Source organism: Coenobita brevimanus, chromosome 55 (assembly GCF_032717465.1).
Source record: "Coenobita brevimanus isolate Jiangsu-jjx chromosome 55, ASM3271746v2, whole genome shotgun sequence".
Classification (NCBI taxonomy): domain Eukaryota; kingdom Metazoa; phylum Arthropoda; class Malacostraca; order Decapoda; family Coenobitidae; genus Coenobita; species Coenobita brevimanus.
Genome location: NC_137008.1, coordinates 23,926,284 through 24,070,462, shown reverse-complemented (window position 1 = coordinate 24,070,462; position 144,179 = coordinate 23,926,284).

Sequence of the window (144,179 nt, the reverse complement as noted above, 5' to 3'; positions counted from 1 at the left end):
CACTGCTCCTCCGAACTGTGTGCTTGCATCACCCATCTAGCAACAAATTCGCATCCATTTTCTGTCCAACTCTCTAATGCAAGAGTTAACCGTTACTCCCGGTCCTTCATTTGTGCAGCGGGTCAACTCTGGAACTGTTTCCCTCTGTCTGTGTTTCCCACTTCCTGTGATCTCCAGTCTTTCGGACGCGGTGTGTCCAGGCATCTCGAAATGAACGGACCTTGAATTTGGCTCTCTTTTGTATTGTTTTTGATTTTTTTCTTTAAAGGAACTGTTTGGCGGGCTCAGCCTTTGGGTCCTTCTTCCCCGCATAAAAAAAAAAAAAAAAACAAGATGGAAAGGAGAATAAAGAAGGGACGCGACCAATGCAAAAGGTAGAGGAAGGAAAATTAAGTTGTAAATGAAGAAAGAAGGAAGAAAAGTAGGAAGAAATGTAACCAAGCTAGAAATAAAGGATAAAGAAAGGGCGAAAGTGAGAGAGAAAGAAAATAAGGTAAACAAGGTAAAGGTGTTAAATTTGTGCACCTGAAGTAAAGTTCCAGGCCGTTCTACTTTACTTTACCTCGCCTCCTATCTCTCTTGTAGCTTGTGATGCTGTCATATAGTCATGATTTTGATGTACTGTAAGTTGACTTTTTGGTAGTGGTAATGATGATGATAATGATGATGATGATGATGGTGGTGATGGTGGTGGTGGTGGTGATGGTGGTGGTGGTTTTAGTATTGGTGAAGATAATTGATGTGAATTTTGATAATGGTAATGATAATTGTATAAATGATGATGATGATGATGATGATGATGATGATGATGATGACTGTAGTGGTGGAAAAGGGAGTTGTGTTGTTGTTGTTGTTGTTGGTGGTGGTGGTAATGATAATGATGATATACAGTAAGTCAACAATGATAATAACGTTACTTTATCTCACTTCTTGTATTTCTTGCAGCTTCTGATGTATTATTATGGAGAAAGGAAACAGGAAGTAAAAGTAAGTAATGAGAAAAAAATAGAAATGCGAAACCGCGAAATAACAGAAAAAGAAATTAATAGATTAAGAAGACATATGTAAAAAAAATAAATAAAAATGAGAAGGAATGGGAGACATACAGGAGATAGTAAAAGGGGAATTATTGTAAAAAATGGAAAAGGGAAAGGAATAAAAATATGAAAGACATAAGGAAGAAAAAAAAGGAAAGGAAAGGAGATCGACGAAGGGAATGAAAACAATAGACGAAGGAGACTAAACGGGAAAACTAAGGTCAAAAGAATGAAAAATTAAGGTAATGAGGAAGAAGAGTAAAATGGAACCCTGACTGAGATAAGGTTCCGACTCCAGGCGCCTTTATTAGAATCTCAGGAAGTCCCCCCAACATCACTCCTACTTCTCTTGTTGTTTAATTGTTGTAAAAATAAAAATGGCGACTAATAACCAAGCCTCGGAGTTCACATGACGGGGGTACCATAAATGCCACCACCATCCTCCTCTCTCCTGGTGACGACTCAGCGAACGGCCTGAAACCACTGTCTGACTCACTTCTTCATTTCTGCAATATTCGTGGCCTTTCCTCTAACTTCCGCTCTGTTGAGCACCACCTCTCCTCCTCTAAACCTCACCTTTTTTTCCTAACTGAGACTCAGCTGTCTCAGACAACTAACAGCATACCCTTTTCTGTATCCTTTTACTTTCTCTATACTCATTTCAAGGCCAAAAGTGGCTGTTGTGTACATGTATGCAACGACTTATCTCGCTCTCGTGTTCCTGAACTTGATTCTTCTGAATTCTCAACTCTTTGGCTTCGGCTTTCCTGTCAGTCTCTGATTAAATATATCTGCGCTGTTTACTTATGCCATAATTCTACTGACTATGAAAAATTCTTCGACTGTCTTACTTCTTCGATGGAACACATTATATCCATTTCTCCTGTGTCTGAAATCTCCATTCTGGGAGATTTGGCTCTTCTCTCCTTTTACTGATCCACCTGGTGAACAAGCCTACAGCTTTTCTGTCCTTAATGACCCAGAGCAGCTTGTACAGCACCCTACCCATATACCTGACTGCTGACTGCCTTGGAGACAGCTCCAACATACTAATCTTTCTGCTTACACTGTTAGTCTTTCCTCTCCGTTGGGCTCCTCCGATCACAACCTTATTACCTAAACCTGTCCTATCGCTCCGGTATGGCCTGTGGACCCTCCAAAGAAATGTCGATTGTGACACTCTGGAGCTGCATATTGGGAGCCCCTCAGGCAGTACCTCTTTGATTTTCCCTGGAATGATTATTGCTTCTGTGGCCGGGAGCCATCTGAGTGTGCCTTGCACATTACAGAGGTTATTCTCTCAGGCATGGAAGCATACATTTCCTTCTCATAACCTCTGACTAATGCAAGAGAGCCTTGGTTTAATCACGCTTGTTCTAATGCTGTCCACAACAAGGAGGGGGCCTATAAAAGTTACCAGAGCCAACCCACCCCTGAATCACATCTTTTTATATTTCTGCCTGGAATCATCCTAAGTCTGTTCTTTGCTCTGCAAAAAATAATTTCATCTGTACTAAATGTTCTGAACTCTCCAACTCGATTTCTTCCCACTCCTTCTGGCACTTGCCAAAAACCTTTCTAACAACTTTACCTCATCATCCTTTCCTCCTCTTTTCTACTCTGAAGGCTCTGTAGCTGTTTCTTCTGCTGATAAAACAGATCTCTTCACTCAGATTTTCTCCTCCAATTTCATCTTAGACAATTCTGGTGCTGTTCCTCCATCACCTCACCCCTCTGACTTCCTCATGGCTGACATTTAAATTTCTTCAGCTGATGTGTTTTCTGGCATCATTGGCCTTAGTACTAACAAGGCATAAGGGCCTGATGGAGTCCCTCCTGTTGTCCTCAAGATCTGTGCATCTGTGCTTACATCCTGCCTAGGTAAACTCTTTCGCCTTTGTCTATCAACTTGTACCTTTCCTTCTTGCTGGAAGTTTGCTCCTATTCAGCCAGTCCCAAAGAAGGGTGACCATTCCCAGCCCTCTAACTATCGTCCAATTGCTTTAACATCCTGTGTTTCAAAAGGTTTTGTCAATTCTTAACAGAAAACTGTTAAATCATCTTTCCTATCACAACCTTCTTTCTAATCATCCGTATGGGTTCCATTAGGGACGCTACACTGGCGATCTTCTCACCAACCTTTCAGACTCCTGGTCATCCTTCTTTCAGGACTTTGGCGAAAACTTTGCCATTGCACTTGACATCTCAAAGGCTCTCGACCGACTCTGGCATAAATATTAATTACCAAACTGCCCTCTTATGGTTTCTGTCTTTCTATCTGCGCCTTCATCTATAGCTTCCTTTCTTTTCTATAGCTGCTGTTGTAGACAGCCATCATTCTTCTAACTCTATCAATAGTGGTGTTCCTCAGGGTTCTGTCCTATCACCAACTCTCTTCCTTTTATTCATCAATGATCTTCTAAGCTGTATATCTAACCCTATCCACTCGTATGCTGATGATTTGACCGTTCACCTTTCCATTCGGTTCCCGGAACGTCCATCTCAGCAGTTACATCATCGGACAAAGGATGAGGCTTTGGCGCACCTAATGTGTGACTTGGCTCGTATCTCTGACTGGGGTAAAAATAATCTTGTTGTTTTTAATGCATCAAAGACTCAGTTCTTACACCTATCAACCCAACAAAATCTTCCACAGGAGTACCCACTAATGTTTAATAATATCCAGCTCAATCCTGCATCATCCTTAAACATGCTTGGGGTTTCATTCACTCGGGACTTATCTTAGAAAGATCACATTACATCTCTTATAACATCTGCTTGCAAGAAATTGGATGTGCTAAGCCGACTTCGTGCCTTCTTTACCCCTGCACAGTTGTTGACTTTATAAACGGGCTTTATTCACCTCTGTGTAGAATACAACTCTCATGTGTGGGGAGGCTCCCCACATACAGGTCTTCTCATTAGGGTGGAGTCAAAGGCTTTCCATCTCATTAATTCTCCTCCTTTTACAGGCTCCCTTCAACCTCTGTCTCTTCACCGCATTGCTGCATCTTTATCCCATTTCTATCACTATGTCAATGGTCACTGGTCCTCTGAACTGTCTGCTTGCATCCCTCCACCTCTATGACGGGCGTGTAGCACCCGTCTGGCAAGAAACTCTCATCCCTTTTCTGTCCAACTCTTTAATGCAAGAGTTAACCGTTACTCCCAGTCCGTCATTTATGCAACTGGTGAACTCTGGAACTGTCTCTCTCTGTCTGTATTTCCTACTTCCTATGATCTCCAGTCTTTCAAACGCAGTGTGTCCAGCATCTCGAAATAAATGGCTCTTGAATTTGGCTCTCTTTTGTATTTTTTTCCCCTGGAAGGAACAGTTTGCGGGCTCCTGTCTTTTGGTTCCTTCTTCCTTGCATAAAAAAAAAAAAAAACTTCCTATATATACTTTGCTGAGAACTGACAGTTGTGATCGTGCTATTCTTATCTGCTATAATATTCAATTTCATTCTTTGTTTCTCTATCTGGAATTCTCTAGGCCCATTTTTTCCGCTGTTCTTTTGTGAAAGAATGTGTTCCATATTCTCATGTTATACATTTCAGCAAAATTTTCAAATTTCTCCTCTTTCTTTCCTTTATTCAACTCCAAATTTTCCCATATATGCTTCTCCATTTTTTGATTTCCAAACTTTTGCATTGAAGTCTCCCGTGAGTTTAATATATGTAGTCTAATCTTTTTCTTCCATTATTTAGGAGATGTCGTCATAGGATGTTTCTATTTCGTCATCTGAGTTTTGAGAAGTCGGTCCATATGCTTGTATTACTTTCAGGTTGTATTTTTTAAATAGTCTAATTACAATCCATGTTGCTCAGTCTGATACACTGCTGAATTTAATAATGGTGTTTGCAAGATATCTGTTAAATAGAAATCCTACACCATTAGCTCTTTCATTTTGCCTTCCTTTGTAGTAAAATAGGTGGTTGCTGTCTTTGAGCTGAATTACTTTTTCTTCTTTTCTGCGGATCTCCTTTAAACCTATAATACCCCAACTAATGTATTCAGTCATGAAGTTATCACGTCTATAATCTTCTGCGGGAATTCTTATATTGTGTGTAAAGATCTTCATGGATTTCAGTTCGTTTAATATCCCACTCTCTAATTTGCTGACACAATGCCTACTCACTTTCGGTGGCACACTGCCCGTAAGCACAAGAGGCTGTGCGGTTGGACCAAAGTAGACGTTGATCCAACAGGAATGCCCGTCATATCATTTGCAATAGAATTAATTTTTCATAGAATTCATAGTTTCTGGTGAGATGCAATTTTCTGTGCCACCTTATTTAATGTACTCGGTGGAGCCCTACGTATCTATCGGAGGTCCAATGGTCCGCGTCGTAAAAGACGTATATCTACAGGGCCTTCCGTTATCTGCCACCCGGGGATGCGCCAGGTATCAGTGGGATCCTGCTCCTGGTGTTATATATATATATATAGACAGACAGACAGAGACGGACAGACAGACAGATAAAGATATATAGATTTATGAATAGATAGACATAGATAGCTAGAAAGGTGAGTAGACAGAGACAGATAAATAAAGAGCTTGATGGACATACAGATATACGATTTCTGTTGGGAAATTCACAGTACGTCCGACATTTTCCAGTGCACCATTCCCAAACCATTTTTCGCCTGTCCAGGCCGTTGTTTTTCATTTTCTGCAGTGTATTCAGTTTGTTTGGATGCGATCGTGTTGTTTATTTATATTCATATCGGTATAGCTCGCTGCAACACTTATTTTCTTTCACCTTCTATGCATTTATATTTCTTTCATTTTTTTTGAGAATACATTTGTTATTTCCTAATAAATAACTTCGATTTTGAAGAAGACTGTTTCTAACTCCTTCAGTTTGAGATGTTTCTAATGTCCTGAATCAAGTCCTTAGATGCAGCAGGAAGTAAAATACAATAATCAAGTAAAACTGTGCAGCCTCACTTCATGGTAGACGACTCGAGGTAACATCAGTGAGAAATATGAGAAATGCAATACTTATTCCTAAACCTTTTTATGTAAAGTTCGCAGTTGCTGTGACAATACTTACTGTTAGAACCTCCTCCTGCAAAAACATCACTTTCTCTTTAAGCCTCCGTCTGGAAAAATGCATCGTCCTGCCCACCCCCACCAAGCCAAGGAGCAGGGAAAAAATATGTTCTTGTAGGCTACTAAGGATACTAAGTCAGGTGCACTCATTTTAATCCAGACAAAATTAATGTCACTGTGATGGGGACTTGGCACAACGCTACTGTGAACGTTTGTTATGCAGTTTGAAATGGCCTGGTTAACCCCTATGTTTCTGTGACGTATTTTGTTCTGTTCTTGCCACCTCTAAATGATTTTACCCATCTTACAACAACCTTTTTGAACTGGTGAAATAAGATAGCCTTTCACTGTTAGGTCGTTCTTTAAAGGTAAATACGATCATCAGGATGCAGTACGAATGAATTACCATAAAACATTATCACAGTGAATGGGTCAGCGGCATATGCTTTCGTTCTCGGTAAGCCTAAATCACACCGTAGCCTCTTTACTATCATGGTTTCCTCTTTACTTCAGTTAAAGTGTCTGGTCGTAAAAACTTACCGGAATGGATTGCTTTTTTTCAATCCTTATATTGACATTAGTATTGCTTATGTAAACAAAAATGGTTTGGCAGTAGTAAGAGTAATTACTGCTCTTATCATCGTTCTGAAGTTGCTATTGAAGGCAGATATTTACCCCTTTCAAACAAGAGATGTTTGTTAAGCCAAATGAAAGTGTATTGTTGAAATATGAATTACGTACGAATGTCGCCATTGTGTTCATCATTCAAACTGTGTATCCCAGTAATAAATGGGGTAGAGAGGATCCACAGATAGGAAAATTAATGCAAAACAGTGGGAACACTACCAAGAAAGTTCCATATACATTTGGACAAACATCAGTTCACTCATTCAAAGCTTTCATACTTTAGAATCCATCTCACAATCATCATCACACACACTAAATTATACACCCCGATGCATTTAAAATTATGTCCGTAGATTCAAATTATTGTTATTGCTATTTGCAATGCACTACATAGCAACTAAACCCTTTATTTGGTAGGACGTCTATCCGTGTATCTGGGCATCTATCTGTTTCTCTGTTTATTTATTTATCTATATCTACTTATCTGTCTATCAGTATATCTATCGCCAAACGCCTAAAACACATAAGAGGTGTCCACAAACAAACTGCCTCCATGTTACCTGTCCTCTGTGATTTGGCTACCACCCCTTTAACTCATCCCTCCTTCATTCCTCTCTCCATTCCTTCCCTCCCTCTCATACCTGATCTCCCTCTTCCCCTCTCTCCTTCCACATAGCCAAATTATCTTAGAGTACTTCGCTTAACGTTTTCAATCGCATCTGCATCAATTGCACAGCACTCCTTTACATCGTAATTTGTCTCTGTCTCTTCATGGAACTCCACATAAGGGTACTCCTCTCAACCAACTCATTTCGACTGCTGTCAGTCATCTTATCCTTCTGAAAGGGTCCAAACTTCGCTTTCGTATGCTTGAATGGGGATTACAGTATTGTCATACAGTAGCTTTATAATATCCCTGTTCACTTCCCTGTTCCTTACCACTGCATTCAGTGAACCACCAGTCTTTCTTCGATGATATGCCCTTTCAGGCATTTCATCCTCTAAACTTTATTCTTACTCATCCAATCTCACTGTACATCTTGTGAATTGTATTCTTTCGAAGGCTATAACTTTACTTTCATCTACATTCACTTTTAGATTTAGTTTCCCACATACATTCCCAATCTTATTTACCAGGTGTTGCAGCTCCCATTCATCTCCACTCCAAAATCTACTGCCCTACCTTGTATCTAGTCTATAATTCCATCTACTAAATATCCACGATGAAAGGAAGGGTATAACTAAAGGGTATTTCTGACCGCATATATTTGAAAAGTCTGTAGTAAGCTGAGAAAACTTACATGGGAATAGCAAGAACGAAGTATACATAAAGTAAGATACGTTATCGAATTACCGGGGTGCAGTGAAAACTGATCTTATACTGATTCCCTCGCTCGTAAACCAGAACGGGAAGATAAAAATCAAGGAAAGGGGATAATGTAAAAACAGCAGAGATATAATCGGAATTCACAAATATATTGGATCATAAATTCATTTATTCGTTACTGAAGACTTCTAAATTCTCGGTTCTATTCCACATAGTCTACCATCCACAGAAACGTACCTCAGCTAATTTCGTGAGCAAGTCTGTCACGTGCTATATTAATAAATGATGTACTGTACAGGCATTGTAAGTCATATCCACACACATATTGTCATCCTAAGCAGAAATATTTCATCATATTTTCTGTTTCCTCACCGACAAAACTGATTCGGTTGACATTCACCTACATCCAATGGCCTTCTTGCTCCTCCATCCCACCTGCAGTTTAGAATATAGCATATAGTACAAATTCTTCATTAGCCTAATCGTACCTGTAATATAAGAACTCTTATCTACCTAGCTATTTAAAATCTTTCTTGCTTTACTATCTGTCATTGGACTTATAATTTTCTCTTTGTGGTCAAGATAACGGACGTAATTTTTTAACACACCCACTTTCATTAGCTTCAGCAGCCTAAACACTCCACAGCATTGGCTCACATCCATGTAGTATTAAGGCCCCAAACACATTTTTTTTTTTTTTTCACCAGCTGCGTTAGCAAAGCTGGTATTGTTTTCAAATTGTCTGTCTGCGTGTCTGTTTGTGTGTGTCTGTGTGTCTGTTAGCACGATAACTTAGCAACCGCTAAAGAGATCATCACAAAATTTTACAGGTGTGTTATATCAGATTACAGAGGAAGAGAGATGGAAATTGTAAGAAGAATGGTATTGGTAAAGGAGCTTTCGGACGAGTAAGAAAAATTTTCACTAACATAACTATGGAATCGGATATGAGGACACGAATAAGAGTGGTGAAATGTTTTGTCTGGTCAACGCTATTATACGGGTGTGAAAGGTGGACAGTAAAGAAGAAAATGAGAAAGAGATTACAAGCAGTTGAGGTATGGTTTTTGAGAAGAATGATGCGAATATCATGGATAGAAAAAGTAACAAATGAAGAAGTTCTGAGAAGGGCAGGAGTGGAAAGAGAAATGATGAAGACTATAAGGAAAAGACAGATGGAATTTTGGGGACATGTTATAAGAGTAAAAGAACTTGAAAATGACTGTATACTTGGAAGAATAGAGGGAAGAAGAGCAAGAGGAAGACAACAATTAAAGTATATGGATTGTATAAGAAACGATTTACAAGAATCAGCAATGTGGAGTTAATCAGGATAGCTGAGGATAGAGGAAGATGGCGCTCCATGGCCGCTAACGTCATATGACCGGCACCTCTGCAAAGTAGTGGTAAAAGAGGGAAAAAAATCGATCACGAGTTCGAAATTGGTGAAAGTAGGTCAAGGTCTGTGTGTCTGTTCCCACGATAACTTCGCAACCCCTCAAGATATCAGCACAAAATTTTACAGATGTTTAGTAGGGATGAAAATCTCCCACGAGTATTTTTCTCAGTTCGTCTGTCTGTCTGTCTCCATATCTGTTAGCACAATAACTTCGCAATCTCTCAAGATATCATCACAAAATTTTGCATGAGTGTAGTAGGGATAAAGATCTCCTACGACTTCGAAATTGGTGAAAGTAGGTCAAGGTCTGTGTGTCTGTTACCACGATAACTTTGCAACCGCTCAAGATATCATTGCAAAAATTTAAAGATGTGTAGTAGGGATGAAAATCTTCTACGAGTTCGAAATTTATGAAAGTAGGCCAAGGTCAAGGTCATATTCCAAGCCGAGTTAGATATGGATCAGCTCACGGCTAATGTGATTCCTCCCTTGAGGGGGCCCTCTAGTTGTTTTAATTTTTACAGTCCGGGTATCCTGTCAAGGCGCAAAACTAATATAATGAATATTATCAGTATAACAGAGTAATAATCTGACTCTGGTGTCATTTGCATGCGAGTACACGAATCTAATACCAGAATGGACGATGGTCTCCACAACTTTGATTTGCTTAAACGATGAACAAATGCTCAAACATGGACCTAGATGTATGTACATACTGAAAAGCTGAGCTTTTTCTAGTGGCAATTTTCTGTGAGACAGTCCAACTAATTTATAATTCATTTCTTCTGATTTTTTTTTTCTACAAACTTGTCAATGATACTCTCTCACATTTTTTTCCTTTTTCTTCGCCGACCACACACGTTATCATCCTTCATCCATCCGAGAAAATCAATAGACTTTAAATGCTGCTTTGAAGGACTGCATCGTGTGCTACGAATGCAAGGCTTCTCTCTCATTTTGCGACCATGCTTTTTTTCTACTTTTCATTTCATTGTCGATCTTGTATTTCTCTTGCTTCATCAAAATTTGTTTTACATTCCACTTTCTTTTATGTCCTTTTGTTCTTCTGACGATAATTATCCATATTTATCAACATTATCTCCCCTTGTCTAAGTAATAAAGTAGATGTGCAGTTTCTTCCTGCGCATTCAGAGAAAATAGAAACTACATACCCAGTCCTAGGATATGTTTGTCGATTTCGTTGAAATCCATGTGCTTCCTTTCACCTAGGTTTTTATTTTTAGAAGGGGGCTGACCCCCCAAAATCACTGGGAGGGTCGTGCTCCCCAAATATCGCATTACAGTACAGATGAGAGTCCAACTTGCAACATCTACAAAGATATCGAATGATTATCTGCAATACTTTCACAAATTTTTTGAGTTTTTAATTTACTGGGCAGGGCTCAACCCTCCCTAAAAATCATGGTGGGAAAATCGTGTACTGTGGATGACCTTCCCAATTACCGAAAGAAATCATATGGGAAATGCCATTAAAATCTTTCCCCTACGTCTTATCATTTATATTTTTCTTATATCGAATTACGGATGAGCGTCCATTGTACAACATGTGCTAAGATATCAGAGCCATATCAACCCTCGTTTCACTATTCTGAGATTTTTTTATTTTATTTGGTGAGAGGGGCTGACCCATCTAAAAATAAAGGTTGGAAAATGGTATATAATAGATCTTAAGAGTTACCAGACGATCTTACCTGGGAAGTTATAGTTAAACCTTCCTTCCATTTCTGATCTGTTTCATTTTCTGGTAGGGGCTGACCCTCTCAAGAATATTGGGGAGGGCAATATCGATGTGCAGTTTCTTCTTGTGTATTAAAACATGGAACTTGTATACTAAATCCTGCTATATGTATGCAGCTATCGTTGAAAGCCATATGGTCACTTTCTCGTATTTCTGATCGTTTTTATTTTTTGGGGGTACCTCCTCCAAGTATCAGTGGGGGTTCACGCTCTCCAAATACAGCATTACGGATGAGTGTCTATTGTACAACATGCACTAAGATACCAAAGCTATACCTGCCCTCCTTCCACTGTTTGTGAGAATTCTCAATTAAGTGAGGGGGCTGACTCCCCGTTAAAATCAGTGTTGGAACATTGTTTATAGTGGAAAGGCTTTCCATAAACCAAATGAACTCACATGGGAAGTTTCATTCATGCATTTCCCCTTTTTCTGATCTTTTAATTTTGGGGGGAGGAGGGGACTCCCCAAGATCCTAGTAGGGGGTCATTGTCTCCAGTAACGCATTATGGGTAAGAGTTCATTTTACAACATATACTAAGATACGAAAGTCATATTTGCCCTCCCTCGCAAATACTGTATCCTTTATAAGCTCCGGAAGGGGGCTGACTCCCTGAAAATCCATCTCTCCATCTATAACCAGATGACAGTCTCGTAAGTGGTGACCGTTTGTCTTTGAATTAGATGTTTTACGGGGAGGGCCACTAACCCACCGCCAACCCACTTTTGACACGTAGGAACATGCATGGGTTGGTTATATCATTACCACCCAGCGTTGTAAATGGCTTCCTGGCTTACAGGAAACCATTAGGCTTGTCACTCAGTGTAAAACTACTTGAAAAGGAAAGAAGGGAAATAAAAAGTGAGAGGAAAGATGGAAGAAATAGGAGGATAGGAGGGCAGACAACTGAAAAAATATGGTAAAGGTGAAGGAAGAAACAGGCAGCACTACATCAAGTGAGCTGGTGATGGTCGCTTATGGTGATAATATCTATGTAGTGGAGGATATTTTCAAGTCAGCAGCCGACCTGACCTAAGAAGTTTCGCTGAAATCCATCTGTTAAGTTTCCCTTATTTCTGGCCATTTTAATTCTTGGGGGTGGGGGGCTGACACCTCAAGAATCACTTGGGTGTTTGCACTCCTCAAACATCGCATTACGGGTAGGAGTCCATTTTACAACATACAATACGATATCAAAGCCATATCTGGCTTCCTTTCATTATATCTTAAAAATATTAATTAGGCTAGGAGGCTGATTTCCCCTGAAAATCATGGATGCAAAACTAATACAGTGGAAGACCTTTCCCGGAACCCAGCGACCTCACCTGGGAAGTTTCATTCAAATCCAACAAATATCCTAGGAGGAGTTGAAACACACACACACACACACACACACACACACACACACACACACACACACACACAGACACACACACACACACACACACACACACACACACACAGGCTGAGTATAGCGCTACGGCATAGGGCGAGATGCCGAAAATGATACCATCGTGCTTCATAGGATTGATAAAGAAATTGTGCACTGCAAGCAAATTTAGCAATTAGAGATGCAAATTGTTATTACCGCAGATGAGGTTGCTATGGGTGTCAGCAGGTTCTACTCCGCTGCCACATCAAGGCAGAACAGATTGTTATTAGATTCCTCTCAGGCTCATTACTTGCTATTTATTATTAATTGTTTGTGGCTGGTATGTGCAGCCATTAATATCCTTTTGTGTTTTAGCACCTCCATCCTGTCAGGACACTGTTTACACACGTGAACCTTGCAGGTGTTTCGGGCCTTCATCAGCCAAAGGGAATCCTTCAATTATCAAAAGCGATATCTTCAAGTGAGGCACCAGCCTATCCTTGCACATCTAACAGAACCAAATATTTAAAATATTTAAAGACAATTATTAATAGCTGTGTTGTTTGACCTGAAAAATACTGGTTAACTCTTCCTCTGGAATGCTAGAGAAAAAATGATCTTGAGGATATATGCACACAGGTGCTGCGTGCCTCGTTCAAATCAGAAATATGGATGAAGTGAGTTCAGAAAAACAATCACCAATTTAATAAGGATAATAATAAGAAAATGATGAAACGGTGGGAGGATGAAAGAGACTGAAGACAGCCAATTGTGAGCTGATGAGACGATAACCTATTAACTCTATTCTGAAGAGAAGTGTTGTATGTGCTGAGTCCCTTCAGACTCATCTCCCTCTTAAACACACACATTAGCAGTACTCAGAACACTGGCTTACATGGTCCCTCATTATAAATACTATATGAGCACAGTAAGCATTACATCAACACTTTTTTTCATTCCAATAAACCATATGACTGGGTCTTGTACTTTGGTGAAGTCTTACTGCAATTCCGTGTCTAAGAAAAACAGTTAAGCATTTACAGTATACTTCATTAAGAAATTACATTTTTCCATAGACAACAGGGAATAAAATCCTTCGTCCCACTACCCATCTCCCATTGATTTACCTACAGTGGTTTATACCACATGTCCCTGTACATCAGTTATTATGGAAATTTTTATAGGTATACAGTGTCTGATATAAAATTCTCAGAAATACTGAGGAATCCAGTCATGCCGATCCCTCCTAAATTTACATTAACCTGAAGCAAACGAATTTTAATCTTACTTTTTCGTTGCACTAATGACCAAATTACATCAACGAAAAGAGGTAAAAATGGAATATTTTGTTTTGCTGTTACTTCATCACAGATTTTAAAATTTTCTATTTAATTGGTTCTAGTAATGAAAAAAAAAAAAACACGTTTTTGGCAATTTCAAAACAGATCCAATATGCTCATTACAGTCAGTGAAAATATTTCATTTTTGGCTGACAATCTACATGAAGTTGCTTTACGCGTATCAGCCAAGTTGTTTACAAAATTTTCGAACTCAGGCGGTGCTTGTGTCATGGAAAGTGAGTCTTTTTTTGTTATGCGAAGAAGAAGGAACCAAAGGCTGAGCCCGCAAAACGTTCCTTCCAAGAAAAAAAATAAGAACACTACAAAAGAGAGCCAAAATCAAGATCCATCCATTTCCAGATGCCTGGACACACTTCATATGAAAGGCTGAAGTTCATAGGAAGTGGGAAATACAGACAGAGGGAGACAGTTCCAGAGTTGACCTGTTGCATAAATGAAGGATTGGGAGTAACGGTTAACTCTTGCATTAGAGAGTTGGACAGAAAAGGGATGAGAGTTTGTTGCTAGACGGGTGCTACGCGCCCGTCGTAGAGGTGGAAGGATGCAAGCAGACAGTTTGGAGGAGCAGCGACCACTGAAGTAGCGATAGAAGAGATAAAGAGGCAACAGTGCAACGAAGAGACAGAGGTTGAAGGAACCAGTAAGAGGAGGAGAGTTGATGAGATGAACAGCCTTTGACTCCACCCTATTCAGAAAAGCTGTATGTGGGGAGCCTCCCCACACATGAGAGTTGTACTCCAGACAGGGGCGAATAAAACCCATGTATAAAGTCAACAACTGTGCAGGGGTAAAGAAGGCACGGAGTCGGCTTAGCACACCTAATCTCTTGGAAGCAGATTTTACAAGAGATGCAATATGATCTTTCCAAGTTAAGTCCTGTGTGAATGAAACCCCAAGCATGTTCAAGTATGATGCAGGACTGAGCTGGATATTATTAAACATTAGTGGGTACTCCTGTGGAAGATTTTGACGGGTTGATAGATGTAAGAACTGAGTCTTTGATGCATTAAAAACAACAAGATTATTTTAGCCAAGCCAAACATTAGGTTTACCATAGCCTCATCCCTTGTCTGTCAGTGCTTCTCTACAATATAAGCGACATTAAAAAAATGAAAATGAAATACTGTCTAATAAGTCTTCACTTTCTCTGCAGATCCATTCCAAAAGTTTTATAAAAAATATTACTCTTATCCTGCAAGCAAACATATCAATAAAAAACCATATTCATGAACTACATACTCTATATGCCTAGCATTACTGATCAAGAGTAGCCTATAACATGTGATTAAGTTTCATCCCCTCACAATATTAAGCAAAAGTAGTCATTTTGGACTGAAAATGAACCAAAAGAAATTATAGGAACATATGATGAACTGAGGGTAGACGGGAATGGACTGACAGACGATTTTGTTATGCGTTAGTTTCCATCAACAATCTTAATATTTTATCATCCATTTTTATATATGACTCATTTTCACTTGTATGATCGCCACGATCCTCCACAAAGCATTTTCGATTAACGATTATCATTTCCTGTTATATGATTACAATAATCCCTACATTTGATATATGACTGATCATTATCCAGCTAGTTTTTCATTAAACTTAGGCCAATCATATAGCAGGTTTGAGTATAAATGAAGCAGGATAAGATCTTTGGGGGGCTGCTGTGACTGTCAGACCAGACCCTACATAATGAGATATAGTTAACTGGGTAGATAGGCAGATAACAAGAATAATTGTTTGCCTGTCTGCGTGTCCACTGTGGATATGGATGGGACGCATATAGAATCCTTTGAACAACTACAAACGGGTGTAACTTTTTACAGTAAGCCTAAACTTAAGTATGTCGAGTCACCAACACATGTCTCGACACGTCTAGAAGTGTCTGGCAACTCCGAAAGTATATTTTTAAGAATTCCCGGCATTCTCAGCAAGCAATCGATGGAAAAGCTGTAATGATTGACCAGGTAGCAAGTGATCAAGTATTTTAGCAATTGTTAATAATACCGTACAATAAACGTTTCAATAATATAAACATTAACCCCTTAACCGCGGGTATTGTTTTGGTCTGACTGTCCTCTCCCGCGGGGGTTTCAGCCAAATGTAAACAAACCTTTAAACCTTAATAACTCTGCACAGAATAAAGCTAGAGAAAAAAATAAGGTACCATTAGAAAGTACAAACCTTCAGCTTTCCATTGATGTAGGTTTCATGACTTCGTTGACTTTCACAGGACGGGGAGAGCCGTTAGAAGTGAGGGGTGTGAAATAACTATTTTACGCCCCACACACCAGTACCAAATGCCAACCACTCTCTCATAATAGTAATATAAACATATATGAACACTGTACATACGATAAACACCCACTCTGTGTTCACTGAGGTAGGTAAAAGGCACTTCCCTGCGGCGGCGCCCGCTCTTCACTGCGGCCGCGCGCTTCCTCACTTCACTGCGGCGGCACCCGCTCACTGACGTTTCCTGCGATCTTTTCATTATTTCTAACTTCTAATATTATTTTACATATAATATGGGCAATGTACATTATATTTACAATGCACTTATTACTATATTGCGTCACTGGCGCATCACAGAATTACATAAGTGCCGCAGAATTCCACAAGTGCCGCAGATTCTCTTATTACAATATCACTTATTATACTGGCCAATATTTCCTTTATTTTCTAGGCAAAATATCCCTTATTACTACATTATCCATTATACAATTATTGGCAAAGCACGTCACTGTCGCATCACTATATATCACTGTCACTTTCAGTATTTACTCAGAGAGTGGTACTCGGCAAAGCACGGAGTTACACATAGAGCGACTTGGCATTCAAGGCACTGGTGTGTGCTCATTTTTCTCGTCGTAGGCCTTCGTGTGGTGGTTGAACATACTCTGCAGCGGCCCTGTGACAACCTGCCGCCTGCTTTAGGAGGCAATTTCACAAGCTGGTGCCGGCTCATGTAATTGCGGCACTCAAGACGGTCAGGTTGTGTCAGAGTGTCGCCTCGGGATCAATGCCGTCACCTGACCAAATCGTTCAAGTAGCTGCTGAACGACAGTCTTGGAAAAACTGTCTCAGTGATGGTTGCCTTATGCCCCCGACTTGTGTCTTGTAAAGAATGAAGGCATTGAGCATGCACATATCGAGCATGTGCAGGCAAGCCTTCCTGTACCATCGGGTGTTTCTCCTGAGACAGTCTATTTCGCCAATCATCATATCAGACTTATCAACGAGTCTCATATTTACATTATAATCAATGACGGCATCAGGCTTCATGATTGGCTCTCCCGTCCTGTAGCTGACCTTCCCAGTTCTCTTCATTTCCCCCTTGTGGATGGTGCTGATCATATTGACAACCTTCTTGTCATGCCACCTGATCGCAAGAAGCTTTTCTGACTTCTTCAGGTGAACATCTCCCTGGATGATGATGATGCTTCGGGGAAACTAGGCCACTCTTTCCTATAGCTCCGTACAGTGCCAACAGTGCCAATGCCGTGTTCAGCAAGGTATTTGGAGAGTTTCGGTGCTGTGTAATAATTGTCTGTGTACAGCACATGATTACCACCAAAATACCTCTCCATCAGCACTTTTACAACGGAGCCAGAGAAGCCAAGGGGTCTTTCCTGTTCACATCCATTGTGCTAGCCGAGTAAATGACAAAATCCATTATATACCCCGTCTCACAGTCACACAGCACAAAGAACTTTATCCCAAAGCGGTGGCGTTTGCTGGGGATGTACTGCCTGAATTTGAGACGTCCTCTGAACAATACCAGGGACTCGTCTATGACGACTTTCTGCATAGGCCTGAAAAATCGCATAAATCGATCCCTAATCTTGTTGAGGAAATCCCTCACTTTCCACAAAGGGTCAGTTTGGGACGGGTTGTCATTATCAGCGAAGTGCAGGTATCCAAGCAGCTGTCGGAACCGATCCCGTGACATATACTTCCCGAATATGGGGATAGTAGTTATGTCATCCACGAGCCAGTACTCCTCCAACTCATGTCTCTTTATATGGGCCATCAAAAACATGAGTGCAAAAAAACATACAGCTCTCTGATCCCGACAGGCAACCACGACACTTGCTTTGGCGAGCCAATAGGTCCCAGCCCTTGTGCTGCACACTGAGTTGCATACCTATTGGTCTCATCGCTGACATGCTGCACAATTTCATCATCAAGGAAGGCCAGGAAGTAATCAACAAACTCATCACCTGCGTTGCATGGGAAGGCAGGCTGTATTCCAGCATTTGTCATATCAAACGGTGGATTGTGTGGCTGGAAATCTCCACCATCAGTCCAAACAAATGCATCAACTTGCCCTGTGCGTGGTTCAGTGGCAGGGGCATGTTGCATTTCACTCGTTTCCCCGTGAGAAGGAGCTGATGTAGAGGCAATGGGTGAGGCAGGAGGTGAGGCAGGAGGCAAGCGGGAGGTGGGTGAGGCAGGAGGCAACGGGGAGGGGGTGAGTGCGGGGGCGGTGAGTGGGGGGGTGGCGCGGGTGAGGGAACTGAGCGGGGGGCAGGCGGGGGGGTTTCTGACCTGGTGCGTGGTGAAACTTGACCCTTTCTACCCCGCTTATCACCTCGCTTATCGCCTCGCTTATCGCCCAGCTTTGCCCTCCAACTGCCACGCATCCCCTTTGTTCTAGGCCTGCCTGCACGGCCTGCACGGCCTGCCTTCCCTCGCTTTGCAGGCTTTGGTAATTCGTACTCCTCAGATGATGTAGACTGAGGAGAGGGCACGACAGATGATGATGATGATGATGTGAGGGCAATTGGGCTAGGGGAACGGGAAATTGATGGGAAATGCGTACTAGGGCCTGGTGTGGGAGACGTGAGCCTGCGCTTCACTCCCTTCCCACGTGCAATACCAGATTTGCCCATAGGAGCCTTTCCTTTCCCAGAGTAAGTTGGGGGTGGGGGGGGGAATCAACACGATCACTTTCATCACTGTCACTATCAATGGAAAATGGTTCACCACCAATCACTGCCAAATCATCACTGCTTGCTGTGAGTGTGTCACTTTCACTGCCACAATCAAGAGTAGTACTTACTGTTTTGTCCAGCTCAGTTCTAATTTCAGGAGTGCTCAACCCCTTCTGCCTCGCCGTCGGCAGTTCCTTTACCGGTGTAGAGGTAGAGGGAACACTAGCACTAAACATTGTAGAGGAGGAAGCGAGCGACGATGAGTCGGGACGGAGCGCCATTATCACGCAGAGCTGGACAGATACTGACTGACGCGGGTCAGGGCAGGGGTGGGGGGGGTCCCCTCGGGGTTGGAGGAGGGAGGTGTGGGATGGCTGGCGTGAAAGAACTCGACAGCTACTCTTGCGTGAGAATATTTGCGCGCCGGGAAAACGCGCGGTGTTCAAAATATTCACGATCATTCCAGAATGCCACCCGCGGTTTGGTCCAGTTTTGTCGCCGTCATTCTGGAATGACACCCGCGGTTAAGGGGTTAACCTACTCCGCTGGTATGGGAAACTACAGACAACACTGATAAAAGGGCAAACATTATTCATGTCTCCATACGTAGGTGTATCGTGCTTAAAATTTCATGGGAATGGAGATCGAAACATTTTGACATGGTAACCGACAGAGTCCAGCAGATACTCAGATGAACCGTCAGATGTTGTTTATAGTTTTGATCTTGGTGTCATTAGAAACCTAAGAATGTGTAAATTAAGAATCTGCCGGGTGCAGTCTTGCCAACCTTGAGCATTTTGCGTAATTCACAAAGTAATACACAGTTGAATTGTGTAAGTTTGCATATTTTTGTGGTAACTGTGTGCCAAAATCTTGTGAGAGGCATTTGGAACCAAATGTTGCATGATAATGCAGATAATTAAATGGGGCCATAAATGATCCAAGAAATGACTTGACTATTTGAAAAAAATAATCGATCATATCAAATATAAATTCTGATGAAGTACTAAGCCAAATCATGTTTCTAACATTTCAGATCAGGAAGAATGTATTAGTATGCATCACAAAATGCATTTTAAGTTTCTAAATGGCTTAAAATGAACATTAACCGTGTTGTGTTTAACTACCACGTGCGCCATTGGTCAGAGGTATTCAGTGCATAATAATGTTGAAGCTGAATATTTACGTTGTGTAAGTAGCACTCACCCCCACTAAAGAACTCAGTTCCACCCTCTCTCCTCCCGCATTTCTCAGCTCACCTTGTCACCTTCCTCCCTCGTCCAGATAACGAGTCAGACGAGTTAAACGTAACATGGGAGGATTAGATATTGCCAACCATGTCGATGTTGCCTAAATATATTGTAGTGTGAGGCTGTATAATGTGGAAGAACAGTGAGAGTGACATATATGGGAATGAATGCTATTAAAAGCAAAGAAAAATTGTTGTATGTGTAGCAGTATGTGACGTAATCCAAGACATATGAAAAGTGAGAGAGAGAGAGAGAGAGAGAGAGAGAGAGAGTACTCCACCTGTCACGGTCATTAAATCACCTTCCTCCACCTGTCATTAAATACACAAAACATTGACGTGCTCAATTATTAGGCAATGTGGTATTTGAAAGTTCAGTTCATATTTTAACAACACATGATATCCAGTTAAAATACTTACTTTCAATAAACATGTGTAAAACATCAATAATAGGGAAGTGACACCTCCAGATAGCTTTACACACTACACGAGAATGGTTATGTCATCTTTCAGCCGAGCAATGATAATATGCCTGGCAGAAACATAGGCCACATTATGATAAAAGCTAACCATAACTTATGTGTAGTAGCCATCTCCAACAATATCGTTCTTTATCTTCGTCACAGACCCCCACTCTCACCACACCAAAACACATCAAACCTCAACCCTCCAACTCGACTCCCCCCGCCCTGTCTTAGCACACCCCATTCCCAACATCCCCCTTTCTTCCATTGTACCACACCCCCAAGCCCTAGACCCACATCCTGTCCGTGGCAAGTGTAGGTGGAAGGGAAGAGCAAGAGTAAACGGGAGACGCCATTTTGGTTGTAGCTCCTATGTGGGGTACACATGGGGTAATAGTAGTAGATGATTACATGGTTTCGCTCTTAATCTTAACTGTAACAGGTAACTTTGTACTCTCATATTATACTGTAAAAACATATCTAATATAATATAGCAGCAGCCATGTGTTTGTGTATTTGTGTGTGTGTGTGTATGTGTGTATTATGGGCAGCCGAAACTACTCATTCAAATCATACCAAAACTGGCACAAAAATCGCAAAAAATTCGCTGATGTGAAAAAACTTGTTCCCATCATGACTGAAAAACTTTTACTATATTTAATGAGCTATCACAGGTTGACCAAAAATCGCCACTCCCGTCGCCCGGCATAGGATCTCCGTAGAATTTTCTGCTCACAGGTACAACTAAAGTATTTCGGACTTGTGCTCAGACAACTTGGGTTCCATTCCCGACGCTGCAAATAACACGATCAATTAGTTAGCTGCAAAAAATCCAAGTGACAACGTTAGACTAGAACAGCATATAAACGGACCATCATGGGCCCTTTGATGTCGCCTTGACGGCCAATAGTGACAACATCAGACTAGAACAGCATATAAACGCGAGAGCCTTCTGCAGGAGCAAGTGCGAGGGGCCCGAATGGCCCACGAGCACTTGTGTAATCTATTACAATATTATTACACAGGTCCATATTTTTTCATTATCCATACTTTGTCATAGTTCAAGCATAGTAAGTTGTTAGCTTACTATAAAGCAAAGTTTTCCTGAAATAATATAATGATGTTACTGAAACTGATTAGTTCCAACTAATTGCACTGAAACGGGTATAATATAAGGCGGAGAACCTTAAGAGCAAACTGTTGGAATTGTAGCAGCAGATGACCTCTTCATAATGAGACAGAACATCATACTAATAATAACTGTAGTGTAAGACTTAATCATAAGCAATAGTAATGCTAATAAGATGCCAGGAAATTACCCCATGTTATAATATTTCATGTCATATATTATCGTGTATTAATTACATAATGGAATACGTAACAACTCATTGCCAACACAGAGTGGGTGCGCTTTGTCATCCAACTACTCTAATGTCACTGCCACATTGTGACCATGTATGGAAGTAATACATTTTCAAGATCCTCTTATCTGAATACAAGTGTCGAGTGAAATATGCATTGCTATATTTAGAACATGCAGTAGGGATAATATAAGGACAAATCCCAATTTAACTGAATATTTCTTTTGTTCGAACATACATATATAGAAATAAGTTACGTAATTGTAAAAAATTTAATATATAACCAGTGATATGCAATGTGTGTGCAATCTATATAGCGGCCAGCAGTTCTACTGCTGATGACCTGAATGAATTAAGTAAGAAGAACGCACCAGGTAACGAGGACCACATGGCGCTATAGCAGGAATGAGAAGAGATATGTTATACATTACATGCTTGCACACAAATAGAGGACACACATTACCCCTACCTTGAATAATGGACATGCCATTACGATCGTGGCATACATAAATATTAATACCTATGATCTATGTTATATTGCTTGGGAAGATATGCTTTTTGGATATCGTACACGATATATACGTTTCCCACACTCAGCAGGAACTCCAGCCACCTCGAGCATCCTCAACGTCCATTATTCGTCGTGGCACTGACTCAACAAGGTTGTTACAGTAATTGTACATGTGTCTAACAGATTCCCACACATCGCATGCGTTCCACTCTATAGCTTTGATAGTTCTGTTTTCACACACATCCCAGTCGTGAGACATCATGACCCATATGTTTTCAAGGGATTTAAAACGCATCCCTTCGATGGTCAGTTAATTACGTGAAGCTCTGGGTGATGTTCCAGCCAGTTTCAAACAGTCAGACTCGTGTGGATAGGACTCATATCCTGCACGAATCTGATGGGTAAGAAGGCAGGAAATACCTTGGCCCGCACTGTTGGTAGTAGGACCTCATCCAAGATCCTAACTTACTGATCTGCACAGAGGCGTCACTCTGTTTTCAACATTTCTCCTGGTCCACATGATGACATCCAGTCCCAGAAAGACGCGCTCACTCTGCCACTGACAGAACGTTTTTTTTAATGTATTCCTCATTACATCTATTTACAGGCCTCCAAACATGTCTCCCCTTGGCTGCTACTGTACTGAGTGGTTTTTCGTCACTGATGATGACAGACTCCTAATAGTCAGCTGTCACTGGCAGATATTCCAGTGCAAAACCTAGTCTAGCTTCTCGCTGTTGTAAATTCAGCTTTTCCTTTACCGTTGGAACCCGACAGTGCAGTCCATTTGCATAAAGGCGTTGTTTTACTGTGCGTTATTGTGGCATGCCAGTTGCAGTTCAGCAGTTAAGCTGACAGCTGTGGTTTTAAGAGTCTCACGAATTGCTTGTAGGATCTTGTAGGATCTGGTTATTCATTTACTGTTGTGAATCGTGGTAGGATCTTGTAGGATCTGGTTATTCATTTACTGTTGTGAATCGTGGTCGACCCGTTCGAGCCATAGTTTCGTGTGTCTCCTCCTCCTGCCACAGCCTTATCCATCGGGTAACTGTCGTTCGGTGTAGTCCTACTGTAGCTGATGTGCAATACCAGTTGCTGGCATACCCCCCTCCTACAACCCAATAATCCGGCCACCGATAGCGATGACGTGTGGAACATTGGCACGATTACCTGGCATTCCGTGGAGAGTGATTAAAATACTTATATCACTTTTAGTGGATCTTATCTTCACAGTCTACATGACTGTGTGACACAAAATTGCTGAATAAAACGCAGTTGTTATAGTATCAGGTTCTGGAACGTGTTAACTCATGTCCAAGTAACAGCTTGTCATGTACTGGGAAATGCAGATATACAAGTCCTAGTATAATTAATATATATTATACAAGTTATTATTGTTGCAAGAATAATGTTCGACATGACTCAGAATACGCTATAAGCATATTTCACTGGGAAATATACCGTAATTATTGTAAATTCAGTAATACTAATATTAGCAAAGGCCTTTAATAACAATTCACATACTATTGCTATTGCATAAGTATACTACTGACCTTGACAGTGGTATTACTTTCTCGTCTGATTATGTTTGTATTTAACAGATAAGCTGATATATACAGTAATTAGACTGATTACTACAGCTGACCTCCACATAGTAATATTAACATATCATTATGTGTGTATTAATATACAGTTGGTTACAGTAAACTATACCAGCCATGACACTGAATTCACTCGTTGGTATTAGTAAATATTAGTGGTGTGATTTTTATGCGTAAAATTATTTCTGGACAGATCAGTTAATCTTCGGTGGATGTTTATATAACATCGATAAGCCCCTTATCTGTGTAGTGCAGGTAGGAGTCTGGATTAAAAAAGAGGAAGGGTGGTTGGGTATGCGGGTATGAAGGGGGGAGGGGGATAGAGCTTCGCATTTACAGCTATTGGCATGCTTACGGTTATGCAGTGTGCTACGCCATGCTGTTGAGAAAGGAGCAAAATGTTCCAAAGTATGTGAGGGATGGGGAGGGGGTTAGTAAACTGTTCGAAAGTTCTGAGTGCAAGGTTATATATAAGGGAGGAGGAGGTGGGACGCAAGAAGGAGGGAACTTGAGAAGCGGAAGCGTGTGTGAGAATATGTAGGTGAGTGGTAATACCTGAAGCAAGGTACGAAGGTTGGTGACATTTACGTTCCTGACAACCATTCACTCTCTATAAATGTGACACAAGATATATCACGCGTATTATCTTACTCACTTCCAGTATCAGACATGCCAGCGAATAAGGATGCTGGTTTCTCCGAATAAATAGTACGGTCGTGAGCATGGCCAAGTGAGAAAGATGTGAGGAAGACGCAAAGACGCTCGTTCCACAGATGCACTGTGGAGCCACCATGAGCGAGAGAAAAGGGACCAATGACATCACGAAGTGATAACGTGACAAAGGGGGGGGGGGTTATGTTACATTAAGTTATTGGGTTTAGGAGCCAGATCCCTTACCAACTGCGTTACTTATATTCTGTGAGTAGGTTAAGTTCGCCATGGGGTTGGGGGAACTCTGTAAGGAGTTATTTGCTGCGGGAATCATGGTCATTTTCGATTAAATCACAGCAAAATACGTTAAAACATAGTGCACTACAAATTATCGATGGTTGTCATCAGCTGATAACTGCCAGAAGGTTAAGGAAACGAAGACACCTGACTGGGAGAATATAAAATGGACACTAAATGCTATATTATGTAATGCACACTACAAGTGACCTTTTCTCATGGATGTGGCTACAGAAGAAAGGCGGAGCTGTCCACGTCAGGTGCAGGGCAAGGAGAATGGTTAGTGTTCATAACATGATGCTTAACAGATATCTATATTATTAATGGAAAGGCGTGAGGAAGAGGCTCATTCACAGATGCTCTGTGGAGTGGTCTTTATGACTGAGCATAAGGATGTATCCTGGGACTGGAAATTTTCCCACGTGTATTACGAGGCCAGAAATCGACTGGAGCTACAAAAGATTCAAGTTCCTATGAACAAGAACCATCAACATAATGGTAGGAATGAAAACATTCAACCTTGTGGCGAACACTTAGGTGACTGAAGAGTAGAAGTATGAGCGAATTAAACACATGCTTTATCTTCCCCTGTATTGTATCCAGAATCCGGATGGAAGGATAATAGCCCCACATGGCACAAGAGCAGTCAAGAAAAGGGGCAAGACCTCTTTATAATGCTTCAAGAAAAGGGGCAAGACCACTTTATAATCCTTCAAGAAAAGGGGCAAGACCACTTTATAATCCTTCAAGAAAAGGGGGAAGACCACTTTATAATGCTTCAAGAAAAGGGACAAGACCACTTTATAATGCTTCAAGAAAAGGGGCAAGACCACTTTATAATGCTTCAAGAAAAGGGGCAAGACCACTTTATAATGCTTCAAGAAAAGGGACAAGACCACTTTATAATGCTTCAAGAAAAGGGGCAAGACCACTTTATAATGCTTCAAGAAAAGGGACAAGACCACTTTATAATGCTTCAAGAAAAGGGGCAAGACCACTTTATAATCTCTATCTATCTATTGCCAGACGCCTCAATCCCGTTCGGGGTGGCCACAAACAAATCGCCTCCACGTCGCCCTGTCCCCCGCCATTTCACTGCCCCGCTCCCAACTCACACCCCTGTCTCTCATATACCTCTCCATCCCATCCTTCCATCTCATCCTCGGCCTCCCCCTCCCTCTTCCCCCCTCCACCTCACTCACATACACTCTCTTGATTTCTGACACTACAGTTAATATCATATAGCGCCTCACTTTATAATGCTTCAAGAAAAAGGGGAAGACCACTTTATAAAGGGGGAAGACCACTTTATAATGCTTCAAGAAAAGCGGGAAGGACCACTTAATAAAGCTTCAATACTGGAGAAAACATTTTTTTATTCGAAAAATATTCCGCAATGTCGTGGAGGCATTATTAGTGATAGATACTATGTGGGGCGTCCATGATAGAGTACACGTGACTGTTAGACCAGAACATTAATAATGTTGCTGTATACGAGAGTATTGGGTGGAGTCCAGGATAGAGTAGACGTGATTGTTAGACTATAGCATTAACAGGAATGGAACTAAATACGACACGTCAGGGAATGGTGTGCTTGTAATATAAACGAGAGCGGATAAATGCTTCAGGATACACACCTTGCACCTGCAGTTGTGGTGTGAAGGCTGGCCTATAGCTGCTGTGGAGGAAGCAACGACTGGACCACCAATGAGGGCTGTCTGCCGCAACTGATCACAACGTCCCTGGACACTGTGAGAGACATACCATGATTACCTTAATGCTGCTTATGATATACATAAAAAACATCAAATGTATGATGTACTGTGCCTTATTATACTAGTATTGTGGTTCTGTATTCCACTACTGTTTGGAATATAAAAATACGTTGGCAATTATAACCTTTATGGCTTGGGGGTGGAGCTCCCCCCCCCCCTCCGGCTGAGTAAATATATGTTGGTAGGTTAGGTTAGGGTAGGTGAGGTTACGGTAAGTTTGAACACATTCCATATACCATCCAGAACCCATAGTATTTTGAATGTCAAAAATCGTCTCAAAAATAACCAAGAAAAACCTCGGGTCATAAAGGGAACAGTTCCAAATATGTTGATTAACACATATTTAGCGAATATAATACACATTTATACACACGCATATCGAAATGAAATAAATGCTCAGAAGAACTATTGCACCTGCAGTCACGGTGTGAGGGCTGGAGGGTCTCAAGAGGTGTGGACGAGGCTGTGACTGAACCATTACTGTTAGCTGTGTGGACCCCTGAACCGATGAAAACGTCTGTCCCTAACGGAAATAAAAAGGCTAACGAGCGGTCGACGATCACTGACTGGCTATAGTTTCAGACTACAAAAAACGAGGTAGTAATATTTATTTATTTTCCCTCCATAATAAGTCTCTATCGGCCGAATCTCCTCAATAACAAGACCCTGAAAATTTACTGCATTACTTTTAACATGGATGACAAAGCGTGCCCACTGTGATACTAATGAGCTATTGCGTATACCATTATGTAGTAGACGAAAATATAATCAGTATGAAGAATTATGAAATTGGATTATTTCCTGGCGTCCTTTTAGCAATACTAATGCTTTTGATTTCACACACTACACCCTGGAAATTTATTACATTGGTTGTAACATGCATGATAAAGCGTGCCACTGTGACATCAAAGAGCCATTAAGTATACCATTATGTAACAGACGGAAATGTAATGTATATGAAGTATTATGAAACTGGATTATTTCGTGGCGCCCATTTAGCAATATTAATGCTTTTGATTTCTGACACTACAGTTAATATCATATAGCGCCTCATTGTGTGGAGGTCATCTGCTACTATATTACCAACAGGTTGCCTGCAAGGTGTTCGGCTCATATTATGTCTGTTTTTCTGCAATTAGTTATCACTAAAGACTCAGTATCTTTATTTCATTGTCAGGAAACTATTGGCTTAAAAAATGAACAACTTATTACAGTTAAATATATGGCAGTGTAGTAACATTGGGAAGACTAAATTAGGCTTTAACAGTCCAATAATACAGGAATAAATTACCTGTTACAGTTACGAGTAATAGTGACCCCATGTAATAATCCATGTAAGAGCTGCAACCAAAATGCCGTCTCCCGTATACTCCTGCTCTTACCTGCCACCTACACTTGTCACGCACAGGATACAGGGTTTGAGGGTGTGATGGGCAGGGGGAAAAAAGGAGTGTGGGGAATGGACTGTGATAAGAGTGTGAGGAGTCAAGCTCGTGGGTTGGGGTGTGGTGAGTTTAGGTGTAATGAGACGGGTGTGTATGTGTGTGTGTGGTGAAGACAAGAACGATATATTTATGTTGTTGCAGATGGCTACTACACATAAGTTATTGTTAACTAAAGTATATGACATTGTGGTGATTGTCACCATGTGGCCTAATGATATGCTTCTGTCAGATGTATTATCCTTGATCCGTTGAATGATGACCTAACCACTGTCATGTAGCGTGTAAAGTGTAAACCTATCTCGAGGTGTCACTTGCCTAACTCTTGATAATTTACACATGCCTAGTGAAAATATGTATTTACACTGGATATCATGTGTTGTTAATATATGAAATTGACGTTCATAAACCACACTGCCTAGTAAATTAGCATGCCATCTTTTTGTTTATTTATTATTAATTTTTTAAATTAAAGAGAGGTGGAGCAAGGTGATTCAATGACAGTGATTGGTGAATGACTCTCTCTCTCTCTCTCTCTCTCTCTCTCTCTCTCACGTTCCATGTCTTGGATTACGTCAGATATTGCTATTCAAACAACTTTGTATATCTTGGCTTTAAACAACATTCATTCCCATATCTGTCACTCTCAGTGTTCTTCCACATTTTATAACCTCACACTACAATATATTTAGGCAACACCGACATGGTTGCAATATCTAATCTTCACATATTACTTTTAACTCTCTTGACTTTTTATCTGGACGCTGGAGAAAGATGAGAAAGAGGACTGAGAAGTGAGGGAGGAGGAGGTGGAACATGAATCCTTTAGTGAGAGTGAGTGCTACTTACACAACGTAAATATTCATCTTCAACATTAATATGCGCTGAAAACTTCTGACCACTGGCGCACATGGTAGTTAAGCACAACACGGTTAAGCAAGTTGATGTTAGTTTATGGTATGTGCCATTGCATTCCTTCTGTGTTCAGTAAATATAGGCACCCCTAATGTGTGGTTTGCCCCCCCTTACCCGTCACTCCCGCTTCCCCCTCCAGCCGTTCTGTCAACAGATGGCTCATGAGAACCACATATTGACAGAACGGGTCATTCCTACATACTGTTTTAGAAGCACTGGTTCAGGTTCTGGGTTCATGAAATATGCTCGACTTTTGAGCTTGACTGTATATCTTGTAAAGAAAATGTAATCTCTGGCAAGAGCAACAAGAGGAGGGATAAGATGAAAGAAGAGCACCAGGCCCTCCAAAGTAGAGCTAGAAGCAAAAGGGGTTAGTTTTATCTGGGAAAGAAACGGCAAAATAGTCAGCAGAGTAAAAAAAAAAAATGTGGAGAAAAGAAGTGAATTTATTCAGATGGTTTCTGGCAAGGTGTCTCAAGGAAACGATTCAGTGTTCGTAGGAAAGTTCATTGGATTAAGAATAGATGGAGTTATTATTGGAAAGGGAAAATGGATTACCAGATTATTATGGTAATAAACATATAGCTCTAAGTTGCTCTAGTACCAATGACATGCCAGCTCTTTGTTGATAAAAGCATTAGAAAAGGGTGATTAAACCAGCGATGTTTCGCTTTAATGAGTGACTAAGCAAATTGGCATGCTAGTTAGGCTGACGTCTGTAGTGGGTTCAACAAATATAGATTGTTCGTGGCAACGTAAGTGCAATAGATCCAGGGAATGACCGAGCAACAATGCCAAGGTGCTTGGCAACCCACCCCACCATAATGCATTATACGTCCCTTCTTAAGGGGTTCACAGACCGAACGTGAGTGTCAGAATACATTACTTGATTAAGACTGTGACTCTAGTAGTTCAAGAAACAAAATGCCGTAGAATGACAGAGCAAACAGAAATATAGTTGTAAAGTACAGAGCATGTACATTGCAAATCTCTGCAAGACAACAAGGGATAAAAGAAGTTACTTAAGAAAACATGCAAGCTTCTTCATCATATGTATCAAAGAAAGGTATGCCAAAAGTAATGCTGAAAAGTAGAAGGGGAAAATCAGAGGGTAAAAGGGGGAATGCGTTCCTTCACAGCCGCAAGATAATCAGAAGAATTTTGAATAGGCAGTAAGGCTAGGGGATAATTTGTCGCACAACCGCGGTCATGGCTGGTCCAGCAGACCTGACGATTGCATATAAGCAACCTGTCTCTATGGCGTTTTCCTGTATGTTTCTTAAAGTGTTGTTGTCCTAGTGATATGTGTTCTAGGCCTATAATTCTCCATATTGTGGGTTATGTTGTGTATAGTACGTCTAAAAGCCCCGTCACACGATCAGTGGGCAAGTGTGGTGGCCGAGCATGGTGCCGAAGAGCGTGGTTCAGCTGGAGTTTTGTGTCGTTGACGAACCTGCTTGATCAAGGATGGTGCTTCACTTGCGCACGTCTACACGATCATTTTTCACGCATTCGCCGCTCCCATGCTGAATCACCACACTTGCCCACTGATCACGTGACAAGACCTTAAGTGGGCCTTGTTTTATCTGTTATTCCAGCAAACCCATTTTAAAGCAGGTAGCTGTGTAGGGCTGGGCGGTCTTTTGATCTATGCTGTACTGTATGTAATGATACCTGGGATGGGTGGATGTTGGAAGGGGTGGCTTAAATATGTTGTTCTGACTGAGGTCATGTATTGCCCAGCACACGAAACAGAAGTATGTACGAGCTTCTTCCTTGCTAGTACTGGAGTATCTGAAAGTGATTTGGGAGAGTAAAGTAATATTTTCTGGTGATTTAAAGAAAAAAAATGTCTGGTTGTGTTGTGCTGCCCTGTCATATAATAACAGGTGTGGTGTGTGTCATTGCAGGCTGGGCTGCTGCACAGAACTGTGCCTATTATGTAACAATATTCTCTAACAGGGCGGATTTTTGTATCAGTGTGAGTGTAGGAGTGGTACTGCAGCCAGTGTTGATATAGGGGCCCATGCAGAGGAGGCATATGACATCACTGATCTGCTATATTGCTTCTAAAGCAAAGAGATTGCTCCATTTCATTGCCCAAAGTAGGTCTCTGTAATTTCCCTGAAGGTTTTCAGTCTGGGAATTTATCACTTCCTGACGTCTTGTAATGGGTACTTGATGCTTAATCTAACCTCTTATGTTTCTCGAAGGATGTTACTTGGGGGAGTGTGTGGTACTTATGTCTTACTATGTGTGACATTAAGGGTGTACTTGTGCTCACGACTACTGCTGGTGATGAGTGTGGTGGTGGATTTGGCTGGAGTATTCATCAACCTGTTGTCCTCTACCCATGCCTGAAATGTGTCGAAATCTTGTTGCTGTGCGCAGTTTGTGAATTGGGATGTGGTTTCGTTTTATTATGGTCATGTCATCTGCATATAAGGTAATGTCTGTAGGCATTAGGGGTAAAGGAATTCATGCATGCACAAGGTGAAAAGTCTGGTTGAGAGAAAGGAGCCCTGTGCAGTTGTGTAAGGAAAATTTGTTCGGGATGACTTGCCAAGAGTGTAACATATTCTGTACACCCATTAAAAAAATTATTGGTGCTCTTTTAACGAGATCAAAACTTGACATACCAGATGAGAGACCTGAAAATAAACTCCTGGGTTAACGTGCCTTGTTGGTATCCCTGATTAAGAAAACTGCCTTATAATATATTAATTTAACAAACAAGTGAGCATTGTTAATTAGGTTCTTCAGAAAAATAATGTGCGTACATCTTTATGTTACGCATTCTTTGAAAGAAATTCTTTTGCCAAGACAGTATTACTTTCAAGCTTCAGTTGAATTCAATGTGGCAAGAATTACAGAACATAAAATGACATTAAGGCACCCTAAACCACTGGTAAGTGACCGTGGCAGAGGGAAATCAAATAATTATACTTGTCCTTTGCAATCTTAGGCGGTTCTATGTACAGTTTGAATGGCAGTTTACAGTTTACATGTTGTTCAGTCCGCAGCGTAGTTTCCAAGTTAGTGATCTGACTGGCATCGAATCTCATTCATTGAAAAAAAAAAAAAAAAAAAAAGAGTAGTTTCGATTTTTTTCTAAGTTAAATACTGAGTGCAAAAGCATAGTTGCAATGATGAAACTCCTGTTTTGTCCACGGTATCCAGCTGCAAACAGTTATTTCTCTTATTGCAGTGGTGATTAAATGTTGAAGATAAAATCTTAGGGAAGTTGCAATTTCAGGTCATTCAATTTTTTCCTTGGCCTTCATCTCATGTAAAACAGTCGGAGTCTGTAAATTTCAGTTCATAAAATAGTAGGTTTTTAGTTTGAATCTTTTCATGTAGAACAGCTGAATAAACATTCGCATTTGGGAACTTGATAGAGGTCAAATGTCGTAACTGTATGATTTTGGGTCTTTATTGTTTTTTGCTTCTCTTTTTTATAGTAGTTGTTCAGGAGGTGATTGCTGAGGTGCCTAGGCAAGGAATAAAATCTAATAACTAGAGAGTTTTATGGCTTAGAATACCTTGGGTAATTGGGATAGCTTCCATCCAGTAAAGGGAAGGTGCAAGACTGAGACTGAGTTAGGGGACAGTGATAGGAGTAGCCTTTACATTCAAGGAGTTGGATTCGAGGTCTGGAAGATGAAATGAAATATGAGCTAGCCTTACACCTGCTAGGTATAGGTATTTCTTAATTAGGTACAAGGAAAAGGAGTTTTGTATAAGCGTTTTTGTTGTTGCTGTTGGTGCTGCTGCTGCTGTTGTTGTTGCAGCACCAGATTCATCTGAATGTTACCTTGGCAAATTGTTGGCAGATGCAACAGTGGCTCCATTGGCACGAGTCGGCTAGTGACATTGGCTTTTGTGGGAAACCGCGAACTTAAGTGGAATCCCAGTTTATCGTTCAGTTAACCGCTCATTTGGACGGAAGCTTTGTCAAATCAATTTTTCATTGTCATATGTGATCGTCTATGTGTGAGACATTGGCGCTTCCGCTGAGCGATTTGTTTTGGGTGCGTTTCGCTCACTCGACCGTTAAAAAGTGCGGCTTAGTGCTCCCCTTTTCTTTCCCACGACTTACGCAGTCCAGTGTTTGCTTTGACGGAGAGAGGTTCTGTGCTCCAGCAGTGTGAGGGGTCAACCCAAGCTCCACTAGACTACAGTTCTCCAGTGCTCCCACCCTTCTTTGGGTGATACACAGCATTCATTGACCAGTTCTTTTCGTTTTCCTAGTCTTAAGAGCTTAGTTAAGGTGTTTTTCCTAGGCGTAAGAATTTAGCTCGAGTGAGTGAGTGAGTATGATCTCTTTATTTGAATTCACTTGAAGTGTAACGTTAAATTTATTTTTTTGTAATCAATAAATTTAACAGTTCTTTTTCTTGAGCTTAATGTAATGCAAAGTCTTGTTTCATTTCTCCACAATTAAGGTTATTTTCTATATAGCTCCTAGCTTGCATAAACGTTTTGCTATTCATAACTGGTACTTAGGCCAGTCTTGTTAAGCTAATCCGTTGTGCCTCCTAGGAGTTAAGCATCAGCAAGAACCTGATACTACTATTATTATTAATTATTTATTGTCAGGGGTGAAGTAACTTTCTCCAGAGGCTAACAGTACTATTAAACAGCAATTGAGTGATTTGTCTCTGCTGTGTACTGTTGAGAAAGTTTATAAATTCTCGTTCTTAGAGAATCGTGCGAAGCAGGCCAGCGTAAAGTAATCGTTGCTTGATTTAGCAAGACAAACATTGTCCCTGCTCTTCAATATTATTGAACATTATTATCATTTAAATAATAATTAGCATTTATTTTAAAATCCCCGTGACAATTGGCGACCTCATTCCAGGATATTAACTTCTAGGTCTAAAGCTATTCACGAAATAATACTCACTCGTTCATATTTAGGCATTTATCATTAAAGTTTATAGGCACAAGTTTACTGGTGGTTACCGTTAATTTAGCAAGTGAATTTTGCTTTATTAATCAATAGAGTACTTGACTCTAGTTTATTTTTGGTAACGCCAGACAATTTTATTCGCTCCTGGGTAGCCGCCGTACCCATTGTGTTAATTATTGAGTCTTCTCAGTTATTTGCATTTTTGCTTTATTCTTTTACAGTTAACTAGATAAGACTGGTCACCACTAGCTTGTGTCTGTACTCTTTACTTGTATTTATTAGCATTCGTTTGCGAAGCAGTCAGTACTCAGTTTCGGTTTGCTTAGTAAATTAGCGTCATGGCTACCACTGTATTTTTACAGGAAGCCAAAGAAATGGGTCTTACGGACCGAACTGAAATTAAAGAGTACATACTCTCACGCCATAATCAGGAGCAGCAGCGCGAGAATGATGTCCGTGAAGAGCGTAAGATTCAGCACGAATACGAGCGAGAACAGCATGAGGAACGCGAAAAGGAGCGCGAACATGAGCGAAAACAGTGTGAACTCGACTTAGAACATGAGCGAGAACAGCGTGAGGAATGCAAGAGAGAACGAGAGCACGAACGTGCCGAGCGAGAAGCACGTGAAAAACACGAATATGAAATGCTGAAGCTCAAGCGAGATTCCTTGGCTTCAGATACATCTTGTGCAGTTAATCCAAGCTCCACTAGCGCTCTTCCTACACATGTCCTGGCGACCCCGCGCATCAAGCTTCCTTCATACAAGGAAAGCGAGCGAATCGGGCCGTACATAGCTCGTTTTGAGAACATGGCAGACATGTATCAACTGGATGAGGCAACTAAGCGGATCCAATTTCTTAGTTTATTTGAGGGCCCTGCCCTCGATATTCTCCACAGAATTCGTGGAGACAATCTCACATATGATGGTGTCACAGTAGACGACGGCAAAGTTCACTTCATGCGAGCTTGTCTCCAAGACAAGGAGACAGCTGTTCAGTTCCTCGACCGTCTCACTGCTTACTTAAATGAGTGGATGGAGAAAGATGAAACTCCTTCCACGCAGCATTGAGGGGATAATTGACCTTATGCTGCGTACACAGCTAGAGAGGTCGTGGCCTGCTGAGCTCATAGCACAGCTTAAGATCTGCCAGGTGAAAGATGCCAGCCAAATGACAGAGAAGGCTGACGCATATTTCACTGCATACGGGTATCAAACTCGTAAGCAAAACACCTGGAACAGAAAACCTGATAAATCTGGGAAATCGTCTCAGACTGAATCCCAGCACCAAGGCCATTCTCAGAATAATGGCCAAGGTCCAAAACCGCATTGGAAGGACCAGGGGCAAAACACTCAGAAACCTGAGTGGAAGCGGTACAACAAGTACCCTAACCAGCAGCAGTATCAGCCACGCAACCGACCGACGGGACAAACTTTTTCACCACCAGCTCATAAGAGGCAGGAAGCGAACGCAGCCTTCATTCCTCAGCAGCAGCACGGTGGTCACGTCCCTACCAGTACGGGTAATCACCCACAATTCTCTAGTCCCACAGCGACAGTGAACCTCCCTCCACAGATGGCCAATGTTCCATCTCCACAGGCAGTGAATACGACCCCTCAAGTAACTAATTCACAAGGCACAATGTTTGCCGCATCAATTCAGCAACCTCATGAGTGGCTAGCTGCTTCTTCCACAGGCCCTCCCACAGGTGACAGTACCTTCCTTGTTCAGCCAGGGTTTGTGGGAGGCATCCCTGTGAAGGTCCTGAGAGATAATGGTTCCTCAGGTTGCTCTGTCAAGCAGAGTCTAGTTCGGCCTGAGCAGTACACAGGTCGACAGATCCATGCTAATCTTATTGATGGATCAGTGAGATTGTTCCCTGAGGCATGTATCCAGGTGGCATCTCCATTTTATACTGGTATGACATTCGCAGTTGTCATGCCAGAATCTTTATTTGACCTCATAGTAGGAAACATTTATGGTGTCAAGGATAATTGCACCAAACATGACACTACTCAGACTTCGGCTGCTGCGGTAACACGAGCCATGGCTGAGGCTCCAGACTGTGTCACCCCAGTGATCATTGAATCGCTGCAAGATCTGATGTGTAGTCAACTTGTTGTGCGAGAACAACATTCTGACCCGACACTTGCTGCTGTGCGGAACAAACAAAAGGGTCGAGTGATTAAGTATTCACGGGGAGGTCGAGCCAAGTTCCTTCGCAAACAAGGACAGCTCTACCGTGAGTCACGAACACCCAAGGGCGAGGTTCGACTGCAGTTTGTCGTTCCCGCCAAGTACCGCCTAGCAGTGTTACAATGGGGTCATTGTTCAGCCTCAGGAGGTCACATGGGCAAAAGGAAGACCCAGGGCCGTATCCGAGCTGACTTTTTCTGGCCAGGGATGGGACGAGAAATAGATAGTTTTGTCCGTTCCTGCAGTGTGTGTCAAAGTAACACCACTAATCAGGGACATGTCCTTCCTGTGCCGTTTGTAATCACACCTGTAATCTCTGAGTCAGTTGAGAGACAGGGTAGTGGTGAAGTGGGTGCAGACCTGACGTCTCGCCCATTGGCCCCACAGGACACATTATGTCCAGGGCCTGTACATACATATTATGTACCGTAGGTTAAGGGGGAAGTTCGAGAGAGAACTCCGCAGAGGCGACTCGAGACTATGGAAGACCCGAGTTTGCGCAAGGATTCTCAGCTCCCCGATATTAATATAAGTACAGTAGGTTAAGGGGGAGGAGAGAACTCTGCAGAGGCGACTCGAGGCTATGGAAGACCCGAATTTGCACAAGGATTCTCAGCTCCCCGATATTAATATAAGTACTGTAGGTTAAGGGGGAAGTTCGATAGAACTCCGCAGAGGCGACTCGAGGCTATGGAAGACCCGAGTTTGCACAAGGATTCTCAGCTCCCCGATATTAATATAAGTACTGTAGGTTAAGGGGGATAATGGCGACCTCAAATGTACGTCGTAGCACTGACTGCTAGGCAGAAAGGGTAATTGTAATAAGAATTTTGTCTCATTGACACTTTTGATGCTCCACCTTAATTGGTTTTGCAGGTACAGCTGTGCGGGCCAGCTGATCATCTGTCACACACTGCCGCCTCTTCTCCTCTGCCTTCGTCATCGCCATATTATTATTTACTGTGTCATTTTACACGTAGGTAAGTTACACTACAGCTGTCACACCTACACCGTGTATTACATACGCCACGCTACACAACAATTAGTTGTCAGTGTAAATGTAGCGAACTTTCACTCAGTTTGACCTGAGTACAGGATTTTCACCATCGTCACGGAGTTTTTCCCTCAAGCTTGCTTCTATTAACGTAAATACGAGTTTTTTTTCGCTCACTGGCGACTGCGACTTTCTCCTGTAGCAGGATAGCACACACACCACAGTGTGAATCTTGTGTGACTGAGCTAGGATTTAAATGTATGCATATTGAAATCTTTTTTCTGAAGGAAAAAAGATTTGATTTTGATGGGGCGTAATGTCACGAGTCGGCTAGTGACATTGGCTTTTGTGGGAAACCGTGAACTTAAGTGGAATCCCAGTTTATCGTTCAGTTAACCGCTCATTTGGACGGAAGCTTTGTCAAATCAATTTTTCATTGTCATATGTGATCGTCTATGTGTGAGACATTGGCGCTTCCGCTGAGCGATTTGTTTTGGGTGCGTTTCGCTCACTCGGCCGTTAAAAAGTGCGGCTTAGTGCTCCCCTTTTCTTTCCCAATAATGACTTCTACGAGTCCAGTGTTTGCTTTGACGGAGAGAGGTTCTGTGCTCCAGCAGTGTGAGGGGTCAACCCAAGCTCCACTAGACTACAGTTCTCCAGTGCTCCCACCCTTCTTTGGGTGATACACAGCATTCATTGACCAGTTCTTTTCGTTTTCCTAGTCTTAAGAGCATAGTTAAGGTGTTTTTCCTAGGCGTAAGAATTTAGTTCGAGTGAGTGAGTGAGTATGATCTCTTTATTTGAATTCACTTGAAGTGTAACGTTAAATTTATTTTTTTGTAATCAATAAATTTAACAGTTCTTTTTCTTGAGCTTAATGTAATGCAAAGTCTTGTTTCATTTCTCCACAGTTAAGGTTATTTTCTATATAGCTCCTAGCTTGCATAAACGTTTTGCTATTCATAACTGGTACTTAGGCCAGTCTTGTTAAGCTAATCCGTTGTGCCTCCTAGGAGTTAAGCATCAGCAAGAACCTGATACTACTATTATTATTAGTTATTTATTGTCAGGGGTGAAGTAACTTTCTCCAGAGGCTAACAGTACTATTAAACAGCAATTGAGTGATTTGTCTCTGCTGTGTACTGTTGACAAAGTTTATAAATTCTCGTTCTTAGAGAATCGTGTGAAGCAGGCCAGCGTAAAGTAATCGTTGCTTGATTTAGCAAGACAAACATTGTCCCTGCTCTTCAATATTATTGAACATTATTATCATTTAAATAATAATTAGCATTTATTATAAAATCCCCGTGACAATTGGCGACCTCATTCCAGGATATTAACTTCTAGGTCTAAAGCTATTCACGAGATAATACTCACTCGTTCATATTTAGGCATTTATCATTAAAGTTTATAGGCACAAGTTTACTGGTGGTTACCGTTAATTTAGCAAGTGAATTTTGCTTTATTAATCAATAGAGTACTTGACTCTAGTTTATTTTTGGTAACGCCAGACAATTTTATTCGCTCCTGGGTAGCCGCCGTACCCATTGTGTTAATTATTGAGTCTTCTCAGTTATTTGCATTTTTGCTTTATTCTTTTACAGTTAACTAGATAAGACTGGTCACCACTAGCTTGTGTCTGTACTCTTTACTTGTATTTATTAGCATTCGTTTGCGAAGCAGTCAGTACTCAGTTTCGGTTTGCTTAGTAAATTAGCGTCATGGCTACCACTGTATTTTTACAGGAAGCCAAAGAAATGGGTCTTACGGACCGAACTGAAATAAAAGAGTACATACTCTCACGCCATAATCAGGAGCAGCAGCGCGAGAACGATGCCCGTGAAGAGCGTAAGATTCAGCGCGAATACGAGCGAGAACAGCATGAGGAACGCGAAAAGGAGCGCGAACACGAGCGAAAACAGCGCGAACTCGACTTAGAACATGAGCGAGAACAGCGTGAGGAACGCGAGAGAGAATGAGAGCACGAACGTGCCGAGCGAGAAGCACGTGAAAAACACGAATATGAAATGCTGAAGCTCAAGCGAGATTCCTTGGCTTCAGATACATCTTGTGCAGTTAATCCAAGCTCCACTAGCGCTCTTCCTACACATGTCCTGGCGACCCCGCGCATCAAGCTTCCTTCATACAAGGAAAGCGAGCGAATCGGGCCGTACATAGCTCGTTTTGAGAACATGGCAGACATGTATCAACTGGATGAGGCAACTAAGCGGATCCAATTTCTTAGTTTATTTGAGGGCCCTGCCCTCGATATTCTCCACAGAATTCGTGGAGACAATCTCACATATGATGGTGTCACAGTAGACGACGGCAAAGTTCACTTCATGCGAGCTTGTCTCCAAGACAAGGAGACAGCTGTTCAGTTCCTCGACCGTCTCACTGCTTACTTAAATGAGTGGATGGAGAAAGATGAAACTCCTTCCACGCGTGAGGGGATAATTGACCTTATGCTGCGTACACAGCTAGAGAGGTCGTGGCCTGCTGAGCTCATAGCACAGCTTAAGATCTGCCAGGTGAAAGATGCCAGCCAAATGACAGAGAAGGCTGACGCATATTTCACTGCATACGGGTATCAAACTCGTAAGCAAAACACCTGGAACAGAAAACCTGATAAATCTGGGAAATCGTCTCAGACTGAATCCCAGCACCAAGGCCATTCTCAGAATAATGGCCAAGGTCCAAAACCGCATTGGAAGGACCAGGGGCAAAACACTCAGAAACCTGAGTGGAAGCGGTACAACAAGTACCCTAACCAGCAGCAGTATCAGCCACGCAACCGACCGACGGGACAAACTTTTTCACCACCAGCTCATAAGAGGCAGGAAGCGAACGCAGCCTTCATTCCTCAGCAGCAGCACGGTGGTCACGTCCCTACCAGTACGGGTAATCACCCACAGTTCTCTAGTCCCACAGCGACAGTGAACCTCCCTCCACAGATGGCCAATGTTCCATCTCCACAGGCAGTGAATACGACCCCTCAAGTAACTAATTCACAAGGCACAATGTTTGCCGCATCAATTCAGCAACCTCATGAGTGGCTAGCTGCTTCTTCCACAGGCCCTCCCACAGGTGACAGTACCTTCCTTGTTCAGCCAGGGTTTGTGGGAGGCATCCCTGTGAAGGTCCTGAGAGATAATGGTTCCTCAGGTTGCTCTGTCAAGCAGAGTCTAGTTCGGCCTGAGCAGTACACAGGTCGACAGATCCATGCTAATCTTATTGATGGATCAGTATATATATATATATATATATATATATATATATATATATATATATATATATATATATATATATATATATATACTGTAAATAAACTTCATTTAGAAGTAGTAAATAACTGACATGAGACAGACAGGTGTACACTTTTGGCAGAGAGGCTGCCTAAGAAATTCCCAAGAGGGACAACGCCCAAACGCTCTTCATGAAATAGACGGACCATAGTCATCTGTCCAGCACACGATCTCTACATGCTTTCTTAGTCAACAGACTTGGCAATGGATCCTTCTGGCTAACTCTGTACAAACCCTTAGAGCTGAAAATGTATTTTGTGGAAAGAATATTTGCTACTTGAAATGGTTCACTGCCTCTCAGTGCCTCTGTTGGAAGATCACTTGTAAATCAAGATCTTTTTTTTTTTTTTCCTTCTCTCACAGTTCTTGTTATATTTTCGGCTTACGAACATCTGGTGAATTGTCAGCATTTAAAACATAGAGAGTACTGCATCGGCGTTGGAAGTGCAGGATATGTTGTTAATCGTTCATCATAAATTACTTGGTAATATTGTCACACACATGAATGATAAATAAGACATCAGAAAACTTGATAAGATTAATATTGTCACATAATTATTTTTCATCACTTTCCATCTTGATTCATAGTTAAATCTCTCCAGCCATTAATAATGTAAGCTGAGAATGTTATTCGCCTTTAAGTTGATGCTGTCGATGGTTGTGTTATTATAGACCTTGTTCCGATGTCAGATCTTCGCCCAGTCTTCGAACTGACTCACATTATCTTCAGTCTTGACCTCGTTTTCCTTTTCTCGACCCTAGGATTGTGCATTCGAAGACAAAAGTTGTGTCACTATTTTGTCCAAAGATTAAGTGAAACACTTGACACATTATGAGCGCTTTACCACAGTTACATATTCGCGGTTTGCTAGCCTGACTTCCTCAAACTTCATATTTACTGGTGATGGGATGACTGCATATTTATTGAACCCAGGAAATTCTGAATCCTTAGCACCGACTCACGAAAATTGCAATGCCCGAAGGATGAAATGTGAACTATATTCGGTCAGGCGATGATTGCCTGGCCGTTACATCTTAACCCATTAGCGCCCAGTGTCCTCAATATAGGACGGAACTGGGCGACTCTGAGCCGACAGGCGGAAGGCGGTACGCCTAGCACCCTTTCAGCAAAATCCTTCTCACAGGAAATCTGGGAGCCAATGGGTTAAATCTACCCATCAATATCAGGCAGACCAGATGTATACCTTGGTGTGGAGAGGGAAAGTAACATGCATCCAGATGAGAGACGGCAGTATCAAGCTACTGTACCTTTATTTCGTGCATACATTCGGTGTAAGCAGAACCTTAGAAAGGTGGATCATGTGATTTGTGGAGGAAGCCACGGTTGAGCTCGGTCATTGTTCAGGTTGCCTCGGTTACTCTACTACAGGACCATGAAATAATCACAACAGTGGAAGGCACCAGCTGCAAGTAGCTTACGCTGGATGAGGTGAATTGAACCTAGCATGAAGCACATGAACAGCTGTGCATAGACTTCAGTCTTCTGGTTAATGTGTTCTAAAACACGCCTTTGAGATTCATTTGGCCACTCATAACAAAATTTTCGAAAAACATTATACAGTAAATCTGTCCACATATGAAAATTAGTTTGGAGAATTTTGTTCAATAACATTGATAGGTACTGTCAGTTACTGCTCATAATTATCAATTTTAGTTACTGTAAGTTGAAGATAAATTAATAAAAAAGGAAAACTAAAGCTTACTGAAATGAATTTGATTGATATGATGGTTAAAAAGAGAAAATATGACAAACAGTTCATATATATCAAGTTAAAGCAGCATCAGAAAAACACATTATGTAGATTTCTATGCACAGTTACCAAAAATATACCCATATCCATAGGTTCATCACCTGGAACAAATGGCATCTCATGTCAGTCCTGCCAACTGTCCCTATGAAACAATGCAGAGCTCACCAAAACTCGAGCTTTTCAGCAGTTTTTCACCGAATTTAATGACACGATGTTGGTACTTGCTTGGACGATCTTTTATTAGAAGCTACCCTCCTTTCCACGTCCTTCGTGGACCATATCCTACCGTTGCCAGCATCTGTTACGGTATATGTGGATGCTGGTACATGGTGACAAGGTGAAATCACGGAAGAGATACTTGATATTACTGAGCCGAGTGTTACAGGTGTGTCGTGTGTATCTATCTACCTATATCTATCTGTCTATCTATTATCTGTGTGTGTGTGTATATATATATATATATATATATATATATATATATATATATATATATATATATATATATATATATATTTACTGTATATATATCTCAATCTCTCTCTCTCTCTCTGTCTATCTATCTATCTATCTATCTATATAATATACATACATATATATACAGTATATATATCTATATATACATATATACATACATACATATATAGATAGACAGATAAATTGGTAGATATTTTCCTCTCTCTCTCTCTCTCTCTCTTAAAAATATGAAAACATGGAAAGCCCCAGAAGATGGAACAGTAGCAGATTAACTGTCAGATGCAGGAGTAGATGTACGAAACGGGCTTGCCCACTTATTTACTCAGTATATAAAGAAAAATCCAGAACAGGATGCAATGCATTAGTTATTTTGCCTTACAAAGAAGGCGACTCAGATGATCTTAGTAACCATCAACCTATTAGCTTATTAACAATTTTTACAAACACTTCACTAAAAATTCTTAGGAACAGAATAACAACAAAAATGTGTGAGATGTAGGCCCATAGATATACCATCAGGATTTCAGGTTATTCTTAAAGAGTCTGTATTGCCACTGGATTCTTTACTGTGAGCGAGCTGTGATACGCCTCTAAAATCTATCTGATCTCTGTCTCTCGTACAGTCTTTCAGGGTAACGGTAAGAAATTTTCCATTGAGTATGTTGCCCAGTGTAATGACTATGTTGTGTACACAGAAAACAGTTTACTCAGCAGATATGGTAAGAAGACAGCTGACCACTGTCAATTCGTGACAGTCTAGCAGCGTCTGAGTGAAGACGAATAAACAACAAACATTCGCTAGCTTTCATTTGTCTAACCGCAGTTAAATCAAATGTCTCCCAACATGTTACAAATGTAGAGATTATTAGAAGATATTGTAAATAATAAAACACTGACATAAAATAAGATAATTATGACAATATATTGTACTATTAATAAAAACATACTAGTTTACAGGGAGAATATTTAACTAAATTAATATACATACATAAGAAAATGAAAAACTACTGATATGTGTTAGAGTGATGAATAATAAAATTACATTAATATAACTCCCGGTTATACAGGAATCGCAACGGTATCACGAGAAAATAAGGTCACGCAGTACACATTAAATAATGTTCACATAATTCGTAGGGTATCCACACGACTTGACACAAGTCAGCACTGTATAGTAGAGCTGGAGTGGGACGTGGCTTGCCCATCATTGTACCACTCATATTTCTCCAGCTTCAGCGTCAGGCTGCAATTTCTTCTCATCACTTTCACATTTAACAAGTTCCACTGATTTCCTTGTTACTTTTTGTAACTAATTTTATGATTTTTTTTTTTTTTTTTTTTTTTTACGTTTACACACCGATGGAAAAAAATCACTATGAATACAAAAACAGAATCCTACTATGGTGAAAGTAATAAGAGAGTATACATATGAGATCTAAAAAAAAAAGTGGTGAAGGATGTGAGATATCTGGACTATAGCATATCAACACGGATATTAAAACAGGACAAGGATGAAGGGCTTGATCAGCTGACGAACATGAATGTAAGAGATCTGACTGAACAAAAACCACAGGTAAATGTTGGGGTGAAGGTTTGAACCCGATTCAAGTGTAATCGAGTCCCAGGCCGCTCCACCTTACTTCACCTCGCCTCCTACCTCTCTTGTAGCTTGTGATGATGCAATATAATGCCCATATCTAAGATGCTGATAAGGATAATGGAGGTGATGGCGATGATGATAACAGTGGTGATGATGGCGTTGGTGGTGATGATGGTTAAACTGATAGAAATTAAGTTTGATGAGATGTTAATTGAATGGATGTTAATGATGATGATGATGATGATGATAATAATAATGGTGTAGCGGTGGTGGTGATGTTGCTGGTGATGTGCAACAGCTTAGTACTGATGATGATAACCTTGTTTCATTTCGTCTCTTACCTGTCTGGTAGCTTGTGATGCTCTAATATTGTGGACAATGAAGGAAGGAAGTAAGAGAGAAATTAAAGCAGTATAGATGAAAGGAAATGGGAAACAAAGAATCACTAGGAATAAAACGGTAATAAATGGAAAAGGAAAAGTCAGACTTAATAAGGATAATATCAATGAATTGGAGATGGAAAGGTCAAAGTAAAACAAAGCAAGCAGTGGAAAAAAAAAGTTAGACAAAAAGGACAGGCATAAAGGTTATAATTAATTACAATCAAAAGTTTTTTTTCTTTTAATGTCTCCTGTTTCTTAGTAAAACGAGAGGAAGGACCAAAATATAAGAGGTATAGGCGAAAAATAAAGAATGACTATAAAGAATAAAAAAAAAAATAGGAACCTTTAGTGTATCCTGATTCAAACTCCAGACACCTTTATTAGAGTCCTAGACCGCTCCGCTGTACTTCACCTTGGCTACCACAGTCTTTGTTGCTTTATTGCTGTAATATAGTGACGAAAAATGAGAGGGGAGGAGCAGGAAAATATAAGAGAGAGAACAATAAAAGAAGAAAAAAGATAAGGTATAAAATGGGTAAAGGAAGGTAAAAAAAAAGAAAGGAAAAGGCAAAAAAGTAAGAAAGGCAAAGGAAGCTTGAATATTAAACAGAACTGGGAGAAAAAATGAAATAAAAGTGAAATATCTGAATGTGAACGAGAAAGGCTGAAAAGAAAGATAATTAGGTAGAAATGGTGAAGGTGGGCAACGATGATGATGATGATGATGAGGCAAGTGAGATGATGTTCGCGATGCTGAGAATGATGATGATGATGATGATGACGATGATGAAGGTCAGCGTTGGTGAGAGTAATTTTACTTCATTTCACCTCCTACGTCTTATAGCCTGTGCTCCTGTAATATAATGGAAGTGGAAAGGAGGACGAAAGAGAAAGAAAAATAGGGGAAAATGATGATGATTTTGGAGTGGAGAGGTATATGAGATAGGGGTGTGTGAGTTGGGAGCAGGGCAGTGAAATGGCTGGGGACAGGGCGACGTGGAGGCGATTTGTTTGTGGCCACCCCGAACAGGATTGAGGCGTCTGGCAATAGATAGATAGATAGATTTACCGGTGTATCATAATGAAAAGAAAGAAATACAAAACAAAAGAAAAATGAGTTTATCAGTGAGGTAAGTACCAGAGAATCGGAGATAGTACGGAGAAGGCAAAAAGGAGAGGGGAATGAAAATAAGGTAAAAGAAACGAGTAAAAAAAAGAATAAGAGAGGAGAATGAGCGAAAAAACAAGAACACACACACACACACACACACACACACACATTAATCCTGCATACAGCCTTGCTTAGACCCTTCACTCCTATGACATAAAGCCTGGAGCATCTCTAGCAGAGGTTCTGTCCATCAATAGCTGAAGATTTTGGATGCCAGATACTGAAGCACCATACAACTGAGATTCGAGTGAAAAAAAACAAATATCACACCACACTACACCACACTACACCACAGAAGAAAGAAGAACGGGAATAAAGCAACACGTGAAATAAATAAGGGGAAAGAATGAAAAGTAGAATAATAATGAAAATGAAGGATAAATGGTAAGATGTCCATACGGTCCACCTGTGCTAGAGTCCTAGGCCGCTCCATCTTACCTCATCTCGCCTCCTACCTCTACTGTAGGTTATGACACGGTAATGGACACAGAAAGGGGGAAAGAACATTGGTAAAGGTGACCTAAAAGAGAAGATGGGAAAAACAATGAAAAAAGAAAAGACAAATATGCAGGAAAAAACTAGATAAAGAAATACGAAAGAGAGGAAAGAAAAAAAACGAGCACTTCAATGACAGAAAGCGAGAGAAAAAAAAAATTGATACTGAAATTTTTTTTTTTTAGATGAATACAGTGAAGAAGAACAGTGTAAGTTAAGGAGAAAAGATAATATGAGGTGGAAAAGAGAAATTATAGGAGACTGGAATGAAGAGAAGAGAATGAAGGCGAAATTTTTAAGAAATTAGGATGGGGACAGTGAGAAAGGAAACAATGAACGAAAGAACAGAGAAAAGGACAAAAGGAGGAAAATTAGAAATAAAAAGAAAAAAGTGGGATGGATAAAAAATAAAAAAGAAGCGTTCATGTGAATATGGGTCGAACTGAAGAAACCTTCGTTAGAATCTCAGGCCGCTCCACCTTACTTCACCTTGGCTTCTACATGTCTTGTTGCTTTATTACTGTAGTATAGTAACGAAAGGAAGGAGAGAGAGAGAGAGAGAGAGAGAGAGAGAGAGAGAGAGAGAGAGAGAGAGTACAATTCAAAGAAATTTCGAATCAGGAAAGAAAAGGCTAAGAGAGAGAGAGAGAGAATCTCAGCTGATGGCATGAACTCGGTACACCTGTAGTAGAGTCCCAGGCCGCTCCATCATGCTTCATCTCGCCTCCTACCTCTCCTGTAGCTTGTGATGCTGGAAAATAATGGACAAATACAAGAAGAAGCTGAAAGAATGGACCAGGTAAGAAAAAAGACAATGAATGAAAGACATGGAAAGAGAAAGAAAATGAGACCGTAAAAATAAGTGGATGAATATAAGGAAGAAGAAAAATGTGAGGAAAGTTAAGGACAGATCACGGGAGATGGAAAAGAAATTATTAGAAACTGGGATGTAGGGAAGATAATAAAGTAGAGAGAACTAACAATTAAGAAAGGGAAAAACAAGAAAGAGGAAAGAAACAATGAAGAACAGAAAAAGGGTAAAGAAGGAAAATTAAAAAGTAATGAAAAGGGGAAATTAAAAAAAATAATAGAAATAAAGAGAAACCTGGGAGAGAGTACGGGTCGAACTGGAGAAACCTTTGTTAGAATCTCAGGCCGCTCCACCTTACTTCACCTTGGCTCCTACTTGTCCCGTTGTTTTATTGTGCCAAAGTAGTGGGGAGAGAGAGAGAGAGAGAGAGAGAGAGAGAGAGAGAGAGAGAGAGAGAGAGAGAGGAAAGAAAAGTAAAAAACTGGAACGAAAAATAAAAATAACGAACATGAAAAACAGAAAGGAGAGCAATATAGGAAAGGACTGAGAGAGAAGGAAGTAAGCGAAAAACCGAAACTGAGAAGGAAGAACATGACTAAACCAGAGTTAACTACAGAGGAAGGAGATAAAGAAAAAGATAAAGAAGGAGCCTAAAGACTAGAAGGTCAAGGTGTTAAACGGGTACAGGTGTAGCAGAGTGGCAGGCCGCTCCACCTTGCTACATCACGCCTCCTACTCTTTATGGTGATGCTGAGTATGATGGTACTGATGAGGGTGATGCAGGTCAGTTCTGATGATAACCCAACTTCATCACGCCTCCAACATCTTATTTAGCTTGTGAGACAATACAGGAGTACGTAGCAGCACACAGCAAGTACAGATAACAGGAGGCCTATTGGCCCATAACGAGGTTATCTGTTGCGGAAGCAACTGATTCTAAAGATATAACCAACTTGTATGAAAAAAGAAGAGACGAAGGCTCTCCTCTCACCCCACACCCTCCGGATAACGGCAGGAAAAAAACAAAAATAACGATATGATATTGGTGAGAACAACCATATATTTTTCATATAGAAAAAAATAACAGCAAGTTTTATCGTGTGTACAATCTCTGATCTATAATTCTGAAAATATGATCCTATAAAATCGCAGAATTTTCTCGTATATAAGCACAGCAAAATTTTGTACTGGTATTAATGTTAATGTGATTGAAGAGTTTAAGAATAATAGTCGGAGATAGTCTGACCACATGGAAAGGATGGAGAACGAAAAACTGACTAGAGGAATGTATGTGACTGAGGTGAAAGGGGAGACTGGCAAGGAAAGACTAAGGATAAGATGAAAGGAAATAAGTAGAAGAATGTATGAGAGTAGGTGATGTGACTTGGAGAATGGGAACGGTAGGGGACAGGACGAAATGGAGGAGAAGGCGTACAAAAGGTACTGACTCCAGCAACCTCTGTATTTCTTCTCTTTATGCTTCTGTACGGAATCATGCCAAGTGTGTTCTTCGCTGAACTAAGAATAATTTCATTCGTACTAAATGCTCTGAACTCTCTTGACCCAGATTCTTCCTGCTCCTTCTGACGCCTTCACAAAAATCTTACTAACAATTTTATTTGAATATCCTTCCTTCCTGCAGACTATTTTTCAAGTTGTTCGTAATAAAAACTCTTTGATCTATTCGTCATTTACGTCTGTTAGCAGGGTGTGAAAAAATGGGATATCACAATAAAGAAATAAAAGAAAAACTGAAGTAAATATGGAAAGACGGGAAGGGAGCAAGAGGGAAAGAGAAATAGCAAACAAATGGGTAAGGAAAGAAGAGAGAGTAAAATGACCAGAAGAAGGGAAGAAAGAAAGGGCGAGAGGAAAGGGTGACAAAGGCAGAAGGTAAACCATAAAAAAGTGCGAGAAAGAAGAAATATGGAAAGCAAACAAGAAAGAAAACATGAGAAAGAATATGCGAAAATACGAAATGTAAAAAAGGAAAAAAAAGGAGGAAAAAGAATCATACAGGAAAATGGAATAAAAAAAAGTAGCAGAAAAAATGGAATCTGTTAACTCAATGCACCTGTAGTGGAGTGACACCTGGGTTTGGCTTCCTTTTTCTTGCATCCTACCTCTTGCAGCTTGTGACGTAATACAGTAGTGACTGTGTCGTACTTATACAGGATCCTAACTCTCTTGAAGCTTGTGATGAAATATTATGGTGGCTTTCGGTCGTACTTATAAAGGGTCCTAACTGTCTTCAGCCTGTGATGTTGTAATATAGTAGAGAAGAAAGAAAAGGCGAAAGAAAATGAAAGATAGAATAGAAAAGAAAGGGAATCTCAGTGGAAAAAGGAAAGAAAATGGGATGAAAAATAAAAAAAGAAAGAGGAACCGTCAAGATTACAGTCGAACGCAAGACGCTTTTGTTGGATTCTCAGGCCGCTTAACCCTACGTTACCTTGACTCCTACTTCTGCAATTGCCTTATTGCTGTTAAATAGCCCAAAAAGGGGAAGAAAGAGTAATGGGAGTGAGTAAAACAGAGAAGGTAAAAAAAGAATGAAAAATGAAACTGGAGAGAAAAATATAATTACTGAAAAAAAAAAAAATGGGAAAGGAGAGACAAGAATGTAAATAACAAGAGACAAATGAAGAAAATGTAACCAAGGAAGGAAGAAAAGGAGAACGAAGAAAAGGGGGAAATGAAGGTATGGAGGCTGGATGTTGGGGTGAAGGTTTGAACCCGATTAAGGTGTAGTCGAGTCTCAGGCCGCTCCATCTTACATCACCTCGCTTCCTATCTCTCTTGTAGCTTGTGATGTTGCAATATAATGTCCAGATCTAAGAAACTGATGCTAGTAGTGAAGGTGACAGTGATGATGGTGACGATGATGAAGATGATGATGTGTAGGTGGTGATGATGGTGAAACTTATAAAGATTATCTTTGGTAATATGTTAAAGTTATGGATATTAATGATGATGATGATGATGATGATGATGTGTAGGTGGTGATGATGGTGAAACTTATAAATATTATCTTTGGTATTATGTTAAAGTTATTGATATTAATGATGATGATGATGATGATGATGATGATAGTGATTGTGATGGTGGTAAATGTGGTGATGTGCAATAGATTAGTACTGATGACGATAACCTTACTTCATCCCGTCCCTTACCTGTCAGGTAGCCTGTGATGCTGTTATATAGTTGACAATGAAGAAAGGAGGAGTAAGAGAAAGTAACGCAGTAAAGATGAAACTAAATGAGAGAATAAAAGAAATATTAGGACACGGATATAAAAGGAAAAAGAATGTCTGAGTTAATAAGGAAATTATGAACGAAAGGACGATAGGACAAAATAAAACAAAAGAACCATTAAAAAAATATATAAAATTTAAGAAAAAGAACAAAGTATTTGATTAATTGTAATAATAATCTTTTAATTTTTCTTGTCTACTTTTTTTTTCTCATAAAACGAGAGAATGGGATTAAAAAAAAAAAAAAAAAAAGGAGTTAAGGGGAAGGAATAAAGATAAAAAAATATAAGAATGAAAAAAGAGGCACCGGTCTGTGTTGGAACGAACTCTTGACACCTTTATTAGAGTCCCATGTCATTCCACCTTACTTCACCTTGGCCTCTACTTCCCTTGTTGCTTTATTGGTGTATAATAGTGAAGATAAAGGAGAGGGAAAGAATTAAAAAAAAAGAGCAGGAGCAATGGAAGGAGAAAAAAACAGGAGGAATGACCAGGAGAAAGAAATGTGAAAAAAGAAATAGTATTATATTAGGAAAGATACAGAAAGATGGAAACTTTGAAAGAAATGTGACTAGATAGACAAGAATGAAACAAAGGTGAAATATACAGTAGAAAGAACGAAATAATGGGGAAAGAACGAGAATGACGTATAAATGACTGCGGTGGATAATGATGACGATGATTAATATGATATTCGTGATACTGATGATGATGGTGATGATGATGATGTAGGCCAGTGTTTATAACAGCAACCATACTTCAGCTCACTTCCTACCTCTTATAGCTTTTGCTCCTGTAATAAAACTCGCTTAAAGGCCAGAAATGAATTACAACTCGGGAACTGGTGGCCCGATAGGACTGGGAATTGTTTTCGTCTTCAAGATAGGGCATTATAACTGCACCCTGCTAAAACAAAAATTGCGCCATGATGTGCCTGTTTTGCTACTGTACATTACGGAACTTGAATGCCAATACAGAAAGTGATCCGGCTACAGGTCGCCAATCTCAAATGTCTAGAAATGAGTCATAACTCTGGAACCGTGGCCCGATTGGACTGGAAATTGTTGTTTCTTTCAAGTTTTAACTTTCTAGCGGTACCTTGCTGTAACAAAGATTGCGCTACAATGCGCCGTTTTTGCTGTGTTACGATAACAAATGGAGAAAACAACCAACCAACAAACATTATAGAAATCGGATCATTATAACATAGATGAAGGAAGAAAGAAGCAAGAAGGAGAAAGATGAATGGGAATAATGAGAAACATATCAGTATACAAACAAAGAAATACCAGACGAAGGAAAAATGAGTTGATCAATAAAGTAAATGCCAGAGAATCTGAGATAGGAAGAAGAAAGCAAAAAATAAAAGCAGTTGAAAATAACATGGAAGAGAAAGTAATATCAAAGAAAGGAGAAGGCAAGAGGAAAAAAGGAGAAAGAACGAAAAAAATGAGCACAAGAGAAACACACACACACACACACACACACACACACACACACACACACACACACTCGAACGTTAATCCTGGATACGGCCTTGGTTAGACCCTTCACTCCTATGACGTATTTATAAAGCCTGGAGTATCTCTGGCAGCGGTTCTGTCCGTCTGTAGCTGACGATTTTTGGATGCCAGATGTTGCACTACCGTAGACCTGAGAGACGAGTGAAAAAACACCACACCACACCACATCACACCACACCACACCACACCACACCACACCACACCACACCACTTCAAACCGCACCACACCACACCGCACCACACCACACCACACCACACCACACCACACCACTTCAAACCGCACCACACCACACCGCACCACACCACACCACACCACACCACATCACACCACACCACACCACACCACACCACTTCAAACCGCACCACACAACATCACACCGCACCGCATCACAGTACACATTATCATCCTCACAACACACAGCACAGCAGAGAAATTATCACCACACGAACCCAGCCTCCCACACCACTACACACCAACACATTAACCAAGGGGCCCTGTAACTCCAGCATCTAGTACTTTTGGACTTGTATATTTCGTTCTTGCTGCCTCCTGATTGTTTTATTCTGTTTTGGGGAGATGTTTCAAACTCGACACGTTCATTATAGCCTTTACTTTCCTCTTCACTGCGAGAGGCTTCCCCAAAGCTTAATAACATCGCCAGGAAGTAGCATTTTATTCAAGCTAAAACACGACGATTTCATTCAGATGAGAGACGTCTTAAAAGCGAACGGTTATGAAGCATTGTCGTTAGTTCCTCCTGTAATAATGGTACAACTGGATTTCTTTTTTACAGTCTACTGCTGACTAATTGGTGCCACTAAAAGAAATCGTATCAGTCAATGAGTTATTAAACATTTTGCCTCCTTACCTCCCCTTCTCCCCTTAGAGGCTAACGGCCAGAGTCTTAAACTGTGGGAAAGCGTTCACCTTGCCCTATCCGCATCTTTTGATAGTCTTAAAGCACGAAAGGGAGAGCGTTCCCCGGTAAACGGGAGAGGATTACCACTGCGTAGTACTGGAATCCGCGGGGGGTCCCGTAGCACCCCTTCGCATGCCTCTTCGTCATATTATAGCAGCCTTGAACAAAGAAAACTATGTAGAATTTCAAGGACCCTATGGTGTGTGTGATAGGAATTTTAATTTAATGATAAAAACATCGTGTAAAGAAAAAATAAGCGTTTAATATTTTTATGATTTTAAAAGACTTCACTGCTTCTCCGGAGATGGTTAATTTACGACGAGACGAAAACAAAGATGAGATACTGTATCCACTTCCATTTTATTTCTCAATATTTCTCCCAAGCTGTTTATTGATTAGTAGCGAATAATTCCTACAGTAAAGAATGGGAAGGGCCTGGCCGAGTACTACCTAAACAGACGACTAGTGCACAGCCAGTTGGTTTGAATTACAAAATCATGTTTGCGTTCGGTGAACTTTTACAAGTCCGCATAATTATGTTTTGGTTTTGCAATATATTTTTCTGGTGTATTTTGGTGTGATCTGAACGAATTTGGATTTTATTTTCGGTGTTCATGATTGGTTTTCAAATTAACCCCCCACCCACCCCGTGTCTTGGGGGGTGGGATTTCGGGGTTCTGGGTGGGAAGAATGGCAAAAACAAGCATTTGGGGCAGAAATATAATCAAAATCGGTATGACCAGCCAAGGCGTATTGGTAGGATTATTGCTGACCGCATGAACTCCTTTGAAGCTCTGTCTGACACAGAATTTTTCCTGTGGCACAGGATCTCCAAATCCTGTATGCATTCTCCTATACAGAGTATTTAAGAACAAATGCCAGTGTTTAATAACTGAAGAGGTAAGATTTGCAAACAATAATAGATTATACTGTGTGTGAATCTTAGAAACTGTCATATGTATTGTTTTTATTTTAAGATTTTGAATTTTAAAATTACTCAATGTTACCACTTACGATGAAAATGTGAGCTTCCACCTCGAGCGGGGTGCGGGAAGGGTAACCCCTGCCCTCAGTTTCAAGACTACGGGCGTACGACATTTTCTGTGTGTGTGTGTGTGTGTGTGTGTGTGTGTGTGTGTGTGTGTGTGTGTGTGTGTGTGTGTGTGTGTGTGTGTGTGTGTGTGTGTGTGTGTGTGTGTGTGTGTGTGTGTGTGTGTGTGTGTGTGTGTGTGGATGAGTATTTTGGTGATTGTAGTCCTGTCTTGGCCTTCCCCCGTTACAGGAGAAACTGCCTAGGTATATAGATAGATAGACCTCTGTTTATATCAGCAATATGGGGAAACCTGTGTATATCTTTTTACTTGTTTACATCCATCACAACACTGTCGCTGCGTGTATCATCTCCCACGGTTAGAGGGAGAGTGACGTGATTCAGAGTTTCACTGGGGTTCATTTACTGTCGGAGTGAGAGAATGACCAGAGTAGCCACGTACCAAGTAATGTTTGTCTGTGTTTTATTATGTTCTGATTATACTGAAACCTCACTTTAACTCTTCAGTATGATGGCCTCCTTTTATGCTATTCTTCCTACCCTCATGTGATTCGGTTCTACTTTCATGAGGAAAGACTCACTGACCTTGAAAATATTGTTGTTTTCATTGACTCCTCTTCTAATTAAATGGGTGCTTTCCCAGCTGAATACACTTGTCTTGCAGAGGTAAGAATATGTCAAGGATATTAGTCATGCAACTCAAGGGACTGAAAGTAAATGTCTTTGAATAATGTTATAATTATCGTATCCCTTTAGGTCTTCTGGTCACACATCAAAACCTCCACTACGATTACGTCATATTTGTAGTAATCCTGCCATCAGTGCTGTAGGCCCTGGAAAAAATAAAATGTGGCTATCGTTTATCAGACTTTAGATTAATTCTTTATTTTATTTGTTTATACTTACAGACTTTGACAGTAGCTGCCTAACATTGGCCAACCGGTCCATTATGATGATGATGATTATGATCATGTTGATGATTACCATCGTAAAATTGGTATGTACTTCATTCCTTCCCTTGTACAAAGGAAAAGGGGAAAAAGAAGTGTGTGGTAATCATAGGGGCATTTGTCTTCTTAGTATAATAGGAAAAGTGTATGATAGGATACTTATTGACAGAGTTAGAGAAAGAACAGAGAAATTAGTTGGAGAAGAACAGGGATGCTTTAGGAAGGGAAGAGGTTGTGTTGATCAGATATTCATTCTCAGATCTTTAGTGGAAAAGCTTCTAGAGAAGAGAAAGAAGTTGTATGCGGCGTTCATGGATTTGGAGAAAGCATATGACAGGGTGGATAGACTAGGATTGTGGAAAGTGTTAAGAATATATGGAATAGATGGGAAGTTGTTGAATGCTGTGAAAAGTATGTACGATGGTGCAAAGGCTGCAGTGCGTGTGGATGGTGAACTAAGTGAATTTTTCTCTTTGAAAGTTGGGTTGAAACAGGGATGTGTCGTGTCTCCATGGTTGTTCAATCTGTACATGGATGGGGTAATAAAAGAGGTACAAGGTAGGGTAGTGGATGTTGGAGTGGCCCTGGTGAGAGAGGATAGTGTTTGGAAACTCCCTGTACTATTGTTTGCAGATGATACCGTGTTGTTGAGTGAAGACGAAGGGGAGCTGCAAGGCTTGGTGGATGAGTTTGAGGGAGTGTGTAAGAAACGGAATCTAAAGGTGAATGTAGGGAAGAGTAAATTGATGGTCTTTGAGAGAGGTGAAGTCAGTGAATGTACAGCGAGGTTGGATGGTGAGGAATTGGAAAATGTGAGTACGTTTAAGTACTTGGGTAGTGTGATGAGTAAGGATGGAGGTTTGGAGGGTGAAGTGCTTGAAAGGGTACAGCAGGGAAGAAAGGTTGCTGGTTCTTTGAAAGCAGTGATAAGAAACAGGGAAGTGAGCATGGAAGTGAAAAAGTTACTACATGACAGTATTGTGATACCAACTCTAACGTACGGAAGTGAAGCTTGGACGTTGTTGGTAGGACACAAGTCAAGAGTGAGAGCCGTGGAAATGAGTTATTTAAGAGGAGCCTGTGGAGTCACATGGAGAGACAGGCTGACGAATGAGGATATAAAGGAGCGTTGTGGTGTTGATCTGGATGTGATAGGAAGCGTTATGAGAAACATACTGAGGTGGTTTGGCCATGTGGAGAGGATGGAGGGTGAAAGACTGACGAAGAGAGTGTATGTGAGTGAGGTGGAGGGGGAAAGAGGGAGGGGGAGGCCGAGGATGAGGTGGAGAGATGGGGTGGAGAGGTATATGAGAGAGGGGGGTGTGAGTTGGGAGCAGGGGAGTGAAATGGCGGGGGACAGGGCGACTTGGAGGCGATTTGTTTGTGGCCACCCCAAACGGGATTGAGGCGTCTGGCAATAGATAGATAGATAGACTTCATTCCTTAATATTGCCAAAGAAAAACTTGTATTCCAAACTGTATTTTACTAAATGGTTTATTTACATTTTATTATATGGTTACGAAATGCGAGAAAGAAAAAGAAAAAGGGGCGAAAAAGACAGGAAAGTGACACAAATGAAGTGTAGAACGACAGGAGAAATTGCAACTGAAATAAAAAGAAAAGGGAGGGGATGTGAGTAAAAAAAAAAAGAGGCCAGCTGAGACAGAGAGGGAGAGAAGCAAGAAAATTAAACAAAACTTCAAATGATGGAAGAAGGGTAAAAAGATAATATAAAATAAAGAAAATTTAGTGCGATTTAAATAGTAAAATTAAAAGAAAAGAGAATTAATCAAGTAAATGCCAAAGAATGGGCGACGTAAAGCAGAAAGCAAAAAGGAAAAGGGGGTTAACGGCACACAAAGAGGAGAAAGGAATACAGGACTGAAAGCAGGAAGAAAGGGGAGAAACGAGAGAATAAAAGAAAAAAAATGGAGATAATAGAGCATATAAAGAATTGAAATGATATAAATAAAGGAAATAACTAGATGACAGGGTAGAACTAACACTTTTATCAGAGTCCCAAGCAGCTCCATCTTACTTCACCTCGGCTCCTACGTCTCTTGTTGTTGTTGTATCGATGCAATATAGTGAAGATAGGAAATAGAGAGAGAAAGACAAGGGGAATGCAGGAGAAAGGAGAAAGAAATAAAGCAAAAAGACAGGAATGAATAGAAAGGAAATTGGAAGGAGGAAAAGGAACTGAAACGACAAATAAAAAAAAGGAGAAAAAAAATGGGTAATGTTGGAAGAATGAAGAAAAGGAGGAAGAAATGAATGGAAGCGTGAAAAAAAAGGACGAAGGAAAGGAAGAAAGTGAGAGAAAAAGAAAATAAAGGGTGTTTAATCAGCACATCTGTAGTAAAGTTCCAGGCTTTTCCACTTTATTTGATCTCTCCTCCTACATCTCTTGCACAGTGCCTTGCGGTGTTGTAATTTAGTGATGATTTTGATGTGATATAGCTGAATGTCGTTGTGTCAATGGAGAAAATGATGGTAATGATGATCGTGGTGTTTGTATTTCAAAAGATGATATTGTTTAGTTTTGATGACATTTAATATAATCGTACAATTATGATGATGATGATGATGATGATGACGATGATGGAAAAGGGAGTTGTTGCGTTGATGTTGTTGTTCTAGTTGTTGTTGTGGTGGTGGTGGTGGTGGCGGCGGCGGTGGTGATAATGATGATATTCAGTGAGTTAGTATTGATGGTAATAACGTTACTTCATCTTTCTTCCTGCATTTCTTGTAGCCTGTGATGTATTATTATGGAAACAGGAAACAGAAAGTAAAAGAAAGAAATAGAAAAAATATAAATGAGTAACTGTGAAATAACAGAAAAGAAAATTAACACAGACAGAAGGCAAATTTCAGAAAGTAATACAAATGAAAGAGCATGGGAGACATACAGGAGACAGAGAAAAGGAAATGAATTTAAAAAAATAGAAAGGTAAAAGAAAAAAAAATATGAAAGACATTAGAACGTAAAAAAGGAAAAAAAAGAGATCGACGAAAGAAATGAAAACAAGAGACGAAGGAGACTAAAAGGAGAAAAATAAAGACAATAGAATGAAAAATAAAGGTAATGGGGAAGAAGAGTAAAATGGAACTCGACCGAACTGAGGCTGTGACTCCCAGAACGTTCCCCTGCATCACACCTATTTCTCTTGTTGCCTTATTGCTGTGATATAGTGAAAAAAGACAGCAGAAAGAAATAAACAAATAGGATGAGTAAGATAACGAGAAAAAGAAATGAAAAAAAGAGCACGAGAAGACACTGAATGGAAATGAAAATGAAAAAGAGAAAAAAGAAAGGACATGATGAGAGGAAGAAAGAGGAAACAGAAATAAACTGAGGAAACTGGAAGAAAAAAGAACGGAAATAAACACTTCATATAAAGGAGAGAGAAAAAAAGAAAAGTAAGAGAAAAAAAAAAATGAATCACAAATGGTAACGTGTTCACTCGGTTCACCTGCACTCGAGTCCCAGGCCGCTCCACCTTCCTTCATCTTGCCTTCTACCTCTACTGTGGGTAATGACACGGAAATGAAGAGAAAAAGAAGGAGTGAAAATTAATAAAAGTAACCTAAAAGAAAAAGACAGGAAAAACATGAAAAAAAGAAAAGACAAATATACAGGAAAAAGTAGATAAAGAAACACGAAAGGCAGGAAAGAAAGAAAATGAGCACAGCAATGACAAAGTGAATGACAGAAATGAGAAAAGAGAGAAAGAGAAAAATTATTAGATGAATACAATGATGATGAAAAATAGTAAAAAAGAGGATAGATAATAGGAGAGAGAAAAGAGAAATTATAAGAAACTGGGACGAAGAGAAGATAATAGAGGCGAAAGGATTAAAAATTAGGATGGCGACAGAGAGAAAGGAAAAAATGAAAGATAAATCAGAAAAAAGACAAAAGAAAGAAAATTAAAGAATAGAAAAGAGTGGATGGATGAAAAATAAAAATAAAAAGAAGCTGCATGAAGGAATGGGTCGAACTGGAGAAACCTTTGTTAGAATCTCAGGCCGCTCCACCTCACCTCACCTTGGCTCCTACTTACCTTGTTGCTTTATTGCTGTAATATAGTAAAAACAAAGGGAAGACTGAGAGAGAGAGAGAGAGAGAGAGAGAGAGGAGTACATTACTAAGAAGTTTTGAATGCAGGAAGAAAAAGCTAAGAGAGAGAGAGAGAGAGAGAATCTCAGCTGATGGCATGAACTCGGTACACCTGTAGTAGAGTCCCAGGCCGCTCCATCATGCTTCATCTCGCCTCCTACCTCTCCTGTAGCTTCTGATGCTGGAAAATAATAGACAAATACAGGAAAGCATGAAGAAGGAAAAATTAGATAATGCATGAGAGGAATGAGAAAAGAAAGAAAATGAGATTGAAAAAAATGAGTGTATGAACCATAACTCAGTGAAGACAAATGTGAGCAAAGAGAAGACCATAGAAGATGAAAAAGAAAAATTGTAAGAAACTGGGATGTAGAGAAGATAATAAAGAGGAAAGGATTTAGAAATAAGAAAGGGAAAAACAAGAAAGAAGAAAGAAAGAATGAAGAACAGAATTGGTAAAGAAGGGAAATTAAAAGAGTAATGAAATCGGGAAATGAAAAAAAAATAAAAAAAATAAAAAGAAGCGTATGAGCGAAATACTGGTCGAACTGAAGAAGCCTTTGTTAGAATCTCAGGCCGCTCCACCTTACTTCACCTTGGCTCCTACTTGTCTCGTAGCTTTACTACAGTAAGATAGTGAAGAAAGGAAGAGAGAGAGAGAGAGAGAGAGAGAGAGAGAAACAGACAGACAGACAGACAGACAGACAGACAGACAGACAGACAGACAGACTAGGGGGAAGGTGAAAGTAAAGAAAAAAATACTAAAGGAATAATAAATGTAAAGAATATGAAAAACAGAATGAGAGAAAAACAGAATGAGAGAAAAACAGAATGAAAGAAAAGGAAGTTAAGCATAAAACTGAAACTAAGAGAGAAGGATATTAAATCAAAGTTAATTAAAAGGGAAGGGGATAAAGAACAAGATAAAGAAGGAGCCTAAAGTTTAAAGGGTAAAAGTGTTTTGTGTACCAGCAAGGCAGGCCGCTCCACCTTGCTACATCACGCCTCCTACTCTTTATGGTGATGCTGAGTATGATGGTACTGATGAGGGTGATGCAGGTCAGTTCTGATGATAACCCAACTTCATCACGCCTCCTACATCTTTTATAGCTTGTGAGACAATACAGGAGTACGTAGCAGCACACAGCAAGTACAGATAACAGGAGGCCTATTGGCCAATAACGAGGTTATCTGTTAGGGAAGCAACTGATTCGAAATATCAAACCAACTTGTATGAAAAAAGGAGAGAAGAGATGAATGCTCTCCTCTCCCCCACCCTCACATCTTCAGGATAACGGCAGGAAGAGACAAAAATAACCTTATGCTTGTTGGTGAGAAGAACCATGTATATTTCATAGATTTAAAAAAGGTAAATTCTATCGTGTCTACAATCTCTGATATATAATTGTGAAAATACGAACCTATGAAATCGCAGAAGTTTCTCATATATAAGTACAGGAAAGTTTTGTATTGATATTTAATTTTAATGTGATTGAAAACGGCAAGAAAAACAGCTAGAAAAAGTTTCACCACGTGGAGAGGACAGAGATGAAAAATTGACTAGAAGAGTGTATGTGACTGAGGTGAAAGGGGAGACTGGCAGGGAAAGACTAAGGGTAAGATGAAAGGACATAGTAGAAAAATGTATGAGAGAAGGTGATATGACTTGGAGAAAGGGCTGTCAAACGGTAGGGGACAGGGCGAAATGGAGGAGACCTACAAAAGGTACTGGCGCCAACCCACCCCTTAATTTCGTCTCTTTTATGCTTCTGTACGGAATCATGCCAAGTGTGTTCTTTGCTATACTAAGAATAATTTCATTCGTATTTAATGTTCTGAACTCTCTTGACCCAAATTCTTCCTGTTCCTTCTGATGCCTTCACAAAAATGTTACTAACAATTTTGCTTCAACATCCTTCCTTCCTTCAGACTATTTTTCAAGTCGTTGGCAATAATAACTCTTAGAGAGATTCGCTATTTTCGTCCGTTAGGGGGATATGAAAAAATGGGATATCACAAAATATAAATAAAATAAGAGAAAAACTAAGTAAATATGAAAAACTTGAAAAGAGTAAGAAGTAAGAATAAAAAGTGGCGAGCAAATGGGTAAGGAAGGAAGAGAGAGCAAAATGACCAGAAGAAAGAAAATGCGAGAGGAAAAGGTGACAAGGATATGGGGAAGATCTATCTATCTATCTATTGCCAGACACCATAATCCCGTAAATGGTGGCCATTTGACACTGAGTTAGTTGTTTTACAGGGAGGGGCACCAACCCTCCACCAACCCACTTGTTGACACGTAGGGAGCCCGTATGGTTTGGTTATATGGTTACCACGCAGCGTTGTAAATGGTTTCTTGGCTTACAGGAAACCATTTGGCTTGTCACTCAATGTAAAGCCACCTGTAAAGGAAAGAAAAGGAATAAGAAGTGATAGGAAAGATAGGAGAAATAGGAAGAGAGGAGGGCAGGCACAGAAAAAGAATGATAAAAGCTAAGGAAGTAGGCAGCACTACATCAAGTGAGTGGATGATGACGACCCATAAAAAAGGTGAGAAAGAAAGAAAAAAAGAAAAACAAACAAGAAAGCAAATGTGCGAAAAAAAATTTGGAAAAGACGAAATGTTAAGCAAAAAAGAAAAAAAAAAAGGAGGAAAAAGAAACATACAGAAAATGGAGTAAAAAGAATGTAGGAGGAAAAATGAAAGTTGTGAACTCAATACACCTCTGGTAAAGTGACAGATGGGTTGGGCTTCTTTCATCTCGCGTCCTACCTCTCTTGCAGTTTGTGATGTAATATGATAGTGGTTTTAGGTCGTACTTATATAGGATCATAACCCTCTTGCAGTTTGTGATGTAAGATAGTGCCTTTGGGTTGTTCCTGTCACTTAAGGTCAAAGGTCATGGTACCAATCAAAAGCCCATATGGGACTTCATATATGTTGATAATAGTAAATATCTATCTGCAACCAGTTTGAAGTTCCAGTCCCCTGAATAGCAGTGACCTTGAGTTTGACTTTTCAAGGCCACTCAAGGTCAAAAGTCTTGGGCCCAAATGATAGTCCATATGGGAGTTCCTGTTTGTTGATAATAGTAAATATCTCTACCTTCAACCGGTTTCAAGTTATAGCCCTCTGAAAATCCGTGACCTTGATTTTGACCTTTCTGTGTCACTAGATTACCTTCAAAATTTAATCACTTCCTTTTGGAACCAATGCCCACATATCCTGAAAGTTTCATGTAATTTCATTCTGTAGTTTTTCCGCAATGTTGCTAAAAAACAAAGGAACTCAACCAAAAACAATACCCCGCCAAACTCGCCCGCGCGAGGTAACAAAAAGAAGGAAATAAAGATAAGGAGGTTCACTGTTAGGATGAAGGTTTGAACCCAATTCAGGTGAAGTCGAGTCCCAGACCGCTCCACCTTACGTCACCTCGCCTCCTACCTCATTTGTACCTTATGATGACGCAATATAATGTCTAAATTTAAGAAGCTGATTATGGAAATGGATGTAACGATGATGATGATGATGATGATAATGATGATGATGATGGTTCAACTGATACACATTAACTTTCGTATGATGTTAATTTTATATTAATGATGATGATGATAAGGGTGTGGTGGTAGTGCTAGTGGTGGTGGTGCTAGTGGTGGTGGTGTAGTGATGATTTACAATTGCTTACTACTGAGGAGGTTAAGCTTATTTTATCTCGTCTCCTACCTGTCTTGTAGCTTGTGATGCTGTAATAACGTGGACAATGAAGGAATGAAGAAAGAGAGTAAGTGACGCTGTAAAGATGATAGGAAATAGGAAAGAAATAATAGGATTAATATATATATAAAAAAAGGAAAGGTAAGTCAGAGTTAATAAGGAAAATATCACTGAATGGGAGATAGAAGGGATGAAGTAAAGGAAAACGAGCAGTGAAAGAAAAATAATAAAGATGAGAAATATTAACAGAAAAATATGATTTGATTGATTAGTCAAAACTTTTTACCTTTTTCTCTTTTTTCTTTCTTTGTAAAACGAGGAAAAGGGAGAAAAAACAAAAGGAGTATAAGCGAAAAAAAAAAAAAAAAAGAACAATACAGAGAAGAACAAAAAAAGGAACCCAGTAACAATCAGGGTCGAACCCCAGACGCCTTCATTAGAGTCCAAGGCCGCTTCACCTTATTTCAACTTGGCTCCTACTTCCCTTATTGCTTTATTGATGTTATATATGAAGCAAAAGGAGAGGAAAGGTATATGAAAAAAAAAAGAAAATGAACAATGAAAGGAGAAAAAGAGAGAAGGAATGAAATGAGGAAAGAAAGGCGAAAAAAAGGAAAGGGCAAAAAAAGTAAGAAAGACAAAGAAAGATGGAAATAAAAAAAAAATGAAGATGAATCAGAGTAAAAGAATGAAATAAAGATTAAATATAGAAGGAACAAAATAATGGTGGAAAGAAAGAAGATGAGGAAACAATTGTAAAGGTGGATAATGATGATGATGATGAAAATGATGGAAGTGAGATGATATTCGTGATGCTGAGGATGATGATGGTGGTGGGGATGATGGTGACGATGATGCAGGTCAGTGTTCATGACAGTAACCTAACTTTATTACACCTCCTACCTCTCATAGCCCGTGCTCCAGTAATAGTATGGAGGAAGAAAGGTGGAAGAAAGAGAAAGAAAATGTGAATAAATGGAAATATATTAATATGGAAAGAAAGCAAAAAAAAAAAAAAAGAGTTAATCAATGGAACAAATGCCAGAGAATCGGAGCCAATAAGGATGAGGCATAAAGGACATGGGAATTACGACACAGATGAAAGGATTAAAAACAAAGAAGCAAGGAGAAAAGAGGAGAAAGAACGGAAAAAGTGATAACAAAAAAATAACACACACACACACACACACACACACACACACACACACACACACACCATCCATCCATCCATCATCCAATCCTACATTGCCCTATGAGGAGCGTAGGAGCCCGGGGCTAGGCAGTTGGTCCCTACATTACATGAGCAATTAACCTCAACCATCCCTTGGATATAAACCTTCACAGGCTCAATCCGACTGGAGCGCAGTAATTACCCACTAAACCACCAGGCGCCAAAATTTGGTTATATGGTTACCACTCAGCGTAGTAAATGGTTTCCTGGTGCACAGGAAACCATTTGGCTTGTCACTCAGTGTAGAGTCACCCACAGGCTGAAGGAAGTGGAAAGAATGAAGGAAAGAAAGACAGAAGAGGGAGTGTAAAGTCACCCGTAGGCAGAAAGACAAGGAAAGAATGAAAGAAAGAAAGACAGAAGAGAATGGAAGGAAAGAAGGATGGAGAGGAAAGGGCAGACACCCGAGAGCAGCACTACATCGAGTGAGTGGATGCTGAGAGACCCCACCTACCACAAACACACACACACTCACACACTAAAAACATATTTCCCGCTCTTTCAACGCTGCGTTTGTAAAGAGAGAGAGAGAGAGAGAGAGAGTTCGCGTAGACCAGTTTGGAACTGTGTCCAGCTGTAGAAGAGAGGCAGGCCGCTCCAGCTTACTTCATCTCGCCTCCAACCTCTCTCGGGGCTTGTGATGCTATTATATAATGATGGCTTAGATCTGATGTAGCTAATGGTGATCTAAGTATGAGTGGTGATGATGATTCTGATGGTGATGGTTGACTTGTTAACGACACTGTTGTGGTTAATTTGTTGGGAATAATGTAACTATGAATGATGATGATCTGAGAAATTACCAATATGCCGGGAATCGAACCCGGGACTCTCATGTGAAAGCCAGGCAGCATACCACTACACCACGACCAGGTAAAAGTTAACTTACGTTGTCACAATCTTGTAACCAACGTCCCTCCACCCCCGCTGTGGGCCTGAAGAGGGCGAGTTAACCCCCTGGCACTCGGGCAAGTAGATGCTTTTAATCTATCCCAAGCACTTACGGCAAGTCAGAATGAAGCGAGGAACCTGTATTTTACACAGGAAAAATCATCTGAGAAATTACCAATATGCAGGGACGTTGGTTACAAGATTGTGACAAGGAAATTTAACTCTTACATGGTCGTGGTGTAGTGGTATGTTGCCTGGCTCTCACCTAAAAGTCCAGGGTCCGAATCCCGGCATATTGGTTTGTCAGATGATTTTTGCAGTGCAAAATACAGGTTTCTCTCTTCATTCTGACTTGCCGGAAGTGCATGGAATAGATTAAAAGCATCTACTTGCCCGAATACCAGGGGGTTAACTCATCCTCTTCAGGCCCACAGTGGGGGCGGAGGGACTTTGGCTACAAGATTGTGATAATGTTTGTTGTCATGGTCGTGGTGTAGTGCCTGGCTCTCACCTGAGAGTCCCGGGTTCGATCCCCGGCATATTGGTAATTTCTCAGATGATTTTTCATGTGTAAAATACAGGTTTCTCTCTTCAATGATGATGATACTGATGATGATGATTATGATGGCGATGATAATGATACACTAATGGCTGGTACTGATGATAATAAACTTACTTTACCTCGCCTGCTATCTTTTTTGTAGCTTGTGGTGTTGTAATATAAGGGAGAAATAGAGGGTGAAGAAAATAATACAAAACAAAGAAAAAGAAGACAATGAGAATAAAATAGCAAAAATGTAATAAGATGGACACATTAGAGAATTAATGAAGAAAATGCTTAATAATGAGTTACTGAGAGGAAAAAGAAAGAATAAAGAATAAAAGGAAAACATTGAATAAAGGATTGAAATATAAGAAAGTACAAACGGTGGAGAAACGAGAAGAAATAACGAATGAGACTGAAGAGGCAAAATGAGAGAGAGAGAGAGAGAGAGAGAGAGAGAGAGGGGGGGGGAGAGGGAGCGAGAGAGAAAGAGAGAAGATAATGATAAAGAAAAAAGAAAGATGGAGCTCCACGTCACTCAACAGTACTTCACCTCGGATCTTCCTTCATTTATAGTTTTAGTAAAGTAAGAAAAAGAGAAGGCAGTGAATAAAGGAGTGAATAAGAAAACAAGAAAGTAAGGGTAGAAAGAAAGAAAAAAAAATTGTGAAGAAATGAAAATAAGAAAAGAGGGAAAAGAAAAGGAAGAGATTCGGAAGGGAAAACTAATGAAAAGATTGGAGGGCAAAGCAAGAATGAAGAAAAGAAGGACCAATGAAACAAAGAATGAGATAAGGAAATGGAATGGAAAACCAAAAAGATATTTGTGGTACAAACGATAAAGATGTTAATTAGTTACACGTTTTACCAAGTCTATCTGTCTATCTATTGCCAGACGCCTCAATCCCGTAAGGGGTGGCCACAAACATATCGCTTCCATGTCTCCCTGTCCAATGCCACTTCACTGCTTTGCTCCCAGTTCACACACCCCTCTCTCATATAGCTCTCCTCTTCATCGTTCCATCTCATCCTTGGCTTCCCCCTCCCTCTCCCCCTCCCTCCATCTCACTCGCATACACCCTCCTCGTTAGTCCCTCGTTCTCCATCCTCTCCACATGGCCAAACCACCTCAGTATACTTCTCCTTACCCCTCCCTCCATCTCACTCGCATACACCTTCCTCGTTAGTCCCTCGTTCTCCATCCTCTCCACATGGCCAAACCACCTCAGTGTACTTCTCCTTACTCTTTCTATCACATCCACATCCACACCACAATGCTCCTTCACTTCCTCATTTGCCAGTCTGTCTCTTCATGTATAACTCCGGGCTTCTCTTCAATAACTCATTTCCATTGCTCTCACTCTTGACTCGTGTCATTGCAGCAAGGTCCAAGCTTAACTTCCATACGTTAGAGTTGGTATCATAAGATTGTCATGCAGCGACGTTTTTGCTTCCATGTCCTCTCCCCTTTATCACTTCTTTCAAAGAAGCAGAAACCTTTCTTCCTTGTTGTACCTTTTCAAGCACTTCACCCTCTAAACTCTCATCATTACTCATCACACTACCCAAGCACTTAAACGCACAAACATTTTCCATTTCCTCCTCATCCAGCCTCAATGTACATTCAGTGACCACTTCTCTCAAAGTCCATAACTTTACTCTTCCCTACATTCACCTTTAGATTCCGTTTCTTACACACACTCCCAAACTCATTCACCTTCAAGTTCCCCTTCGTTTTCACTTAACATTACAATAATATCAGCAAACAACATTACAGGAAGTTTCCAAACACTGCCCTCTCTCATCAGAGTCGCTCCGACATCCACTGCCCTAACTTGTATCCACACCCTCATACACACTCTTCACGGCATTCAACAGCTTTCCATTTACTCCATATATTCTTAATACATTCCACATTCCTTGTCTATCCACCCTGTCATATGCTTTCTCCAAATCCACGAAGGCCGCATACAACTTCTTTCCCTCCTCTAGGAACTTTTCCTCTAAAGACCTAAGAATGAATGTCTAATCTACACAACCTCTTCCCTTCTTAAAACCTCCCTGTTCTCCTCCAACTAATTCCTCTGTTATTTCCCTAACTCGGCCAATAAATATCCTACCATATACTTTTCCTATTACACTGAGAAGACAAATGCCCCTATGATTACCACATACTTCTTTTGTCCGTTCTCCTTTGTACAGGAGCATACTTATACCCGACTTCCAATCCTTCCGGGACTCTGCCTTCCCCCAAGGTCAATCTGCACATCTTCCACATCCATTCTACTACCATCTTCCCATCATGCTTCAAGATTTCACCACACACTCCATCAATTCCTGGGACTTTCCCCATTCTGACTTTCTTCATTGCTTCCACTACCTCCATCCTACTGATTCCTTTCTTTCATGTCACCTCCCTCCTCCTCCCAGCCATTCCCCTGTCACTTATACTTGCATTACTTTTATTCTGTATGTTCAACAGTTCCTTAAAGAATTCTCTCCATCTGCTCACTTTTTCTCCCTTCTCCAGTAGCAATATAACTTATTTATCTTTCATTCCCCGACTTACTTCTTTATTACCCTGTCTAACTCTTTTTACAACTTTCCAGAACATTTTCTTACATTCTCTCCAATTTACACACAAATACCTTCCAGATTCCTCATCCAATCTCTTCTTACTCTCTCTTACTAATATTTTCACCTCTCTCTTCCTCTTTCCATGTAACTGTCTTCCGTCTCATAATTTTCTCAACGCCCCTGTTTCTCATCCACGAAGTATATGCTATTTTTGTTGCGCCACAGCCTGTTAATTAGTTACAGGTGTTAATTAGGTACGTGTGTTAATTGGGTACAGCTGTTAACTAGGTACAGGTGTTAAGTACAGGTGTTAAGTGCAGGTGTTAAGTGCAGGTGTTAGATAGATACAGATGTTAATTTGGTACATGAAAATTAGGTAGAGGATTTAAATAGGTACAGGTGTTAATTAGATACAGGTGTAGTGTTCCCAGACAGCTACACCTTACCTCATCAAGCCTCCTATCTCTCTTGTAGCTTGTGATGTTATAAAAGTGTAATGGCTTTGATCTGATGCAGCTAATGGTGGTGGAGGTGATAGTGATATGATGTTTCTGATGATGGTGATGATGGATGTGACGATGTTGTGATATAGGTTAGAAGTGATGAAAATGTTAGGTGTATGAATGATGTTGATGGTGGTCACGGTGATGATGATGCTGGAGGTGCCATTGTTAGTGATGATGATGATGATGATGATGATGATGATTGCGGTAGTGGTGGTGGCGGTGGCAGTGTTAAAATTATGATATACAGTAGATTAGTACTGATGCTAATGACCTTACTTCATCTCGTGTCCAGTCTATCTTGTAGCCTGTGATAGTGTAATATAATGGAGAAAGAGAGGAAGAAGAAAGGGAAAGAAAGAAACAGAGAAAAATAGAAAGAAAGAAGTAATAGGAAAAATATATATAAACGGAGAAAGAAAATGAGAGAACAAATAGAAATAAAGAAAATGACTTAATCATGCAAAGGAGAAAGGAAAAAGAAGAGGGGTAAGAAGAAGATCAAAAAGACAATGGAATACAAAAATACACAAGAAAAGGGAAACAAAGGTAATAAAGGGAGAAAATGGGGCAAAGAACAAGATATATTGGGAGAGTGAAAGGGAAAGGGGAAAAAAAAGAAAAAAATGAGAAAAAATGGAGCTGAATGTTAGGGTCGAGCTCGGGACAAATTTGTTAGAATCTCAGGCCGCTGTACCTTACTTCACCTTGGCTCCTGCTTCACTTGTGACTGTATTCCTGTAATACTGTGAAGAAAAAAAACGGAGAAAAGAATGAAGAAAAAGAGAAAAGAAAATCAAGAGGGAAAATAAACAGAAGTGGAAAGAGAAACCAAGAAAAAACGAAACGGAAGGAATAAAAAAATAAAAAAAAAGACGCGAAAACAAGAAATGGATAAAATGAAGGGAGAAAAGGAATTTTGACAGAAGAAAGAAATGAGTAAAAAGTAAAATTTGCAATACATCACCAAAGACATGAAGAGAGAAAGAAGGAGATGAGGTAAATGGTAAACATGTTAACTCGGTACAAAGGGGAAGACGAAGGGGAACTACAAGCCGTGATAAATGTGTTTGTGAGAGCATGTAAGAAACGGAATCTAAAGATGAATGTAAGGAAGAGCAAAGTTGTGGTCGTCGAGAGAAATTAAGTCGCTGAATGCGCAATGAGGTTGTAAATTATGGAAAATGTGAGTGCATTTAAGTACTTGAGTAATGTGATTAGTAAGAATGAAAGTTTAGAGGATGAAGTGATTGAAAAGGTAAAACAGGGAAGAAATACTGCAATAGAAATGGGGAGAATTAAAGAAATTGGGCACGAAATAAACTGAAAGAGAAAGCGCTAAAAGAAAAAAAGGAAGAAAAGGAAGACAAGGTCCTAATCAAGGTGAAGTCGGTACACCTGTAGTAGAGTCCCAGGTCGCTCCACCTTACGTCATCTTGCCTCCTACCTTTCTTGTGGCTTGTGATGCTAATGATGCTGGTGTTAACTGTGGTGGTGGTGATGATTATGGTGATGTTAGCTGTGGTGAAAGTGGTGATTGTGATATAGGTTAGTGTTACTGATGATAATGATAATTGTTTTGGAAGCCGGTAGTGCTAATGTTACTGATGATGATGGCGATATACAGTAGGTTAGCAGTGATGATAATAACTTTATTTCATCTAACCTCCTGCTTCTCTAGTAGCTAATTATGTAATGGGCAAAGAAAGGAATGAGTAAGACAAAGACTAAAAGAGGAAAAAGAAAGTGGCTGAAGTAGAAATGATATAGAAAAATACAAGAAATAATAATTTAAAAAAGAAAGTGACAAGCAATCGTAGATGCAAAAAAGAAGGCAAATAAAAAGAAAAGGGAATAAAAGAAGATAGTAATGAGAAAGGATTAGACATTATGGAAAGAAAAAGTAAGAAGGAAAGAACGGAAAAAAGGGATAAAAATAAACATATGAAATATACCCGGAAAAAGAATGAAAAGGAAAGGAAAAAGAGAGAGAGAGAGAGAGAGGGTGGGGGGGGGGGGAAGTGAGTTCTATACAGCATCTGGGTCGAACTCTAGACACCTTTGTTTGAACCTCAGCCACTTTACCTTACTTCAACTTGGCTCCTATTTGGCTATTATATAGTCAAGAAAAGAGAACAAAAGAAAGAAAATGCGACGAGAAAAAGTGACACAAATGGAGTGTAGAACGACAGGAGAAATTATAACACAAAGGACAAGAAAAAAAAAAAAGTAAAGAAAGTGGGCAGCTGAGAGAGACAAGAAATGAAAAAGAATGAACCAAACCATGAAATAAAGGAAGGAGAGAACGATAAATGAAATGAAAGACAATGAGGTCCCATATTAATAATAAAAGTGTTATCACTTTCACCCCGCCTCCTAACTCTCTTGTAGCTTGTGATGCTCTATTATAGTAATGATTTTGATGTGATGTAGTTGACTGTGGTGGTGTTAATAGTGATGATGATGATGACAGTGATAGTGAGGGTGATGGTGATTGTATTGCTAAAGATTATGTAGGTTAATTTTGATGATAATGCTGTTAATCGTATAAATGATGATGATGATGATGATGATAACGATAGAGAAGGGAGCTGTGTTGTTGTTGTTGTTCGTTTTGGTGGTGGTGATGGCGGTGGTGATAATGATGATACCGGTATACAGAATGTTAGTATTGATGGTAATAACGTTACTTCAACTCACTGTATTTCTTTTAACTTCTGATGTATTCCTTTGGAAAAAGGATATAGCGAGGAAAAGAGAGAAAGAGTCAAATAAAAAGGGAGAAACTATGAAATACCAGAAAAGGAAAATAATAGTCACAAAGCATTATCAGAAAATTAATAAAAATAAGAAAAAATGGGAGACATTCAGGAGACAATAAATGGGGAATGATTATAAAAAAATAGAAAGGTGAAAAGAATAAAAAAAATATGAAAGACATGAGTAAATACAAAAAGGAAAGAAAGGGAGATCGACGAAGGGAATGAAAACAAGAGACGAAGGAGACTAAACGAAAAAACGAAGGACAAGAGAATGAAAAATAAAGGGTTTGAGGAGGAAGAGTAAAAAGGAACCCTGACTGAGCTAAGGCTCTGACTCCCGACGCCTTTATTAGAATCCCAGGACGTTCCCCCCACATCACTCCTACTTCTCTTGTTGTTTTATTGTTGTAGTATAGTGAAGAAAGAGAGCAGAAATGAATAAAGCAATGGAGTGAATAAGAAAAAGAGAAAAAGAATGAAAGAACGCGATGAGGCAATGAATGGAAAAGAAAAGGGAAAAGGGAAAAAAAGGATGGACATAGCAAGAGGAAGAAAGGGGAAACATGGAAGTAAATCGAGAAAACTGGTAGAAACAAGGGGAATGATGCGTGAGGTGAAATAGAGAGGAGAGGGAAAAAAGGTGGAAAAACATAAGAATATGAATCATAAATGGTAAGATATTAACTAGGTTCACCTGTACCAGAGTCCCAGGTCGCTCCACCTTACTTCATCTCCCCTCCTACCTCCACCATAGGTTATGGTACGGTAATGGGAAAGATAGAAAGGGGGAGAGAAAATTAGGCTAGAGGAAGAAGAGGCAGAGGTAGGCCGAGGGAAACCTGGTTGATGACAATGAAAAGAGAAACAGGAGAGGAGTATTGGTGGGACCTGAAGGAGATGGCAAGAGACAAATATTGGTGGAGAGAGTTCATCGAGGCCCTATACATCCCGTGGGGTGCCACAGGAAATGACTGACTGATTGATTGATTGAACCTAAAAGGAGAACACAGGAAAAACAATGAGAAAAAAGAAAAACATATAGGAAAAACGTGATATAGAAGTACGAAAAGCAGAAAAGAAAGAAAACGAGCACTGTAATAACAGAATGGGAATGAGAGAAATTAGAGAAGAAAGAAAGTGATTTTGAGAAATTATTTCATGAATACAAGGAAGAAGAGAAATGTGAGTAAACAGAGAATAAATAATAGGAGATTAAAAAGAGAAATTAAAAGAAACTGGCATGAAGAGAAGATAATAAAGGCAAAAGGATTAAGAAATTAGGGTAGGGACAGACAGAAAGGAAAGAATGAAAGAAAGAACAGAAAATAGAACAAAAGAAAGAAAAGTAGAAGTTTAAAAAAGAGTGGACGAGAGAAAAATAAAAATAAAAAGAAGCCTTCACGTGAGTGTGGGTCGAACTGGAGAAACCTTCTTTAGAATCTCAGGCCGCTCCACCTTACTTCACCTTGGCTCCTACTTGTCTTGTTGCTGTATTGCTGTAACACAGCAAAAAGAAAAGGAAGGAGAGAGAATCTCAGCTGATGGCATGAACTCGGTACAACCTGACGTCGAGTCCCAAGCCGCTCCATCATGCTTCATCTCACCTCCAACCTCTCCTGTACCTTGTGATGCTGGAAAATAATGGAGAAATACAGGAAGGAATGAAGCAGCAAAAGAAAGAAAATGAATGAGAGGAATGAGAAAAGAAATAAAATGAGATTGAAATAAAGGACCGAATGAACAATAAGAAGAAAAATGTGAGCAAAGAGGAGGATAGACCACAGGAGATGGAAAAGAGAAATTATATGAAACTGGGATGTAGAGAAGATAATAAAGGCGAAATGATTTAGAAGTAAAAAAAGGGAAAAACAAGAAGGAAGAGAGAAAGAATGGAGAACAGAAAAATAGATACAAAACTGAAAGTTAAAAAGTAAAGGGAAAATGAAAAAAATAAATAAATAAATAAAAACAAGCCTATGAGGGGCGTTCGGGTCGAATTGGTGAAACCTTTATTAGAATCTCAGGCTGCTCCACCTTATTTCACCTTGGCTCCTACTTGTCCTGTTGCTTTATTGTTGTTATATAGTGAAGAAAGGAAGAGAGAGAGAGAGAGAGAGAGAGAGAGAGAGAGAGAGAGAGAGAGAGAGAGAAGTAAAAAGCTGAAAGGAATAATAAAAGAAGGAAACATGAAAAACAGAAAGGGGAGAAATTGGAAATGATTGAGAGAAAAGGAAGTAAGCGAAAAAGCGAAACTGAGAAAGAACATGACTAAACCAAAGTGAACTTCAGAGGAAGGAGATAAAGAACAGGATAAAGAATAAGAGTCTAAAGACGAAAGGGTCAAGGTATTAAGTGGATACAGGTGTAGCAGAGTGGCAGGCCGCTCCACCTTGCTACATCACACCTCTTTCTCCTTATGGTGATGCTGAGTATGATGGTACTGATGAGGGTGATGCAGGTCAGTTCTGATGATAACCCAACTTCATCACGCCTCCTACATCTTTTATAGCTTGTGAGACAATACAGGAGTACGTAGCATAACACAGCAAGTGCAGATAACAGGAGGATTATTGGCCCTTAACGAGGTTATCTGTTAGGGAAGCAACTGATTCTAAAGATATAAATACGGTGTATAAGAAAAGGAGAGAAGACGAAGGCTCTCCTCTGCTCACCACGCCCTCCGGAGAACGACAGGGAAATGACAAATAACATGAGTGTTGGAGAGAGCAAAAATGAAATATTGTGTGGGTACAAAATATATATATATATAAATTAAAAAGTAAACTGTAAATGCTTTCGTATCTGTTATCTCTAATCTATAATTATTCATCAAATAGAAACATAAAATCTCAGTAAGTTTTCATATTGAAGTACAGCAAAGTCTTGTTTTGGTGTTGATGTGGTTGTGATTGAAAGCGATAAGAGTAATAGTCTGAGGTGGTTTGACCACAAAGAGAGGATGGAGAATGAAAAACTGACTAGAAGAGTGTATGTGACTGAGGTGGAGGGGGAAAATGGGAGGAAAAGACTAAGGATATGATGAACAAATGGAAAAGTATCATGTATCATTCGAGAGTAGTGGGTGTGGGTTCGAGGCAGGGCAGCCAAATGACAGAGGACAAGGCGATATGGAGGAAGTTGTTGGCACACCTTACGGAATTAATGCGTCTGTCTATGCACATAGCTATTAGGTGTTGTCTTTTGTGGGGGTTACGTTACATGGTCACCCACGAGAAACGAATTTCCGTGAAATAATGAGTGCAATAATGAGACCCTTAAAAGAGGGCTGCCACTGCCATAATTTAACTATGTAATGGTCTAAAATCCTTTGTAGCGGCCCAAAGCATCAACAGACATTACAATATACTTGTTTATAGTGTATTTTGAGATGATTTACCAATCAATTTGGTTAAATTATGCCAAAATACATCTTAAACTAGTGTATTTTGTGATGTTTACTCCACCAGGAAATTACTCAAATGGCAAAGTGGGATACAGCGAAAGACGAGGGCTGATTGCACTCGTCTCACTGTCATGAGGATACACATTAGCCTGGAAATACACACACTCAAATTCTCATTGCCTGTTGTCTCCAAATACTTATCTAGCCAAGTCTGTAATGTATCTATAGTTCTTGCACTAACCACTGTAGCTGGCAGTTTATTCCATTACATTAGTACGCGAATATTAGAGTTATTTATCCATATACTTTCATAGCTCAGTTATAAGACCCACCTCTCTACTGTATTTGTAGTCGGAGTATAATTCTGTAATTAGGATAAATTTCATAAATGAATTAAATAGCCTCTAACTAACAATTTTTCTTACAAAACATTCGCGCTCCATCACACCACAACACACCCCACCAAACCACACAGGAACGCACTAGATCACACCACACAACACCACACTACACCATAGTACACAAAAACAGCTTCCCACTCCACTACACACCAGGGACATTAACTGTGAGGCCCTGTAGCTCCCATATTTAGTAATTTTGTGCTAGTATTTTTCGTTCTTGCTGCCTCCAGACTATTTCATTCAGTTTTCTTGAGATGTTTCAAACTGGATACGTTCATTATAGCCTCTATTTACCCCTTCACTGCGAGAGGATTCCTCAAAGTCTAGTAAAATCGCCAGGTGGCAGCATTTTATTCATGCTAAAACACGATGACTGTCTTCAGATAAGAGGCGACGTAAAAACGAACAACAATGAAACATTTCCGATGACTCCTTCTCTAATAAAGATACGATTAGATTATTTTATTTTTTCAGTCTACTGCTGACGATTTGGTTCCACTGAGAAAATTATATTAGAGTTAACAGACTTTTGCCTCCTTGCCTCAATTTATATCATCAAGATGGGGGAAGCTGTGTACATCATTTACCACAGTTGTTTACATCCTTCTGAACACTGCCGCCACATCCTTCCTCCTCAAAGGTTACAGTGACTGAGGTGATTCGGAACTTCACCGGAGTTCATTTTAATATACTGCTGGATCCAGAGAATGATCCGGTAATCCACGTGCTAAATAATGTTTGTCAGTTTTTATTTTATAGTTTGTCTATATTCAAACCTCACCTTAACTTCTTCAGTACGATGGACGCCTTTTTATGCTATTCTTTCTACAATTTCGTGATTATATTTAGCTTAGGAAAGACTTACTGCCCTTGAAAATATTGTTGTGGCCTTCATTTACTCCTGCAATAAAAGAAAAAAAGAAAAAAAGTTTTTCCCAACCGAATACAATTGTCTTGAAGGAGTAAGAATATGTCAAGGAAACAATTCATGTAACTAAAGGGACTGAAAGGAAATATCTTTATATTATGATATAATTATCGTACCCCTTTAAGTCTGCTGGTCACTCATCAAAGCCTCCACTACGATTACGTCATATTTGTAGTATTCCTGCCATCAGTGCTGTAGGCCCTGGAAAAAGAAAACAAAATGCGGCTATGGTTCATCAGACATTGGATTAATTCTTTATTTTCCTTGTTTTATACTCACAGACTTACCACACCCTTTGACAGTAGCTGCCTAACATTGGCCAACCGGTCCATTATGATGATGATGATCATGATCGTGTTGATGATACCATCGTAAAATTGGTATGTACTTCATTCCTTAAAATCGTCACATAAACACTTGTACTGTATTCCGTATTTCATTTTATTCAATAGTTTATTATATTGTTGTCGAAAGGCTAAGAAAGAAGGAGAGAAAATGAAAATAGGCGACAAAGAAATGTGACAAAAATGATGTGTTGAACGATAGGAGAATTTAGAACAGCAATGACTTAAAGAAAAGGGGAGGGGGGACAAAGGTAAAAAGGAGGCCAGCTGAGACAGAGGAAAAAAAGAATTAAACAAAACTTCAAATAAAGGAAGAAGGAGAGAAAGATAGAATAAGATAAAGAAAATTCAGTGCGATTTAAACAGAAAAATTGAAAAAACAAAGAGAAATAATCAAGAAAATGCCAAAGAATGGGCGACAGAGTGTAGAAAGCAAGAAGAAAAAGGGGGTGAAAGGAATATAAAGAGGAGAAAAGAATAAAGAGTTGAAAGCAGAAAGAAAGAGGAGAAAGGAGGGAACAAAAGAAGGAAAAAGAAATTACAAAATATAATAGAAAAATGTAGGAAGGGAAATACAAAAGATATAAATAAAGGAACCGTCGAGGACAGGGTCGAACTCGGGACACCTTTATCAGAGTCCCAGGCCGCTCCACCTTACTTCACCTCGGCTCCTTCGCCTCTTGTTGTTGTACAGGGATAATATGGTGAAGATAGGAAGCAGAGACAGAGAGAAAGACAAGGAGATTATAGTGGAAAAGGAGAAAGTGATAAAAGCAAAAAAGCAGGAAAGAATGGAAAGGAAACTGGAAGGAAGAAAACGAACTGAAATGACTACTGAAAATGGAAGAGGGAAAAAGAAAATGGGAAATGTAGAAGGAAGGAAGAAAAGGAGGAAGAAATGAAAGAAACCGTGACTTAAAGGAGAATGGAATGACGAACGGGAGAGAGAAAAAATAAGGTATGAATGAAAAAGGTGTTAAATCGGTACACTTTTATGAAAGTCCCAGGCCGTTATACTGTATATTGCCTGCTACCTCTCTTGTACTGTACTCTGTGATACGGTAATGTAGTGATGATGCTGATGTAATATAGTTGATTTTGATGGTGGTAATAACGATGACAATGATGATGATTACGGTGTTCCTGGTGGTGTTAGTATATGTGAAATTATTTAGGTGAATTTTGATGATGGTAATGATAGTCGTATAAATAATGATGATGGTGATGATGATGATGATGATGATGATTATAATGGTGGAAAAGGGAGTTGTGTTGTTGGTGGTGATGATGGTGATGGTGGTCGTAATGATAATGATGATATACAGTAAGTCATAACCCATGATAATAACGTAACTTCATCTCATTTCCTGCATTGCTTGTAGTGTCTGATGTATTATTATGCAGAAATGAAGGAGCAAGGAAATGAAAGAAAATAAAAAAAAGGGAAATTAGAAATTGTGACATAACAGAAAAAGAAACTAACACATTCAGAAGGCAAATAAAAAATAATATAATAAAAATATGAAAGAATGGGAAACACAGGAAACAGAAAAAGGGAATTATTATAAAAGATAGAAAGGCGAAAGGAATAAGAAATATGAAAAAATGGGTAAAAAAAAAAAAAAAGGGAAACAATAGCATATAAACGATGGAAATGAAAATATGAGATGATGGAGACTAAACGGAAAAAGTAAGGGCAAGGGATTGAAAAATAAAGGTAATGAGGAGGAAAAATAAAATGGAACCCTGACTGAGCTGAGGTTCTGACTCCAGACGCCTTTATTAGAATCCCAGGACGTTCCCACAACATCACTGCTACTTCCCTTGTTGTTTGATTGCTGTAATATAGTGAAGAAAGACAGCAGCGAGGAATAAAGCAATGGTGGGAGTAAGAAAAAGAGAAAAGGGAATGAAAGAATGAACGCGAAGAGAGAGTGAATGGAAATGGAAAAGGAATGAGGAAAAAAGATAGGGCATGAAAAGTGGAAGAACGGGGAAACAGGTAAATCTAGAAGACTGGAAGAAAGAAGAACGGGAATGAAGCAATACGTGAAATAAAGGAGGGAGAAAGAAAAAAAGGTAGGAAAACAAAAGAAAATGAATAATAAATGGTATGGTGTTAACTCGGTTCACCTGTACTAGAGTACCAGGCCGCTCCAACTTACTTCACCTAGCCTCTTACCCCCACTGCAGGTAATGATACGGTAATAGAGACAGACAGAAAGAGGGGAAGAAAATTAGTAAAGGTTACATAAAAATAGAAGACAGGAAAAATATGAAAAAAGAATAGATAGATATACAGGAAAAAGTAGATAAAGAAATGAGAAGATGAAAGAAAGAAAACAAGCACTGTAAAGACAGAAAGAGAACGAGAGAAATGAAAAACGAAAGAAAATAAGATTGGCAAAAATGAATGGATGAATACAAGGAAGAAAATAAATGTGAGGAAAGAAGAGAAAAGATACTAGGAGGTGGAAAAGAGAAATTATAAGAAACTGGGATGATGAGAAGATAAAGACGAAAAGATTGAGAAATTAGGATGGCGACGGAAAGAAAGGAAATTATCAACGAAAGAACAGAAGAAGGGACAAAGGAAGGAAAATTAGAAGTTAAAAAATTGTGGATGAATAAAAAAGAAAAAAAAAAGAAGCCTTCCTTTGAATGCGGGTCGAACTGGGGAAACCTTTGTTAGAATCTGAGGCCGCTCCACCTTACTTCACCTTGGCTCCTACTTGTCTTGTTGCTTTATCGCTGTAATATAGTGAAGAGAGAGAGAGAGAGAGAGAGAGAGAGAGAGAGAGAGACCTCATATAGATCAAAAAGTAGTCGGTACTGAAGCGGTAAACTTAACCTCACCTGCCTAATGTTTACGTGCATATAGATATAGGTAGAAAAAGATATATAGAAATATACAGGCTAATACATAAAGAAATAGTCAGTCAGTCTATGGCCATACGCCATAATCCCGTAAAGGATGGTCGTTTGACTTTTAGTTGTTATACGGGAAGGGGCCCTAACTCTCCGCCAACCCACTTGTTGACACGTATGGAGCGCGTATGGGTTGGTTATATGGTTACCACCCGGCGCTGAAAATTGTTTCCTGCCTTACGGGAAACTATTTGGCTTGTCTCTCAATATAAGCCATATGAATAGGAATGAAATATAGAAGAAAGAGACAGGAGAGATGGGAGAAATATGAATAGAAGAGGCCAGACATAGAAGAAAAATGGTAAAGGTGAAGGAAGACGCTGGCCGCACTTCATCAAGTGAGTAGATGAAGGTCGCTACAACCTACCACAAACATAGACATAAAAAGATAAATAATAGGAGGTATGGTAGTGCTCTATTTATTGAACCCCGACCGCCCAACGCCCAGCTGGAAGTCCATCTATCTCAGTCTTCTTCGCTTCCTGCTTACTACTTCTCCATCCTGTCTCTTATTATGCCTTCTCTTATAATCTCTGGTTATTATCCTTCCTTTAATATACTTCCTGCATCATACTCTGTGCTACATTTTATTTATTATGGTTCATATTATACTTTTCATCATACTCACTCTTTCACTTACCTTCCTTTATGATACTGTCTTTATTTTATTTATTATACCTTCTTTATCATACTATCTGCATTATACATATTTCTGTCATACTCACCATTATACCATGGAATGCTTTCATCATACACTCTATTCCTTTATTTTCGTTTCTGTGTTCGTGTTATACTCTCTTTATTTCACTTTCTTCACAGATCTAGTATCCTGTTCCAGCTGCCGCCAAACGATTGCATTCACTTCAGAGTGAGTCATGGCAACCTGAGAATCAACGTACATTTTGCTGAGTTGGCTTGGAGAACATACTAATGACACGAATATGAGAGAGAGAGAGAGAGAGAGAGAGAGAGAGAGAGAGAGAGAGAGAGAGAATCTCAGCTGATGGCATGAACTCGGTACACCTGTAGTAGAGTCCCAGGCCGCTCCATCATGCTTCATCTCGCCTCCTACCTCTCCTGTAGCTTGTGATGACGTAAAATTATGGAGAAATACAAGAAGAAGCTGAAAGAATGAACCAGGAAAAGAAAGAAAATGAATGAGAGAAAAAAGAATTGAAAGAAAATGAGACAGATGAATAAGTGAATGAATGCAAGGAAGAAGAAAAATGCAAGTAAGCAAGTGAACAGATAATAGGAGATGGAAAAGACAAATTATAAGAATCTGGGATGAAGAGAAGATAATTAAGGCAAAAGGATTAAGAAATGAGAAGGGTGAAAGACAGACAAGAAGAAAAACGAAATAAAAAAAGAAAAAAGGACAGAGAAAGGAAATGGGAAAGTAATGAAAAAAGTAAAAAAAAAAAAAAAGAAGAAGCCTGTGGTGTGACGTTGGGTCGAAATGGAGAAACCTTTGTTAGAATATCAGGCCTCATCGTGGCTTCTACTTATATTATTGCCTTATTGCTGTAATATTGGGAAGACAGGAAATAGATGCGAGAGAGAGAGAGAGAGAGAGAGAGAGAGAGAGAGAGAGAGAGAGAAAGAGAGAGAGAGAGGCGAAAGAAGAAATAAAAATATGAACGGATTAATAAAGAAAGCGAATAGGAGAACTAATGGAGACAGAAGGGAAAGGACACAGGCAAGAAAGTAAGCGAAAAACAGAAACTTAAAAAAAAAAGGACATAACCAAAGTTAACTAAAGGGGAATGAGATAAAGAACATGATAAAGAAAGAAGCTGAAGACTAAAGGTTCAAGGTGTTAAGTGGGTACAGGTGTAGTAGAGTGGCAGGCCGCTCCACCTTGCTACATCACGCCTCCTACCCTTTATGATGATACTGAGTATGATGGTACTGATGGGGGTGATGCAGGTCAGTTCTGATGATAACCCAACTTTATCACGCCTCCTACATCTTTTATAGCTTGTGAGACAATACAGGAGTACGTAGCAGCACACAGCAAGTACAGGTAACAGGAGGCCTATTGGCCCATAACGAGGTTATCTGTTAGGGAAGCACCTGATTCTAAAGATATAACCAACGTGTATGACAAAATGAGAGCAGAGAGGGAGGCTCTTCTCTGCCCACCACACCCTTTGGACAAACGCTGGAAAAAGACAAAAATAAGAACATGATTGATGGGGAGCAGAAATATGTATATCTGTATATGTAAACGAATGATAACAGTATATATTATCGTGCCTGCAACCTCTAATCATACAACATATGAAATCTTAAAACGTCCTCCAATTTAAGTACAGCAAAGTCTTCTTTGTTATTGCTGTGGATATTTTTAAAAGTGTTATGAGTAACAGTCGGAGATGGTTTCACCAGGTGGAGAGGATGGAGAAAGAAAGCCTGATTAGAAGAGTATATGTGACAGGTGGAGGGAGGAGTGGGAGGGCAAAACTTAATATAAGATGAATTGACGGAGTAAAATGATGTATGAGAGATGGGGATGTGAGTTTGAGAAGAGCAGCCAAACGGTAGGGGACAGGGCGACATGGAGGAGGAGGCCTACAAAAGGTACTGGAGCCAACCCACCCCTGAATCTCGTCTCTTTTATGCTTCTGTACGGAATCATGCCAAGTGTGTTCTTCGCTATACTAAGAATAATTTCATTCGCCCTAAATGCTCTGAAAACTTTTTGACCGAAATTATTCCTGCTCCTTCTGACGCCTTCACAAAAACCTATTCCTGCATTTATTTTTTAAGTCGATGTTAATAACACCTCTTAGATCTATTCGTCATTTACTTCCATTAGTGGGATGTGAAAAAATGGGAGATCACAAAAAAGAAGGGGAGAGAAAAGCTGACGTAAAGACATAGTTGAAAGACGGAAATAAAGGAAGACGAGAGAGAGAGAGAGAGAGAGAGAGACCAAATGGAATCAGAAAGAAGAGAGAGCAGAATGACAAGGAGAGAGAAGTAAAAAGGGAGAGGAAAGAAAATCATAGAGGAAGGTAAGTTATAAAAAAGGGGAGGGGGGAAGGAAAGGAAAATTACTGGAAAGCGAACAAGAAAGAAAAGGCGAGAAATATATATGAACATAAGAAGGGCAAATATGACAAGGAGGAAACTAAAATATATACCGAAAAAAGGTGTAAAAAAAAAAAAAAGGGAGGAACAATCAAATGACTGAACTAAATACACCTGAGTAGAGTGGCAGGTGGGTTGGGCTTACTTCATCCCGCGTCCTACATCTTTTGCAGCTTGTGGTTCAATATAATATCAGTTTTGGTCATACACATAAAGAGTCCCACCTTTCTTGGAGCTTCTCGTGTAATATAATAGTACCTTTGCCTTTGGGTCGTACTTATAAAGGATCCAAACTCTCTTGCAGCTTGTGATTCTTTTATGTAGTAGAGAAGAATGAAAAGTGACAGAAAGAAACATAGAATAGGAAACAGAAGGATCGTCAATGATAAAAAAAAAAGGAAAGAAACACGAGACAAAACAAATCAAAAGGAACGCCAAGCTAACAGGTTGAAACACGATCTTTTTCTTGGCTTCTCAGGCCCGTCCATCTTACGTCTCCTTGACTCCTACTTGTCCTGTTGCCTTATTGCTGTTATATAGCTAAGAAAGGAGAAGAAATTACAACAGGAGTGACTAAAACAGAGAAAGTAAGAAAAGAATGAAAACGGAAACCGATGAAAACATAAAAACTGATAAAACATTGAGCAAGGAGAGACAGATATGTATATAGCAAGAAGGGAATAAAGAAAAAGGTAACCAAGAAGAAAAAAAAGAAAGAAAACGAGAACAAAAAAAAAAGGAGGGAAATAAAGAAAAGGAGGATCGATGTCGGGGTGCAGGTTTGAAACCGATTCAGGTGTGATCGAGTCTCAGGCCGCTCCACCTTACTTCACCTCGCCTCCTACCTCCCTTGTAGCTTGTGATGATGCAGTATAATGCCCAGATCTAAGAAGATGATAATAGTAATGAAGGTGACTTATGATGATGGTGATGATGATGATGATGATGAAGATGATGATGTGTAGGTGGTAATGATGGTGAAACTGGTATAGATTAGCTTTGGTAAGATGTTAAATTTATGGATATTAATGACGATGATGATGATGTTGGTGGCGATGGTGGTGGTAAATGTGGTGATGTACAGTACAATAGCTTAGTACTGATAATGATAATCTTACTTTATTCCGGCCATTATCTGTCAGGTAGCTAGTGATGCTGTAATACAGTGGACAATGAAGGATGGAAGAATAAGAGAAAGTAGCGCAGTAAAGATGAAAGGAAATGAGAGAATCAAATAAAAATTAAGACTTAGATGGAAATAAAAGGAAAAAGAATGAATGAGTTGCTAAGGAATATATCAACGAAAGGACGATAGGACAAAGTAAAACAAAAGAACCATTGAAAAAAATATAAATTTTAAGAAAAGTACAAAGTATTCGACTAATAATAATAATACTCTTTTAATTTTTCTTGCTAACCTCTTTCTTCCTCGTAAAACAAGAGAATTAGAAAAAAATATATATATAAGAAGTCAAGGGGAAGGAATAAAGATGAAAATAGAATATAAAAAGAATGAAAAAATAGGCGCCAGTGGTGTTGTGTAGAACTATAGACACCTTTATTAAAGTCCCAGGTCGCTCTACCTTACTTCACCTTGGCCTCTGCTTCCCTTGTTGCTTTATTGCTGTATAATAGTGAAGATAAAGGTGAGGGAAAGAATCGAAAAAAAAAATCAGGAGCAATGGAAGGAGATAGAAACAGAAGGAATGACCAAGAGAAGGAAATGAGGAAAAAGAAAAAAAAAGTATGTAGTAGGAAAAATAAAGAAAGATGGAAACTTTGAAAGAAATGAGAATAGAAAATAATGAAACAAAGGTGAAATATAGAAGAAACCAAATAATGGGGGAAAGAACGAGAATGAGGTATAATTGACTGCGGAATATAATGATGATGATGATGATGATGATGATGATGATGACTGATGTGATATGCTGAGGATGATGGTGATGATGGTGATGTAGGCCAGTGTTTATGACAACAATCTTCATTTCACTTCCTACCACTTTTAGTTTTTTCTTCTGTAATAAAACTTGCTTAAAGGCCGCCTTCGGCGGATTTACGCTCGATGCCAAAAGGCCAGAAATGAATTATAACTCAGGAACTGATGGCCCGATTTGACTGGGAATCATTTCATCTTGAAGATAGAACATTTTAACTGTACCTTGCTAAAACAAAAATTGCCGTACCTGCGCCGCTTTTTGCTGTGTTACGGTAACGTCAATGCCCATAAAGAAAGTTATTCGTCTAAAGGCCGCCTTCGGCCCTTCAAAAGGCCAGAAATGAGTCATAACTTGGGAACCGGTGGCCCGAACTGACTGGAAATTGTTTTGGTCTTCAAGTTAGAACTTATTAATGGTACCTCGCTCTAACAAAAATTGCACTACAATGCGCTGTTTTGGCTGTGTTACGGTAACAAACGGACAAACCAACAAACCAACAAACACAAAAACCGGATCATTATAATAAAGATGGCGGAAAAAAGAAGCAAGAAGGAGAAAGACAAATGGAAATAATGAGAAATTCATTAGTATAGATATAAATCAATAAAAGCCAAAGGATAAATGAGTTAATCCATACAGTAAATGCGAGAGAATCTAAGATAGCAAGAAGAAAGCAAAAAATAAAAAGGATTCAGAATAACATGGAAAAGAAAGCAATATCAAAGAAAGGTGAAAGAAAGAAGGAAAGAGGTGAAAGAACGAGAAAAATGAGCACAAGAGAAACACACACACACACACACACACACACACTCTCTCTCTCTCTCTCTCTCTCTTCGAACAGTAATCCTGGATACGGTCTTGCTTAGACCCTTCACTCCTATGACGTATTTACGGAGCCTGGAGCATCTCTGGCAGCGGTTCTGTCCGTCTGCAGGTGACGATTTTTGGATACCAGATGTTGTACTAGTGTAGACCTGAGAGACGAGTGAAAAAACACTTCAGTACATCATATCGTACCTTACCACACCACACCAAACCACACCACACCACACCACACAACAGCACACATTACCAGCCTCACAAGACGCAGCACAGCACAGGAATTATCACCACACAAACTCTGCCTCCCACACCACTACAACTGAGGGGCCCTGTAACTCCGGCATCTAGTATTTTTGTGCTTGTATGTTTTGTTCTTGCTGTCTCCTGATTATATGATTCAGTTTTGGAGAGATGTAAAGAGGATACGTTCATTATAGCCTTTATTTACCTCTTCACTGCGGGAGGATTACCCAAAGCTTAGTGACATAGCTAGGAGGTAGCATTTTGTTGAAGATTAAACACAACAGTTTCATTTAGATGCAAGACGTCATAAAACTGAACAATTATGAAACATTTCCGTTAACTCCTCCTGTAATAACGATACAGTTAGATTTGTTGTTTGCAGTCTACTGCTGACGGTGTGGTGCCACTGAGAGAAATAGTAACGGTCAATGAGTTATACAACATTTTCCCTCCTTACTTCCCCTTCTCCTCTTAGAGACTAAGATAAATGTGTGTGTGTGTGTGTGGATGAGTGTTTTGGTGAGCGTGTCGTCCTGCCTTTGCCAAACCCCGACAGAGGAGAAACAGCTTAGGTACATAGATAGGTAGTCCTCTGTTTACATCAGCAGTATGGGGAAAACTGTGTATATTTTTTACTTCAGTTGTTTACATCCATCACAACACTGCCGTTGTGTGCATCCTCTCCAACGGTTAGAGGGTGACTGATGTGATTCGTAGTTTCACTGGGGTTCATTTACTGCTGGAGTAAGAGAATGACCCGAGAAGCCACGTAATAAATAATTTTCGTCAGTTTTTTTATTATATTTTGACTGTACTCAAACCTCACCATAACTTTTTCAGTAGGATGGCCTCCTTTTATGCAATTCTTCCTACCCTCATGTGATTTTATTTACCTGAGGAAAGACTTACTAGCCTTGGAAATGTTGTTGTGACTTTCATTTACTCCTGTACTAATTTAAAAGGGTGCCTTCCAAGCTAAATACAATAATCTTGCAGGAGTACAGTAAGAATATGTCAGGGATATAAGTCATGTAACTCAAGGGACGGAGAGATAATATATTTGAATAATGTAATTATCGTATCCCTTTAGGTCTGCTGGTCACACATCAAAGCCTCCACTACGATTACGTCATATTTGTAGTAATCCTGCCATCAGTGCTGTAGGCCCTGGAAAAAGAAGAATAATGCGGCCACGGTTCATCAGACATTGGATTAATTCTTTATTTTCCTTGTTTTATACTCACAGACTTACCACACCCTTTGACAGTAGCTGCCTAACATTGGCCAACCGGTCCATTATGATGATGATCATGATCATGTTGATGAATACCATCGTAAAATTGATATGTACTTCATTCCTTAAAATCGTCACACAAACCCTTGTACTGCATTCCATATTTGATTTTATTCCATAGTTTATTTTATTGTTATGAAATTGTTAAGAGTGGAAAAATGGAGTGATTATAAAAATACCAAAAAAGGGAGATTTAAGTGTGTGTGGAAACTGAAGGGGGATAAATTTGACACCTGTAGTTGCAAAAGTCTTCCAAAATCTTGTTGAACAGAATAGAGCCAGTAACTGATAGAATTTTAAGAGAAGAACAAGCGGGATTCAGAAAGGGTCGAGTTTGAAATTATCAGATTTTTATTGTAAGGCATCTAATGCAACAAGCTAGTGAGATGAAAATGCCACTTAGTATGTGTTTTGTGGATTTTGAAAAGGCGTTTGATCGTGTTTCACGTGGAGCTATGTTGAAAATTATGAGATTGTATGGCATACCAGAAAAGTTGTAAATATTATTACAAGCCTGCATGAAGGTACTTTTTGTAAGGTAATGGTGGGTGGTTCTTTGAGTGATCCATTTGAAGTTAGGTCAGGAATGCTTCAAGGAGGAGTTCTTTCGCTTTTACTGTTTGTTTTGGTTATAGATTATGTTATGAGAAAGGTTGTAAGGAGAACAGGTGCTGGAATTAACTGTAAAGAAAATACGAAGCTGATGGATTTGGACAATGCTGATGATATTGTGCTGATTTGCGTAAGTATTTACGAGATGCAGAGGGTGCTTTATTGTCTGGTGGAGGAACGAGAAAAAGTGGGATTGGTAATAAATTGTGGAAAGACTGAAATTATTAATATGAACGTAGAGAACCAAAAGTCGATTGTGTAATTGGGAATAATGTGGTGAAGAATGTAGAAAACTTTAAATATCTGGGAACGATTGTATTACCTAATGGGTCATTAAACAATTATATTGAGGAGAGGATTAGGCAGGCTTGGCGAGCTGTTGGAATGTTGAAATCTGGAATAATAATATGCTTTCGATACACTATAGTTAATATTTACACGTCCATGGTTAGATCAATTTTAATTTATGGGCATGAGTCATGGTACAGTACAATTGCAACAGATCAGAAAGTTTTAGGATTTGAGAGTAAAATACTGAGAAGTATTCTTGGGGTAAAGTGGCAAGACAGAGTTACAAATGAAAGAGTGAGGGATATGACGAGAGTGGAACAAGTTGATGAACATGTGAGACTGTCTCGCTGGAAATGGCTGGGGCAATGTATAGAAAATAAGGCAGTTTAATACAGGATGTGTCAGAGTGGACTGCAAAAGGAAGAAGAGGCCGAAGTAGGCCGAGGGAAATCTGGTTGAGGACAATGAAAAGAGAAGCAGGAGAGTAGTGTTGGTGGGACCTGAAGGAGATGGCAAGAGAAAAATATTGGTGGAGAGAGGGTTCATCGAGGCCCTATGCAACCCGTGGGGTGCCACAGGAAATGATTGATTGATTGACTGATTGAGTGAATATGGTTAAGAAGGTAGAGAGAAAAGACGATGTAAAAGAGACGAAAAGTAAGAAGTGTGACAAAAATGATGTGCAGAATGATAGGGGAAATTAGAACAGAAATGACAAAAAGAAAAAGGAGGGGACGAAAGTAAAATACAGGCCAGCTGAGACAGAGAGAGAGAGGTAGAAAAAAGAAGAATGAAACAAAACTTCAAGTAAAGCAAGAAGGAGAGAGATAAAATAATAAAAAGAAAATTAAGAGCGATTTAAATAGTAATAAAAAAAAGAGAAAGAATTAATCAAGTAAATGCCAAAGAATGGGTGACAGAAAGCAGAAGGCAAAAAGGAAAGGATGATGAAAGGTATATAAAGAGAAGAAAGGAATAGAGAGTTGAAAGCAGAAAGAAAGAGGAGAAAGGAGAGAGCAAAAGAAAAGAAAAGGAGATAATAGAGCATATAAAGAAAATGTTGAAATAGAAATAAAAGGATATAAATAAAGGATATATATACTAGATGACAGGGTAGAACTAAGGACACTTTTATGAGAGTCCCAGGCAGCTCCATCTTACTTCACCTCGGCTCCTACGTCTCTTGTTGTTTTATCGATGCAATATAGTGAAGATAGGAAGTACAGAGAGAGAAAGACAAGGAGAATAAAGGGGAAAGGAGAAAGTAATAAAGCAAAAAGGCAGGAAAGAATGGAAAGGAAATTGGAAGGAGGAAAAGGATCTGAAACGACAAATGAAAAAAGGAAGGAGAAAGAAAATGGGAAATCTTGGAAGAAGGAAGAAAAGGAGGAGGAAATGAAAGGAAGCGTGAAATAAAGACGACGGAAAGGAGGAAAGTGAGAAGGAAAGAAAATTAAGGATGTTAAATCTGTAGTAAAGTCCCGGCCCACTTTATTTTATCTCTCCACTAACCTCTCTTACACAGTACCTGGTGATATTGTAATACAGTGATGATTTTGTTGTGATGTAGTTGAATTAGCCATTAGATTAATCAATAATCCTGCCATCACGCAAGACCTTCCTCCATTATCAGTACGTAGAGATGTTGCTTCTTTAGCATTATTATATACAGTAGATATTTCTACCGTAAGTGTTCTGACGAACTGGCTTCAGTTGTTCCTCCCCTTCACATTTTCTCCCGAAATACTCGGGCAGCTGGGAGTGCCCATGAATTCACTCTGTCTCCCCCGCAATGCAGAACCTCTGCTTATCAAAATTCATTTATCCCCAGAACTACTACTCTTTGGAATTCACTTCCTGGGAGTTGTTTCCCACAAACATTTAACCACTTCAATTCAAATCCAGTTTTTAGAAATATTTTATGAATGAAGGATGCCTTTAGGCACATGGAATTATTTTTTTCCCCTTTGTTTTTCCTTCCTCCATTCATTATCTATTTAAAAAAGAGGTGATGGTGTCAATAGGGAAAATGATGGTGACGATGATCGTGGTGTGTGTATTTCAAAAGATGATTTTGTTTAGTTCTGATGACAGTTAATATAATCGTACAAGTGATGAAGATGATGATGATGATGATGATGGAAAAGAGAGTTGTTGCGTTGATGTTGTTGTTGTTGTTGTTGTTGTGGTGGTGGTGGTGGTGGTGATATTCAGTGAGTTGGTATTGATGGTAATAATGTTACTTCATCTTTCTTCCTGCATTTCTTGTAGCTCGTGATGTGTTAATATGGAGAGAGGAAATAGAAAGTGAAAGAAAGAAATAGAAAAAGATAGAAACGAGAAACCGCGAAATAACTGAAAAGAAAACTAATACTGACAGAAGCCAAATTTCAGAAATTAATAAAAATGAGAAAGAATGTGAGACATACAGGAGACAGTGAAAAGGAAATGAGTATAAAAAATAGAAAGGTGAAAAGAATAAAAGTCTTGAAAGACATGAGTAGGAAAAAAAGAAAGAAAAAGAGATCGACGAAGGAAACGAAAACAAGAGACGAGACGAAGAAGACTAAACGAAAAAACTAAGGACATGAGAAAGAGAAATAAATGATTTTTGGAAGTAGAGTAAAATGGAACCTGACTGAGATGGGGTTCTGATTCCCGACACCTTTATTAGAATCCCAGGACATTCCCCCTACATCACTCCTACTGTACTTCCTTTGTTGTTTTTTGTTGTAATATAGTGAAGAAAGACAGTAGAAAGGATTACAGAAATGGAGTAAATAGGAAAACCAGAAAAAGGAATGAAGGAAAGAACACGAAGACAGTGAATGGAAATGAAAATGGAAATGTGAAAAAAAGAAAGGACATGACAAAAGGAAGAAAGGGGAAATATAGAAGTAAACTGAGAAAACTAGAAGAAAAAAGAACGGAAATAATGCAACACTTGAAATAAAGGAGAGGGAAAGAAAGAAAGAAATGGGAAAAAAAGAAAATAAATCATACATGGGAAAGTGTTAACTCGGTCCACCAGTACTAGAGTCCCAGGCCGCTCTATCTGCCTCATTTTGCCTATTACCTCCACTGTAGGCTATGATACGGTAATGGAGAAAGATAGAAAGAAGGAAAGAAACTTACTAAAGGTAACCTACAACGAGAATATCGGAAAAGAAATGAAAAAGAAAAAGACAGAAATACAAGCGAAATAGGTAAAGAAATAAGAAAGGCGGAAAGAAAGACAGATAGCGAATGAGAAAAATGACAGAAGAAAGTGAGATTGAGAAAAATTAACAGATGAATACAGTGAACAAGAAAACTTTGAGTGAAAAAGATAATAGATACTAGGAGATCCAAAACACATAATATAAGAAACTACTATTGTGAGAAGATAATAAAGGTAAAAAGATTTATAAATTCTGATGGGAACAGACAAAAAAGGAAATAATTAAAGAAAAAAAAAAGGACAAAATAAGGAAACTCAGAAGTTTAAAAAGTGTGGATGCATAAAATATAAAGAGAAAAAGAAAGCCTTCATGTGTGTGTGGGTCGACCTGGAGACACCTTTGTTAGAATCTCAGGCCGCTCCACCTTACTTCACCTTGGCTCCTACTTGTCTTGTTGCTATATTGTTGTAATGCAGTAAAGAAAGGAGAGAGAGAGAGAGAGAGAGAGAGAGAGAGAGAGAGAGAGAGAGAGAGAGAGAGAGAGAGAGAGGCCTGAAATAGATAAAAAACGGAGTTAACCTCTCGAGTCTAATGTCTACCTGTATATACAGTAGACATAGGTAGAAAAATATATATTGGAGTACACAGATCAAAGCATAAAGAAATAATCTATCTGTCTATCTATAGCCATACGCCATAATCCCGTAAAGGGTGGTTGTTTGTCTTTGAGTTAGTTGTTTTACAGGAAGGGTCGCTAACCCTTCGCCAACCCACTTGTTGACACACTAAGGAACCCACATGGGTTGGTTATATGGTTACTACCCAGCACTGTAAATGTTCTCTCGGCTTACAGGAAACTACCTGGCTTGTTTCTTAATATGAGCCACCTGTAAAAGTAGGAAGTGTAATACTGTGAGAGGAGAGATGGGATAAATAGGAAGAGAGGAGGGTAGACATAGAAAAAATTGATATAGGTAGAGGAATAAGTTGGCTGCACTACATCAGGTGAGAGGATAAAGGCCTCCACGACCTACCACAGATATAGAAAAGATCTGGTATATAATAAGAGATAGAACAGTACTCCACTGATTAAACCCCGGTCTCCCAACGTCCAGCCAGGAGTCGATCTATCTCGGTCTTCGCGTCCTGCTTACCACTTCTCCATCTTGTCTCTAACTGTGCCTTCTCTTATCATATCTTTCTTTATTATCCTTCCTTTATCATACATTGTGCATCATACTTTGCTATACAATCTCTTATTATGGTTCATATTATACTTTTCATCATATTCAGTCTTTACTAAACCTTCCCTTATGAAACTCTCTTTATATTCATTTTACATTCTTTATCGCACTATCTGCATTATACCTACTTCTGTCATACTCACTATTATACTCTGCAGTGCTTCCATCATACTCTCTCGTACTGTATTTCTGTCTCTGTGTTATATTCTCTTTCTCTTTCTTCACAGATCTAGTATCCTGTTCCAGCTGCCGCCAAACGATTGTATTCAGTTCAGTGTGAGTCATGGCAGCCTGAGAATCAACGTACATTTTGCTGAGTTGGCTTGGACAACATGCTGACACGAATATGAGACAGAGAGAGAGAGAGAGAGAGAGAGAGAGAGAAGGGGGGGGACGAAAAAAAGGAAAAGACTGAGATGGGAAAAGAAAAACTGAAAAGGAAAAAGGAGAGAAAAGGGAAAAACCTGAGAACGGAGAGCGAAAAAACGAAAAAACAAAAGATATCACTTAAAGTAATGGCGAAAGAGATAAAGAACAGGATAAAGATGTAAACTTAACTAGAAATATGTTTATAGGACATGAACGCCACGCCGGAGGTTATCAAGAAAATGAGCTAAACGCAAAATCAAGAAATGTGAGGTCAAGGTCATAAGGAAGGCCAATTTCATCAACGTTTGCACTGGTTGAAATGCCCACACCAATATGTATCTGTGTATGAAGGTTATTTAAGGTATCTTTAACAGTTTTTTTCGGAAATGAGCTAAACGCAAAACGGGATGGAGGGACGGAAGAATGAAAAGACGGAATGGCGGTAGGAGGATATGACCACACTATATGCCCGGGCTATATACAAGGCGGGGCATAAATATAAAGGATAATGTGTTAAGTGGGTACAGGTGTAGTAGAGTGGCAGGCCGCTCCACCTTGCTACATCACGCCTCCTACTCTTTATGGTGATGCTGAGTATGATGGTACTGATGAGGGTGATGCAGGTCAGTTCTGATGATAACCCAACTTCATCACGCCTCCTACATCTTTTATAGCTTGTGAGACACTACAGGAGTACGTAGCAGCACACAGCAAGTATAGATAACAGGAGGCCTATTGACCAATAACAAAGTTATCTGTCTGGGAAGCAATTGATTCTTAAGATTAAACCAACTTGCATGAGAAAAGGAGAGAAGAAACGATGGCTCTTCTCTGCCCACCACACCTTCCGAAGAAGATCAAGAATAAAGCAAAAATAACGTGATTCTTGGAGAGGAAAAAACTGTAATTTTGTATATATATATATAAACTAACAGTAAATCCTATCGTGCCTACAATCTCTATGGGATAATTATTATAATGGTAACAAATATAATGGTAGAATGCATTCACACTTAAGTACAGCAAAGTCTTGTTTTCGTGTTGATACGGATGTGATTAAAACCGTTAAGAGAAATATTCTCAGATGGTTTGACCGCGTGGATATGATAGAGAATGGGAATCTGACTAGAAGAGTGTATTTTTGACTGAGGTGGAGGGGAAGAGTGGGAGGGGAGGACAAAGGATATCATGAAGGGATGGAATGGAATGATGCATGAGTGTATGGGGTGTGGGTTGGAGGGAGGGTAACCATATTACAGAGGACAGGGCGACATGAAGGCGATTTGTTTGTCGCCACTCATTACCTGATTAATGTGTCTGGCTATAGACATAGATGAAAGGCGTTGTCTTTTGTGAGGGTTGCCTTACATGGACACCCACGACAAACGAATTTCCGTAAAGTCGTAACGTAATGAAACCCTTAAAAAAGGGCTGCCACAGCCATAATTTAACTATGTAATGGCCTAAAAAACTTATGTAGGGGTCCAAACCATCACTAGACATTACAGTGTAATTGTTTAAAGTGTTTTTTGAGATGATTTACCACAAAATCTGGTTAAATTATTCCAAAATACAGGTTAAACTGATATATTTTGTGATGTAATATTGTAGTGACCTTAGCCATATTTATAAAGCATCCTTCCACACTGCAGTTTGTGATGCTGTAATACTGTAGCGACTTTTGGTCATATTTATAAAGGATCCTACCTCTTTTTCATTTTGTGATGAACTATGGTGGGGAAGACAAAAGGTGATTATTAAAATCAGAGAGAGAGTAACAAGGAAAATGAGCATCAAAGGAACAATGAAAGAAAAACTAGGAATAGAATATTAGGAAAAAAGAACAAGAAGAGAAATTTTAATTAATATGAACGGCCAAGATTACAGGTTGAACGCAAGACACTTTTGTTGGATTCTCATGCCTCTCCACCTTACTTCACATTGACTCATATTTATCTTGTTGCCTTATTGCTGTTAAATAGGTAAGAAAGGGGAAGACAGCACAATAAGAGTGAATAAAACAGAGAAAGTAAGGAGAAAATGAAAACTAAAGCAAAGAGGGAAAAGAACTGAAAAAAAGATTGATCAAGAAAAGACAGATATGTAAATGACAAAGTGGAATAAAAAGAAACAACCAAAGAGAGGAAGAATGAAAACGAGAGAGAGAGAGAGAGAGAGAGAGAGAGAGAGAGAGAGAGAGAGAGAGAGAGAGAGAGAAAAGGAGGTTCAATGTCAGAGTGAAGGTTTCAACCCGATACAGGTGCAAAAGTCCCAGGCCTCTCCACCCTCCATCGCCTCGCCTGCTACCTCTCTTGAAGCTTGTGATGATTCATTATAATGCCCAGATGTAAGAAGCTGATGATGGTAATGGAGGTGACAGCGATGATGATGTTGGTGATGGTAATGGTAGTGAAGAAGAAGGGCAGCTTTGGTAAGATGTTAATTGTACTCTTATGGATATTAATGCTGATGTGATGATAATGCTGCAGTGGTGATGATGGTCGTGGCGATAATTGCAGTAATATTCAATAACCTTACTTCATCTCGTATCATACCTGTCCGTGAGCTTGTGGTGCTGTTATATAGTGACCAATGAATGAAGAAAAAGAGAAAGTAACTCACTAAAGACGAGAGGAAGTGGGAATGAAAGAAATAATAGGATTCAGATGAAAAAAAAGGAAAAGGAGAGTCAGGGTCATTAAGGAAAGAATCACTGAAGGGAGATAAAAATGACAAAGTAAAACAAAAACGTATTGAAAGGTAAAAAAAAAAATGGATTTGATTAATTAACAAGTAAGATGGAGGAATAGAAGAAGGGAAAGACGAGAAGAAGGAGTAGTTGCAAGGAGAGTGTTAAGGTTACAAGAGGATAAGAAAAAGGCAGAGTATAAGACAGCAGTGGAGGAACGATTGGGCAAATATGAACTGGAGCAGATGGGGGACGTGGAAGGTGTGTGCAGGATATTTACTGAAGAAATATGTGCAGCATGTGATGTGGTGTGTGGGAGGAAGAGAAGACGGACGGGGATGCAAGGAACAGCGTGGTGGACTGAAGAAGTGAGACAGGCTGTGGCACAAAAGAAGAAAGCATACAATGAATGGATGAGAAATAGGAGCGTGGAAGAAGTTGAGAGGCGGAAGAGAGAGTTATATGTAGAAAGAAAGAGAGAGGTGAAAAGATTAGTAAGAGAGAGTAAGAAGAAAGTGGATGAGGAATTTGGAAGGAATTTGAGTGTAAAGTGGAGGTACTGTAAGAAAATGTTCTCGAAAGAGGTGAAGAGAGTAAGACAGGGTGGATGTGAGGTTAGCAGGGGAGTGAAAGATAAAAATGGTAGATTACTAGTGGAGAAGGAAGAAAAAGTGAGCAGATGGAGAGAACACTTTAAGGAATTGTTGAACATACAGGATGGAAGTAATGCGAGTATAAGTGGCTGGGGAATGGCTGGGAGAAGGAGGGAGGTGAGAAGACAGGAAGAAATCTGTTGGATAGAAGTTGTGGAAGCAATGAAGAAAGTTAAATTGGGGAAAGCCCCAGGAATTGATGAAGTGTGTGGTGAAATGCTGAAGCATGGGGGAGAGATTGTAGTAGAATGGATGTGGAAGATATGCAGATTGGCCTGGGAGGAAGGTAGAGTCCCGGAGGATTGGAATTCTGGTATAATTATTCTTTCTTCTTCTTAGTACAATAGGAAAAGTGTATGGTAGGATACTTATTGACAGAGTTAGAGAAAGAACAGAGGAATTAGTTGGAGAAGAACAGGGAGGCTTTAGGAAGGGAAGAAGTTGTATATATCAGATATTCATTCTTAGATCTTTAGTGGAAAAGTTTTTAGAGAAGGGAAAGAAGTTGTATGCGCCTTTCATGAATTTGGAGAAAGCATATGACAGGGTGGATAGACAAGGATTGTGGAAAGTATTAAGAATATATGGAGTAGATGCAAAGTTGTTGAATGCTCTGAAGAGTATGTATGATGGTGCTAAGGCTGCAGTGCGTGTGGATGGTGAACTAAGTGGATTTTTCTCTTTGGAGGTTGGGTTGAAACAGGGATGTGTTGTGTCTCCATGGTTGTTCAATCTCTTCATGGATGGGGTAATAAAAGAGGTACAAGGTAGGGTAGTGGATGTTGGAGTGACCCTGGTGAGAGAGGATAGTGTTTGGAAACTCCCTGTACTGTTTGTTTGCAGATGATACTGTGTTGTTGAGTGAAGACGAAGGGGAGCTGCAAGGCTTGGTGGATGAGTCTGGGATAGTGTGCAAGAAACGGAATCTAAAGGTGAATGTAGGGAAGAGTAAAGTGATGGTCTTTGAGAGAGGTGAAGTCAGTGAATGTACAGCGAGGTTGGATGGTGAGGAACTGGAAAATGTGAGTACGTTTAAGTACTTGGGTAGTGTGATGAGTAAGAATGGAGGTTTGGAGGGTGAAGTGCTAGAAAGGGTACAGCAGGAAAGAAAGGTTGCTGGTTCAATGAAAGCAGTGATAAAAAACAGGGAAGGGAGCATGGAAGTGAAAAAGTTACTACATGACAGTATTGTGATACGAACTCTAACGAATGGAAGAGAAGCTTGGACTGTGTTGGAAGGACACAAGTCAAGAGTGAGAGCAGTGGAAATGAGATATTTAAGAGGAGCCTGTGGAGTCACATGGAAAGACTGGCTGACGGATGAGGATATAAAGGAGCGTTGTGGTGTGGATGTGGATGTGATAGGAAGTGATATGAGGAACACACTGAGGTGGTTTGGCCATGTGGAGAGGATGGAGGGTGAGCGACTGACGAAGAGAGTGTATGTAAGTGAGGTGGAGGGGGGAAGAGGGAGGGGGAGGCCGAGGATGAGATGGAGGGATGGGGTGGAGAGGTATATGATAGAGGGGTGTGTAAGTTGGGAGCAGGGCAGTGAAATGGCGGGGGACAGGAAGACGTGGAGGCGATTTGTTTGTGGCCACCCCAAATGGGATTGAGGCGTCTGGGAATAGATAGATAGATAGATAGATTAATTAGTCAAAATCTTTTTTATTTTGTCTATTCTTTCTTACCAAAAAGAGAGAATGGGGCACAAAATACATGTAGTATGGGCGACAAAGGAAAGAAAAAAATTCTAAACAAGAAACAACAGAAAAGGAACCCATGCTCCTTCTTGGATCGAACTCCAGACACCTTAATTAAAGTCCGGAGATGCTCCACCTTACTTCATCTTGGCTCCTACTTGACTTGTTGCTTTACTGCTGTAATATGGTCAAGAAAAAGGAGTGGAAGGGAAGAGGGATAAAAGAGAGCGAACAATAAAACGAAAAAAGGACGGACATAACGAAATGGGGTAAGAATGGTGAAAAAAAAAAAAAAAGTGGGAGGGCAAAAAAATAAGAAAGGAATAGAAAGATCGAAAATTTTATGGAAAGAAATCCAGGATGGCAAGTTGAAACAAAGGTGACATATTGAAGAATTAAAGAATGTGGGAAAGGAAAAAAAAAGGAGATATAAATGGCAGAGAAGGCTGAATCGGTAGAGAGGGGGGCTGCAGTCCTGATGGGCCCAGGTTCGAATCCTGACTGGGACAGGGAACAGTTTAAGGATTTGAATTTCATAAAAGCAGACTTTCCTGATCTACCAGATAACCCGCCGACATGGCATAAAAGTACCCCCGCTAATACCGATACACCAGTCCTGTATGAGACAGGCCTAGCATGTATTCAATATGGACGGTGGGTGTTAGCGCCGAAGTGGTGACATGTAGAGAGGTGTATGGTATGTAGGAGAACTACTGGGCCTTGAGAGCAGGCTGTGAAGCCTATGCCCAGAAGTCGGACACATAAAAAAAAAAAAATGTAGGTCAAGGAAGTGAGATGATATGTGTGATGCAGAGAATGATTCTGGTAGTGTTGACAATGATGGTGTATGTCAGTGTTCATGACAGTAACCTTACTTCATTTCACCTCCTGCCACATACAGCATGTGCTCCTGTAATATAATGAAGGAAGAAAGGAGCAAGAAAAAGAAAAATGGGAATAATGAGAAATGTATTATTAGGGAAAGAGAGATATACATGGCCAAAGAAAATTGAGTAATCAATAATGCACATGCCAGAGAATCTGGGATAGTAAGGAGAAAGCAAAATAGAATAGGGATGACAATAACATAAAAAAAAGGAATATAAGAAATAAAGAAGAAAGAAGAAAAGAGGAGAATGAACGAAAAAATGAAACAAGAAAGACACACACACACACACACACACACACACACACACACACACGAACATTATTCCTGGATCCGGCCATGCCTAGACCCTTCTCTCTCTCTCTCTCTCTCTCTCTCTCTCTCTCTCTCGAACACTAATCCTGGGTACGGTCTTGCTTAGATCTTTCACTTCTATGACGTATCTATAGAGCCTGGAGCATCTCTGGCAGCGGTTCTGTCCGTCTGTAGCTGACGATTTTTGGATGCCAGACTTTGCACTAGCGTACTGTAGACCTGAGAGGTGAATGAAAAAACACACCACACCACACCACATTATCAGCCTCCCACAACACAGCAGAGCACAGGAATTTTTACAAAACAAACTCAGCCTCCCACACCACTACACACCAATTGCAATAACCGAGGGGCCCTGTAACTACGGCATCTAGTATTTTTGTCCTTGTATATTTCGATCGTACTGCCTCCAGATTATTTTACTTTGTTTTGGAGAGAGGTTTCAAACCTTATACGTTATTATAGCCTTTACTTACCCCTTCACTGCGAGAGGCTTCCCCAGTGCTTAGTAACATCGCCTGGAGGTAGCATTTTATTCAAGCTAAAACACAAGGATTTCGTTCAGATTGAAGACGTAGTAAAAGTGAACGATTATGAAACATTTCCGTTAACTCCTCCTCTAATAACGATACAATTAGATTTCCTTTTTGCACCCTACTGCTGACGATTTGGTGCCGCCGAGAGAGATTGCATCAGTCAATGAGTTATTAAACATTTTGCCTCCATACCTCCCCTTCTCAACTTACAGGCTAAGTCTAAGACACCAGTAAATGTGTGTGTGTGTGGATGAGTATTTTGGTGAGTGAGTCTCCCTGTCTTGGCCACCCCGCCACCCTCTTTGAAAGAGGAAACAGCCTAGGTATATGTCACAAAGGACTTTGTAGTAAACTTGTAGAAAAGTTTTGATGTTTAGTTATATATATATATATTGAACTTGTGGACGAGCGGTTGTTATACTTGAGTAGCTTTGTAAGTAGAAAATCTTCGTTCCCATTTGTCATGCAATGACAGGAGAGGTAAAGATGAGTATAGGACTATTTTTATTTGTCTTGGAAATATTAACAAAGTCTCTCACACACGAGTGACGTTAAGTAGAGTCCCGCGAGCTACCTCCCTGTCTCGCTCTCTCTCTCTCTCTCTCTCTCATGTTGCTAAGCCTTTCTCCCTACTACCTGCCGATTCTATGGCCTGTCTCCTTCTGCCTCTGCTTCCTAAATTCTGGTGTAGCAGGGGTCGTGTCACGTGTGTTACACTGTGGTTGGAAAGTTCTATAAGCCTGTGTGTGAGTATGTGTGTATGTGTGTGTATGGTCACGAGGTGCTGTCGTGTGCCTATAAAGCATTCCTTGAGTTAAGAGTGTGTAAGCATGTTTAGCATTGCTCGATTCTCGCAGACACAATACCTTCTCATCATCTGACTTCCTGCTTCTATCTGTCTCTCTATCAATCTATTTATCTATTTATCTATTATGATTTGTAATTATAATATGGAGACCTGACATTGCTCGGCTGCGCAGCTGAAGGTCCTCCAACAGCAATTATCATTGACATATGCTAATCTATTAGTACATAATATTGATTATAATATTGTATACATATAATATTCATAGTAAATTGCAATGATCAAGTAATATTACATTTTAAACAAGTTGTATACATAATTGAATAAATGCAATGGTTGTTGTATGACATTTTGTAAGATGTGTATGTATAATAGACATACGCATATAATTGTGCAATGGTAATACTGCTAGGCTATTACATTACATATTGAGTTATCCCTTTAGTAATGTCAAATATTTCACCTAACTTGTATGATGATTCTGGTAATACAGAATTGTGGTAATACATAATTGTAACATTGTGAATTGTTACATAATTGTATTGTAATTGTTACATTGTAGTAATACATAATTGTAACATTTTATGAATTGTTACATAATATTGTGGTAATGCATAATTGTGTTGGCCTTATAATTGTAGTTACATTTTGTTAATGCAACTGTTACATAATTGTGTTGGCCTTAGAATTGTAGTTAAAGTTACATAAAAGTTACATCTTGTTAATGCAACTGTTACATAACTGTTACATATTGTTTGTAGTTACATAATTGTAGTTAAAGTTACATAAAAGTTACATCTTGTTAATGCAACTGTTGCATAATTGTTAACATATTGTTTGTAGTTACATAATTGTAGTTTAAGTTACATAAAAGTTACATCTTGTTAATGGAACTGTTACATAATTGTACATATTGTTTGTAGTTACATAATTGTAGTTGAAGTTACATAAAAGTTACATCTTGTTAATGCAACTGTTGCATAATTGTTAACATATTGTTTGTAGTTACATAATTGTAGTTAAAGTTACATAAAAGTTACATCTTGTTAATGGAACTGTTACATAATTGTACATATTGTTTGTAGTTACATAATTGTAGTTGAAGTTACATAAAAGTTACATCTTGTTAATGCAACTGTTACATAACTGTTACATATTGCTTGTAGTTACATAATTGTAGCAAGTGTAACATAATGCAATCGTTTGCCGTTACATAATTGTTACATATCGTTTGTAGTTACATAATTATAGTATGAAGACCTGACATTGCTTTGAATCCGGTCATGCTGCGGTCGATGATATGATGTGCCATGCCACTAGTTTGTGGAGACAACAATTTGCTTTTTATTTCACTTATAGAAGGAGTTTATGTGGTATTTTGGCATTTGTAGTAACAGTTATACTTATTTTCATTTGTTTGTTATGTGATCTTACTCTATTTCTTTTTCTTTCTTTTCTTCTTTTTTTTTTTTGTATGTATTGATTTTCTATAGTTTGTTTTTCTTCGTTTGTCTACGCTTTTTCTGTGTTGTTCATGGTTGCATAATTACTGGCTAATTTCCTAGGGACCCTTTTTTAAGGTTTAGTTTATATTTCACAGATATTACTGAAAATGATATTATATAGCCCCATATTTTGTTATTTTATATAAAAAAATATATACACTATATACAGTATTAACTATATACACTGACTTGTTCTTCACTTGTACCTATCGTGGGCAATATATGTGTCAGCACTGTGTGGAAATCATTGTCTTCACGATTGTGTGGAAGATGTTCATTCTTGCTAACGTCATTTGTGTTGACCTTTTTTTTTTTTCTTTTCTGGTTTTCCTTGTAACTTAATTTATCTGTTTCCATTAGGTAGCTTTAATAAGTGTTTAATACAGTTTTTTTAATCGCTTACTGAGTAACTGTGATCGTATATTTTCTTTATCACTTTGTAGATGTAATAATGTATAGCTGTATGTATGAAACACGTATTTTATAGGTATAAATGGTAACACTCGTTGGTAGTAAATAAATGCTATAATAAATGAATGAATATATACAGTGTAGAATATTTATTCTTGGTGATTATTTAGTAATTGAATTATGAAGATAACTGAAGTAGGTATATGTATTTAAGTTGTAACTATGCAGCAGGTTTTATATGTTTGTGCAAAATGTGTTGTCTATCACTGTGTATCGTATGAATGAAGTAACTATGTAACTCACTAATTTTTTACCGTAGTGGAAATGGTGTTAGTGATGGTGCAGGTGGTGTGTTGACCGACGTGGCGTATTTTCAGCAAGCACGCATGATGACGTCGACTTCCCACACTGGTAGCTGTGGTGAGTGAATGAGTAGCGATGAGTAACTTGAGTGAAGATGAGTGAGTAGGATGAGTTGTGAAAATGGACTTAGTATTTGCTTCGTCGTCTTGACTTCTTCACTCCTGCGTCAGCAGTGGAGGTTGGGTGGATGTAGCAGAGAGAGAAGGGTGAGGTCTGGTGGTTGTGAGTTGTGTCGTATCTCACACTTCGTTCGTTTGTTTTGTTTTTTCTTTCTTGATGTATTCTCGGTCCTTTCCTCTTGTGATTTACTCGTTGTGGGATGAAGACTGCCGCTACTTGTAGGTGCGTGTAGAAGATTATACAGACGACTCGTAGAGTTGTTACTTGTAGTTGATTGTAGATGGTTGTAGTTCGTTGGTTCGTCGTTGAAATTGCAAGATTGTTTGTATCAATATTTTGTTAAACTACTGGCAAGACGTCGTGTGATCACTTCTAAATCAGCGTGATGACCGTGGAGACGGAGGGGGGGTTGGAGAGAATACTGTCAGGAGCTGGTTGTGAGTTGTTGGTTATGAGAGGTATTTTTTGTTTTCAATCTTGATATTTTGTAGGAATTCACTGTTGATTCGTAGACGAGGTCCGTATACGTTCGTTGCTAACCAAATGTCATAAAAAGACCTCTGCTACCAAATGTCACAAAGGACTTTGTAGTAAACTTGTAGAGAAGTTTTGATGTTTAGTTATATATTTGTTGAACTTGTGGACGAGCGGTTGTTATACTTGAGTAGCTTTGTAAGTAGAAAATCTTCGTTCCCATATGTCATGCAATGACAGGAGAGGTAAAGATGAGTATGGGACTATTTTCATTTGTCTTGGAAATATTAACAAAGTCTCTCACACACGAGTGAAGTTAAGTAGAGTCCCGCGAGCTACCTCCCTCCCTCTCTCTCTCTCTCTCTCTCTCTCTCTCTCTCTCATGTTGCTAAGCCTTTCTCCCTACTACCTGCCGATTCTATGGCCTGTCTCCTTCTGCCTCTGCTTCCTAAATTCTGGTGTAGCAGGGGTCGTGTCACATGTGTTACACTGTGGTTGGAAAGTTCTATAAGCCTGTGTGTGAGTATGTGTGTATGTGTGTGTATGGTCACGAGGCGCTGTCGTGTGCCTATAAAGCATTCCTTGAGTTAAGAGTGTGTAAGCATGTTTAGCATTGCTCGATTCTCGCAGACACAATACCTTCTCATCATCTGACTTCCTGCTTCTATCTGTCTCTCTATCAATCTATTTATCTATTTATCTATTATGATTTGTAATTATAATATGGAGACCTGACATATATAGATAGATAGACCTCTGTTTATATCAGCAATATGGGGAAAGCTGTGTATATCTTTTACCTCAGTTGTTTACATCCATCACAACACTGCCGCTGCCTGCATCCTCTCCCACGGTTAGAGGGTGAGTGACGTGATTCGTAGTTTCACTGGGGTCCCTTTACTGCAGGAGTGAGAGAATGACCCGAGAAGCCACGTACTAAGTATTGTTCGTCTGCTTTTTATTATATTTTGAATATACCCAAACCTCACCATAACTTCTTCAGTACGATGGCCTCCTTTTATGCTATTCTTCCAACCCTCACGTGATTTTATTTACCTGAGGAAAGACTTACTAATCTTGAAATAATTGTTGTGACTTTCATTTACTCCTGTACTAATTAAATGGGTGTCTTTCCCAGCTGAATACAACCGTCTTACAGAGCAGGAGTAAGAATATATAAAGGAAATAAGTCATGCAACTCAAGGGACTGAAAGGAAATATCTTTGAATAATGTTATAATTATCGTATCCCTTTAGGTCTGCTGGTCACACATCAAAGCCTCCACTACGATTACGTCATATTTGTAGTAATCCTGCCATCAGTGCTGTAGGCCCTGGAAAAAGAAAGAAATGCGGCTATGGTTCATCAGACATTGGATTAATTCTTTATTTTCCTTGTTTTATACTCACAGACTTACCACACCCTTTGACAGTAGCTGCCTAACATTGGCCAACCGGTCCATTATGATGATGATCATCATCATCATCATGATACCATCGTAAAATTGAATGTACTTCATTCCTTAAAATCATCACACAAATACTTGTACCGTATTCCATATCTGATTTTACTCCATAGTTTATTTTATTGTTATCATATGGTTAAGAAGATAGAGATAAAACATGAAGTAAAAAAAGGCGAGAAAGGAAGAAATGTGACAAAAATGATGTGCAGAACGATAGGAGAAATTAGAACAGAAATGACAAAAAGAAAAGGGAGGGGACGAAAGTAAAATACAGGCCAGCTGCGACGGAGAGACATAAAAAAGAAACAAAACTTCAAATAAAGGAGAGAGAAAGACAAAATATTATAAAGAAGATTAAGTGCAATTTAAATAGCATAACTAAAAAAACAGAATTAATAAAGTAAATGCAAAAGAATGGGCGATAGATAGCTGAAAGCAAAAAGGAAAATGGGGTGAAAGGAATAGACAGAGGAGAAAGGAGTAATGAGATGAAAGCAGAATGAAAGAGGAGAAAGGAGAGACCAAAAGAAAGGAAAAAAAAAATACAGAGTAAAACAAGAAAAATGTAGGAAAGTAAAAAAAAAAAGATGTAAATAAAGGAACCTTGTCAGAAGAACGGGTCGAACTCGGGACACCTTTGTCAGAGTCCCAGGCCGATCTACCTTACTTCACCTTGGCTCCTACGTCTCATGTTGTTGTATCGCGGTAATATAGTGAAGACAGGAAGTAGAGAGAGAAAGACAAGGGGAATAAAGGGGAAAAAGGATAAATTAATAAAGCAAAAAAACAGGAAAGAATGGAAAGGAAACTGGAAGGAAGAAAAGGAGATATAACGACAAACAGGAAGAAGTAGAAAGAAAATGGAAAATGAAGAAACAAGGAAGAAAAGGAGGAGCAAACGAAAGGAAGCGTGAAATAAAGGAGAAGTAAAGGATGAATCGGGGAGAGAATGAAAATAAGGTATAAATGATGAATGTGTTAAATCGATACACCTATAGTAAAGTCCCGAGGGGTTACACTTTACTTTATCTCGCCTCCTACCTATCATGTACCTTGTGATGCTGTAATATAGTGATGATTTTAATACAATAAAGCTGTCTTTGGTGGTGGTAATGAAGATGATGATGATGATGATGATGATGTTTACAGTGATGTGGTGGTGTTAGTACTGGTGAAGATGATTTAGGTGAATTTTGTTGCCTGTAATGATAATTATGTAAATGATGATGTTCACAGGGGTGGAAAAGGGAGCAGTGTTGTTTAGTGGTGGTGGGTGAGATTGTGGTGGTGGTGATGATGATGATGATGATATACAGCAAGTAATAACTGATGGTAATAAAGTTACTTCATCTCACTTCCAGCATTTCTTCTAGCTTCTGGTGCATCATTATGGAGAAAGGGAATAGGAAGACAAAGAAAGAAATGAATAAAAGATAGAAACGAGAAATCTCAAAATAACAGAACAATAAATTAATATATTTTGAAGGCAAAATTGAAAGTGTAATAAAAATACGAAAGAATGGGGGACATACAGGAGACAGTAAAAGGTGAATGATTATAAATAAAGAAGGGAAAAGGAATAAAAAATATGAAAAACACGAGTACGAAAAAACAGGAAACAAAAGGAGATGGACGAGGGAATGAAAACAAGAGACGAAGGAGACTAAAAGGAAAAAAAAAAGGACAAGAGAATGAAAAGTAAAGGGATTAGGAAGAAGAGTCAAAAGGAACCCTGACTGAGCTGAGGTTCTGACTCCCAACGCCTTTATTAGAATCTCAGGACGTTCCTTCTACATCACTTCTACTTCTGTTGCTTTATTGCTGTAATATATTGAAGAAGCACAACAGAAAATAATATAGGAAAAGAATAAGAAAACAAGAAAAAGAATGAATGAAAGAACCCGAAGAGACAGTGAATGGAAATGAAAAAGGAAAAGGGGAAACAAGAAAGGACATGACAGGAGAAACGAAGGGGAACATAGAAGTAAATTGAGAAAACTGGAATAAAAGAGAAGGGGAATGAAGCAACACCTGTAATATAGGAGAGGGAAAGAATGTAAGATAGAAAAAAAAAAGAAAAAAAAAGAAAATGAAGCATAAACGGTAATGTGTCAATTCCGTTTACCTGCACTAGAGTCCCAGGCAGCTTCACCTTACTTCATCTTGCCTCCTAATTCATCTGTAGCTTATAATACGGTAATGGAGAGAGACAGAAAAAAATAGTAAAGATAACCCAAAAGGTGAAGATGGGAAAGGAAAAAGCAAAAGACAGAGATACAGGAAAAAGTGGATAAAGAAATACGAAAGGCAGGAAAGAATGGAAACGACCACTGTAACGACAGAAAGCGAATGATAGGAATGAGAAAAGAAATGAAGTGAGACTGTGAAAAATTAAGGAATGAATACAGTGAAGAAAAAAAAAATGAGTAAAAATGAGAATAAATACTAGGATATCGAAAGCACAAATTATAAGAAACTGGAATGATGAGAAGATAACAAAGGCGACAGGATTAAGAAATTAGGATGGGAGCAGAAAGAAAGGAAATAATGAAAGAACAGAAAAAGGGAAAAAAGAAGGAAAATTGGAAGATTAAAAAAATGTGAATAGATAAAAAATTAAAGTAAAAAGAAGCCCTTGAGTGGGTGTGGGTAGAACTAGAGAAACCTTTGTTGGAATCTCAGGTCGCTCCACCTTATTTCACCTTGGCTCCTACTTGCCTTGCTGTTTTATTGCTGTAATATAGTGAAGAAAGGAGAGAGAGAGAGAGAGAGAGAGAGAGAGAGTCCTTGAATAGGTAAAATGGAGACGGTACTGAGGCGGTATACTTAACCTTTCCCGCCTAATGTCTACCTGTATATATATATATATATATATATATATATATATATATATATATATATATATATATATATATATATATATATAAAGAGAGAGAGAGAGAGAGAGAGAGAGAGAGTACACAGATCAAAAAGCAAAGAAATGATCTATCTATAGCCATACGCCACAATCCCGTAAAGGCATTGTTTGTCTTTGAGTTAGTTGTTTAACGGGAATGGCCGCTAACCCTCCACCAACCCACTTGTTGACACGTAAGGAAAACATATGTGTTGGTTATATGGTTACCATCCAGCGACGTTAATGATGTCCTGATTTACAGGAAACTATTTGGTTTGTTTCTCAATATAAGCCACCTGAAAGAAGAAAGATGTGTACTAGAAAGTGACGGGAAGATGGGAGAAATATAAAGAGTGAATGGAAGACGTCGATAAAAATGATAAATGTTAAGGAAGAGGTAGGCTGCACATCAAGTGAGTGGATGAAGGTCGCCACGACGTACCACAAATATACAAATACACTGATATATAATTGGAGGTAGGACAGTGCTCTACTGATTGAACCCCAACGCCCACCGTCCAGCTGGGGTCGATCTATCTCGGTCTTCGCCTCCAGCTTACCACTTCTGCAGCTTGTCTCTTATTGTGCATATATTACCATATTCTTGCTTTATTATCCTCTCTTTATTATACTTTCTGCATCATACTCTTCTATACAATCTCTTATCATGGCTCATATTATACTTTTCATCATACTCACTCTTTCCTATACCTTTCCTTATGATACTGTCTTTATCATATTCATTTAACATTCTTTATCAAACTATCTGCATTATACCTATTTCTGTCAAACTCTATTGTGCAAGGCTTTCATCATACTCTCCCTTACTATATTTCTGTCTCTGTGTTATATTCTCTTTATTTCACTTCCTTCACAGCTCTAGTATCCTGTTCCAGCTGCCGCCAAACGATTGTATTCAGTTCAGAGTGAGTCATGGCAGCCTGAGAATCAACTTACATTTTCTGAGTTGGCTTGGAGAACATACTAATGACACGAATATGAGAGAGAAAGAAACAAGGAAAGAGAAACAAGACAAATATAAGTAAAGATGAGGATATATAATAGGAGATGGAAAAGAGAAATTAAAAGAAAATAGGAGGAAGAGATGATGAAGGTTAAAGCATTTAGAGAAACGAAACGAGAGGAAAGAAAAGATGAAAGTAACAAAGAATAAGCAGAAAAGAGGACAGAGAAAGACAATTAAAAAAATGAAATGGGGAAAAGAAAATAATAAAATAACAAAAAGTGGTGCCAAAGCCCAGCCAACCCGTCCCCGGCAGTTATTTTAGTGCTGACGTATCAACACAACAGGATATCTAGTTAAATATGTCACATATCAGATTTGTGGTAAATCGCGTGAAAATTGACGAATTTATTCCCATTTGAAATTTCAGGCCCGACCCACCTGACATTCATCCCCCAACCGCTAACTGGAGGGTGACCTTCTGATATAACGAGGCATGTTATAGGATGCAGCTCTGAAACGTCGATATCACGAATTTGAAAGGAGTTATGGCGACAAACCTTTGTATTTATTTATTTACTTTTTTTATCCTACAGCCTCGGCCTTGGCCCAGTTTGGCGCAAAATATAATCAGGGGATCAGAAGATCATACCCCATTATCCATGTACTTTTAGTCATAATCGCATCATTAGTTTTCGTGTAAAGTTGTTAACGGAGAGGAAAAAAAAATGAAATAAATAAATAAAAAAGACAGACAAATCGAGTGGAAATAATACCCGTCCTTGAGCCGCGCCGACAAAGATAAGTAAAAAGAAGCCAGTTTGACGATTTGGGGCCGAACTACTGAAACCTTTGTTAGAATCTCAGGACGCTTCACCCTACTTCACCTTGGCTTCTACTTGTCTTCTTGCTTATTGCTGTAATATAGCGAAGGAGGGAAGGAAGGAAGGGTGGAGAGAGAGAGAGAGAGAGAGAGAGAGAGAGAGAGAGAGAGAGAGAGAGAGAGAGAGAGAGAGAGAGAGAGAGAGAGAGAGAGAGAGAGAGAGAGAGAGAGAGAGAGAGAGAGAGAGAGAGAGAGAGAGAGAGAGAGAGAGAGAGAGAGTAAAATATTGAAAAGGGAAAGCAAGAAAGAAAGGCAATGGAATGGAGAAAGGAGACACAAGGAAAAGGAGAGAGAAACGTATGGATAAAACGGAAATCTAGAAATAAAAAATATGACTTTACGTAATGGGAAAGAGATAAAGAACAAGATAAAGAAGTAAACTAAGACTAAAAGGTCAAGGTGTTAAGTGGGTACAGGTGTAGTAGAGTGGCAGGCCGCTCCACCTTGCTACATCACGCCTCCTACTCTTTATGGTGATGCTGAGTATGATGGTACTGATGAGGGTGATGCAGGTCAGTTCTGACGATAACCCAACTTCACGCCTCCTACATCTTTTATAGCTTGTGAGACAATACAGGAGTACGTAGCAGCACACAGCAAGTACAGATAATAGGAGGCCTATTGACCCATAACGAGGTTATCTGTTAGGGAAGCAATCGATTCTAAAGATATCATCAAAGTGTATGAGTAAAGGAGAGTAGACAGGACGACTCTCTTGTGCCTACCCCAGCCTTCAGATAGCTGCAAGAAAAAGAAAAAAATACCAATATGATTGTAAGAAAGGACAAACGTCTAAGTTTTTATAGATTAAAAAAATAAAAGTAAACACTCTTGTGTCTGCAATCTCTAATCTATAATTCTTAAAGTAAGAAATTATTATATCCAAGAATGATTTCATATTTAAGTACAGCAAAGTCTTGTTTTGGTACTAATGTTAATGTGATTGAACACGTGAAAAGGAATAGTCTGAGATTGTTTGACCACATGGAATGGATGGAGAACGATAAACTGCCCAGAAGAGTGTATGAGACTGAGGTGGAGGGAGAGAATTGAAGAGAAAGATTAAGGATATGATGAAGGGACAGAGTAGAATGATGTGTGATAGAAAGTGGACTGAGTTGGAAGGAGGGCAACCAAATAACAGAGGTCTGGGCGACATGAAGGCGATTTGTTTGTGGGCATCCCTTACGGGATTAATGTGTCTGACTATAAACAAAGATAAAAGGCGCCGTCTTTGGTGGGGGTTAAGCTACATGAACACCCACGAGAAACGATTTTCCGTGAAGTAATGAAACCCTAACATACGGGTTGGCACGACCATAATCTAATTATGCAATGACCTAAAAACCCTTTGTAGTGACCCAAAGCATCACCAGACATTACAATTGTCGTGTCGAAAGTGTATTTTGAGATGAATTATCAACAAATTTGGTTAAATTATGTCAAAATACTGCTTAAACTAGTGTATTTTGGGATGATATATTGCAGCGGCTTTTGTCCTATTTTTAAAGGATCTTTCCAGTCTCTGCAGTATTTGGTGCTCTAATACTGAAGAGAATTTATAAATGACCCTACCCTTTTTGCATTTTGTGATGGAATAATGTATAGAAGAAAAGGGTCATAGAATGAAGGATTGGAGAACAGAAAACAAAAAGAATGTCAATGGCAAGTGGAAAGAAAATTTAGGAACGAAAAAAGAGACGAAAAATAAAAATGAACCACCAGGAGTGCACATTGAACACAAGACACTTGTTGGATTCTCAGGCGGCTCCATCTTACTTTACCTTGACTCCTACTTCTTTTGTTGCCTTATTGCTGTTACATAGCTATGAGAGGGTATGTAAGAACAATTGGAATGAATAAAACAGAGAATGTAAAGAAAGAATGAAAACTAACGCAGAGGAGGAAAATATTAGAACTGAAAAAAAAGATTGAAAAAGGAAAGACAGTTAGGTAAATAATAAGTGTGGAATAAAGAAAAAGACAGACAAAGAGAAAGGAAGAATGAAAAAGAGAACAAGAGAAAAGAGGGAAATTAGTAAAAGGAGGTTCATTGTCGGGGTAAAGGTATTAAGGTGTAGTCGAGTCTCAGGCCGCTCCACCTTACTTCACCTCGCCTTCTACCTCTCTTGTAGCTTGTGATGATGCAGTTTAATGCGCATATCTAAGAAGCTGATGAGGGTAATGGGGGTGATGATGATGATGATGATGATGATGATGGAAGAGATCAAGTTTGATATGATGTTAATTGTATGGATATTGATGATGGTGATAATGATGATAATGGTGTAGTGGTGGTAAGTAATGCTGGTGATGGTGACGGTGGTGATGTTGGTGATATACAACATCTTAGTACTGATGATGATAACCTTACTTCATTTCGTCCTGTCTGGTAGAATGCTGTAATATAGTGGACAATGAAGGATGAACGAAAGAGAAACTAAAGAAGTAAAGATGAAAGGAAATGAGAAAGAAAAAAACAGTTCGAATAAGAAGTAAACGAAAAGAAAAGGAGTCAGAATTAATAAGGAAAAGACCAACTGAAGGGAGATAGAAAGGACAAAGTAAAACACAACAAACAATGAGAAGAATATAGAAAGAACAGAGGAAAAGTCTTTGTTGCATAATTATAAAAAACATTTTAATTTGTTTTCTGTCTCTTCTTTCTTACTACAAGGAGAGGATGGCAAAAATAATGTAAGGAGCATAGGCGAAAAAGGAAAGAATAAGAAATATCCTATAAACAAGAAAAAACAAAAAAGGAACCGACCTTCTTCTCGCGGTCGAACTCCAGACACCTTTATTTGAGTCCCAGGCCGCTCGACCTTACTTCACCGTGGCTTCTACTTCCTTTGTTGCTTTATTGCTGTAATATTGTGAAGAAAAAGGAAAAGAACGGAACAGGAAAGAAGAGCGGGAACAATGACAGTAGAAAAATACAGAAGGAATGAAATGGGGAAAGAAAGTTGAAAAAAGAGAAGAATGGGCTTAAAAGTAAGAAAGGTAAAAGGAGATGGATAATTTGATAGAAAGAAGAATAGGAAAACAAGAATGAAACAAAGGTGAAATACAGAAGTAATAATGAATGGAGGAAGGAGTGAAAATGAGGTATTAATGGTTGAGGTGGACAATGATGATGATCATCATCATGATAGTGATGATGAAATGAAATGGTATTCGTGCTGGTGATGATGATGGTGATGATGATGTAGGTCAGAGTTCATGACATTAACCTTACTTCATTTCACATCCAAATCTTATAGCCTGTGCTCCTGTAGTATAATGGATGAAGAAAGGAGGAAGAAAGAGAAAGAACAGTGGAAATATTGAGTAAAGATACTAATATGGTGAGAAAGAAAAAAAAAATTAGTTAATCTGTGAAGCAAATGCTAGAGAATCGGATATAGTAAGGATATGACATAAAGGAGAAGGGTATGAAAACAACATAGATGAATGGATTAAATACAAAGAAGAAAGGAGAAAACTGGAGAAAGAAAATCACACACACACACACATACACACAGGCTAGCGTCCGATTAAAGATAGTTGTATAGATAGCTGTATAGATAAATAGAGGAAGAGAGAAAAGAAGCGAGTTACCGAAGACAAGGCTGAAACTCAGTACATTATTTTGTAGTAGAGTCTCAGGCCGCTCCAGCTTACTTCATCTCTCCTCCTACCTATCTTGTAGCTTGTGATTCTGTAGCTAATGGTTGTGGTGCTGAAGATCAGGTGATGATGATAATGATAATGATTATTATGATAATGATGACTGCAATAGTGATGTTTAAGGATTATTTTGATATTATTAACATTCACTGGTGATGGTAGTGATAATAATAATGAAAAAGGTGATATGAAGATATGATGATGTATATCTGAGTATAATGGTGATGATAAAGGTAATGTTGGTTAGTTTTAATGATATCCTAGTTTCATCCTACCTCTTTGGTAGCTTATGATGATGTACACAGGAGTACATAGGAAGTACAGATACAGGAGGCCTATTGGCCCATAACCAGTGTTATACGTACTACTGGCTCAAAGTAATGTCACTATCGCTACCACTACTTGCATCATAATGTACTGTCACTTCCACTACAGCTACCTTTTTACAAAACTAGTCCACTAGCGCTACTCTAGTGGCTGGCGCTACTTTAAATACAAATAGATTTATTCAGATAATATTTGTGCAATAATTGTATAGCGGTACTTGGTACTGATGCTTATATCAGAAAGCACATCCCTGATGCAACTTAGGGCTTTCATTTACTCAAACTTAATCAACACATTTATTGTATATTAATTGCATTCACAAAAAATACACGCACATTAAAAAATAAATAATCCTCGTGATAATACATTAGTTTCTTCATGAGCAAATTTAACTTTATCCAGTTAAATAGGCAACATATCAGGGATATACGTAACATCCGTAACCGCTAATGTAGCTAGTGATGCTGGTGTTAACTGTGGCGGTGATAATGGTGATGGTGAGGTTCGTAGTGGTGAAAGTGATGGTGATTGTGCTATAGGTTAGTGTTGATGATAATTGTTTTGGATGGTGGTGGTGGTGATGGTAATGATGATGGTGGTGATGTATAGTAGAATAGTAGTGATGATAACCTTATTTCATCTAACCTCCTGCTTCTCTTGTAGCTAATTATGGAATGGGGAAAGAAAGGAGTGCGAACGAAGAATATAACAGGAAAAAGAAAGTCACCGAAGATGGAATGATATGGAAAAATGGAAAAAATAAAATAAAATAAGAAAAAAAAAAAAGAAGTGACAAACAATCATAGATGCAAAGAAAAAGCTGAAAACAAAATAGGGTAAAAAGAAGAAAGAAATGAGAAAGGAACAGAAATTTAGCAAAGAGAAAGCAAGAAGGAAAGAAAGAAAAAGCTTAGGAAAGGATAAAAACAAACAGGAATTTTACCCGGAGAAGGGAGAAGGGAAAGGAAATGAGAGAGAGAGAGAGAGAGAGAGAGAGAGAGAGAGAGAGAGAGAGAGAGAGAGAGAGAGAGAGAGAGAGAGAGAGAGAGAGAGAGAGAGGAAAACAAAAGAGCTTCCCTTAAACCTGGGTCGAAGTAGAGACACCTTTGTTAGAATCTCACCCGCTTCACCTTACTTCACCTTGGCTCCTATTTCTGTATTTATTTTATTGTTTTCGCATGGTTGAGAAAAGAGAAAGAAAGAAAAGGAAAGAAAAAGAGACGAGAAAAGAAATAAAAATTACAAAAATGAAGAGTAGAACAACATCAAGGATAAAGAAAAAAGAAGGTAGTTTAAGAAAGAGGGTAAATGAGAAAGAGATAGAAGCAGAGAAGAACAAGAGTAAAGCAAAACGTGAAATTAATGAGTAAGAAGAGAAATATATATGAAAATAACGAAAATTAGGCACCATATGAATAGTAAAATTATAACCCTCATCTCGCCTCTTACCTCTCTTGTAGCTTGTGATGCCGTAATACAGTGGGGAGAGGAAAAAAAAAAAGAAAGAGAAGAAAGGATGGGGAAAAAGAGAGAAATAAGAAAAAATAAAATAAGATGAAAATATGAGAGAATTAATGAAGTAAATGACAAAGAATGGGAGACAGAAAAAAGAAAGCTAAAAGCAAAAGGGGAAGAAAAAATACAAAGAGAAGAAAGGAATGTAGAAGAAAGGAAAAACAAAGGGAAGAGAAAGAAAACAAAAGGAAAGCAAGAAAAGAGAACATAAGAGGAATATGCAAAAAGGGCAATAAAAAAATATCCATCCATCCATCGTCCAATCCTACGTTGCCCCATGAGGAGCGTAGGAGCCCGGGGCTATGCAAGTTGGTCCTGACATTTAAGATGAGAGTGACCAGCCTCACTTATCCCTGAGTGGTATTACGTGAGCAATAAACGCCAATCACCCCTTGGATATAAACCTGCACCGGCTCAATCCGATTGGAGCTCCTTAATTACCGACTAAACCACCAGGCGCCTAAAAAAAAAAAAAAAAACTATATAAATAAAGGAACCAATGGGCCGTAGTGGGTCGAACTTGGGATACGTTTATCAGAGTCCCAGGCCGCTCCACATTATTTCACCTTGGTTCCTACGTCTCTTGTTATATTGCTGTAATATAGTCAAGAAAGGAAGATGATTGCAAGACAGGGAGAATAAATCAAATGGAGAAAAATTCAACAACATAAAGAGGCAGAAGGAATGAAAACGAGAAGGAAAGAAGGAAAGAAGGAAATGGAAGGGAAACGACAAACGAAAAAGAAATAGAAAGGAAAAGAAAATGAAAACGGTAAAAAGAATGGAAGAAAAGGAGGATGAAATGAAAGGAAGCGTGAAAAAAAGGTTAAGGAAATGATTAAAGGGTGAGAGAAAGAAGGTAAGGATTAAATGGTAAAGGTGTTAAATCAGTACACATATAGGTAAGTCCAAGGTCGTTGCACCTTACTTTATCTCGCCTCCTAACTCTCTTGTACTTTTTATGATGCTGTAGTATAGTAATGATTTTAATTTATTATAGTTGACTGTTGTGGTGGTAATGATGGTGATGGTGATTACAGTGGTGGTGGTGGTGTTATTATTGTTGAATATGATTTAGAATTTTGATGGTGGTAATGAATATTGTACAGATAATTATTATGACGTAAATAATGTTGGAAAAGGGAGTTATGTTGTTGTTATTATGGTGTTGTTGATGTCCACGAAAACGGAACCCCCCAAGGTAGTTTTTTGAGCCCCTACCTCTTCAACATACTCATGGGTGAGCTCCTAAACATACCCCAGCGACCAGGGGTAAAGATCCTTTGCTATACTGATGACCTACAGGGCCAGATAATGAGCACAATTGTCAGTATACCCTACAGCTTATCTATGGGCGATATCAGGAGTTGGGGCTAAAGAATAATCCCTGCAAGTCAAACACCATCGTTTTTAAAATACCAGACCCTAAGCACCCACTCTTCATCCAAGGTACAGAGCTTGAGTGGGTCTCCAGCCACCAGTACTTAGGTATCTGATTTGATAAGAAGCTGTCCATTGATGCACAGGCAAGGTTCCTGCGGGAAAGAGGCGCTACTAGGACCAGGGTCATGAGATCCATCACAAGCCTGACTATTCCGCCCCACGTCTTGTAACTCTCGGCGAACATCTGTCAGCCAGATTGGAGGTAATACAAAACAATGCACTCCAACTTACTTGGTGCCCCCATGTGGACAAAACTGTGCAACCTCCAACAGGAAACTGGCATTATTCCTCTAGGGATTCGCATACAACAACACACAGCTTGCATTCTTGCTAAAGTGATACATCTTCCCAGGCCATCACCTCCTGCTGATACAGTAACTGCAGTGCTGCGTCGACAAACTGCTCTTTCTAGAGAAACATGGGCACAACATGTGGCGGTAGCATTCTCAGCTCTTGGTATCAAGGACCTCATAATTGCAAAAGGAATGGACACACCTCACCCCAGCTATACCACCCCTCCACCCTGGGCACCACCAACCATCCACCTGCATACTATCACCCCCACCAGTTCCAAGGCAACATCTGCAGCAGCTCAGCTACGCCAGGAAGCCCCCCAAAGCAAGCATGCTGCCTCCCTGGATGGAGCCCTGACACACTATACTGATGGTTCGGTAGACTTCCTCAACAACACTGCTGGGGCAGCCATGATCTGTAATGAAACTGTTAAAGTGTGGAGACTCTCAGACAGAGCCTCAACGTTACAGACTGTGTTGGTTGCTATTGCAGGTGCACTCCAGCACGCTCTTGACCAACCACAGTCACACCACGTTATGCACATAGATTCTCTGACAGCTATACAGAGACTAGCCTCCACTCTACCAAAATAAAACATCCACCTCATTACCCATGTACTGTCCCTTGCTCAGGAACTGAAAGAACAAGGCAAACACATCATCCTAAACAAGATACCTAGCCATGTTGGGATTACAGGGAACGAAAGAGCGGACTGTGTTGCCAAACATGCAGCCAAGAGACTAAATGTCGATGTGCACATTCCCCCAAGTCTGGCACAGAAAAAGGCAAAAGTCAAAAACCATGTGTATCTTCTTTCTCGACGCAAACACGAGTCATGGGTGACGTCGGGTTCACCATCAGCAACCTAGTATGCTACGGCCACCCAGTACCAGCCTCTCAGTGTTGACAAAGCGGTCCGTGCCCATGTTCGCACTTACCTACACCGCCTTCGCCTGGGATACAAAGAGACACGTCAAATACTGGACACCAACGAAGAAGAGGAATGTCAGTACTGCAACGAAGTGTCCAACGAACCTCTGCTTCACTACCCTCTCAGGTGTCCTGATACTTCCACTTTCAGGACAGGCTCTCCAGCTCCACCACCAACCACTGCTGGTGAGGCATCAACAGCGGCTGCCAGGCTCATTGCAGCGACACCAACAGTTGAGCTTGTAAAGCTCGTCTCTGTCAGACCCCCACCACGATAGGCAAGACAATGAGTTCAGCTTAACCATGGGCCGCCTCAAAGTCTGCTCCAATAGCCCATGAATGGGATATTGGTAAATAAAAAAAAATGAGAATGTAAGAAATAAAAGAAGAAAGAAAGTGAGATTGGGGAAAATAATTAGATGAATACAGTGAAGAAGAAAATTATGAGTAAAGAACAGGCAAGATAATTGGAGAAGGAAAAAAGAAGTTATAAGAAACTGGGATGAAGAGAAGATAATAAAGGCGAAAGGATTAAGAAACAAGGATGGAGACAGAGAGAAAGCGAAGAACGAAAGAAAGAACAGATACAGGGACAAACAAAGGAAAATTAGAAGGTGAAAAAAAAGAAGTGGATAAATAAAAGATAAATATAAAAAGATGCCTGTGTGCAAGTGTGGGTGGAAATGGAGAAACCTTTGTTAGAATCTCAGGCCGCTCGACTTTACTTCACCTTGGCTCCTACTTGTCCTGTTGCTTTATTGCTGTAATATAGTAAAGATTGGGAAGAGAGAGAGAGAAGAGTACATCTCAAATAAATTTTTAATACAGGAAACAAGGATGAGAGAGAGAGAGAGAGAGAGAGAGAGAGAGAGAGAGAATCTCAGCTGATGGCATGAACTCGGTACACCTGTAGTAGAGTCCCAGGCCGCTCCATCATGCTTCATCTCGCCTCCTACCTCTCCTGTAGCTTGTGATGCTGGAAAATAATGGACAAATACAGGAAAGAATGAAGAAGGAAAAGAAAGAAAATGAATGACAGGAAGGAGAAAAGAAAAGAATTTGACTGAAAGAAATGAGTGAATGAATACTAAGAATAAAAATGTGAGCAAAGAAGAGGATAGACCATAGGAGATGGAAAAGAGAAATTTTAAGAAACTGGTATGTAGAGAAGATAATAAAGGCGAAAGGATTAAGAAACAAGAGAGGGAAAAACAAGAAAAGAAAGAAATAAGAACAGAAAAAGCGTAAACAAGGAAAATTAAAAAGTAACGAAAAGGAGAAATGAAAAAAATAATAAAAATAAAAAGGAACCTGTGGGACCGTGAGGGTAGAACTTGAGAAACCTTTGTTAGAATCTCAGGCCTCTCCACCTTACTTCACCTTGGCTCCTACCTGTCCTGTTGCTTTATTGCTGTTAAATAGTGAAGTAGGGGGGAGTGTGTGTGTGTGTGTGTGTGTGTGTGTGTGTGTGTGTGTGTGTGTGTGTGTGTGTGTGTGTGTGTGTGTGTGTGAGAGAGAGAGAGAGAGAGAGAGAAAAAAAAAAAAGAGAGAGAGAGAATAAGGTGAAAGTAAAGAAAAAAACTGAAAAGAATAATAAAAATAAAGAACATGAAGAAAAGAAAGGGGAGGAAAAGGGATGGACTGCAAGAAAAGGTCTATCTCTATCTATCTATATACCTAGGCTGCTTCCCCCAAGGAAAGGGAGGTAGCCGAGACAGGACGACACACTCCCCATTTACTCATTCATTCAAACACATTCATTCGCATCTTAGCCCCAAAGGGGAGAACGGATAGATCCTCACCGCACCACACCACACAAGGGTCAACTGCGCAATACAATCAGTGACGTCCGCAGCAGGGCCCGACAACAGAACTGGTTTACCCCTGCCACATCATAACAGACCGATCCCCTTACCCGCACCTGACCTGACTAGCTGATCAGACCAAATGCGGGAGAATATCCCCTCAGGGCTGCGTCATCACTTATTCATTCACAATTTCTCTCCATTTATTTTTGTCACTCACAGCCACTCTTCCTTGCTCAACAGACATCCCTCTCGCATCCAGCGCTCTCTTCACACTGTCCATCCATCCTATTCGTGGTCTTCCTCTCAGCCTTATACCTCTCACATCGGATCTAGTTATCTTTTTCACCAATCGCTCATTATCCATTCTCTCCATATGCCCAAACCATCGCAACACCCTCTGCCCAACTCGATCAGCCATCTCCCGAACAACTCCAGTTCTCCTTCGCACTTCATCATTTCGCACCTGATCCATACGCGTCACTCCACACATACTCCTCAGACACCTCATCTCCATTACATTAAAGGGGAAGGGAATAATGAACAAGATAAACATGTAAACTAAAGACTAAAGGGTCAAGGTGTTAAGTGGGTACAGGTGTAGTAGAGTGGCAGGCCGCTCCTCCTTGGTACATCACGCCTCCTACTCTTTATGGTGATGCTGAGTATGACGGTTCTGATGAGGGTGATGCAGGTCAGTTCATGCATAAAAAAAATAACAGTAAATTCTATCGTGTCTGCAGTCTTTGATCTATACATCTGATATAAAAACCCATAAAATCGCACAATTTTCACATACATAAGTACAATAAAGTTTTGTATTGGTATTTATGTTAATGTGATTGAAAACATTAAGAGAAATAGTCGGAGGTAGTTTGACCAAGTGGAGAGGATGGATAATGAGAAAATGACTAGACTGTATGTGACTGAGGTGGGAGGGGAGACTGACAGAGAAAGACTAAGGATAAGATGAAAGGACAGAGTAGAAGAATGTATGAGAGAAGGTGATGTGAGTTGAAGAAAGGGCCGCCAAACGGCAGGGGACCGGGCGGCATGGAGGAGGAGGCCTACAAAAGGTACTGGCGCCAACCCATCCCTGAATCTCGTCTCTTTTATGCGTCTGTACGGAATCATGCCAAAATGTTCTTCGCTATACTAAGAATAATTTCATCCGTCCTAAATGCTCGGAACTCTCTTGACCCAAATTTTTCCTGCTCCTTCTGACGCCTTCACAAAAATCTTTCTAACAATTTTGCTTCAACATCCTTCGTTCCTGCAGACTATTTTTCAAGTCGTTGGTACTAATAACTCTTCGATCTATTCGTCCTCTAACTCCGTTAGTGGGATGTGAAAGAAAAAGGAATATCACAAAACAGAAATGAAAGAAGAGAAAAAACGAAGTAAATATAGAAAGCTGAAAGACGGAAATGGAGGAAGAGAGAGAGAGAGGAAAAAAGCCACCAAATGAACACAGAAAGAAGGGAGAGTAGAATGGCCAGGAGAGAGAAAGAAAAGGTGAGAAGAAAAGAAACACAAGTGGATGGTAAGCCCCCCCAAAAGGGGGGGAGGGGGTAGAAGGAAAGAATGAAAAATATTTGAAAATTAGCATGAAAGAAAAGGCGAAAAAATATGGGAATATAAGAAAGGCAAAGTAGAAAGGACAGGAATAGCAACATACACAGAGAAAGGTATAAAAAATGAGTAGGAGGCAAAATCAAAGGTGTGAACACAATACACCTGTAGTAGAGTGGCTGGGATGCCTCCATCTTACCTCTACCTCTCTTGCAGCTTGTGATGTAATTACATAGTAGCTTTGGTTCGTACTTATAAAGAATCCTAAATCTCCTGCAGCATATGATGTTCTTGTGTACTCAAGAAGAACCAAAAGTGATAGAATGGAACACGGAATATAAAACAAAAGGAACGTCAGTGGAAAAAGGAAAGAAAGACTAGGAAAGAATACGAGACAAAAAATAAAAATAAAAAGACACTGCTAAAATTACAGGTCGAACACAAGACACTTTTGTTCAGGCCGCTCCGCCTTACTTGTCCTTGACTCCTACTTCTCCTGTTGCCTTACTGTTGTTAAATAACCAAGAAAGGGGAAGTAAGTACAATAGGGGCTAATAAAACAGAGAAAGTAAGGAATGAATGAAAACTAAAGCAGAAGAGGAAAACAAGAACTGGAAAAAGACTGAGAAAGGAAAGACAGATATGTAACTAACAAGAGTGGAATAAATAAAAAGGTAAAGAGGAAGAGAGGAAGAATGAAAACGAGTACGAAAAAACAGAGGGAAATAAAGATAAGGAGATTCAATGTCGAGGTGAAGGTTTGAACCAGATTCAGATGTAGTCGAGTCTCATGCCGCTCAACCTTACTTGACCTCGCTTCCTACCTTTCTTGTAGCTTATGATCATGCATTATAATGCCTAGATCTAAGAAGCTGCTGCTGCCGCTGATGATAATGATGATGATGATGATTTTGGTGGTGATACTGGTTAAACTGATATAGATTAGGTTTGGTGAGATGTTAATTGTATGGATATTGATGATTATGATAATGATGGTGTAGTTATGGTGGTGTAGTGGTGGTGATGTTGTTGGTGGTGATGGTGATAATCAACAGCTTAGTACTGGTAATGATAACCTTACTTCATCTCCTTTCTTACCTATCTGTTAGCTTGTGATGCTGTAATATAGTGGACAATGAAGGAAGGACGAAAGAAAGTAACGCACTAATGATGAATGGAAATGAGAAAGAAAGAAACAGTAAGAACAAAAGGGAAATGAAAAGAAATGAAAAGTCAGAGTTAATAAGGAAAATATCAACGAAAGGTAGAGAGAAAGGGAAAAGCAGAACAAAACACGCAGTGAGAGAAAAATAGAAGAAAAATGAAAAAAACTATTTGATGAATAGGTACAAAAAGTTTTTAATTTGTTTTCTGTCTCTTACTACAAAGAGAGAATGGGATTATATATATATATATATATATATATATATATATATATATATATATATATATATATATATATATATATATATATATATAAGCATTTCTGTATAGGCGAAAAGGGAAAGAAAAAGAAAAAGTCTATAAATAAGAAAGTATATAAAAGGAACCGTCGCCCGATCAGGGTCGAACTCCAGATACGTTCATTTGAGGCCCAGGCCGCTCGACCTTACTTCACCGAGGCTCCTACTTCCCTTGCTGCTTTATTGCTGTAATGTAGTGGAGAAAAGGAAAGAAACGGGAAAGAACAGAGGGAACAATGAAAGAAGAAAAATACTGATGAAATGAAATAGGGAAAGAAAGGTGATAAGAGAGACGAATGGGCATAAAAGTATGAAAGGTACAAAGATATGGATAATTTGATAGAAAGAAGAATAGGAAAATAAGGATGAAACAATCATGAAAAACAGAAGTAATTAAGGAATGTGGGAAGGTAGGAAAATGAGGTATAGATGGTAAAGGTGGATAATGATGATAATTATAAAGTGAGACGGTATTCGTGATTGTGATGATGATGATGATGATGATGATGTAGGTCAGTGTTCATGACAGTAACCTTACTGCATTTCACATCCTACCTCTCATAGCCTGTGCTCCTGTAATATAAAGGAGGGAGAAAGGAGGAAGAAAGAGAAAAAAGTGGGAATACTGAGAAATATATTAATATGGAATGAAAGTAAAGGATGTAATTAGTTAATGAGTGAAGCAAAGGCCAGAAAATCGGAGATAATAAGAATTAGGCAAAAAGGACAAAGGAATGAAAACAACATAGAAGAAAGGACAAAAAACAAAGAAGAAAGGAAAAAAGAGGAGAAAGAACAAAAAAAAAAAATAACCAGAAAATCATATAAACATGAGATTCACACACACATACACTCTGGGACACACACAACACTAACAATATTATAACCACTCTCTCAAGACTGGTGTTTGTAGAGACATAGTTACATAGACAGATAGACAGATGGAAAGACAGATAGCCAGATAGATAAAGTGAGAAAAGAAGCAAGTTCCCGAAGACAAAGTTGGAACTCAGTACACCTGTAGTTGAGTCTCAGGCCGCTCCAGCTTACTTCATCTCGCCTCCAACCTCTCTTGTAGCTTGTGATGCTGTAGCTAATGATTGTGGTGCTGAAGGTTAGGTGATGATGATGATGATGATAATGATAATGATTACTATGATGATTATGACTGCAACAGTGATGTTTAAGGATAAATTTTATAATAATAACTTTCACAATGATAAAAATGATGGTGATGGTATTGATGATAATAATGAGAACAACCGATGATGAAGATATGATGATGTATATCTGAGTATAATGATGATGATAATGGTAATGTTGGTTAGTTTTAATGATATCCTAGTTTCATCCTACCTCTTTGGTAGCTTATGATGATGTACACAGTAGTACATAGGAAGTACAGATACAGGAGGCCTATTGGCCCATAACCAGTGTTGTACGTACTACTGGCTCAAAGTACTGGCACTATCGCTACCACTACTTGCATCATAATGTACTGTCACTTCCACTACAGCTACCTTTTTACAAAACTAGTCCACTAGCGCTACTCTAGTGGCTGGCGCTACTTTAAATACAAATAGATTTATTCAGATAATATTTGTGCAATAATTGTATAGCGGTACTTGGTACTGATGCTTATATCAGAAAGCACATCCCTGATGCAACTTAGGGCTTTCATTTACTCAAACTTAATCAACACATTTATTGTATATTAATTGCATTCACAAAAAATACACGCACATTAAAAAATAAATAATCCTCGTGATAATAACAAATTAGTTTCTTTATGAGTAAATCTAAATTGACCGAGTTAAATAGGCAACATATCAGGGATATATGTAACATCCGCAACCGTATCCGCATCCGTACAGCATCCGGTTTAAAATAGAAATCCACATCCGCTTCTACGTTTTGACTAAACTCAACATCCGCATCTGCATCCACATCTGTACCTGCTGAAAGAGGATGTTGCCCATGTTTACAACTGTGTTAATACTTAGATTTGTCACTCTCTCCCCCCACCCTTCTCTCTCTCCCTCTCTTTCTCTCTCTCTCTCAAAGTAAAAAAATGTGGAATCATTGAAAAGTTTATTTTCTTTTCGTTAAACAAATAATTTTGTAAAGTAAGAATGAAAGAGAAAGAAAAGAGAAATAAAGAATGGTAGAAATAAAAGATGGAAAGAAAAGACTGAAAAGAACAGAGAGAAAAAAAAAAAGAATGGGAGAAAGTTGCAAGTATAGGAAGTATAAACACAGAAGAAAAGAATAAGGCAGCGAAGGAAACAGGGAGAAGGAAAAAGTTGAACAAGAAATAAACTGAAAGGGGATGCATTAAAAGGAAAAAACAAACAAACAAAGGAAAAGGAGGGACGACTATTCAAGGTGTGAACTCGGTACACCTGTAGTAGAGTCTGAGGCCGCTCCACCTTACTTCATCTTGCCTCCTGCCTTTCTTGTGGCTTGTGATGCTAATGTAGCTAATGATGCTGGTGTTGATTGTGGTGGTGATGATGAGGATGGTGATGATGATGATGATGGTGAGGTTAGTAGTGGTGAAAGTGTTGGTGATTGTGATATAGGTGAGTGTTGATGATGATCACTGTTTTGGATGGTGGTGGTGGTGGTGATGGTACTGATGATGATGGTGATGTATATTAAGTTAGTAGTGATGATAATAACCTTATTTGATCTAATCTCCTGTTTCGCCCGTAGATCTTTATGTAATGAGGAAAGAAAGGAGTGAGGAAGACAAAGAATATAACCGGAAAAAGATAGTCAGTGAAGAAGAAATGACAAAATTTGAAAAGAAATAAAAATACGAAAATAATGAAAAGGACAAACAATCATACCTGCAAAAAATGAAAGTAAAAACAATATGGGATAAAATGAAGATCGAAAAGAGAAAGGAACAGAAATTAAGCAACGAGAAAGAAAGAAGGAAAGAACAGGAAGAAGGGATAAAAAGGAATATAACAATTATACCCGGAAAAAGAAAGAAACGGAAATGAGAGAGAGAGAGAGAGAGAGAGAGAGAGAGAGAGAGAGGTAGCATCAATGAACCCCGGTATCGTATGCACAGAGTGACTTATGCTGGAAGTTACTGTTCCCTTCTCTTTAGCCTAAATTAACCTAATCTAACCAAACCTAAACCAACCTTAACCTAACCTAACCTTATCCTAGAGGACCTAGATCAACCTAACCTAAATAAACTTAAACTAAACTAACCTTAACTCACGAAATGACTGATTTCACAATCTCCCTGTAACATACAGTCGTAGCCATAAATAATCATCTATCCTCAGGCAGCCCGTGCCTTAGGTTGGCTCCTTTATGCGCGGCGAGTCACACTAGAGTAAGAAGGGCTGAGAGGGAGAGGCCAAAGAGAGAGAAAGGAAAGTGGGTGTGGGGACGAGTGATGGTACGAAGGTGAAGTGAAGAAGGGGAGGGAGGGATGGTAGAGGAGGGAGAATGAAATGCGAAGTTGTGGTCACATAATTTGTCTGTTTTCTTTCATTCAAGGCATGATATACAGGAATTAATATTCGGTAGGAAATGCTGCATTACGCCTAGTATATTACATGTAATGGTAGGGGACGTTTCTTATATAAACATTACGGAAGTCAAAGCCATCCAGATTCCATTCCGCGTCCGAAGTCAAAAAACACAGATAAACACAAATATCTGCCTCTGCACTAATGTGTGATCTGTCACGTCAGTATATTTCTCTCGCTAGCTAGCCCTTGATAGTACCACCTATCTAAAATTTATCTGGCGCCGCTATACCAGGTGTAATGCAGCATTATGTACCGAATAGTAACTCCTTTATATCATGCCCTGAACGAAAGAAAGCAGACCACCACTTCGCATATTCTCCCTCCCTAAATACTCTCCCTCACTCCAGCCCTGAACCATCACTCTTTCCCTCACCCACCTTCCCTTCTCTCCCTGGCGCCTCCTCACAGCCCCTCTTACTCCAGTGTGACTTACCGCGCATAAATTAGCCAGCCTGAGGAACGGGGTACCGAAGGATAGGTGCTTATATATGACCACGATTGTATATATATATATATATATATATATATATATATATATATATATATATATATATATATATATATATATATATATATATATATATATATATATCGACCTATAGTTACCTATAGGTCGGAAAGACATCCAACTATCTTCCTGACATATGTATTTCACAAAATGTTGTTGATAAACGACACGATACTTGACATAACATGCAGATACTTTCAACACAGCAGCTAACAGGGCAGTCGGTGCATACGCACTGAGCGGGACGGTAACTTTCAGCAATACTCACTCCTTGCATACGACACCGGGTCCAACTCGAGACACCTTTGTTAGTGTCTCAGCCGCTGCACCTTACTTCACCTTGGCTCCGAATTTTCTATTTATTTGATTGTTTTCGTATGGTTAAGAAAGGCAAAACTATGACAGCAGAAAGAAAAATGGCAAAAGTGAAGAGTAGAAAGAAAGAAGGAATTAGAAGGGAGAAGGCAAAGAAAAATGATGAAATAAAGAGAGAGCAAATGAAAAACAGAGAGAAGAACAAACATGAAACAAAATGCGAATTAAAGGCGAGAAGGAGAGAAATATAAATGATAGTAAAGAAATTTAGGTGCCATATAAATAGAAATAGTGTTATCACTTTCATCTCGCCTTCTACCTCTCATGAGGATTGTGATGCCATAAATTAATGGACAAGGAAAAGTACAAAGACCGGGAGAGAAAAGGAAACAATACAGGGAGATGATGAAATGAGAGAATTAATCAAGTAAATGCCAAACAATGGGCGATAGAAGGCAGAAAGCAAAAAGGAAATGGAGTTGAATAAGATATAAAGAGAAAGGAATAAAGAAGAAAGGAGAAAGAAAACGAGAAAATGAAAGAGGAGAAAACAAAGAACAACAAGGAAAAAAAGCATAGAAGGACCAATGTAGAAAGGAAAACAAAAAGGAAATGAGGAGAAAAAAAAAAGGAGCGTAACCGGAAGACCGGGTCGAACTCGGGACACCTTTATCGTAGTCCCAGGCCGGTCCACCTTACTTCACCTTGGCTCCTACGTCTCTTGTTATTGTATCGCTGTAACATAGTGAAGAAAGGAAGGTGATAGAAAGACAAGGAGAGTAATGGACAAAGGAGAAAAAAAAAAAAAGGCAGAATGAATGAAAGGGAGATGGGAAGAAGAAAAAGAAAGGGAAACGACAAATGAAAAAGGAAGAAGTAGCGAAAGAAAATGAGCACTGTGAAAAGTAGGAAGAAAAGGAAGACGAAATGAAAGAAAGCCTGGAATAAAGGAGAAATGAAGGACGAAAGAGCGAGAGAAAAAAAGTATAAATGGTTAATGTGTTAAATCAGTACACGTGTAGTAAAGTCCCAGGCCGTTCCACATTACTTGATCTCGTCTTCTACCAATCTTGTAGTTTGTAATGCTGTAATGTAGTGATGATTGTGATGTGAAGTAGTTCAGTTTGTTGGTGGTAATGATGATGATGGCGCTGGTGTTGGTGGCGTTAGTATTGCAGAAGATGACTGAGGTGAATTTTGATGATGGTAATGATAATTGTATAAAATGATGATGATGATGATGATGTTGATGTTTATAGTGGTGGAAAAGGAAGTTGTGTTGTTGTTCTTGGTGGTGGTGATGGTGGTGATGGTGAAGATAATGATGACATACAGTAAGTCATAATTGATGGTAATAACGTTACTTCATCTCACTTCCTGCATTGTTTGTAGCTTCTGATGTATTGTGAGTGAGAAAGAAAGTAGGAAGGAAAAGAAAGAAATGAAAAAAAAAAAAAATATAGGACTGAGAAAAAGCGAAATAACAGAAAAAGAAAATGCAGTCAGAAGGCAAAAAAAAACAAAAAAAAAAAAACAATATAATTGAGAGAATAAAAAATAGAAAGATGAAATGATAAAAATATGTAAGACAGGGACAAGGAAAAAAGGAAAGAAAAGGAGATCGACGAAGGCAATGGAAACAAGAGACGAAGGAGACTAAACGGAAAAAGTAAGGACAAGAGAATGAAAAATACAGGATTTGGGGAAGAAAAGTAAAAAGGAACCCTGACTGAGCTGAGGTTCTGATTCCCGACGCCTTTATTTGAATCCCAGGAAGTTCCCCCTGGAAATAAAGCAACAATTGAAATAAAGCAGAGGGAAAGAAAGAAAGGTAGGGGAAAAAGAGAATATGAATCATAAACGGTAAGCTGTTACCTTACTTCATCTTGCCTCCTACCTCCACTGTAGCTTATGATACGGTAATGGAGAAAATAGAAAGGGGGAAGGAAAATTAGTAAAGGTAACCCACAAGGAGTAGATAGGAAAAGAAATGAAAAAGGAAGAGAAGGAAGTACAGGAAAACATAGATAAAGAAATAAGAAAGGCGGGAAAAAGATATCGAGCACTGTATAGAAAGAACGCGAATGAAAGAAATGAGAAAATAAAGAAAATGACATTGACAAAAATAAATAGAGGAATACAAGGAAGGAGAAAAATATGAGTAAAAAGAGAATAGATAATGGGAGATGGAAAAAAGAAATGATAATAAACTGGGATGAAGAGAAGATAATAAACGCGAAAGGATTAAGAAATTAGGATGGGGACTGAGACAAAGGAAAGAGTGAACGAGAGAACAGAAAAAGGGGGCACTCTCCTGCTGACCGCCGTACCATCGACACCTCCTGCTCCTGTCTTGCCACAACAAGGGTAACAGCTCTCCGGTTCGCCGTTGATCGAGCTGCTCTGCCCTTTTGTCTCACGCCAGTGCTTGAGGTGTCTGCTGTTGCGGCTGTTTCGCATTTTCTGACTGCCGTTGTGGTGTGAGAATCTTGTCTCAGATCACTCCAGTAGTCTTCTGGCTGCCCTAGTGCGTATCACTATATCCTGTGCTTCGCATTGCATTGGCAGTATTCCCGACCAAGCTTTCTGGTCTTCCCCCACGTCTGTGTACCGGGGTGCGCACACTTGTGTGCACTCGCCCTTTCATGGGTCTTTCGCTCCTTCTACTTTACTTCCTTTCTGGCCCTTAGCGTCCTCTGGTATGTGGTACGACGCCGAACCCCGCGGTTTCCTAGCGCAGGCCAGGTACACAAGGGGGCCCCTTAGTAGGGATGGTTATAGGAAGATGCAGAGGTGGGCCAAACACTGTTAGGGTTTAGGCAAAGACCTTCGGGGCTGTGGCAAGGGCTGTCGTACTCCGCTAGCGGGGGGGCAGTTCCACCACAGTAGGTAGGCTTCTTCTTTAATTCTGTGTGATTGTGTGTGTGATTGAGAGTGTGAGTGTGGTGTGTCGGCCGCCAACGAGGGCGAGCCAAGGATGTTGACATCCAAGAGCCTCCCGCGGGTGCCCTATGCATCCCGAGATCCACGACTGGAGTCAAAGATACTGCGGCCTCTCACCGGTAACAGGAAGCCACCGACGTCAGGGAAGCAGAAACGAACCAGGCACAGGTCAGGAGAGAGCAACTCGTCTACGGGATCGACTGACCCACCATCGAACACTCATGGACAAGCAGGAATGTCCATCGGATCCCGAGGTGAGAGTTCACACACGGAAGCCTCAGCAGCTCCCCGCAAGATGCTGCGGACCACGGAGGTCATGGATGTAGTTCTCCCAGCGTCCTCAGACCTCTGCGGCTCCTCAAAGCCAGCGCCTGCCCCGAAAACCAAGCCTGCCTCCTACACACCTGAAACCACTGCGGCTCCATGCAATCCACTGCTCACGACAGAGGATACGGACCTTGCACTGCTGGCACCCCTTGACCCCCGCCCTTCCCAGACATCCGCCACGACCTCCACATCTGCGCCGGCCGCCTCCGCACCACCTGCGGCAACCCCTGCCATTGCCAATGAGGATGGTTTTACCCTGGTAACCAAAGGGGGAAAACGGAAAAATACCAGGAAGGCAGGGGAGGTTTTTACAACACCACCTCCTGCTCGGCCAGTGCCTCGGGCACGCCCATCAGTGTCGGTATCCGCACCTCCGCCTCCGCGCTCCGCCTTCCCTGCTTTCAGAGTACCACAACAGGAGGGGTACGCCACCTCATACGATGCGGTAGCCGCTCTAGAGGCGCAGCTGCCGGACCTAGCTGTACAGAACCGCTTCGGCCGGGACGACAGCTGTGTCCTCATCCCTCAAACAGAGGTGGCATATCAACAACTAAAGCAGGTAGCAGAGGACGAGGCCTCTATGGTAAAGATCATAGAACTACAGAAAGGGGGACAAACAACAATGGCAGTGGTTATGGGGTACCCCAGAAGAATGCCACTCGATCTCCTGCGCAGACACGAACTAGTAGAGGAGGCAGGGAGGTGCCAGCATCAGTGCACCAGGGAGGAAACACTACAGGTCCTTGTGACCCTGCGTGGCCCCATAGTCCCGTCCTTAGATCTAGGGAACTGGGGCAAATTTTGGCTGCCCCCCTTCACACCAGAGCCACTGAGGTGCTACCGGTGCCAGCGCTATGGCCACCACAGGACCACTTGCACCAGACCCTTCGTATGCGGCATCTGCAGTGGGGCGCATGACACCACGATATGCCTGAACAAAATCAAGGCAAAGGAGGCGGTCACTGCAAGATGCCCCAACTGCAAGGGGGCACATCACGCCTGGCACCCCAACTGCCCAGCCAGAACACGGAGAGTAAATCAGGGGAGAGAAAATCAAGTGGCTTGGGTAAAACAGCAGCAGACCTCCCTTGCCTCCCCAGCTCCTCCAGGCACTTTTGTTTGGGGGCAGCAACTTCAGGCACCACCACCTGCACCGGCTCTAGCTCCAGAAGCATTCCCACCACTCCCAACACCTACGATCATCACCACAGTGGCGGAGGTCCACAACCCTCCTGCACCATCGTCAGGGCCCAGTCAGACACCTCACCATTACTGCCTGCCTCCCTCACCTCCTCCTCCACTTCCTACGGCCCCGGCTCAACCAGCAGTCACCATGGAGAAGGTGATGGAGGTTGGGAAGTCCATTGCGATGCACCTCCTGCAGCTCATGGTAGAGTTTATACCAACCACGGTGCCCAAGGAACAGTTCCTGGCAAGGGCCAAATCAATCCTGGATGTGGAGACGGACAAGCTGTATCCTGGGGCGATACCCACAACATCACAGGCCACAGAACAGGAGCCATCACAGGCAAAACTGATATCACAGGGCGAAGAACAGGAGGGTTCAGCTCCCACAGTTCCCGAGGGTGCCAGGGAGAGACTGAGGAACAGGTGCCAGCACCGCAATCGTTGGCTGCACTCACCAAAAGACCACAGTCGGAGCCGCAGTCGCCAGCGCTCCCCAGCGGACTCACGGGAGGCCCCACGGTCTCCGCATGTGCCGCAAGAGGAGTCGGGCACACGGCTCCAACTTTCCCCAGACCGGGGATCCCCACCTCCCTCAGGATCATGCAGTGGAACTGTGCGGGAGTACTGAAGAAGCTCTCACTACTCCAGGAGGCGGCAGTGAGGGACCAACCTCACGTGTTCCTTCTGCAAGAGACTGCTGGGGGAGAGATCCCCGTTCCGTCTGCCGGGATACACCACTCATCTCCTCCCTTATGTCCGGGGTATTACTAGAGGATGTGCCATCTTAGTCCAGGACCACATCGCCTTCACAGTGTGTGAGCCCGCTCCATTCTGTAGAACTGATGTAGAGGTTCATGGTGTGCAACTACAACTTGCTCAGTCGTCCCTCACGGTATACAATGTATACAGCAGACCCGGTGCTGCACTGGAGTTGGGGGACTTGTTCTCCCAAGCTACTAGGGAGCCCGTGCTCTTTGGGGGCGACTTTAACGCGCACCATGACCTCTTGCAATCAACGCAAAGGTCCAATGAGGCAGGACGGCACATAGCCCTAGTATTAGAGGAAATGGCTGGTGTGTCTCTGTTGACGGATGTCACAGGACCCACTCATGTTAGGGGGGGGCGTCTGGACTTAACCTTCGTGTCAGATTCCTTAGTGGATTTGGCACGTTGGTCCATACACCCCACCCTCATGAGTGACCACTTTGCTATAATTACTGAGCTAGGTTTAACTCCCTTCCCACCTCCTGACCCGCCACCACGGTGGAATGTGGAGAGAGCGGACTGGGCGGCTTTCGAACGAGCTCTAGCCGGCGCTTTTTCCTCATCCCCCCCCCCACAGACTTGGAGAGACTGGCGGATCAAGTAGCCTGTGTCTTCAGGCAAGCGGCCACAGAGGCAATCCCTCAGAGGCGGCGATTCTCGAGGTCATATCGGGATGGTTGGTTCTACTGTGACCGAGTCAGGGAGCTGAATAGGCGGCTGAATGCGGCGCGTCGAGATTACCGGCGGCGTCGAAACTCACCTCTTTGAAGACGCTTGGAGGCTGTGTCCCGACACGTCCTGGTTGAGAAGCGTCGCCTTCGGGAAAAGGCGTTGGTTCGGTGGTGTCGGACTTTAGGACCTCACTCCACTCTCCGACAGATGTGGAGAAGGTTGCGGTCCATCACCGATCCTCGCCCCTCTCGTCCGCCGTCACACCCTGACCCGGCCTCAGAGGCTGACTGCCTGGCTAAGCACTTTGCAGATCGCTCGGCCTCCCACAATCTCCAGAGGTCCGTTCTAGCCCAACAGAAGCAACTGTCGGACTCTTGCGCTGCGGTTATCCAAAAAGCTTGTGCTTGTCCTGATGTGGCGGATTGCCCCATCACGGATGATGAGCTCCAGGCAGCTTTGCGGTGCAGGGCTGACACTGCTCCTGGGCTAGACGGGCTTACTTATTCGATACTGTCCCATGCTGGAGATTGTGGAAAGAAGCGACTCTTAGATCTGATAAATCTCTCCTGGTCTGAGGGGCGATTACCGAGGTCGTGGAAGACTGCTGTCATCCACCCCATTCCGAAGCCAAACGACCCAGGCGCCATGTGTCCCATCTCCCTGCTCAGTTGTATAGGAAAGACAGCTGAGAGGGTAGTGAGGGCAAGACTTACATGGCGTCTGGGTCCACTACACCCGAGGATATTTCCTTACCATCATGGCCGCAGTGCTGCACACTGCTTGGCGTCTTTCCTCGGGGAGCTTCGGGGTGGAGTGGGGATGGCGGTCTTCCTCGATCTAGAAAAAGCTTTTGAGCTGGCGAGCCCCCTGGTTATTCTTAGTGCCCTTGCGGCTCGAGGGGTGGGAGGCAAACTCCTACAATGGATTCAGCACTTCTTCCTCGAGAGAACTGCCAGCGTCCGCTTCCAAGGACGTGTCTCCCCATCGTATTCACACGAAAACGGCACGCCTCAGGGCAGTGTCCTAAGCCCCATCCTCTTCAACATCTTGATGGAGGGGCTTTTAGATGTGAATTACGGCCGGGGAGTCACGCTTCTTGCATATGCGGACGATCTGGTTCTAGTTTTCCCGAGGAGAGACTGCTACACACAAGCCAATGAAGCCCTCTCACGACTATACAGGAAGTCGGCGGAACTGGGGCTAAAGGTCAATATGGCGAAGACTCGCTATATGCCCTTTGGTCTCCGCCCACCGGCTTTTCCGTTGTTGCTGGGAGGGCAACCATTGACGTGTGTGACTACACATAAGTATCTGGGAGTGTGGATGGACGCGGGGTTAAAGTTCACAAGTCATATCAGGTACCTACGAGAGAAGGCTAAGACTTGGATGGCAGCACTTCGATTTCTTTCTAGAAAGGGACTGGGAGGCCTCTTTTGGGGTCCTCTGCACCTTCTATGTGCACGCCATCCGGTCGATGGTCGACTACAGCGCTATCTCTCTGACAAGCTTGCCCCCGAAAGTGGCTGGATCGCTGGAGGTGATTCAGAATGAAGCACTACGCATCATGCTCCGCGCCCCCATGTGGACCAGAATAGTAAACCTCCGTCTGGAAGGCGGCCTTCCCTCTTTGAGAGGTAGGGTCGTACTCTGGGCTACAGCAGTTGTCCTTCAGCTTGTGCAGCGTAGACCCCAGCTTGCGGTCTCAGCTCTGCTGACACGGTTGCTTGCCCGACCTCCAGATAATACACCTGGTAGAGACTGGGTCCGTGGGCTGGTTGCTGCGATGCACGGGCTGGGAGTGGCTGCTGGTATCTGCGAGGAACCAGATGCACCCTGTGTGGGCTACACTGACCCACCACCTTGGTCACCACCTTCTTTTGATTTTGTTTGTCCGGAGGGGGGTAGGGCGCGGGATTCCGTCCCTGCTCTCCTTCGGCAACGGGCTCTTGAGCGGGTAGAAGGGCTGCGGCATGAAAGGACCGTAGACTTCTACACCGACGGCTCAGTTACTGCAGGCGGAGCTGTTGGGGCAGCCTTCGTCTGTAAGAATGTGGTGGCGTCGTGGCGCCTTACACGGGATGTATCTGTCTTCCAGACGGAGCTTGCAGCTATTCTGCAGGCTTTACAGCATGCATACAGACAGAAATATGACAGCGTGGTGATTAATTCTGACTCACTCTCAGCAATCCAGACCATCCGTTCACGCTCCCTGGAGGACAATCAGTTCTTGTTGTCTTCCATTCACAAATATGCAGCTCGCATAGCGAGCCGTGGAAATAAGGTAATCCTCCACTGGGTGCCAGGGCACGTTGGTCTGGCGAGTAATGAGCGTGCAGATCAGGCGGCGCATTCTGCGTGCTCCCTCCCAGAGATCACTTTTGTTCTTAGGGAAGGTCCACGCAGAACACTTAATACAGCTAAGGCAACAGTGTGGCAGTGGGCTCGAGATGACCATCGTCTCTGTGTCACGGAAGCCTCCCGATCAGCTACCTGGTATGCGGTAGCCACGAGATATGAGCCACTGCCATCTCTGTCTGCCGTCCCCAATAATGTTCTCGTGCATCTGCGCCGCCTCCGTTTAGGATACCTGTCCTACAATCAAATTGCTCATACCCGACCAGACCCATGTGAGCACTGTCACGAAGTGGAGGAAGAGCCACTCTTACATTATATCTTGAGATGCCCAGTCACACATGCCATCCGCTCGCGACTGGGTACCAACTTTATACGTACAGGGGTGGACATCACTGATGCCCCAGAGATTTTATCAAGAGTGCCACTCTCCACGCTGCTCCGGGTGGTGTCCAACTACCCTCCTCCTCGCTAATTTTATGATGATGCAAGCAAGGCATCCCACTTAACGGGCTCATGTTTGCCCGTACCTCAGTGCGCTGAGGTTAATATTCCACCACCACCACCACCAGAAAAAGGGACAAAAGAAGAAAATTAGAAGTTTAAAAAAAATGGATGGATACAAAATACAAATAAAAAGAAGTCGTCGTGTGACTGAGGGTCGAACTGGAGAAACCTTTGTTAGAATCTCAGGCCGCTCCACCTTACTTCACCTTGGCTCCTACTTGTCTTGTTGCTTTATTGATGAAATATAGTAATGAAAGGAAGGAGAGAGAGAGAGAGAGAGAGAGAGAGAGAGAGAGAGAGAGAGAGAGAGAGAGAGAGAGAGAGAGAGAGAGAGAGAGAGAGAGAGAGAGAGAGAGAGAGAGAGAGAGAGAGAGACCTTAAGTAAAAAGGAGTCAGTACTGAAGTGGTACTTATACATGATCTTAACTCTCTTGCTGCTTCTGATGTTCTTATGTAGTAGAGAAGAACGAAAAGTGACAAACTGAAAGATAGAATAGGAAACAAAAGGAGCGTCAGTGGAAAAAGGAACAAAAACTAGGAAAGATAAGCGAGACAAAAAATATAAATACAAAGGAACCGTCATGATTACAGGTCGAACGCAAGACACTTTTGTTGGATTCTCAGGCCGCTCCACCTTACTTCACCTTGACTCCTACCACTCCTGTTGCCTTTTTGCTGTTATATAGTTAAGAAAGCGAAAGTAAGTGCAATGGGAATGGGTAAAACAGAGAACGTAAGAAAAGAATGAAACCTGAGGCAGGAAAGGAAAATATAAGAACTGAAAAAAGGTAAGATTGGAGAAACAGATATGTAACGAACAAGAGTGAAATAAATAAAAAGACAACGAAGGAGAAAGGAAGAATGAAAACGAGAACAAAAAATGGAGGGAAATAAAGAAAAGGAGGATCGGTGTGGAGGTGCAGGTTTGAACCTGATTCAGGTGTAGTCGAGTCTCAGGCCGCTCCACCTTACTTCACCTCGCCTCCTACCTCTCTTGTAGCTTGTGATGCTGCATTATAATGCCCGATATAAAAAGCTGATGCTGGTTGTGAAGGTGACAATGATGATGATCGTGATGATGGTGAAACTAATACAGATTAGCTTCGGTAAGATGTTAAATTTATGGTTAGTAGTGTTGATGATGATGGTGGTGGTAGATGATGATGGTGGTGGTGATGGTGGTGGTGGTAAATGTGATGATGTACTGTACAACAGCTTGGTACCGATGATGATAACCTTACTTCATCCCGTCCCTTACCTGTCAGGCAGCTTGTGATGCTGTAATATAGTGGACAGTGATGAATGGAAGAATAAGAGAAAGTAACGCAGTAAGGATGAAAGGAAATTAGAAAAAAAAAGAAATATTAGAATATAGATCAAAATAATAGGAAAGAGAATGTCTGAGTAAATAGGGAGAATATCATCGATACGAAGATACAAACGACAAGGGAACACAAAGAACCATGGAATGAAAAATGATAAAATTGAGGAAAACACGGAAAAAAATATTAGATTAATAACAATAATACCCTTTTATTATTATTTTTTTTTGTCTACTTCTTTGTTCCTCGTAAAAGAAGAGAATGAGATTAAAAAAAAAACTATAAGGGGTGTAGGAGAAAAAAGGAAGATGAAACAAAAATATATAAAAAAACGAAAAAAGCAACAGTCTGAGTTGGGTCGAACTCTAAACACCTTTATTATAGTTCCAGGCAGCTCCACCTTACTTCTCCTTGGCGCCTACTTCCCTTGTTGCTTTATGGCTGTATAATAGTGAAAGGAATGGAAGAGGGGATATATCGAGAAAAAAAAACAGGAGCAATAGAAGGAGAAAGTAACAGAAGGAATTACCAGGAGACAGAAATGTGAAAAAGAAAGAAAATGGTAATATATTAGGAAAGAAAAAGAAAGATTGAAAATTTGAAAGAAATTAGAATTGACAGACGAGAATGAAAGACAAAATATAGAAGGAACGAAAGAATAGGGGAAAGAACAAGAATGAGGTATAAATGGTTGCAGTGGATAATGATGATGATGATGAGTGAGATGATATTCGTGATGCTGAGGATGATGGTGGTGATGATGAAGTAGGCCAGTGTTTATGACACTTCCTACCTCTTGTAGTTTTTGCTCTTGTAGTAAAACTCGCTTAAAGGCCATCTTCGGTGGCCTTGCGTTCGATGGCAAAAGGCCTGAAATGAAGTATAACTTGGGAACTGGTGGCCCGATTGGACTGGGAATTGTTTTCGTCTTAAGATAGAGCATTTTAATTGTACCTTGCTAAAACAAAAATTGCGCTTCATGTACCGGTTTTTACTATGTTACGGTAACTTTAATGCCCGAAAAGAAAGTGATTCGCCTAAATCCCGCCTTCGGCGGCCTTCGCTCAAACTCAAAAGGCAAGAAATGAGTCATAACTGGAACCGGTGGCCAGATTGGACTGGAAATTGTTTTTTTCTTGAAGTTAGAACTTTTCAGCAGTACCTTGCTCTAACAAAAATTGCACTACAATGCACCGTTTTTGCTGAGTTACAGTATGCAACGGAGAAACCAACAAACCAACAAACATACAGAAACCGGATCATTATAATAAAGATGATGGAAGAAAGAAGCAAGAAGTAAGAAAAATGGGAATAATTATATATTTATCAATATAGAAAGAAAGAAATACAAGGCAAAGGAACAATGACTTAATCCATAAAATAAATGCCAGAGAATCTGAGATAGCAAGAAGAAAACAAGAGGGATTTAAAACAACATGAAAAGAAAGGAGAAAGAAAGAAGAAAAGAGGAGAAAGAACGAAAAATATGATCACGAGAAACACACACACACACTTTCTCTCTCTCTCTCTCTCTCTCTCTCTCTCTCTCTCTCTCTCTCTCTCTCTCATTAATCCTGGGTACGGCCTTGCTTAGACCCTTCACTCCTATGACGTATTTATAGAGCCTGGAGCATCTCGGGCAGTGGCTCTAACCATCACCAGCTAACGATTTTTGTATGCCAGATGTTACACTACCGTAGACCTGAAACACGAGTGAACAACACCACACTACACCACACCACATCACACCACATCACAGAGCACATTAATAGTCTCCCATAACAGTACAGCACATGAATATATCACCATACAAACTCAGCCTCCCACACCACCAAACACCAAGGGTATTAACCGAGGGGCCCTGTCTCTCCGGCATCTAGTACTTTTGTGCTTGTATACTTCGATCGTGCTGCCTCCAGGTTATTTTACTTGGTTTGGGAGAGAGGTTTCAAACTAGATACATTCATTATAGCCTTTATTTATACCTTCACTGCGAGAGGATTCGCCAAAGCTTAGTAACATCGCCAGGAGGTAGCATTTTATTCAAGCTAAAACACGACGATTTCCTTCTGATGAGGGCCCTCGTAAAAGCGAACGATTATGAAACATTTTCGTTAACTCCTACTCTAATAACGATACAGTTAGATTTCTTTCTTGAAGTCTTCTGCTGACGATTTGGTGTCACTGAGGCAAATCGTATCAGTCAATGGGTTATTAAACATTTTGCCTCCTTACCTCCCCTTATCCCCACAGAGGTTAAGATACGAATAAATGTGTGTGTGTGGAAGAGTATTTTGGTGAGTGTGTCGTCCTGTCTTGGCCACCCCCCGATAGAGGAGAAACAGCCTTGGTATATAGATAGATAGACCTCTGTTTATATCAACAATATGGGGAAAGCTGTGTATATCTTTTCCCTCAGGTGTTTACATCCATCACAACACTGCCGCTGCGTGCATCCTCTCCCAGTGTTAGAGGGTGACTGACGTGATTCGTAGTTTCAACAGTTCAACTTTCGCTGGGGTGCCTTTACTGCAGGAGTGAGAGAATTACCCGAAAAGCCACGTACTAATTATATAATGTTTGTCTGTGTTGTATTTTAACTATATTGAAACCTCACCTTAACTTTTTCAGTACGATGGCCTCCTTTTATGCTATTCTTGGTACCCTCATGTGATTCTGTTTACATGAGGAAAGACTTACTGATCTTGAAAATACTGTTGTGGCTTTCATTTACTCGTGTCCTAATAAAATGGGCACTATCCCAGCCAAATACAATCGTCTTGCAGGAATAACGATATGTCAATGAAACAAATAATGTAACTCAAGGGACTGAAAGGAAATATCTTTGAATAATGTTATAATTATCTTATCCCTTTAGGTCTGCTGGTCACACATCAGAGCCTCCACTACGATTACGTCATATTTGTAGTAATCCTGCCATCAGTGCTGTGGGCCCTGGAAAAAGAAAAAGAAAAATACGCCTTTGGTTCATCGGACATTGGATTAATTCTTTATTGTCCTTGTTTTATACTCACAGACTTACCACACCCTTTGACAGTAGCTGCCTAACATTGGCCAACCGGTCCATTATGATGATGATCATGTTGACGATACCATCGTAAAATTGGTATGTCCTTCATTCCTTAAAATCGTCACACAAACACTTGTACTGTATTCCATATTTTATTTCATTCCATAGTTTATTTTATTATGATATGGTTAAGAATGGCAAAACAGAGAAAAGATAAAGGAAGAGAGGCGAAACAGACAGACAATACAAAAATGATCTGCAGAAGTAACGGAGAAATATAAATGTCAAAAATAAAGGGGAGCGGACGAAAGAAAGAGGCCAGCTGAGACAGAGAGAGAAAAGAAAAGGAGAACAAGAATGAAACAAAACTTGAAATAAAGGAGGGAGAGAATACATAAAATGAAATAAAGAAACTGATGTGCGATGTAAAAAGTAAAAAAAAAAAAAAAAAGATAGAGAATTAATTAATCACCAAGAATGGGCGATAGAAAGAAGAAAAGAGGAAAGGAGGATGAAAAGAATACAAAGAGGAGAAAGGAATAAAGAGGAAAGAAGAGAACAAAAGAAAGGAAAACGAGATAATAGAGCATAGAAATAAAAATGCAGAAAGTTAAATAAAAAAGAATATAAATAAAGGAACCATACTGGTTGACAGAGTCGAACACAGGACACCTTTATCAGAGTCCCAAGCCGCTCCACCTTACTTCACCTCGGCTCCTACGTCTCTTCTTGTTGTATCGCGGTAATGTAGTGAAGATAGGAAGCAGAAAGAAAAAGACAAGCGGAATAAAGAGGAAAGGAGAAAATCACAAAGCAAAAAAGCAGGAAAGAATGGAATGGAAATTGGAAGTAGGAAAAGAAACTGAAACGACAACTGAAAAAGAATGAAAAAGAAAGAAAATGGGAAATGTAGGAAAAAGGAAGAAAAAGAGGATGGAATGAATGGAAGAGTGAAAAAAAGAGTAGGAATGGACGAAAAGGAGGGATAAAAAAATAAGGTACAAATGGTAAAGATGTTAAATCAGTACACGGTAGTAGAGTCCCAGGCCGCTACACTTTATCTCGCATCCTACCTCTCTGGTGTACCTTGTAATGCTGTAATAATTATGATTTTGAGGCAATATAGTTGACTTTGGTGGTGGTAATGAAGATAATGATTACGGTGGTGTGGTGGCGTTAGTATTAGTGAAGATGATTTAGCAGAATTTTCATGATGATAGTGATAACTGTTGAGATGATAATGATGATGATGATGATGATCTTTATAGTGGTGGAAAAAGGAGTTGTGCTGTTGTTGTTGGTGGTGGTGATTACAGTAATGATAATTATACAGGAAGTCATTATTAACGGTTATAACGTTACTTCATCTCACGTCCTGCATTTCTTGTAGCTTCTGATATATTATTATGGAGAAATAAAGTAGGAAGGAAAAGAAAGTAGCGAAAAGGATAGAAGTGAGAATCAGCGAAATAACAGAAAAAGAAATTAGTTGATGCAGAAGGCAAATTTGAGCAATTAATAAAAATGAGAAAGAATGGGAGACATACAGGAGACAGTAAAAAGGAAATGATTATTAAAAATAGAAAGGAGAAAGGGAGAAAATATGAAATAAATGAGTGCGAAAAAAAAGGAAGGAAAAAAATATCGACGAAGGAAATGAAAAAGAGACGAAAGAGACTGAATGGAAAAACTAAGGACATGAGAATGAAAAATAAAGGATTTGAGGAAGTAGAGTAAAAAGGAACCCTGACTGAGCTGAGGTTCTGACTTCAAACGCCTTTATTAGAATCCCAGGACGTTCTCCCTACATCACTCCTACTTCTCTTGTTGTTTTGTTGCTGTAATATAATGAAGAAAGACAGCAGAAAGGAACAAAGCTATGGTGGGAGTAAAAAGACGAGGAAAAGTAATGAAAGAAAGAACGCAAAGAGGCAGTGAATGCAACTGGTAGAGGAAAGGGGATAAAACGAAAGGACATGACAAGAGGAAGAAAGGGGAAACAGAAATAAATTGAGGAAACTGGAAGATAGAACAGGAATGAAGCAACATGTGAAACAGAGGAGAGAATGAATGAAAAGTATATATATAAAAAAAAAGAAGCATAAATGGTAAGGTGTTAACTCGGTTCACCTATACTAGAGTCCCAGGCCGCTCCATCATACTTCACCTTCTCTCCTACCTCCACTGTAGCTTATGATACGGTAATCAAGAAAGATAGAAAGGGGGAAAGAAAATAAGTAAAGGTAACCTAAAAGGAGAAGACAGGAAAAAATGAAAAAAGAAAAGACAAATATGCCAGAAAAAGTAGATAAAGAAATATGAAAAGCAGGAAAGAAAGAAAATGAGCACTGCAATGACAGCGAATGACAGAAATGAAAGAAGAAAGAAAGAAAAAGATTTAGAAAAATTATTAGATGAATACAATAAAGATGAAAAATGTGAGTAAAAAAGAGGATAAACAATAGGAGATGGAAAAGAGAAATTATAAGAAACTGGAATGAAGAGAAGATACAGGCGAGGGGATTAAAAATTAGGTTGGGGACAGAGAGAAAGGAAAAAAATTAAAGATAAAACAGAAAACAGGACAAAAGAAACAACATTAAAGATTTAAAAAAAAAAAAGTGGATTGATGAAAAATAAAAATAAAAAGAAACCTGCATGAAGGAGTGGGTCGAACTGGAGAAACCTTTATTAGAATCTCAGGCCGCTCCACCTCACCTCGCCTTGGCTCCTACTTACCTTGTTCCTTTATTGCTGTAATATAGTAAAAACAAAGGGAAGACAGAGAGAGAGAGAGAGAGAGAGAGAGAGAGAGAGAGGTACATTTCAAAGAAGTTTTGAATGCAGGAAGAAAAAGCTAAGAGAGAGAGAGAGAGAAAGAAAGATAATCTCAGCTGATGGCATGAACTCGGTACACCTGCAGTAGAGTCCCAGGCCGCTCCATCATGCTTCATCTCGCCTCCTACCTCTCCTGTAGCTTGTGATGCTGGAAGGTAATGGACAAATACAGGAATGAATGAGGCAGGAAAAGAAAGAAAATAAATGAGAGGAATTAGAAAAGAAAGAAAATGAGACTGAATAATTGAGTGAACGGATACAAAGAACAAGAAAATGGGAGCAAAGAAGAGAACAGACCATAGGAAGTGGAAAAGATAAATTATAAGAATCTGCGATATAGAGAAGATAATAATTGCGACAGGATTAACAAATAAGAAAGGGAAAACAAGAAAGATGAAAGAAAGAATGAAGAACAAAAATGGATAAAGAATGAAAATTGAAATGAAATGGTAAAGTGAAAAAAATTATAAAAATATCAAGCTGTGCCAGGCACAACAAACCTCGCCCGACAGCAGTTATTTTATTGCTGTTAAATACTGACTCGTTTCTGCCATTTAGCATCAGTGCACAATTAAAGTCTAAGGTAATGGCACAAATGTTTAAAGTTACGCCATCAGAATATCCGCGATCTTGCGTTTGACCTTTTTAGGTCACTCAAGGTCAAAGGTCAGGCTGCCAAATGAGAACTCATATAAGACTTCCTATATCTTGTACTAGTAACTATCTCTATCTCCAACGAGTTTTGATTTATAGCCCCCTGAATATGCGAGACCTTGTGTTTGACGTTTCAAGGTCAATTACGGTCAAAGGTCAAGGTACTAATTAAAAACCCATATGGGGATTCCTATCTGTTGATAAAAGTAAATATCTCTCTAACGTCACCCAATTTCTAGTTAAAACCCCCTGAATATCCGTGAGCTTGAGTTTGACCTTTCAAGGTCATTGAAGATCAAAGGTCATAGTGCCAAATGAAAGCTCATATTACGAGTTCCTGTATGTTCCTAATAGTAAATATCTCTATTTTCAACCGTTTTCAAGTTATTGCCCTCTGAAAATCCGTGACCTCGATTTTGACCATTCAGGGTCACTCGATTACCTTCAAAATTTAATCACTTTCTTTGAGGACCAGTGCCCACATATCCTGAAAGTTTCATGTAATTTCATGCAGCCGTTTTTCCATTATGTTGCTAAAACCAAAGAAACAAAAGTAGAAAAAAAAAAAAACTCTACCAAAAGCAATACCTCGCTCGGACGGAAAGAAGCCTGTGAGGGGAGTACGGGTCGAGCTGGAGAAACCTCTGTTAAAACTCGGGCCGCTCCACCTTACTTTACCTTGGCTCCTACTTGTCCTGTTGTTTTATCGCTGTAATATAGTTGAGAGAGAGAGAGAGAGAGAGAGAGAGAGAGAGAGAGAGAGAGAGAGAGAGAGACAGACAGATAGAGATAGAGAGAAGAATGTGAAAGAAAAGTAAAAAACTTAAAGGAATAATAAAACAACAGAATATGAAAAACAGGAGACAAAAAGAAAAACGCTGAGAGAAAAGGAAGTAAACGAAATACCGAAGCTGAGAATGAAGGACATGACTAAACCAAAGTTAACTACAGAGGAAGGAGATAAAAAACAGAATAAAGAACTTAAAGACTTAAGAGTCATGGTGTTAAGTGGGTACAGGTGTAGTAGAGTGGCAGGCCGCTCCACCTTGCTACATAACGCATCCTACTCTTTATGGTGATGCTGAGTATGATGGTACTGATGAGGGTGATGCAGGTCAGTTCTGATGATAACCCAAC